At 29.9% G+C, this 144,179-nt stretch overlaps 7 protein-coding genes and 1 long non-coding RNA gene across 13 annotated transcripts; 6 read left to right on the plus strand and 2 right to left on the minus strand.

The window, feature by feature from the left end:
• Window positions 1–11,909: 11,909 nt before the first annotated feature.
• Window positions 11,910–15,177, minus strand: LOC121115883 (growth arrest-specific protein 1). Its single transcript, XM_040710053.2, has 3 exons — window positions 15,032–15,177; window positions 14,513–14,957; window positions 11,910–12,580 (listed from the first exon to the last, which is right to left on the minus strand). The coding sequence occupies exons 1-3, from the start codon at window positions 15,052–15,054 to the stop codon at window positions 12,077–12,079; spliced, it is 972 nt and encodes a 323-aa protein (XP_040565987.1). The 5' UTR covers window positions 15,055–15,177; the 3' UTR covers window positions 11,910–12,076.
• A 12,032-nt stretch (window positions 15,178–27,209) lies between these two features.
• Window positions 27,210–39,247, plus strand: LOC139905255 (uncharacterized). Its single transcript, XM_071888053.1, has 15 exons — window positions 27,210–27,303; window positions 30,335–30,524; window positions 31,037–31,194; window positions 31,257–31,440; window positions 31,506–31,572; window positions 31,635–31,801; window positions 31,869–32,059; window positions 32,116–32,625; window positions 32,826–33,072; window positions 37,652–37,858; window positions 37,925–38,169; window positions 38,221–38,371; window positions 38,421–38,533; window positions 38,640–38,959; window positions 39,013–39,247. Exons 1-15 carry the CDS (start codon window positions 27,253–27,255, stop codon window positions 39,245–39,247), a joined length of 3,036 nt encoding a protein of 1,011 aa, XP_071744154.1. The 5' UTR covers window positions 27,210–27,252.
• Window positions 39,248–39,344: 97 nt separating this feature from the next.
• Window positions 39,345–42,882, plus strand: LOC139905212 (uncharacterized). The gene is made up of 3 exons (XM_071887883.1): window positions 39,345–40,372; window positions 42,302–42,461; window positions 42,527–42,882. The coding sequence occupies exons 1-2, from the start codon at window positions 39,361–39,363 to the stop codon at window positions 42,421–42,423; spliced, it is 1,134 nt and encodes a 377-aa protein (XP_071743984.1). The 5' UTR covers window positions 39,345–39,360; the 3' UTR covers window positions 42,424–42,461; window positions 42,527–42,882.
• LOC139905256 (uncharacterized) lies at window positions 42,547–45,933 on the plus strand. Its single transcript, XM_071888054.1, has 4 exons — window positions 42,547–42,882; window positions 43,024–43,287; window positions 43,349–43,475; window positions 45,734–45,933. Exons 1-4 carry the CDS (start codon window positions 42,547–42,549, stop codon window positions 45,931–45,933), a joined length of 927 nt encoding a protein of 308 aa, XP_071744155.1.
• Window positions 45,934–45,991: 58 nt separating this feature from the next.
• LOC121116603 (location of vulva defective 1-like) lies at window positions 45,992–54,169 on the plus strand. Its single transcript, XM_071888055.1, is given in 16 exon segments — window positions 45,992–46,133; window positions 46,194–46,605; window positions 47,011–47,240; window positions 47,303–47,538; window positions 47,724–47,933; window positions 47,996–48,146; window positions 48,148–48,501; window positions 48,503–48,569; window positions 48,675–48,910; window positions 48,979–49,184; window positions 49,244–49,611; window positions 50,020–50,318; window positions 50,372–50,610; window positions 50,671–50,886; window positions 50,966–51,275; window positions 53,794–54,169. Coding segments are annotated over 16 exon segments (3,936 nt in total). The 5' UTR covers window positions 45,992–46,070; the 3' UTR covers window positions 54,133–54,169.
• A 22,275-nt stretch (window positions 54,170–76,444) lies between these two features.
• On the minus strand, window positions 76,445–81,327 carry LOC121115884 (tropomyosin-1, isoforms 9A/A/B). Of its 6 annotated transcripts, none has more exons than XR_005863706.2 (9): window positions 80,746–81,258; window positions 80,538–80,671; window positions 80,160–80,277; window positions 78,592–78,655; window positions 78,453–78,535; window positions 78,195–78,257; window positions 78,067–78,136; window positions 77,520–77,675; window positions 76,445–76,696 (listed from the first exon to the last, which is right to left on the minus strand). XR_005863706.2 is itself a non-coding variant. In XM_040710054.2 (9 exons), exons 1-9 carry the CDS (start codon window positions 80,896–80,898, stop codon window positions 76,693–76,695), a joined length of 768 nt encoding a protein of 255 aa, XP_040565988.1. In that variant the 5' UTR covers window positions 80,899–81,327; the 3' UTR covers window positions 76,445–76,692. The 6 variants fall into 6 exon arrangements, 4 of the variants coding, with proteins under 4 accessions (XP_040565988.1, XP_040565989.1, XP_071743987.1 ...); XR_011779809.1 differs by lacking the exon at window positions 80,160–80,277 and adding an exon at window positions 79,651–79,768 and having other exon boundaries at window positions 80,746–81,131; XM_040710054.2 differs by having other exon boundaries at window positions 77,597–77,675; window positions 80,746–81,327.
• Window positions 81,328–82,691: 1,364 nt separating this feature from the next.
• On the plus strand, window positions 82,692–84,372 carry LOC121115885 (uncharacterized). The gene is made up of 3 exons (XR_005863707.2): window positions 82,692–82,817; window positions 82,917–82,954; window positions 84,234–84,372. It is a non-coding gene; the product is annotated as an uncharacterized lncRNA (long non-coding RNA).
• A 57,371-nt stretch (window positions 84,373–141,743) lies between these two features.
• Window positions 141,744–142,567, plus strand: LOC121116428 (Basic helix-loop-helix neural transcription factor tap). Its single transcript, XM_040710680.2, has one exon. It carries the CDS (start codon window positions 141,769–141,771, stop codon window positions 142,489–142,491), a length of 723 nt encoding a protein of 240 aa, XP_040566614.1. The 5' UTR covers window positions 141,744–141,768; the 3' UTR covers window positions 142,492–142,567.
• The last annotated feature ends 1,612 nt before the right edge of the window (window positions 142,568–144,179 follow it).

Here is a 144,179-nt window from a genome sequence, read left to right on the forward strand (position 1 = left end):
CTTTTTTTTAATTCTCTTTAATGGCATGTTCTTGCGATATCAAAGAGACCAAGATGTCAAGGAGAATGTTTGAGGATGTGTGCCGAAAGTTTGGAAATGAAGTTTCAAGTTGACTTTTAAAAAGGTGACTAATTCTGTTTTAGTTATTTTATTTTCAAACCTGATGCTCCTTCAATATCGGTAAGTTCATCCAGAAGGTTTTTCAATGAGGTTTGAATTTCACTTTGTGATCCTGTTGTAAAAATTGTGAGATCATCTATACATAAAAGAGTCTTAAATTACCAAAATGTATTTATATATGAGATGTGTTTGAGGCAATGCCCTATACATATTGTCCCATTTAACCTCAAACTTGGATCAAATTTTCTACAAGATGTAATTTATTGTGGAGCTCTGAAATTCTCCGAAAAGATATTTAATTATGGATACTACATTTTTATATTTTTTTAATGCTCATTTAAATGGTCAGATAGAGCTGCACTGATAAAGTATTTGTAAATATTATTGTTTTACATTTACTCTATCTGACCTAGGAATCTTCTTTCAAGTCCATATACATAATGTATACTTCCTTTTCTAGGAACGAACAGGGTGCAGACCTACGCACACTGAGTTCAAGATAATAGTTTCTCTCGAGAGCATTGTCCATTGAACTAGTTAGGATAATTTGTTTTATTTTGTAGATATTTTGATTTGAATTAGGAAGGAAAAGCAGTCACATTTTTTAAACACATTTTTTATAATATTACTAGTAGTCGTATCCAGCATAGCCCGGAGTAATTAGGCATCAACTATATAACAAATTTTGCTTTAATAATCTGAAATTATAACTCCCCAAGAAATTAGGAGTTTTACTCTGCGATTTTTATGAGCACAAGAGCACGTAACTACTTCATAGTTATATCAATTCATATGACGTGTTCTGCTCTGAAGAATGAAAGAAAAATAATAAGAGTTTGAGAAAAAAATATTTATAGGATGTGATGACTTTATTCTCTACAACTATGAGTAACAAAAACAAACAAACCTTTAATATCAAACTCCTGCAATAATCAATTCCTTTTTACATACAAGCGTTTACATTTTATTCAAACATTAACATATGTTAAAAATGCATATGAAATTATGGTATACATTAGAGAGCAATAACAACAACACATAGGAGCAATGCAGTTCGATACACAAGCCTCCGATAATTCATTAATACAACTACACTATAATTTCTTAGATCAAAAATATTTAGGTATATTATATATATCAGGGATCAAATACTTTACACACCTTTGATGCTTCATGCACTCGCCTGCTATAGTTCATTAGTACATTTACATTGTTATTTCTTATATCAAAATGTGTTTATGATATACATCATTGGGTTCAATATACAGTGTACCCAGTGACTATTTTTCATATATATAGGCAAAAGACAAACTTTGCTTTATTCCTATAGATTTAAATAATATCAGTTTAGAATATACTATTAATGCAAACTTGAGCTGTGACAAAGAAATTAAAAGGAACTTTATCTATTTATCATTAAGTCAGCATCAACCGGAAAGGGCTAAATTGTATCATTTAATGATAATTAAGTAACAAATTGTATATGGCGTCATTTACAAATAAACATTGACGTATTAATGATGAGTAAACAAAGGCTATTGATTGATTGTTTTGTACGAAAGTGCTATTTTATTTCATCACAATTGACCAGTGATAATTAATTACTTAACAAAGAGATGGCATCGTTACTTTGATTATTAGTTACAATTATTAGCCATATTCAATGCCGAGTATCGGATAAATTTAATAATTTTCTTTAGTATTTTTTCTCTCTGTTTATTTTAAATATAACTCAATATTTGACCCGTAACTGACTTGTGTGTTTAAAAAGTTATTTGTACAAAAGGGGAGCATTTAACAATTGAGGAACATTGGGCTAAGATGGGGCAATTGATACACTTAGTTACATAAAAATTGTATTCGATTTTTCTACGACTCACAATTAAATAGGATATATCAAAATACTCGGTGGTCCAGGATTAAAGTCCCATTAACTTTGACGTCATTAAATTAGGAGCATTGTGTCTAGAGATTTAGTCGTCAAGTCCGATGTGAGCAGGTAAGACCCCATAGCAGACTGCAATGGAAGTGTTAGGATGGTACAAAGACAACTTTGAGCCCTTTTGGCTCTCCTCTTTCCCTGATCATAATTTGTTTTACTTTGCTATGTTGCGTATGTCAAGAAGAGATCAATGCAGTTTGCACACACAACAAGATTTGTCTGAAAGCAGCTGCAAAGACTAAGTGGGCAAAAATTCCAAAAACGTTGTGTATACTAGATATAGTGACGAGAACTTCACGCTAAAAGCCATTTTGAATGAGACTTTGATCAATTTTAGGACAATATTAAATCTGTAAAAGGGTTCATACATATTCCAATACAAATCATAATCTGTGGATATGGGACACTAATTCTGGACCACCCTGTAAATTTAAAATAATCGATTTAAATTTTATTTTAAAAAATAATAATGAAAAATTAAAATTATGAAAAATATAATTACTTTTATGGAGGTCCAAATTCTTCTTATTTGGCCCTCGCCATCATTTCCGTTCCTCCCTCTCTGTCTTTTGAGATAAATGTCATGTCTGTGAATATATAATATGTAAAGGGAAAATGAAAATTTAAATCCGATTATTATTATAAGGTTTTTTTGTTGTTGTTTTTTTTTCCTTCTTTTTCATTCAAAAAATTCTCTGTATGTAGCATTGTTTCCTGTCTTTTGTATCTTCATTTATTTATGAATTTAAAATAAGAATCATGAATAAAGAATTTGAGATACCTATTTACATACATACCATCATATAAATAAATTTATATTTATCTCTGTCTATATGATGCAAGTTTCCTCATTTTAAAATAAGTTTGTTTGTTTTTTGTTGAGGGGGGCGGGGGAATGTTAAAAGAAGTGAACATGAGATGAAAAACTGAATACAAATTTTCAAACTTAAGTCAGTTTTGAATAAAATAAGGCTCACGCTTCACTCTCTTAGAATATGATAATGATATTTGCTATATGTAAATAAGCATTTCATGATTAGTTACAGATTTCTAAGTAAGATTCATTTAGCAAACAAGGATGATATTCACAGATAAATGTTGTACTGAATGGTTGTTACCAAGAGCAAAATTGCTAATTTGAGTGATTGCGATGTTTACAAACATTGGAAAATAATTGTTTGGTCCTTTCAAAGTCTCGGAAGGTGTTAAAATGACTTGGTTTTTATATGGATATTATTTTCCTTGGTTTATCAGTAAAATCCGTTCGTTGTATTGAGTTTGAAGGATGTACAGTTAATGGTATGACCCTCTTCTTCCCTCCATTTTAAACCTATTGATAACATTTGAAACGTTCTCAATATAAAAAAATTATGATAGTAAGAGTCAATTTACTTCTAAAAAAAACAACTCTGGGAGGCCATATTCCAGTCATGTCACAAAATTGAAGTTAGAACCATTCAGAAACTTACACAGTCAATGAATGAGAGACCAACTATAGTCCTAATAAAAATAGAGGTTACGTAATATTGTAATTTAATATTAATAGCTAAAAATTAGTAATTAAATAAATATTATGATTTTATATCCTTTAATGTGATCCTATAAATACCAAATATCATGTCCTCATTTACTTAATGTTTGACCTATGAATCTAAGGTTTGAATAATATTCGTCTTGTTTTCAAAAGAATACAAAAAAATGATATTTGAATAATAATCAAGAAAAGTGATTAAACTAAAGTACTAAAACTAAAAAAGCTGCATTAGAGTGATTATTTATGTTCTGAGCAAGTGAACATCCAAATTTGGTTCATTCATTTTGCAAGAATAAATCGAAATGAACTTTTTAGTAATGTATTACTAAATTTCATAATAATTCTAAACATACTTTTGCTGTACCTTTTTAATTTCAACTGTTAGTAAAATTTTCTTTTCAATGGGATAATCAGTTTTTAAGGAATGCTATTCTTTTTTTAAACCAGGAAAATGTAATATATATGTAATCAATTTTTTAGATTAAATACATACTGAACACGACACAGTTCATCTAATACAACTTTTAACTAGAAGATATTGGGAGGGTTTTAGGTTTTCTGGGTCAGTAGTTCAAACGGATTACATTGACTACAGGATTTTTGGATTTACATGTCGCTGCATGGATATTGGTATTCCTACACTGTATTTCTACTTGTTTGGAGACAAATACCTAGGGAAAATACATTAGTGTATACTAAGCTTTATGCGAATAAAAATAAGTTCAATAAACTAGCATGTTTACACAGCGTTATAACAGCTTTATACCAAGGGTAGTTTGACCATCAATTGAGTCTTATAATATTTTCTATATGTTCGATATTCAATGGTTAGCATATAATGCATTTGAACGCTAACATACATATCGTTAATAATTGTTGTTGTTTTTTTCTGGTTTTGAACACTAGTAAGAAGATATAGATGAAATACCTTAAAAATTTGCATTCTTTAGCTAGTTATACACTAGCGTTAAACATTAGAATGTTTGTAGGGTAGGAAAGATGAATCAATATAGTATCAAATCTGGGGCGCCTCATCTACCAAAAAATTGTCATCTACTTCCCTAACAATCAAAAATCCACCGAAAAAAAAAAGTTCTAAATAACCTAATGTTGAAGAATACTTACATAGATACTTTCTCTTATATGAAATCATTAAATTATTTATTATTTTTTCTTGAGAATAAGTTAATAACTTTCAAAGAGTCCAAAATAATTATTGTTCATTACAGGTCCATAAAGGCATTTCAGTAAGGACCTCCAAGGAAGAAGAGGGAAGATGCCCCAAAGAGGTTATTTCATAATTAGGTGTCTATTCAAAAACGTCTTTGTTCATTATTAAAAAGGGTGGGAAGGGATTTTTCTAGAGTGCAAAGTTTCATAGTGCTTTTAAACGTACATATATTTTTCAAGATTTCGAAGAATTTTTTAACAACAGCTACTACCAAGCCATGTAGGTATATACAGATGTATCATTTACCTATATATCATGTACTTTTAAAGCCAATCTTTACCACCACCACCTTTGGCACGTGTCTCTCTCTTAGAAGCAATCAATGCTTATCTTTTGTTTTTTATGTCGTTGAATCCACGAAGGTTTAAGAAAGATGTTATACACCAATGGTTGAGCTGAGTGTTTTATGAGAGCTTTATTTTTCTTTCTCTTTAAGAAAAAAACTAAAAAAACTTTCAGCTCTCTCTCTACTCATAAAATTAGTTTGTCCTATATTTTTTTATGATTGTGTATGTATATATATATACACTAGAATAATACAAAAGTTATGAAATTCCCAATGAGTAAAAAAATTGGATGCATAAATAATTATGTTTTATAATTTCATGTTCCATCAGTTTTCTTTGTTCTTTTGTAAAGATCGAGTTGTTAAAAGCCCAAATAGTATTTTGTATAGTGTATAACGTTCCTTTTTTCTTCTTCACAACGTTAAATTAAGACATCATCTAAGAATATGACTACATATTACAAACATAGATGGAGGGAGAGAGAGAGCCCATCATCTTCTTTTTTTCTTGAAAAGAAGCATCATACCTGTTTTTTGTTGTCTTCCTTTTCAAAAAATATATATAGATATAATAACTCTTTCATTTTCCGTTTTTAGTCAACTCAAAACGTTTTTAACGTCTCAATTAATATTTATCATTTTATTGTATGTATATATTTTCTAACGAATTTATTTCTTAGAACATACATACATTCATGCATGTTACTATTTTTTGAATCGGGTGCTCATTTCTGTATCTTGAGACTCGCCCACATTTTTAATCGAACATTTTTTGAGAATATATTTATGAGAATTTGTGGATAAAAAGTCGAAAATAAGTTCAGTTAATTTGATTCGGATAGGGATTTATCGAATCCAAAATTTTGATGTCGCGTTTGGTCCTAAATAGCTAAAAGACGTATTCAAATTGAACACGAAGTCCATCCCATATAACAGTGATTCCAAACTGAGTCTACGCGAAACACAAGAGTGAGATTATCAAGGTCATAAAAAATATTTTTTTGAAGAAATAGGACATTAAAATATGTTTTGAAAAAAAAAATCCCGTTCCCTAATTTTCTGGCCAATTATAGATATTAGCCAGTAACGTCATCATACATACAAATTCTTTTTTAAGAAAAATATAAATTATGATCCCATTTAAAACAATGAAAAGTATTATCGTTCATGAAAGATACATAAAGTTTTACAAAATTAATTCAATTGGCAAAAATAAGTACTTTAGTATAATATTAGTGAAAATAATGCCTTTTATGTAGAAGGTGCTCTAAAATTTGAGACTTTTCAAGGACGAATAAGAGGGAGGGTACAGGGTAGGATGAGAATTGAAATCGGTTAATTTTCAGTCCTATATAGACAGATACAACTCTATATATAGAGGCAAAAAGTTTGTATTGCCTGTTTAAGCATAATTGGCGAGCAGTATAACTAAAATAGAATGCCTAAGCCATTCATTCAGCTGCAAAAAGGATAATAGATTTAACTTTTTTGACCCAATCACTCTAGATTTAGCGATTGTCCAATTTTATACTTCAAGGCTCTTTAATACAATTTGATAAATAGATTCGAATGAGTAGCAATAATAGTCTGAAATAGTTCGACTTATAAAATAAACCAATTACTGATTCAAACTGAATTAATAAAATATGTTTTAAGCATAAATGTGATGTTATCTATTGATCGTCCCATGAACATCATACCCCTTTTGTCAGGTGGAGTGACTGGCTCAATTTATGGCATAGTCTGTCCCCTATATGTTTCTCTTTCTCTAAGGTTACACCGCCATTTATTTGTATTCATTTATCATTGTTATAACGTCGATGATGGGAGTGAATATATTTGATGATGAAAACCTTAATATCAAGTTGCAGATTCACAATTCACCAATGTCCATCAAAACACTTGGAGTTACTTATTGAAAATTTTCTTGGTTTATATGTATATAACCTTCACTCTATTAGTATTTTAAATTTGTGTTTAATATTTGTTGGTAAAATAAATGGCTAGTATTGCATATCTTCCTATTTTATTTATAAAGAAAGGCTTACCTGTAACAAAGAGACGCCTTAAAACAACTCACCTTTCCAACATTATTTCCCATGATCCATAAAATTACTACTATATGTACCTATATTTAATGGAGTTTGCCTCGTTGAACAAAATTATTATTTTTTTTTTTTTTTTTAGAAAGAACTGTTTGTATACATATAATAAAGAAAAATATATTGATTTGATATTTTATTGTTATAATTTCTATTGTGCGTGAGATGTGATTGTAAAGTCTTTTTTTTATCTCACTGTTATTTATTTTTTCAAGGAAATGATGAATGGTGAGAAAATTATAGTTGAAATGCAACGTCTTTACAATAATAAATACATATTCCTATACTATATATATATATATCTGTAAATTAGTGTTGCAATTCGTTCAGGAAATTCTGGACTAGTTCTGTGAATAAATTTGGTCAATAGAGCACAGTAGTTTACACTGCATTTTGTCGTCAGCTGTCGATTTGTTTACTTCTTTTTCCCTTGACAGCGTTCTTAATCTTGATTGGTTGAATTCGAATGATCCCTTGTTAAAAAATTTCAACAATTAATTTAGAATAGTTTAACGGTTGGGAAAAACTGTCTAATACTATCAACGGATTTTACGGCGTTTTTTTGCGTTATTTCGGAGGAAAGGGAGCAATCTATATCAATACAGCAAAATTTAACAGTATATATTAATGAATTTATGCATGTCTATGGGTGCACAGGAGGTATATATTGATCCCTGATGTATATCATAAACAAATACAGTTTAAAGGAAAAAAAAGTATAATATACAAGAAGCACTGTACAAAATTATTTAAATCTAGAAGGTCTTCAGTTCAACTCATATAAAAAAAAAACGGAAGTACTTTATATAAAATTTAAAAAAATGATTGTGAGTTTAGATGAGGATTATCAAAAAGCTCATTATTATTTTTTTATTTTTTTTTTATCAAGCTGTTATTATTATTTTTTTATTGTTGAATTTGTTGATTTGTTGGAGTTATCTTCCATATTATTAAAGCAAATTGTGTATATTCACCTAATAACTTCGGAGAATACCGGGTACTTCTGCTAGTATGCAATAAAGGTCTAAAACTTTAGAGTATTTGCTTATTTTTTTAATGAGCGCAATTGATGTCGTCGAATGTGTTTTGAAATGAGGTAACATAGTTACAATGGCGTGATACGAAGACATTTTTTATATATTTATTTAGAAGGTAAACCCTCCTAATGCAACTTCCTTAATAAATTTTACGTTTGTACCAGTGATAAAGTAAGCAAACAGCGTACTCTACCAAAATGACGGCAGCATGACCTAACCCCAACTTGTCGTTATCCATTATGTTTAGTGAGAAATTGAGTATGCTGCGTGATAGTGACAAGAAACTATGTGATCTAAGTTATTGAAGAGAGTGAATAATGAGAAAACGTGAATAAAATTCTATAAAAGTTAATAATTATTAAGGGTTTAATTATTGAATCCTTACATTTTTGTTACAAAAGAATTCAACTCTATTTTGTATCAAAATAACATTTTTTTAGTTCATATTTATTATGTTCTTCCCATAATATCAGTGTTGCTTCCAACTTTATTTTATGAAAATTTTGAGTCTTTTTAAATTGATTTGTTTTTGATTTGTACTAATGACCATGAGCATAAAATAGTTTTTGGTCATTTGGAAAAAAATATTAAGATATAATGTATTTCAACTTGAAAACCATCCCCTAGATATGTTCAGATGTGAAGGCATATTAACACCAATTTGTAATACTATGACTATTATTAAAATCGCTTAAATCGGATTAAAATCGAAAAACCGATAAATCGGATAAAATATCCAATTAAAGTATTGGTATCGATAATTGCTCTGATATTTTGTTGGATGCAGTAAAAAAAAAAGATAGGGACTGGAAAAAATGATTGTTCATTTTTTGTAGAATGTACTGCATCTATTATGACTTTTTGAGTTATGTACTTCTTTTAAAAAAGTGCGACACAAAATTGGCCTCACAGGTATAATAGGTAAAAAAATCCGAGATAATATTTATTCATTACCAAGGCTTGCCAAATTCGTCGTCCAAAAAAATTACTTTTTTAACAGTCATCTAGCTAAGATGGGAACTAAATGGGAATCAAATTGGTAAATTTTACTTTATAACTCAAATAGCTAAAAACTATGTCTTAAGCATAAAAAATGCTGTTCAAATGGTTCACAACAGATCAATGTATAGAAACATATATCTCCTTTATATATATTTAGTTTTGATTATTTTTAAATATGATATCCTAAGGATATTAATCTGTTGGTTAACGAAACAAACCAATTATGACAAAAAAAAAAAGTGCTTAAATGGATACGAGTGCATCTAATCATTTGTAAAACATCGGATCGGAAATAATTTTGATATCAAACCATGTCTAATAAGAACATACGTACATATGAGTATCTCTGTGTGGGAAATATTTCAATGCATTTTGAAAATCAATGTTGTTAATTTGAAATATTCCTTTTTTTTTTTTTTTTTTTTTTTTTTTTTTTTTTTTGGCAAATAACAAGTCAATATTTAATGTAAATAAATACTTCATGAAGTATTATGCTATTTGAAAAGGCTGTTATCTGGAATTTAACATAAATAGTATCTACATTGATTAATATGAGTTTTACGTATTTAGATTTTAACCTATTAAGAATATATTATATTATAATAGACCAAATTAGATTTTAGCATCGCTTTTTTATAAGCAGACTTGAATGGTCAAGAACAATAAGTACAATATTGTACATTTGTAACACAAAATAATATTTAAAGAAATATCCGAGACCTGAAGATACGTTTAAGCTTTTGATATCCAATTACTACATTCTTCTTTTTTTAGTTCAGCTTGAATCACTCTTTGTGCTACTAAGGTTAAATTGACAATAAATCAATTTACTTTTTTCTAAAAAATTTAGTATTTGAAATTTTTTTCGAAAAATTTAATTTTTCTATGAAGAACTGTGGATTTATTAAATTTATTATAATTTTATAAAGCTTTGGATTTTGGAATTTTTTTTTTTTTTTGGAAATTTTATATTAAAATTTTTTTCTAAAAAAATAATTTTTGGGAAGAACTGTGGATTTTTGAATTTGTTTTTTCCATAAATTCAATTTTCTTACAATAGCTATGTATTAAAAAAAATCATATTTGAAATTTTATAAAGAAAAATTAATTTTTTAAATATTTTTACCAAAAAAATTTTATTTTTCATATATTTTGACAAAAATTTCAAAATACTAAGCCTCCCTCAATATATATTCTTGCAGACTCCCCTGTTTATAGATATCAAGGCTCCTCAGCTCTGAAAAATTGAATTATTTATCTATTAACTTGGGTTTTTAATAAGATTGAAATATCCGTAATAAAATTTAGTAGGAATCATATTTTTACTCCGCCTTTATTGTAAATTCTTAATATATCAAACTTATTTTATTCCACTTTTTTGAGGATTGTACTACATTAGTTTAGTTTTTGAGTTACTCACAAGTTCTGGAATTAATTATCTAGCTTTTAAATAATTTTTTTATTATTTATATATTAAAAAGAGGAATATGAAAAATGGAGATGAAAGGAGAATTGGAAATATCATATTATTTTAAATAAAAAATATCTTGTTCGTTAATAATTCAGAAATTATATATCCTCAACAGTCTACAAAATTTAATATTCCATTTTTTAAATACTATTTTAAATTATCCTTTCAAAGGTATCAAATATGATTATATAAAAGTATTCCATTTACTCACTGATGCTTATAATATCCCATGCAACAATTACAAAGGAAAAATAAAGTTTAATATTGGTAAAATACCCATCTATGTAAATGTAATGTTGGAGCGGAAGTACTTGAGTTATGATTTAAAGGGAAGGGACAGAGGGTTAAATCTATTTGTAAAATTATATTAACAGATAAGCAGTTTATGTCTATACTAATACAACAAAAAAATTTATTTCTGTCATTCTGAATATATGAAAACGAGTCACCATGTGCAATGTATATAACTGCTCCCCGATGTATATTGTAAACATATTTTGATTGTTAAGAAATAATAATGTAGTCGTATTAATTAAATATTACAAGAATGTGCATGTATAACAAGGGCACTGTTATTCTTTGTTTTTTGGTTATTGGTCTCTTATGTAAAATATATCATGTTCATTTCCAGAATATGTTAAGATTTGAATTAAATACTAAAGTACTCCTTAGTTATACCAATATTATTTTTTTTCTCAACGTCTCATTATAATTATTTCATACTTGAGGACAGAACACGTAATATGAATCGATATAGATATTGAGTAGTTACGTGTGAGTTTATTCATGAAAAACGGAGAGTAACACTGAGGATTTCTTGGGGAATTATCTTTTAAATTATTAACGCAAAATTTGTTTTTTTAGCTAAGACCAAATTACTCCGGACAATGACGGTACTACAGCAGGTTAACAATAGTTGATCATTGGCAGAGTGGCAACGAATAATGTTAATAATTAATGTTGGAGTAATTAAACACCCGCCTATACTCGCAATCTATGGACTTTTGGAAATGATAATTTTTTTACCTTAGCGGGTTTTTTGAGCTGTCATAAAACTTAAACATCAATAAATGACTCCCAGCATATCCAGAAGATACTATTAAATATAAAAAATGATGTGCTTAGCAAATGAACAATCAATACATAACTAATATTCGGCGAGAGTTCGTCAAAGAAATAACACATTTTCGTAATAAAGATATATGTATATTATTTTTAATTTCTACAATGCATGTAGAATTGATTTGAGCGTGAATTGAGTAAAAACATGATAAAAATATCTGAATGAATCCTAGTTTGTTTCTTTTTCTTGTGTTACTGTTTCAAAATAACCTGATCTTCATACCATTCCTCATCTCATGGACAAAAACAAAAACGTGAAAATGAGGAGTATCCTCCAACTACTCCGCAATGCAGGGGACTCGGAAGATCCATGAATCTCATTTTCCGTAACATCAATACTACTCTCAGATGAAGTCGAGGTGGAACCCTTCTCCAACTCCACCACAATCTTCTCTGTGCACAGTTCATCCATATTATTTTTGATTGTAGGGCAGTCGTAGTCCTCAGAGCCGTCACAAAAGCAGGACTCTAGTTTTGCAGCGGCTTGTTGTCGTTTAAGGATGGAAATGGAGTTCTTGCATCGAGGTGAGCATTTCTTTCCTTTGAACATGGAGGTACAAAAGATGTGATAGTAGTCAAGTGCGGCAGCACAGGAAGGATCTGCAGAGCAAATCCATGTTGCAGCTGAGCATGAAACGATTGTGTCCATCCGAGTAGCATATTTGACCTCATCCTCGCAAATGGAGAGAGACTCCTTTGTTTTGAGGCAGGATTTATCTCCAGAGCAATTACACTGTAAAAAAAAATGTGTAAAATGAGTTTTGACACGCAAAGGATATTTTATTTTTGTTTTATTTAAGAGTAATTAAGGGGAAAAGGGGTGGACAGCTATCAAATGTTGGTTGATAAGAAAATCTTTTTTTTTTAGAGAAAACCCCCAGATTAAAATATAATGGCCGTAGATTGATGGAGTTTTCTTCTTCAAGTTACTATCTTGCATGGTTTACACAGATCATGACAATAAAGACATAATAACCCATCAGGTTAATACTTAAATGTATCTTATCTCTTATCAAAAATACGTTGAAATAAAAATATCACAATCTTTTAATAGAAATTAAGTATTAGAGTATTGGTACTTGTTGAACAGAAATTCATGATATAATACGTATATCAGTATAAATACGGACCTCAAGTTCAAATAACCATTGAATACCCAATGTGATATGATAACATCTATTTTCAATTTACATTTATACGTTCACACGAAGTAGGGATCTTATATGTAAGTACATACAGACGTATGTACTTACAAAGGCAAAGGTAAAAAAAGCAAAGATCCCATTCAAAGATTAGAGAACCAAGTCTTTGAAAACTTTAAAAAAGACGGAATAGAAACCGAGACGGGGGAAAATTAGTTTCTTTTCTATAAAATCACGATTATGGCTTTAACAATGGGGACTCTAATCAAATTAATTCTCCACATAGCCTATGATGATGGTTTATAACCATGACTAAAGATGAGCGCGTTTCATACATCGTATAAACTATATATATATAGTTCATCCATCAAACTCGAGATGGCGCATCATGTCAACTCGGTGGTCTTTTGTTTATTATGCTCAAAGAAAGAAAGAGAACAATTCAAAGAGCATTCACTAAAAAAATAAACTTTAAGCCCCATGTCCAAGAAACGAGGTCATTTAAAATATGAGCGAACCATAAAAACTGTAACTCCGAATCCTTTTTAATTGTTTAAATGCTTGGGACATATTATGCAAATTTGGTAGGGATGTACGAGTATTATTGAAGCTTAGGTTAGTATCACAATGTGTGGTCCTACCAATGGTGGTATTACATACGAAAAAGTAAGAAAACTACACAGAGCATATATTTAAGTCCTATGTTTCAAAAAGCAGGATGATTTCATTGTCGCTTAACGAACGAAATGAAACGAATACGGAATAAAACTATTTATATACAAGCATTTCAAAAACTCTGGTTTTTTAAAAATTAAAGTTTTATTTATTGGAATTTTTGCCTTCGATAAATTTGACTTTGTCATAAATCTAGTTAACAATTAAGGTATTAATTATTATAATTATACTTTCTTTACTAGATTTTCTATAGTATGTTCTGATGACTATCTTCTTTTTTTTCCACTATCATAAATTGTATTACTGGTTCTAAAAAATTTAACGATTGAGTTGTATAAATAAATTTCAGACTCAATTCGGTCATAAACTGTCTATATATACTGTAAAGACGTTTATCTATCGAGGAAAATAAATGATATTTTTTTAACTTTTTATTTTTCATGGATAAACTAAAATTGAATACCTGTCTTTAAGAAGTAGGTACAATTTAATGTCTTTATTATATAAAGTTGTATTTTTTTATGGATTTGTATATATTTGATCTAAAAAAATATAAAATGAAATAAAATAGATTTAATCCCGTGCCAGATATTCGTATTTGATCATATAAAGAGAATATGATAGGAGGGAAGGAGGGGTAGAATTAACCACAAAAGAAATTAAGAGAACAAAAAGATTTCTTGAACAAAACAACAGCTCAAAAGAAGAAAAATACATTGGTTTTCCACCAAAAAAACATGATAAATGATGGTTCATAATCACGTTAATGTCTCAATTACAAAAATAAAAAAAACACAAATAACTACATTTACTATAGGTATGTTTAAATACAAAAAAACCGAACTCACCTTCATTAATCGACTCCCCTCGGGAGTTGATGCCAAACTAATCAGTGCGTGTCGGCAATGTCGATTACAAGTTCGAGCTCTTGCATTCCCTTTCACTAAATCCGAACATCCCAAAAAGTAACTTTGAAGTGCTAGTCCACATCCAGCTCTATAGGCACACTGGACCTGAGCTGAAGCACAAGTTACACTCTCTGCGGGAGGCTGTGGAATACCAGAGTAATTGGCATATAACTGTGGAACAAGCCTTGGTTTTGGAGCATGGATCTGTTCGTCCTCTTGAAGAATTTTTATCTCTTGGATGGTTTGCGTATTGGAGTCCTTTGGGTCGAATAGGATCTCTTGGAACTTGATGTGATAACGAGATTCGTCATAGTGTCTTTGTTGGCGTACATGAGCTGTATCTTGAGATACAATGCAAAGAACACTGTTCAGAAGGATCAGAAATCTGTAAGATAAAAAGGATTAGTACTGACTTATTTTTGAAGGAGATCCTCATAAGTATGACACAAGTTCACTTACATTTCCAAAAACATGGATGACATTTTTTAGATCACTTAAAAGAACAAAAAGATATATCAATATGTTGAGAAAGAGAGAGAGGAAAAAAATATGTGCGATCCCCTCCTTTCAGAACTCAAAGTCAAACTGTATTAACAGCGGGAATGAATTATCGTTCAGGATGAATTTTTGAGCGCCGTGTGCGCTCAATGTACGCATACGTTTGTCTCCCCTCGTATTTCCAAATGAACCTTATAAAGGATGAGATGTAGTTGTAGATATTGTATTGATGGTGAAGAAAACAACAATAATTGTAATTAAAATTAACACGCGAACCCCCATTGTTTTGCATGTTAATTCCAATTTTGGACAACTTACTAATTATTGATCAGATAATAGAAAAAAAAGGAATATGTAATATATATTCCCCCATCGAAGAAGGTATAATTGATTTGTTACACCAATATTAGATCTTGTTGCAAAACTGAACGTTGTTCAGAGTGTTATTATTCATTTTGTAACCCTACATATATTCAAAAACAGGCCCTGGTCCCTCCTACAAAAATTATGTGCAGGTTGACCAACTTGAAATTACATTTTTATTTATTATTTCTGAAATTTAATAATGCCTTTTTTTTATGTAACCCTAAAATTTGAAATTTAATAATGACTTATTTTTTTATGAAAGTTTAAAATTTGAAAATCATTGTATTTTTTTTTCTTTTTACAAAGAAAGAAACAATGTATTTAATTTTGTTGACACTATCCTATCCCTCAAGAGTTGACTCCGGTCTGGAAGCACATTTAAAAATAAACGAATGTTAAGCACAATAATTTAAAATGTAGTTCGAATTCTGCAGGTAGAATAAAGTTTAAATAATTTTTATATTACATAAATTACTGTTAGAGCCATAAGCATTGTTTGGATTGACACGGCCTTCTTATGCTCCATTGTTATGGCACTGTGTAGATACAGAATCGACAAACATATTTTTGTGAGCAAAGATACATTTCGAAAAGTTTTATCGTTAGTTATAATTTGTCAAAATCCACGACTCGATTGGCAGTTCAAAATCAATAATTTGGTCAAATTTCTAATACCTTTGCTGTATAAAAGATATATCTGGCTAATCAAAGCATATGTTTATTTGATTATTCCATCAAAATGAAATTGAATATGAACAATCAATCATTAAATACAAAACAAGAAAATGAAATTGTGACAGAATAAAGACTGCACATTAAAAAATAAATACGGTTTATCACTTTATTGCTATAGCCTATTGTCATCAAAATCTAGGTCAGGATAAACTAATACCTCCATTTTTTTATACGAGCAGCTTTATGTAATAAATATACAAGAAGCTAAATTCATTTTAGGGATAGATTTGGAGTATTTTTATTTATTTATGGAAGTAGATAGACACGAGTATTTTAAAACTCACGAATATTTTTTTCTTAATATATATGCCCTAAATTGTAACTACGCCATTGATAAGGGATGAACTCAGTGCCACAATAGGGAGTGGCATTAACCCTTTACTTTTTGAAAGACAATAAGAATAAAAAGTTATGTGATTATGTTCCCATCAATATAAGGCGCCATTTCTATAAAACTTCCCGCCCACTTTTAAATTGGCACTGGAGACAAACAATTTATTAAATGTGACGTAATCTTAAGTATGCTTTACGTAGTATTCCAGACAGATGATGACTACATACTTCCTTTCCTTAGCTATCACCTGTAAGTTATACATAAGTATTCATATAAAAGGGGAAAAATTCGAAATTATCCATCAATCTACTTGTAGATATATAACAAATACCCGGTAAAAAACCTTTGTATTTTTTTAAATTTTACTTGTCAACGAGCAATTACTGGCAGGGTTTGAATTTTTGATGTAATATGCATGTATTTTTTTAGATTGATGTTACGGTTAGAGTCCATGGGTACAAATATTATCCGGAGTCATCTTTAATTTATTTGAATGAGTGCTTAGATTTTTTTGATATAATTAAAAGTCATTTAAGGTATATTTTAGATCCTTTTCAACTCATATAATTATGTTCAATACGTTTCCATCTAATTACAAAAAAGATGTTATAAAAACATCACCTCAAATGTATTATTAAAATTAAAATAAATGTTTATGGTATGAAATACAACATTTCTGAAACATTTCAATCCTTGGCTCAATGTAAATATATTATAAAATCTGATATAGTCCTTATTTTCACTACTAAATGGACTTTATTATATAGGGATTTAACTAAACGCTTAATTGATCCACAATGGTTTTATAACAAACTAAACGATAATTCAAAGTTCCATCCATCTTATTATAATAATCATTATTGATAAACATCTCTAAAGATAATACAAAACTCTTTTTTATGATAACATCAAATAACAAAATATTCAAAAGATTTTCGTTTTTATCTCGTTACAACCCTCTTGTATCTACATATTATTACTCATAAGAGACAAAAGAAAACTTTATAAGCGTTATTTATGAGAGCCCATCATTTATTATGTTGGAAAAAAAATTATGAGTTCATCTAGAATGTATCGTTAACTTCTCTATAGATGAATAAATGTACTGCTATGATCGTCATACATATAATACGATTTTACCTCATTAACACTAAAGTTTACACCGTATTTTCCTCTCAGCTGTCGATTTAACTTCTTCTTTTTCCTTATCAGTGTTTTGAATGTTGATTGGTTGAATTCAAATTAGCTCTTGTTAATCCGGGAACAATTCCCAACAATTATGTCATAATAATTCCATAATATGCAAAAAATTTGGGATCTTTTCCCCGCTTCTTTTAGGAAGAAAAGTTGCGGGATACAATAAAGGTAACGACGTGATAAACCAAATACTTACAGTTGAGCCCAAAGGTATTCGTACCCTTTCAATATTTACCATATTTCTACCAGAAATCTTTAACAATTGTTTTTCATTTTCTTTTTAGTAATTTTTTGATAATATTTAATAGTTGAGACTAAAAATATCAACTTGGAATAGAAAATATTTTTTTATGGCTCGAGAACAATTTTTGCTTGTTTCAAAAGTATTCATACACCTCCAAAAAGGTATAAATAAGAAATACATTTTCTGGGTTTTTTTTTTTTTCATGGTAAAATCTGGAAAAATCAAATATATCTACAAAGTGCTCGAGAAATCAAGAATTTCCTCGAACTATCTTCTTATAAAAGTATGATTAGCCAATTTAGTGATTCAGTCTTATTCAACATAATCGAGACCAAGGAATACAGTGAGGACATCCGCTAGTGTGTGGTCAATTTCCATAATCAAGGTGACAGCTACAAAGACATTTCGAGAATCTTGATATGAATCTGCATCAATCATAAAAAATGTTTAAGCTAGGAACACAATAGTGTTTCGAGCAAAACAATGACCCAAAGCACTCATCCAAAAAAGTTTAAGAATGGCTCAATAAACATAAGATTAGGGTCATAGACAAGTCATCCCAAATCCTAACCTTAACCCTATTGAGAATCGATGGACTACACTGAAATAGCAATGTGGAAAAGACATCCAACAAATGTCGATGACCTTTAGAGATTATGTCAAGAAGAGTTGGCCAAAAAAATCGATCTCAGTGTTTGCCTCAATTTGTTAGGGACTTATCCTAAGCGTAATCAATATTTGAAGAAACCAGAGGCCAAGTCACAAAGTATTGAGTCATTTTGCTCTTTGGGTATGAATACTTATGAAAAAGTCAAAAATTATATTTTGTTTATTTACTCCGAAAAAGGATATTTTAATTAAGAGTAGTTTTTGATTAACTAGGGATATTCTGAATGAGTTTGTTGATCCAACATGAATATATAATTATGTTTTCTTTGAATTTTTGTGGTGGTACGAATAGTTTTGGGCTCAACTCTATATAATACAAATATAATGAATAATCATATATAACGTTAAGAATAGTCACGTCAGAGCTGCAAATAGAATTCCTAAAACTGGGAAGGGGGACATTTATTTTTGTTTATAATATCAGATCAGCTTTTTTCGAAAATAAATTATTGATATTTTATAAAATGATATTAAAATAATTTCAGTTTTTTTACGTACTTTAAAAATTTTCTTATGAATAAATTTTTTTTCTCCATCTATCTATTTTTTTATAAGGATCCCTTTTCTTTATATCTTATACTAGTGGGAATAATGGGTATTTCTCGGAGTTATTAGGGGTCGACAACAGACAGACAGACCAACTTTGCTTTATTAAGATAGATATACCAAGTTTTAAAAAAATTATAAGTATTTTAAAAAAGTATAATAATATAAAATTATTAAAAATTGCAAACACAGACAGTAAACTTCTACACTCTCTAATTATTGTTACATACTATCAACTCTTTAGAATTCATTGTATAACTACACTCAAAACTGATACTGAAGTGAAGTGGCTGAAGCCCCTAGAAAAAATTAAATAATTTGTTTATTTTTCCAAAAAATGTAATTTTTTGCAGACAACTGTGGATTTTGGAAATCTTTTCGCAATTTTTTTTTTTTTTTCAATAACTGTGAATTTTTGAAATTGTTTCCGAAAAAATTTAGTGGTTAAAAAATTAATTTTTCAATTTTCTTTTTTTCACAAAAAGTTAATTTAAAAAATAATTCAAAAATAATCCCCCCCAAAAAAAAAATGTAATCCTTCGGAAGACCCTGAACTTTGAATTATTAATATACGTAGATTAAAAACATTAAAATCTGGTAAAAACAGATCCATCTGGCCTCCCCCCTCATACATACTAAGTCTAGGAACATAAAACTCTTGAAATCTGGTTTCTGAAAAACATTCCCACCCTTCCTTCAACGGTACCCATAAGTTACTTGATATATTTGTTTATTATGGATATGATTGTTTCTCTACTTCTGCTGGCCTGAGCACAGGTACTCCACATCATTACCTTTATTTTATCTCGCAATCCATCTACTAAAACGAAACTGTCCCAAAATCAGTAAGTAGTTTACAAAATCTTACCAACTATGGAATTACTATTTGATAATTATTGGAAATTGTTCACAACTATGGTAAGCAAAAACTCATTTGATCTTTAATCAATCATTGTCCACTGAAATGGAGAAATTCAGTAGAAAAATCGAGAATTGGTCACAAAAAATCAATTATTATGGGAGTAAAATAATACTCCATTTAAACCTTACAACCTAATTCACAAGTTTATTGTTGTATCTGAGAAAATCACTATGGGCGCCTAATATAATTTTATTTAAAAAATAAGACAATTGGCCCAACCATTACCCGTTTTAGGGGGGGGCAAATTTTGAATTCATTGAATTTTAATCCTTTTCAAATAATATTTTTGATTTTGATATTTTTATTTACAAATATACTTTTGTTTTTTAATATTTTTGAATTATATATATTTAAATTTGATTTGCAACATTCGCTATTCGTCCCGTCCCACATCAAGCTGGATGTTTCATAAATTTAAAAATGAGTTCTTGGACACCCCAAGCAGAATATAAAAAGATGACATATCCATACTGAATACAATTATTTGAGTTTTACTTGTTCAAAAATCTCAAACATATGAAAAAGCACCACCCAGACCCCTTAAAAATAGTATTACAAGTATAAATAAAGCTGAAAAAATATAACATAGGTTTGATGTTTTTTGTATTTGGCAATCTGAACTGAGTTTTTTATATCTTTTACAAAGTTGTTATTATTATTATTTTATTCGTGAACAAAAAGAATTTATGTATAAAGTAACCACTTGTGAGTTGTGCGTGTGCTAATGAGTTATGGACTTACAATTATAACTTTGCAACAATTCCTTAGGGATACTCTCCGACTTTTTTGAGTAGGTATATACGAATGTTTGATCAAATTTTGAAAATAATTGAATGTAGTAGAAAAGGAAGTTCCTACTCAGGAGTTAAATAATAATGACAACAGCTGGGGAAAAGAAAAACCCTTCTTTAGATTACCATTTCTAAAAAAAACGGTCGAGCTAAAAAATACATTAGATTTTATCACTACTTATAACTGTTTGCAGCTCATCTAATGAAACGTTATGAAAGCGAAGCTACTCTCCTCTACAACATTCTTCAAATTGACGGAATTATCATGTAGTTTTCGGTTTCTTTCTTTTTTGCATACAGGCAGATCTTACTCTCTACAATTCTAAGTATTCATACTCCCATAACAATCCAAATGTTGGCAATGCCTTCATTTCAAATTTTGAACATTATTATTTATATAAAAAATATCATTTATAATTTATTATCCGTGTATTTTAAATAACTTTGTGATCGATTAATAAAAATATGTTTTTGTGTTATTGCAATCATAACTAGACAAAAAATATGACAGGACTTTTCTACATGTACAGAAATAGTATGTGGTTGTCACATGTCTTAAAATGCTATTCACTTTATATGGAATTGTAACCCACTGTTTCTGCAGAGTTAAACAAAAAATAACCATATAGCCATTTTATTATAATGTGTGGCAATAAGTCCCATTCTATTACTTTTTTTCCAATACCATATGACAGATATTAGCATACCCCCAACTTCCGGAGGATTTAGAACAAACATGTTCATACACCTATATTTAAATTTAAGAACATCCGTGAATAGATACATCTGCCATTAGTGAAGTACTTACATTGTAAGTGGCAATTTGTAATTGATTTGTTAAAAATAGTTTGAGCTCGACACCTGAAAATATTTTCTATTTATAGACTTATGAAACTCAAATTGTATTTTCTCCAAATAAATTAAATACTTTCAAATCATCATACTGCATATTATTAGAAGTAAACAAAAAATGAGATGTCAGCATTTAAATCTTTAACAGATATATTTTCTTTTTATTAAAAAAGAGAGATAACATATATTAAAAATAGTTTTTTGAGGTTTACTCATACGACAAGAAAAACAAGGAGGAGGCATCGAGGATTCCATTGGCATTCTGCATGCATGGCCACAGGGCATTGTCTATGATTTTTCTTTTGGAAGAGGGGGGAGAGTGTACTTTTTTAAATTTCTTGCTATGGAGTTTCTTTCTTATATCTTTTTTATTTATAATTTTTTTTTAATTTTTATAGTGATGCTAATCAGAAACAAAAAAGAAACCAAAAATTAACATAGTAACCCTGTATATTAGAAGAATGTATTGGAAGAGAGCAGCTTAGTTGGCATGGCGTTTCATTAGATCAGTTAAAAGCAGCGGCGAGGGGAGATGGAAATAATCATGGACATACGCAAGAATGACTCAGGTTTCGATACTCAATTCCATTCTGAATCCATTAAGTACTTACAATAATAACTTCACAAGACATCCTCGGTGGCACTCTACGTTTTTTATGAGCACATGAAAGTCTTAAATCTGGTTTCGTATACATCAATGATAGCTTGTATCTAGTAGAGAAGGATTTTACTCCTCAGAAGTTAAATAATAATGACGACAGCTTAGGAAAAGAAAAATTTCTTCTTCAGTTTGTCAACTAAAAAAAAAACGGACGAGCTAAGAAATGCTGCAGATTTTCATCAATAATCATATTCCCCCCCAATTTCTACGTTGGAACGGCCGTTATTGGACAACAGTATATTTAAAATATAATGCCTAGTCCATAAATTCACCTGGAGAAAAATTAATTAGTATAAGTTTAATTCACCATTTAGTCTGGATTCGATCAGTCCAGATTTCACTATTAACTATCCTAATCAACCTATTGCTATATTCGAATTCAAATAATAAATAAAAATAGAAGCAAAAGAGAAGTCATCCATTGAGCATCCTTTGAACATAACCATTTGCGTACGCATGGTTTTCTCTATGAGTCAAATATAATTAAATATAATGTTGTTTAATATTTATAGAAATATGATAATTTACTACTGAAATTACTCTTAGAAACATGAATAATTTTATGGTTCAAAGTCATTTACATTTAACAGCGTTAGTAACCAATGACAATATACATTTTTCATTTAATTTCAATCAATTTTCTTGTTTATTTAGTTGTAAATAACTTATTACATTTTTTTTTTATTATCGCCAATTATTGTAAATAAGGAACTTCGCAATTTTTTTAAACCTCTATCAAAAAATATTTTATTTGTTAACAGCTACTAAAATAGGAGATAGGCCTTCTTTATCACTTGAGCAGAATTATTACACCATGTTTTTATTTATGGAATGTAACTATATATACCTCCCTTGGAGAAAAATGTGATAGAAATGTCGTACAGACACCTTTTCAAAAAATAATAATAATAACTGCGGAAACATTGATGAATAAATTTTCAAAGAAATAAGGGAGGTTTTTTGTGTTTGTTTTTTTAAAAGGTCCACGACAACTTTTTTGTCCAAGTTATTTTTTCTGTTTTTAGGCTTCCTAGTGAAGAAGTCTTCTAAATTCTTTCATGACCAAGAAAACAACCAATCTTTCTTAATTCACATAAGAAAAAGGTACAAACCCCAGCAGTAATACTTATTAAAATAATGTCCAGTTTATAATTATATTGTCAAAGTACATAAGCCATGTGTTTGAGGCTCCTTGAAAGAAGTGTAGTACGCGGGAGGGCAATTACCCCCAAGATAAGGAGAAACTGTCAATGTCAATAATTGGTAAATTAATATAGAATATTCGAGCTATTGCTTATATCCCCCCCAAAAAAAAAAAAAAAAACACATTTCGGCCAAGTATCATGGTACACTCGGGCCTTTCTATAAAGAATGGAATTTTCTAAAAAAAATCAAACAAATTATATTTCAAAAAATTAAGGCAAAATTTTGTTACACATCCACTCTCAAAAAATATCCTTTCTGACACTTATGCTCCCTAAAACTATCTTAAAAGTAATAATGTCATATTTACTGGCAATAAAATAAACTCATAATTGAAGGAATTTTAATATCATAGTTTATAAAATAAATTATACAAGATTGTAAAATATTTATTTGCTAACAATAAACGCAAACTCTGAGTGCGTTCATCATCAGCTTCAATAAACTCATTCCTATGTTTCGAGTTTTATTATCTACAAAATTAAAAGCATTATGAAGCTTAGATCCGTTCTCACAATATGTTCTTCCTCATAAAACAATTATTTTAGTTTCCAAATTACGTAAATAAATATGTAGGTTATTCCCATTTTCCGGCTCTAATAAATACGTCCAACTAGACGACACTGCTCTAAAATTATAAAGATATATGTTAGTTCGCTATAGATATTCCTATGATCTATTTCAAAATAACTAACTATTTTTAGAAAAACGTATTACAAATTATTTCTGTCCTCTTAAGAATAATTCTATTGGGAATTTATTATAATTATTTTTTTAAGGAAAATAATATAGTTAATAGATAATAAGATTGAAAAATATTTGAATTAGATTAATGATTTTTGTAAATCTCTCATTGGAATTAGTGTGACACTCCTATATTTCAATTTAGAGATGCAAAAATAGGTTGTATCGTCGTTAAATCTTTATGACAATGGAATCTCTAAAACATCATCAACTCCAAGGAAATTTTTGGTCAATTGGTTATAATCTTTAACTGAAATAATGTAAATTCGTCAAACTTTAGTCTACTAAAGTAATAACTGGTAATAATTATTTGCCAGTTAAAAAAAGCATTATCCGATAGGGTTGTAAATCGGATTATATCGAAACCTAGACTGATCGAGTAAAGACTAACAAGGGTGTTATACCTTCTTTCCTTGAAATCTTCAAAATTATTCTCTAATTCTATAAATTTTTGATGTTATCTTATAAGATGCAGAAACAGAAAAAGTAAAAAAAAAATAATTTAAATGAGCGAAAAACCGAGTGATTTTATTACTCTTCTAAAATAATTAGTGCCCGCTCGCTCACTAATGCTTTGCATACCTAAAATAAGTTTTAAAAATGACTGCACCACCAAGTTAAGGTTAAGTCAAGTTAACTACTAATTAGTTTAAAAAGAATATAATTTAATTTATCTAGTTAATTTGTCAAAAATGAATCTTGCTTTTTAGTGAAATAAAATATCGGTAATACTCATCAATTTCAGCCCATTACTGATTGATGGAAAACTACATAAAAACTGTCAAGTTAGTTCTCTTGCCGATATGTTCATTCTGTTCAGTAAATGAAGTAAAAATTTAGGCTTTGAATAATTAAATTAATGGTTACTATTGAAATTATAAATATATTTTCATAAAACCTTAATTTAATTTTTTTTTCTTTTAATGTCCCTTTAATTGGTTAGATGAAGTTGCACTGATTAAGTATAAGTAAACATTATAGTATTACAATTACTCCATCTAACCTAGGAATCTTTTGGTGAAATTCATACACATAAAGTATATACTTCTTTCTCTAGGAATCACTGGGGCGCACATCTAAAACGTATTCCAAAAAAGTATCCATTTTGTAAAATGAAATGTAAATTTAATTATTTCAAGTATTAAACTATTTATGGATCAATAACAGTAATGGGGACTTGTAACCTGACTTAGAATTAAGTCTATATTTTGAAGACTTACAACTCGACTTGATGCCAGATTTAAAGACTGGAGACTTGATTTGGACTGGAATGCATCTATATATGTATATTGGTGCCCAATACTCGAAAAGGACTGGATACAAATATTCGAGTACCTGGACATGTGTGCAAAGACTTGAGACTCGACTTGTACTGGGAGTACAACGATTGTGGGAATATTTTCTATTTAATCATATACAACATCATTCCTATATCACGAATATTTAATGTACATCTTTGTGTACGCTGTCAATTTTTATACACTAATATGAGAAAAAGTTTAACTTCTGGTTGTTTCACTCAAAATATTAAATGAGGATAGAACTATCGATAAGATCTACACCAAACTTCCATCTGATATATATGCCCCAGAAGTTAAGGGAGTAACAAATAACTGTAACTCTAAGAACACTTGCGATGCTGCAAGATATTTATGTTACTTAGACTTACTAATTTTGTTTATTGTAATTTTTTGTGAATAGCAGTGAAATATTAAATTTTTTTTTCAAAAAATTTAATATTTGAAATTTTTCTCCAAAAAATTTAATTTTATGTGAATAGCTATGGATTTTTGAAATTTTTTTACACAAAATTTAATATTTGAAATTACTATCCAGAAAAATTAATATTTGAAATTTCCATCCTAAATAAGTTAATATTTGAAATTTTTCTAAAAAAGTTTAATTTTTTGCAAAGAGCTGTGATTTTTTTATTTTGAAAATATATACTGCAGACGCCCCTATACCGACAGGCTCCGTTTTTTATCAATTTAAAAATAACTTCAATTTTGAGTTCATATGGTTCTGAGTCATTCTTAAGTCAGAATCTTCATGGTAACGAGTCCTTGAAAAAATGACTCAAGTACCAGTACAGCTTTGTAAAATATAAAAAATAAATTACAATATTAATAAAATTTGACTAATAGTAGATATTGGGAAAGGCCTAAGATCCAGATTAATTTGAAGTTGTCAATTAGTAACTTTACCACATATGTATTAATCATAGATTCCTTACTCATTCCATTCCTTGAAAAAATTATTCAAAAGATTTGTATATGAATTATATCAATTACCTATGTTTTCGTTACTCTTGACAACATCACCTGTTATGAAATGTCCTTTGAGTTTATTATCAAACAACGGTATCATGGTTATAGCTCAACTTTAAATTAGTGATAATTATTATGTGTCAGGTTTGATTTAGATTTATATTGCTATTATTCATACATATATTTATTCTTAATTCACTAGATGTCCCTGTATTTAGATCATATCAAGGTTAATAAAAATACAAGGTTATACCATAACCCGTGTACGACTTATGTGTAGATTTTTTTTTTAAAAAAATTAATATTTGAATTTTTTTTTTTTTAATTTAATTTTGAATTTTTTCTCCAAAAAATTTGTTTTTTTAAGGACATCTGAAGAACTTTGAAAAAAAATTCAAAACATTCATTAATTGAAATTTTTTTCAAAAATATTTAGTTTTTGGATTTTTTTCAAAAAATATCCAAAAACTAAGCCCTGCTCAAAATATAATCCTGCAGAAGCCCCTGAGGATGGAAACAAAAGCGTTGTTACGACAACTTAAATACATACATATTGTATGTATAGGTTTGTCCATGGTGATGAATAAAATAAATTCTTATTAGACATTATTCAAGCAAAGTTTGTTGGTCAAAAACGTTTATTATGTCAACATGAAGTTCAACTCTATCATTATTTTTTGTGAATTAATATTTTTTGTTAAAGTGAGTATTTTTAGAAATTAGTATTATAATTAATGCGTTAATTGTAAATGATTTCTAAATTTATTGTCCTCAGCCAAGATCAATTTTTTTATAGTTTTGTCTTAAGTGTGTTTTTTGGACTGATATTTCTTCCCAAATCAAAATTTAGACAGTGGGTTGAAATTTTATATTAATAAAAAAGTAATAATTATATATTTTTTTATTCTCTGCCCTAAAATATATATTGTTTTTTTTCTAACAAATTATTTTTTCTTCCAAATTATTTTTTTTTTTTTTTTTTTGAAACCAAATTTTAATACGAAGACAGTCCAGACGGCAACAGTTTAAATTAGAACAGCCTTAGACCGTTTTGGAATTACAGATTGAATTCAGTTTTTTTTGTGTGTGTGTTACCCTCTCCCCCCCCACACACAAATTTGTTAATTTTGTATTAAAAATTCTTAAATAAATTAACATTTAGAGATTACTGCATGCTTTTAAAATTAAGAAAGTTTAAGATAATTTTGATAAGTTCGTTCTTCTTCTTCTTTAATTATCGTCCAAGTCCACAGAGATACAATTTTTTTATTTCATAGCTTTCTTTATATAAATATATTATCTAAAAAACATAATTCAATAAGTTTTCTATTACTTTGCTATAGCATTTAGGAAAAAATATATACATATGTACCGTGTATACACGTGCAAACATTCCTTTCTATTTCTTTCTTTTAACCAAATAACTTCAACATTTGCTCCTAACAAGATTATGCAATATCATTATTGATATTTTAATTTTTTATTTAAGACTTTTTTTCCAACTTTATTGTCCGAAATTTATACTGATGTACAATTAACATACTCGTATTAGGGATGTGAAAATTGTTCTTATTTTGAAAATTAAAACATATTAGGAGCATTCTTTGGTAAAAATAATGTGATATGCCTACATGTAAAAACTGATAAATGGAAAATTAATGTGTCCCCCTGACAATTTGAATAATGTTTGAAAGAAGAGCAGCATAACTGCCATGGCGTTTCATTTAGTTAGCTTTGAGTAGCTATGGGATGAAATAATTAAACACAAACCTCACTCTATATTTAGAAATGAAATAGGGAAAAGTTATTCCGATGTCGATTTTCAATTTTACTCCGAGTCCAACAAGGACTTACACTTATAACTATGCGATAAATCCTCACTGTTATTTTCCATCTTTCATGCGATAGTTATCATTTTATACGTTTATGTTCTCTCTTCAAGAATAAAGGGATAATGATCACAGCTTAGGAAAATATTTATTTATGTAGCAACTACAAAAAACCACTCCTTCTTCCATTATCATATTATTTTTATCTATGGTGATCTCTGTGAGCGGATATGTGGTGTTTAAAAGTGCCTACATTTACTGTTCTTTTTTATTTAAATTCACGAGGATTCAACAATTTTCACATCCCTTATACGTATGTAGATTGTTAACTGTAGGACTACATATTACATTTTACAATTTGAGTAGCTCAATCAAAGTATAATAATTTAATGGTATACTAAGCATGCTTCTGAACGAAATGCAAACAAAAAATATATTTTTTGAACGTTGAAATCTAAAAATGGGATTTTAGCAAGCCTTTCTTGTAATTATTGTGCCATTTACTCTTAAAATTGAATTCAGTTGCAGGATTAGTGTCTCCAATATTTAAAAAAAAATGTATTTAAATGGTAATTTGATAACTTCTTTCAAAATTTTCCCTGAAATTAACAATTTCCAAGAATCCTAATCCTATGGTTCAACCCTTTTTGAACATTTTTTATGTGCAGTGCAATGAAGAAAAACATATTATAATAGATTTGTGTTGACATTTGGCAAAAATCATATTTTCCTAATCCAAAAAATTTGTCAATATCAAAAAACTATATCTTTGATAGCGAATTGTTTTGTATTTTAACTTAACATTTACTAGAGCAGATAGGACAGGTTGTCAAAAATACTAACAACCTCTGCATCACTAATATATATGTTTCAACGAATTGCTCCAAAGATACCTGATTATCCAATATAATTTAATTTAACCGGTACGGAGTTGATATAGAATAATTTAAAATGTTCAAAAGTAGCTAAATAATTTTAAATTATTTGAATCAGGTTATTACATTTTTTTTTTTAAATATAATTAATTATGAGACTTTGGAATATTCCCACACTTCACATCTATGAAAACAGAAAATGTTAATTGATGGAGTTTGGCTAAGACCAAAGGTAAAGTTATCTGCCTGCAAATGCATCTAAATATGTCTATTCTCTATTCTATTTTCTAAGTCTTCTCAGATATTTGAATAACTTAGGGACAGTGGCACAAAACTCAAAATATTTGATGATTTTTAGTTATAAAAATCAAGGCGACTCTTTGAAATATGAATTTGACTCGTTTTTTTTTTGTTTTTTTTTTTAAATCTAAAAATCTCATCATTTGAGTTGAGTTAATAATTGTTCCAGTCGGCACAACACTAATACTTATACAAAAGTAATTTCTTATATTTATCAAATAAAGTATTGGCTACTATTAAATGATATTAATGGTGTCCGCAGGTCCCCCAACCCAAAAAAACATATGCATGTATTTTTTTTCTAATGCATTTTATGCGTTACTCTTACCCTTGCAGGCGCCCCTGAATACAATACATTATGCCATTGGATAAAAAAATATATCTATTGAAGAAGAAATTAAATGGCACATGATTTAAAAAGAACCTGTCCAAAAAAAATAATTAAAATTTTGATGTATCCGACCTATAAGATTGCGTAGTTATAACTGGTACCACTCCAAATAACGTATTTATAATTATAGAACTTATTTTTATTTGATTTTTAGCGTTGTTATTTATTTTATATGTAGTAAACGTGATCGCTTCTTGATTTGAGTCCTTTATTAGGCAGAAGGGTGCAACCATCTTCAAGGTTTTGTGATTTATTACTTTCAAAACTTCCGAATCAGTTTATTCCTAATTGAGAAACATGATGAAGAGTTAAACTTTTAAAATTATTTTCTTTTTCAGAAAAACTTAGCAATATCAGATCAATTGTGTGTGCAGGAACTGATTGAAGATGGTTTTGCTACTTTAGACCACTTAGAAATCAGTCAAAACATTTCAAACCCAGAAGCTTGTTTGGATTTATGCAATGTTAATTATTTTAAAGGGTGTGCTATAACTCAAGGGAGTATTTGCGTGTGTCATAATGTTGAAGGTAACAAGTTTATATTTATATGTTGTATAAAAAATGCAATGTCTGTGCAAGTTGAACTTATATAAGTATATTCACCAAGTTGTAATTTCTTCGTCTAAAAATATCTTATTTAATTACAAAATGTCATTCTAATTACCAACTTTTAATTTATACTATCATTTCATTCTTATTTATTAAATTTTCATGACTATTATGTTTTTATGTATAACTGTGGGCATTTGAACTTTATAATGTGCCACATAATACTAATATTTTAGTCATTTGAATAAAAATAGTCAAAAAATTAAAGCATTAATTCATCGCTCATCCATGGTATATTCAATTATTGCATGATTCTCATTTCAAGTACTCTAAATCCTCCATTTAGAATTATTCATCTTATTTTTGGGTTGCAACCTGTACAATTTTCTTATACAAGTTACAGCTCGTACAAAATTACAACTTGAACACAACATTTATAAACACAATTGTTTTACATAGGTAGTATAAAATGTCATTTTATTAATTTATAGAAACTGTGTTTATGGAAGTTAATATAACTCTTTGTAATTTAAATTGTACGGAGAGTCAATTGATTTGTGGAAGTAATGATGGATTATACGCCTATTATACATCAAATAATACTCTGATTTCTACATATGAGAACATACATATAGAAGCAGAATTAATCGTAGGATAAGTTCATTTTGAATTTTCATTTTTTAAACTATGACTTCGATTTTTGCTTTTTAGCCTAATGACAATTCATTTGATCTGAACATAACAATAGAAAATGCAGATATACTTCCACCTGGATACTTCTTGACCCTTCAATCCGGAATCGATGGACATAGATTCAAAATAATGAGTAATAATATTTCAATTGAAGATTGGAGTGTCTATCGTTTTTCCTTTGGAGTTGATAAATTTTTATCTGGTAGGTATTTTGAACATTATTGTTTTAGAATTATTTCGTATAATTTAATATGAACTTTTTTTAAGTTGCTGTTCATGATTCAGATGACTTAGTTCAATACCATTCGGAAGTTGAAATATTATATTCCGGAGAGTAAGTGTTTCACCCTAGTTTTAAATATCATGTTAATACATGTTTTCTACTTGAAATTTCAGAGTCATTACTACTGAGTTAGTTTGTCCGATCCTTATAGAAATTACTGGAACAGAAATGTTTTGTCGGTTATTATATATTAATGATATATATTCTAATTATGAATTGGAAATCGAGGGCACTAATGATGATGGCTCTGAAACAACAACGCAGTCATTTTATTTGTCAAGTAATTAATGACATATTATATAATTGATAATGTTATCTTTATAAAATTGTTTAAATATACTCCTTAGATCCTTCATGCTCCAACCTCGGGAAAACACCTCCACTTAACTTACTTTTCAGTGCATCAACAAACTATTACTTCATCAGCGCTACCAATCCAATTATATTAAGACATTTAGGCCCAACTACAAGTAGGAAAAGATTTATTAGTATTATTGGCCTTTTTGGACCGAATTCTCCAAATAAATTGAATTTAAACGTAAACTGCATATAGGTGTTTAAGAGGAATATCCAATTTATTGATTTATATTTTAGGTGTACAATACAGAATGTGTATTGTTGAGTCAAAGTGGAAAATGTCTCAGTGATGGACTATATAAACCTCCTACTATTCAAACTTTAGAATATTCAGTCAATATATCAACTTGTGATACTAATATATATAATATAATTACTCATCAATGTCGTGAAACATGTAATAGCCTTTCATGTAGTAGTTTAGAGGGACTTGATTATCCAGAGGAATTTCATTTGAAAGACACATATGAACTTGTATTAAATGACAACGATACAATCAAACCTACAGCTCAAACATTAATGTATATTTCTGAAATAGAAATCATTCTAGAGGAAGGTGACTATTTAGGGATTGAAGGAATCATTCAGATTGCTTTTTTGGAAACCCAGGAGCCTGTAAGCTACTCATTACAAAATAATAAAGATTTGGAGAAAGAGTTGTTGTTACAAGCTTCAGTATGCGACTTGCATTTTATTGATATTCCAATTAACTGTGAAGATACAACATGGTTCGATATTACTGTGAAGGTATTCAACTATAAAACAAATGAGTACATCATTATAATTACCCCTTTGCCCATAAGTTAACATTTTAAACATTTCATTAAGTAAATATATAGACAGCTATATTTACAGATTTATTAGTTTGATCAGACATTGATTATAGAGATTTTCACGTTGTATCACCCATAGTATTTAAAATATTTGATTTATTATTTTTTATATAGAGTTTAAATACATCATCTGTACTCGAAAATGCAAGAATTTTTTGCCAAGATGCAATTAAAGATGTCAATATAACCATAGTTGGAGATTCTACTATACAAGAAGAAGACTGGGTTGAAAATAATGATTACCATTTTAGAATTGATGAGGAAATAGAAATAACGATAGACCGTTTGAACGGAACTAATATTAATTATACTGTTATTTGGGATGACGGTTCTTCGAATGACACGGATACAGGAGATGACGGTAAGTTCTTATATAATAATATTTAAATACGATCAAAATTTTTGGTATTACATCGACTTTAATATAGATTACCCTAAGCAAAAAAAAATTTATATCCGAGATTCAATGTTTGGTTTATATTTGCTTTTATGGCGGATGACACAAAAAGGAAGATTATGTTTTTCAAAAAAATATTTTGGTGTCTACAGATTGATTTTGTATATACCAATTAAATATTCAGATTCATTTTTCAAAAAAATATTTTGGTGTCTACAGATTGATTTTGTATATACCAATTAAATATTCAGTTATAATATAAAAGTTATTCCACTTATAAAAAATCCTTTATCTTGATCTCAATTTGAAAAAATCCCTTACAAGTATGTGAAATTACGGAAGGAGTAGCCTTTCACTTTGGGCCCATTCAATTCTTGGAGGAATTTATTATTATCTGGTTTAATAAAGAAAAAAAAAACCTACTTCTTCAAAAATACTATATTTTTAAAGTTATTTAAGATTAACTTTTAGATTAAAAACTGTTAAAGTTTAGTAAGATACGAAACACAATAGTCTAAGATGAAAACATATTTTGATAATGAAAAAAATAAGGGAATATAGATTATTTAATGGAAATAATTTCCTAAACGAAACAAATACAATGAATAATTACAAGACATAAATTAAAAAACATATCATATATATCTGAAATCCTCTTATCCTCGGACTATTTAAACATTTTTAGTCTACAAAACCTCGTCCTTTAAAGTATTAGGTTATTATTATTTTTTTCAAACATTGGTGGATCTTTAAAAACTGTTTTAACAATTTTTTATAAAAATTACCTTTTTGGTGTTGAAAAACGAGTCAAATATATGTAATTCATACAAAAATGAATCTGTAGACCACAAAAAAATAAAATAATCAATCTACAGCTCAAAAAAGCAAAATATAAAGTAATTTTAATTGCCTATTTTCCTGTTTTGTAAATTAAATCAAATATAAATTAACCCCATTAAATCATGGAAACAAAAAACAATTTGTTCCCAAATTTTATAACGATTTCAGGTAGTTTTTTTTTTGTTTTTTACTCGTATTTATTCTAATTTGAGGTAAAAACTTTAGATGATGATGAAAAAATAAAAACTTTAGTTTATCGTTATGCAATAAAATTTGAGCTTCCTGCCTAATAAAAATTACCTTTTAGCTTCTTTTATCATAAACAAGAAGAAAACTTGATATTTTAATTACAAATTTTGCTTCTGAAGTCTATTAACAGATTTATTTTTTTAATGATTAAGGCTCATTTTTTTTAACACAAAGATAATTAGTTACTTAATGACAAAAATAATTCTTTTAGTTATTGTGCATCTAGTTTTGAACTTCAGAAAATGGATAAAAATAAAATTGACCTTTATTTTTAGGATTATAAATTCATTAGCACTTTAGGCGAGAATGATTAATATTTAATTTTGTACTTTAAAAAAAACCACACGAACTTTGAATTTTAAATGCACCTTAAAAAAGACCTGGTCTTTAAATATATAGTTATAAAAAAATCCTATATTATAGAGAATGTCGAGAGTAGGCAGATCCAAAATTATAATGTGAGAATATAAGTGTTAGAGGATTCACCCTTGGACCATTGGTAATCACGGTCCAACGGCTGACCTCTATCGGTAAACTGGCGACTCCACAGGATTATATTGGTATGGGGCAGGCAAAGTATTCAAAAAATTTGATTTCTAGTATTAGAAACCGATAATTCTTCATTGATTGGGGGGAGGGAGGGGGCTTCAACCCACCCAGTCTTCTAGCCAGTGGAGTTTCTCCTGTCAAATGCCTTGACCTTCCCACAACGTTCATTTTGTAAAAGCCATCTTTGGTAAAGATTATTTATAATATTAATTTTGTGGTGGGTAAATTTTTGAAAAAAAAAAAAAATTTTTTTTTTTTGAATAATATAGCTTGTATAAATATGCCAACATGACATCTCCCCCCAAAAAAAAACAACCTTTTTTATCATTAATATTGAGTTTCAAAATACTCAATGCATATCATTCATATCTCTTATTTCATATATTATGTGCATTAGAAGAGACAGAGAATGTTAAAAAATCAATTTTGTACTCCCTATGATTATATTTTTGAAGGGTTAATCAACAAATGTACTATTCATAATAGAGAATAAAATGCTGGGGGTTTGATAGTTCAAGGAATAAATGACATGGGGAGTGGAATACTAGGGGACAAAAGGACGAGAGGTAGTTTTCCAAGGGTTAGGAGCCCTAGAACCATAAATATAGTTATAATCTATCACTTAACAGTACATGAGAAACTAAAAAATATATATTATCAGCAAGGTGGTGTGTGTGATAGTCTGTAGCTTGTTGTTAAAAATAATTGTTTATAAAAAAAATGGCACATCCTGAAAATAATTTTTACAGGACCCTTTACGTGAGTAACATTTCTCTATATTAAATAATATTATCATTCATGGAGGTGTGTTATTTGGCCACTCTCTTTAGCTTTGTTTACAAAGGCCCTAGGTACTTTTGACTTAAACTATTTCGCTCAGGACATTTTGTCTTAAGCCGTTTCGCCTTAGGGTATTTTAACTCAAGGATATTTTGTCTTAATACATTAGTAAATGAAATTTATACTTCGTTAGTGTTTATTTTTTGTTAAAATTGAGGTCCCCTTTGAATTTTTTAATCAAAATATTTAATATGTAATACTATTAAACACATTAAATGGGGGTTTTCTATCGGAAGAATGATATAATTATGTCCCGAAAATTCAATTCATACACTAACAAAATCTTACTATATAATGAATTCGAACTATAAACAAAATAGCTTCGAATAAAAGAAGTGCTTATTACTTCTCCGATATTAATTATCATCAGACATGATGGATTATTCGTATCGGAAACGAATCATGGATTGACGAAAGATCATTATTCCAAACAGGAAACAAACATTTAATGCGTTTAAGAGTAATAAAAAAAACAATACATATTTTAATTTAAAATTCAAAAGGAAGTTAACCCTGGATGCACGTATATGCACACGCCTGCAATATTTCATTAATACGACTACATGGCTTCCCGCTTATCGCAGTTTTTGCGAACAAGAAAAATCTGTCCTATATGAAATCCACGTTGTACAGGACTTTGTATAATACAAAAACTCGTAAAATATGACAAATTATTTCTTAAAAGTCCACTTTTTACTATTTCTTAGTTCATTTTTTTAAATATAGTACATAAGTACAATAAAAACATTTGATTTATTATAAAATAATGTATGCTGGACAAAATACTTGTAAAATTTAATATTGATCAGGCATTTACTTGATTTTTAATCCGTTCATTTCAATACTTAAAATTTAAATAATCGGAGATAAACCAGCAACCTTTTTAATTACAAGTTTGTATAATAAGTAATGCCCAAAAGTATTGAGACAAGGTATCCAATCAAATTCTCACAGTTCCTATAACTAATTATCATAATATAAAAAAAAAAACGTTACAGTAGGGGATTATATAGTCAGATAAGAATAATTCCAAATACCACGCTATACAAGATACGTAGTGTTTGAAACCGCAGTATGAAGGGACCTCATGTACACTGTTATTTCTGAGATCAAAATATGTTGATGATATACATTATGAAGCACAAGATATTTTGCATCCAGTGCCTTGTCAGGGACGTCCGAAAAATTGAATATGTATATATATATAATGATCTATGAATTTTCTTTGAGAATTGAGATTGATTTTTTTTAATTTATAAATCCATAGCTATTCTCAGAAAAACTAAATTTTTTCCAAAAAAATTTCAAATATTAAATTTTTTGCGAAGAAATTTAAAAAGTTAAATTTCCACTATAATATTTTTTATTCAAAAATTACATTTTTCGGAGAAAAATTTAAAAGACCATAGCTATTCACCGAAAATGTAATTTTTTGGAACAAAAAATTTAATGTATTAAATTTTCTAGTTAAAAACAAAATTTAATATAATTTAACTTATCAATTAGTCCCAGGGGTTGTGAGTGGAGGTCCAAAATGCATATCACGAAGAACAAGACAAATTGTAGATTACCTTTATACTTATGATCCAGATAATCCAAATGATAAAGTAAAAGGAATAGGATTTAAGAAGTTTTTCTGTCACATGACGACCTTGACGGATAGAGAAAAGTACCCATTAGAAAAAATAGATGGAAATGGGAATAAGCGAATCGAATCCACAAAAAATTCCGAAGGATAAAATATATATTAAATTTTCCGGTAAAAAACAAAAATGCGAACGCCCTACTCGTTTTCAAATATTCATACAGACAGACAAATTTTGCTCTATTGATATAGATTAATATTAACAAATATGACAATTAATGCCGTCTTCCTTTACTTACCATTTTATTGATGACCTCTAGGTTTTTGTTTTTTTATATTTAGTTTATGTTGCTGTAGTTTAAACATTTATAGTATTAGGAAGTTAAAAGGTATTCACATATTAATTGAAATTTAATTTAATATATCCATTTTTTATTTCTGAGTTAAGTCGGTTGTATAAATGAACTTTCTATTTTTCAGATGTTTTGTTCAAAAAATTTACAAAGATCTACTCCAACAACGGCACCTATAAAGTGCAAATATTTATGGAAAATATGCACAGTAACGACAGCATCTCTGATGCTATAAATCAATATATTCATAATTATACGTACATATTTAATATCTACTATCCAGTCGAGAAATGGAGTCTTCAGGAAGTTTTTAATTGGTTTAATTTAGATGGAGGTTTGTTGCCAAAATATTTTACACACCAGATGATTTCTAAAATTGTCGAAATTTTGCTTTTATTAGATTATTGTTTCGAATGGAAAAGTGATCCCAACACTCACCTTCCTTCAAAAGCAACTATTAAATGCTTTTGGGGAGATGAAGCTATCACATCGACTGAAGAAGCAAATTTTGAAGATTCTATTTATTTTGGAAAAATGGGATCCATTTCTTATTGTGCTAATCATACTTTTGAGTCGGGGGGAACATATGATTTGAATTGTACTATGGAAAATAAAGTTTCAGAGCAAAATTTAACTATAGAAAATGTAAATCATTTAAACACAAATAGTTATTTGTATTCAATTATTGTATTTTAGGTCACAATCTATGTTCCAATTGAAGGATTTGAGTCTTTTTTATTCTTTGTTCCAAAATTTGGTGACGGGAAGCTAATACCTGGCTATGGGGAAATGAAAAGTGTTATACCACATGGTAGAAACATAACATTTAAGTTTTCGATCGAAAAAGGTAGTTTTTAAGTCTAATAAACAAAATAACCATACTTTCATGATATCAGGAGTAATTGAAACGCTACAATTTGTGAATATATCAAGCAATGAAACAATCGGCTCTTGGGAGGTTACAGACAACGATATAATGACATTTACAAAAGAAATTAGTTTCCGGGATGTATGTAATAAATGCTAACTTAATAATTCCTAATTCACTATTATTCATGAATATAAATATTTTGATGGTTGATTCATTATTATTCAAATCCTTATTCAAATATTAGGTAGGTGTTTTCAGTATTCAGATAATAGGCTCTAATGTTCTCACTGAGGCTCAATTCAACTTGACCTTTGAAATAGTCAAAGAAATTCGTCTCATGTCAATTAAAGATGATGGATCTTCAACGGGGCCTACAGAAACAAAGGCTTTCGAAATAGGATTTGATACATTTGGGAGTGGTGTGTGTATTGAAATTAGTTTTGGTGACAATATTATTGAAGCTTATGGAGATGCAGATTTTTGTAAGGGTTTTGTATCAAAGAAGTCAGTTCCAATTAATAATAAAGACATAACAAATCCCTTTAAAATTGAACATGTTTACTAGTAAGTAGTGCGATAATGTGTTATTAATAGGATTTTTGATTTTGATTTTTAAGTTCCATGGGATCGTATGATGTCACAGCAAGAGCCTCAAATCCTGCAACAATTGAGGATCTCAACGTTGAAATGAAAAATGTACTCATTTTGAATTTTGATTGTAAAGTTCCAAAGGTATCTTTAAATCTTGAAACTTTAGAACCTACAAATCCATTTGAGTTTTTTAAAAAAGAACAAGTCAAACTATCCGCGAAAATATTGGTCAATTGTTATGAAGTAGTCAAAACACAGTAAGTACAAAGAAATATCTGGTTTGATTCATTGTTGATGATTTTGCTAGATTGATCTTCTTGATAAAGAAATAATCTTGTTCATTATTTTTCAGCAAAAACTGGGTCGTTACACTCATGAAGTTGGACTCAGGAAATGCAAAGGAGGTTGAAATCATTGATAATTCTGAACTTTCTACTCAGAAATTAGAAATTGCGGATTTATCTATATTACCGTTTAAATTTCCTTCCTATGGTCTTTATAAAGTGACAATTATTTCTCGATTATGGGATGATAGAGATATTGGAGACCCTTATCTAACACATTTACTACCATATGTTGGTCAATCAAGTACATTCATTAAGATTTTGCCTTCTCAATTAGTCCCAGGGCTTGTGAGTGGAGGTTCAAAATACATATCACGAGGAACAGGACAAATTGTAGATTTAAAGCCTTATATTTATACTTATGATCCAGATAACCCAAATGATAAAGTAAAAGGAATAGGATTTAAGTGGTTTTGCCGTCACATGACGACCTTGACGGATGGAGAAAAGTACCCATTAGAAAAAATAGATGAAAATGGGAATACAATTATAAGCGAATCGAATCCACAAAAAATTCCGAAGGATAAAATGAAGATGGAAGATTCTAAAGGGGGATGTTTTGGATACGGGCCCGGGATTTTGGATGAATACGAATCGGTTTTGTTAATCCCTGGAAGTTCATTCATCAAAATTGAAGAAAAATATGAAATCATGCTTATTGCTGAAAAGGATACCCGCTCTGCCAGTACTTCTGTAATTGTTGAAATTTTTGATGGGAATCCTCCTATTATGTCCATAGCATGTACTACAAAAGATAATGCTTGTCATATTGATGAAAAGGGAAATATCTACATCAACCCAGATTTCAGACTAGCTCTTTCTTCGTCTTGTTCAACTGATGATACGTCAGATTGTAGCGAGCCAATGCGCTATGAATGGTCTTCAACCGATAATGAAAATCTATCGCAAGTTGATGATAAATATTTTACAATTGGATCGGATTTGAGTGATTTTGTCATATCCTTAGATTATTTCCAAGCATTTCCTAATCTTCAAAGTTTCGACGTTAAATTAATAGCATACAATGCAAAAGATGATAAAGGTAATCTGAATACTTTATGTGATCTACCTATTTGTTTCCAAATATGAGATGTTGAACTATATTATGCATGCCCTTATTAAAAGGAGAGCCTGGGGAGGCAAGGCCTCTAAAAAAGTGAACGGATATCTTCAGAGAAAAAAATCCAACTTTCATTAGTACTAAATTGCTTGAGGGATGAATTGTATATATTTTATATATATCCTTCAAAATGGACTCTCTATATTTTACACCTTGTATGTAACATAGAAATACAAGATTATACTAATGTTAATAGAAGTACAAGGTTAGGCCATCATGTCATCGGGCTTGATAGAATTTTCAATTTGATGTATAGTACCGACTGCAGGGCAAGACAGGCAGATTTTTTCAAAACACACATCCACTCATAGTCTATGACGTCACTATTGCTAGAATTTTCAATTTAATGTATCACACCGACTGCTGGGCAAAAAAAAAAGATTTAGACGAATGTGGAAGTCAAACATCAGTCGTACATGTGTTATGGTATAACCTAGTATTTATATTACCCTTGGGTTATACCATAACGTGTGTACGTCTGATGTTTGACTTCCATCACACTTTTTAATATTGAAATCATAGTGTATGAGTGGTTGCGTGTTTTGTCTAAATTTGTCTTTCTTACCCAGCAGTCGGTACGATACATTAAATTGAAAATTCTAGAAATAATAGTTTAAATGATGGTCTAACCTTGTATTCTTATTAACCTTCGTATGTAGTAAAAATAATGAATTCCCCCTTCCTGTTTAAAAGTTCTACTTACCATCTACGCAAATTATTCCGTTTTAATCTGGAACTACCAAATTTGTTTTAGAGTAGTTGAAAATTTAGAAAGTGACTAAATATACAGAGTGTAGGACAAACATGGGGGCACTTGGTCTACTCATTGAGAAATTCAATCGAAGATTCTCGTCAGACAGCCCTAGTCTTTAATAAGAAATGAAAGCATTTTCATCCGATTTTTTTAAAATCTAAATATAATCTCGTTAAAGTCTTGCAAATGTTTGATAGTATGATAACTATTAAAAGGTATGAATAATAAAAAACTAATGTCCATTTTTAAAGTACAGAAAAGAATGATCTAAGAAATTAATTTGTATTAGACCATGCAGTTGTCAGTACTCGAAGTGTAAGGGGAAACTTCCCTCTAAAACAAGCATTCCTTCACCCACTCTCTTGTGTAATTTAAACAACTATTATAGGTACTGCTTCTATATTAACCCTTTGTCTAACTTTCACCAGGAGCTACCCCCTGGTGAAGGTTTGAGGAATACAGTATCTGATGAGAGCCAGATTAGGGCCTATTTGCCATGCCAGCCAGATAAATGACTTCATAACTCCAGTCTCTTGGTTAAAGTACATGACCAGAGACAATCTGAACTGAAAAACATCCACACCATTCATACTTAACAATAAAATGACAGTATAATCCCTATTTTTTTTCTTTATAGGCAATAAACCACAGTTTATCAGCCATTTATTCATTATTTATAATACCATGGTAGAATTGAATTTCCAATGAAAGGTAACAGTTGAAAGAAATCTTTCATTTTTAATATATACATATATTCATTTAGAGGGTATATATCAATATATTGCATTAAAATTGCACTTTAATTAACTGTATTTCAAAAAATTCTCGAGAGAGAAATCCCCGAACCCCAATAATCAGAATCCATCAGTGACCCCTTAGTTTGATTTTAAAATTCTATCACCGATATTTGTCATTGCTTCGATATAAATAACTAATTCATAACACTTTACGCTCGTTTACTTTGCATTCATTAGTGCAACTCCTAAGATTTTAGTCTGGATACGGGCTTGATATAATATAATATATTTAAACTGAGATATATTCAATTTTTTGTTAGCGATGATTTAAGATCATTAACTTCATATAATAACTTTTAGGAATATCTTCAATGACTTTAAGAATAAATCAACCTCCAATGGGGGGGATCATGTTCAATAAGTCCAATGAAAGGGACCGCCCTGGTCGATGTATTTTCATTCCATTGCTTTGGTTGGATTGATCCTGAAAATAAAAAAGTTTCTTCCTACACACTAAAAAGTAATAACTATACTAAATAATGTTTGCAATACGAGCATTAATTATATTTAAAAATAAATAATTAGCAAGGGATACAAGTGGATCTATGACTACTCTCAAACAATTTCTAATATTTGGTCCAGAAAAGGAGAAGATAAGACTTCCTCCAGGAGAGTTTGAAATTGTTGTTTTAGTGGAAGATATTTGGGGAGGAATTACAATGTATGAAATTCCGGATCCAGTACTAATAATCCCCCCTACTAAGGACGATTTAGTAGAGTTTCAATCATCTTTTGGTAGTGATGATACAGGAGCATCCGCACTAGTACTTCAAGTTATGTCCAGTCTAATGAAATCAAATCCTAATTTATTCGAGGAAGAAGACGATGAAAATTTACCAGAGGATTTGATAGAATTCAATCGTGCTGTAAAAGCCGGAATGGTAGGTCATAAAGCTGTAAGAAGTTAGGAGAATACATAAGGAAGTTATTCACATTCATTGAATATTAATTTATGAAATGGATTTGGACTCATAATTATTGATACAATATATTTATTTATTAATTTGACATTAATTTTACAGGATAAAATTGAATTATTAGCCAAATTGGAGGCATTAACGAAGGATAAATTTACAGATGCGGCTACAATGGAGTCATTGACTCAAACGGTAGTAAATGCATTAGGAGAACCTGGAAGTAACACTGTCGGGCTTGCAGCAACGGAATCAGGATTAAATAGCCTTGAAAACCTAATTAAAAATTTAGCCAACATTAATATACCCTCTCCAGATAGACTTTTGACTTCGGCTTCACTGATTGCGAATGGACTTGGAGTTATTATAGATGTAAAAAAATTGAGTTTCCTTATCAAATACTTATTCATTTCATTTAATTTTAAATTTATAGGCAATAACTAAGCCAGGGAAAAAATCAAATGATGCCGACGAAGACTGTGATAATGTTACTCCTGTAGATAAGGCTACGGCTGAAACAAACCCTATATTTCAATATGACACTGATATTGGAGATGATTGTAAGTTTAAGTATTTCTTTAAAAGTTTTATGACAATAAAATCGAGTTTGATTTGATAACTTGTATTTTAAACTAAGCCTTGAAAGACCATATTTGAAATATGTAGTATTACCTTTGTGATTTTTTACAGTTATAAGAAAGAGTTATAAACCAAGTTATGAATTGTTTGATATCCGTCTTTCTGGAATATATTTAATCAAATATTCTAAAAAACTAATTTTTTTTTGTCTATTTGAGCTGTTTATATGTGTCCATGACTTTTTTCCTTTTTTTTATATACTATCAATTAAATTGACTTGGGAAATTGTCAAACATCTAGTAACCTTATATATATTTATAAGTATGTCTTTGGTTTTATCACATATGGGATCTAAAACAGTCAAACTGATCACTCTGAAATTTAGCTAGTAGACATATAAAGTATCCAAGCATGTTCTTATCATATTTTTTGTGCCTCCGAGGTCATTAAGTGGCTATTTTTGACCGAAATGAAATACCATTTTTCTTTTCCTCTTTCTATATATTTCTCGTTCTATCTAGGTGTATCTTCTCTCTTCTCTTCTACATCTGTATCAAGTATATCTGTTCTTCTACCTTCATTCTTTTTTTCTATTCCGTATTCCCCTCTTTTCAGCCCTCTGTTAGCAATTTAGGAAGTTTACTTCTGTATTATATATTTATATAAAATTAATAACTACAACTTGAGAATCTCAATGCCCATTTCCTTATTGTTTATTTTATTTGTTTATAACATAATTGTATTTCCTTATTTATGTACCCAACATTGCTTGGAGTTATTTGTTAAACTATAACACAAAGTTTCCACCCCCTTTGGTACACACATTCATTGCATCTTTAATTGGAAAAATTTCCTTTTATACATATAGGAATGATTATGGCCAAGTTTTAATCGAAGCACTTATTTAAAAATTTTAATATAAAATTTTAAAAAATTACTATAAATTGTAAACTAAAGGACTTTCTTTCTTTTTTTTTCAATATTTTTTTTTTCATAATTTTGACACACTGAGCTTTAGAACAACACACTTGTTGCTACATTATTATTTCTTAGATCAAGTAGACCTCCAGCTCTAAGATAAGCCTATTTTTCAATTATGAGTATTTTACAAAATTAAATGTGACTCAAGGTGAGATTTAAGTCACCGTGGTCGCGGCAGGCCTTGCATTTATATTAAGCCCGGTCATTGATTGAAAAAAAAGAGATGAGACATTTATAAACGATACAAAACCTTACCAAAACATATAAAATATATAGAGGACGAAGTTTGTTTTATTTTTAGTATTGGTTATTAGCTAATTCTTCCAAACTGATGGAATTACTATTCCATACTTGCTTTGAATTGTTCACAGCATTACAAAATATCATAGTACTTCAACCAATCAACATTAAAACACTTATTAGGGGGAAAGAAGCAGAGGTATCGACAGGTGTCAACAAAATATAGCGTTTGATTTTTGTCTTAGAGAGGTAACGCCGGAGTATATCATAAAGTTCCTCTTGCAACACCTAATATGAAATTATACGATAATAGCGTCTTCAATTAATCTATATTTATCTATAGACGAAATAAAGACGATAGGAAATGACATAAAATAGTAAAAATGGTGTGGAAGATAACCAACCCCTGTCATCCATCAATCTAATGAGACATTTGATAGCTTTATCCGGAGTAGTTTTTAAATTTATATTTTTTTTTCATAATAAATATAATTTACATGGATAAAAGCACATTTATCCGAGTAATTAGTTCTATAGAGCACAATGACTATTGAATGGACCTCTAGTCATTCAATAAAATGCTAAAGTTGTAGGTTTATTAAAAAATTTAATATATTTGAATTCGAACTCAAAAATTCGAGTTTAATCAGACAGACAATTTTGCTACAATTATCCAAACTTGACTGAAATATGTTTTTTTGGAAAATTCAACTTTACTTGAACTTGCGTAATTAAAATCGAATCGTTCGAGTAATGCATTTTATAATATAACTCGAAAAAATGTTGATGTATTAAAAAGAAAAAATTGCATTTCATGTGTAAAAATTCTAAAAAACTCGGATTTGACAGAGCTTAAAATTTTCGACTGGAATCCAGAACCGTTTTTAATGGGTGTCGAGCCATTTTACTGGTACTTTTTGTGTCTTCACTCTTCTTATCTAGATACTACAAATTAAAATAAATATTATACTATTAATTTGAAATTAATTCTTTAAATATGTACCTATTTATTTATTAGTGGAAATGGAAATACCTCAAGATAAAGACAAACTAATGTGTGGAGGTATCAAAGACTCATTTAAAGTCGCTGCAAAAAAAATGGGTGGACGAGTCAGGGATATTATTGAGGATTTGGGAGATGCAACCATAAATATGCTGGTGATCAATGAAAATATTACAATTAAAACAAGTAAAATTTTACTACACGTTAGAAAGTAAGAATTGATTATTTAGAGTGAGCCTAAAATAACAATAATATAATGTTGTATAGAACCTTTATAGACAACTTAAACGATGAAATTCACCTAACCAATGAAACAAGTTTTCAAGTTGAAAACTTTTGTCATGTACAAAGAATGAATGGATCATGCAAAGAGCCCGTGGGTGTCATTGCCTCTATAATGAGTGATAACATATATGTAAGTGAACGACTAATAACAGAACAATGTATTTGATGAATAATTGTAATTTTTTGAAAGGGTTATTACGATAATTCACACTTGGTCTCAGAGGATGCTGCCATATTGGATTTAACTTTAAAAGATACGAAAACCATGGAGAAAATTATTGTAAGCAATGTTATAACTGCAGATTTGAATGAGACATACGGTGGGATAAATCTAAAACTTTCTCGAGCAACAAATGAGTTTACAGATGATTTAAAGATAGTGGATGCAATTGAGAGATCAAAGGGACATCGAATACCCTATATGCATCATGAGTTTACGTTTACCAAGACTAACGCTTCTATGACAATTGAATTTATACTGCTGAACGTTTCAGCAATCCACGATCTTCCTAACATGGTGATGCTCTTGAGTTATGAACGAATACCCACTTTTAGTAATTTTGAATATGCAACCATGGTAGAGAATTTAGAGGAAATTGAAGGTAATGTCTAAGCTTTTTTTTGGTTTTTTTGGGGATACAAATATTTTCGTATCGGTTCCCGTACCAAAATAGGTATCGATATTTTTTCAGCTAAAAATCCAAAACAAATGTGTCTTAAAGGGCAAATCCCATGAACTAACGAGAACGTTAGCATCATTTTTGTTAAGGGTCAAAGGCTAGGCTCCGAATTTGAGTGAATAATTTTGTTTGAGGGGTTACACCATATGCAGGACAATTTCTTAAAGCACCGGTTCCAATACCCATTCAGTATAGTACCATTTAAATGTGTCAATACATCACTAAAGTACTAGTACATCGAACAACACTAGTCCACATATATACATTTTGACATGAATATATATATATATATTAATTAATACAACTTTGTCTTATTTTGTTGCACAGAATACCACTTTTTCTGGTATTTGAGGAATGAAAAGATACGTAATCTTGACGGCCGATGGTTTTTAACAATTGCACAATTATCTAAACCTTTATCAACAACACAGTTAAGTAGTGGCTCTATCGATAAGGAATTGTTCATTCCCATATCATCTAATTACAAAATACGACCTTACACATCTGGATGTTATTTTTTCGACGAAAAGCGAAGTGATTGGTTTAATGACATGAATGTAAGATATACTTTATAATATAGTTAATGAGATAATGTGTTCATCTATTTTATTAATCAAAGGTCAGTAGGACGGATCATAAATCACTTAATTGTCGATCAACGCATTTAACTGCATTTGCAGGTGGATTTTTCATAACTCCCAATACAATTGACTTTGAATACGTGATAGCTCACTCAAGTTTCAATGATAATTTAACAGCTTACTTTACTCTACTCCTCGCTATTATCATTTATATCATAATGATGATATGGGCATATTTTACTGATAGGAAAGAGAAGAAATTAAATTTTTCAAGGTTGGTTTAAAAAAGCCGTTCATAAATTTGGCAAAGGCCATCTCAAATTTACTTTTTAATTTTGAAATCGTCAATACTTTACCGCAAATAATCTGAGAGGCCTGAAGCTGTGATATATGTGTTCATGCATTTAAAAAATCCTTCAAAATGGACACTCAATGTACACTCATATTTATATGTTCTAGAGTATGTCCGGACAATAGAGTAGAAGACAAATATATGTATGAAATTCTAACTCAAACGGGCAGGAGATATCAGTCATCATGCAGCTCTGTAGTAAATATATTCATATCTGGAGATAACGGAGATACAGGACTTCGAGTACTAAGGAGTACAGATGTAGACTCAACACTTAACAAAGGAGACATAAATAGTTTTATCCTAACGACATCAGGGTGCGTATAAAGTCTTTTCTTTACATCTAAAATCGTTAATATGATAATTTTGAATAATTTAGACCTCTTGGAAATATAAATCTCGTAAGAATATGGTTAAACTATGATGGTGAAAGTCATTATGCTTCCTGGTATCTAAGCTCTTTACTTATAAGAGACATTCAAACCAATAAAGAGTTTGAGTTCGTTGTGAATGATTGGTTTGCAGTTGAAAAAAAGCGATGGCAAGATTGATAGACGACTGATTCCGGCAACACTAGAGCAAAAAACAAGCTTTCTGCATTTATTTACTCATTTATTCGAGCAAAACATCAAAAATAATCATTTCTGGTTTTCTGTCTTCATGAAACAACCCTTAACTTCAAGATACACAACCTGTCAGAGAGTGACCACCGTTTTTACATTCTTTTTTCTTTGTATCCTTCTAAATGGCGTATGGTTCAGAAAGTTTGTTATGACAGAACCATCAAAATTTGAAATTAGAATGAGTTTTTTTAAATTGACACCAATAGATTTCGGAATGGGGCTTCTGTCCTGTTTGATTGCTAATCCCTTTGCGTATGCTATAAGTTTTTTTATTCAGGAAATCAAAAGTAAATCGTATTAATGCGACAAGATTCAAACCGGCCATAACCAGTAAATATTATTAAATTTACTTTTTATGTATTAGTAGAAATAATCAATTTATATCGAAAGTTGAGATGTATTTATAAACTTATACCTTCTAATTTTACTTTGTAGAGGGGGAAAGTGATGGATATGTGTTTGAAGATGTGGCAAAGCCTTTTAAGAAAAAATTATGCCTTCCACACTGGTGCTCTATCATTGCTTGGATAATTTCTTTATTAATTATGACTGTTTCTTTCATTATTATTTGGGGATATGCCATTTCATTTGGAAAAGATAAGGTACATCAATGGATGACATCTGTAGTCGTTTCATTGTTGGTGGATCTTCTCTTATTTGAGTCTTTGAAGGTAATATTGAATTGAATTGATTAAAATTAATAATTCATTTTATTTATAATATTGAATTGTACATATAGGTCATAATAATTGCTGTGTTCCGATCCTGTCTTAAAAAGCCAATTGACTTAGATTCAACCGATATTTGTGATAGGGAAATCCTTCCACAAATTTCTACATCTGATGCCTGGAGAAAGCCTGAAGAGAATAACTCATATTTTGAACCTTATAATAAACTAACCCTTGAAAAATTGAAATCTCATCGTGTCAGTGATGTCAACATCATGTGAATACGACCAGAAGTTTATACATGCTTTTTGATTACGGAGATATTTTTATTTTTAGGGCTGTTATCCGCGATATGATTTACTATTTTGTTTTCTTGGCTGTTATAGTAATTATTTCTTATGGTAATATGGATACAAATTCATATTTGTTAAAATGGAATATAGAACAAAGGTTTATTTATGATAACCAATTTGATCAAGTAACAAATACTGTAGAATGGTGGAAATGGGCTCATAGTACAATACTTCCCAAGTTACGAGCCTCCAATTTTTATAATGGCAAGCCTCCTTTTGGTCTGCGTGGGTTTCTTGATGATCAAGTGAATCGAATTATGGGATATGCCACGCTTCGACAAATAAGAGTTAAACCAAACTCATGTCGTGTTAGCCCTATCGTTTCAAACCTTACTCGAAACTGCGCTCCGGGTAAGTTCATGTACAGGGATCCCTTGGTTAATTCGGTTTTGATTAGAGCTATAATTTTTTTTAAGCCTATCTTTTGAAATATACTGCATTTTTTTTAATAGTGATCTCTTTCATAATTTTTACTTTTCTGAAGTAAATTGCATACGGATCGAAGCAATGATTACTAATTAGTTGTCTCGGTACATCATCCCAAGTGTCATTTAGCCATTTTTGATTTATTTGCTGAGTACATGTTGTTTTGAAGAATTGCTTAATCGTATTAATCAAGAAATTCATCTATAGCCATTATCAGTTTTTCATATGTGACGCATTTATTTTTTTTCTTAAGAAAGGTTGCATTATATAAAATGGAAAGTTATCCTATTAAAATGTTTACCTTTTGTGAGTTGTATTTATTTGAATTTTTAGCCGCAAACATATTTTTTGAAGATTCAAGACATTATTGTGATAACTGGGCTGAACGAACGGATCTGACTTTTGATCTCCCATCTTGTCAAAGACCAGAGTTCAGATACGAAAATGCGTCGTCACTTCAGTCACTGTCTTACAATGCCATAATGGATACTTACTCTGGTGGAGGATACGTTGTGCATTTGAAAGGGTCCTCGGCAAAAATAAGTCATACTTTACTTCTACTCCAGGATTTGAATTGGATCAATAATCATACTCGAGCTGTTTTTTTGGAATTTTCTGTTTATAACGCCAATGTACGTAATTACAACTAGTAATATTCTCAAATGTAATCACTTTTTCTCTTAAGTCGAATTTGTTTGGTATTGTGACTATCATCGCAGAATTCTTTCCGGGTGGAGGAATTCGACCCTTCTGGCGAATAGATCCAGTTAAACTCTTTAAACACTATGATTTCGTTGGAATTTTTGAATTGATATGTGAAGGTATATTTGTACTAGTTATTCTGTACTTTACAGCAAAAGAGATGTTCAACATAAAAAAGTTGAAAGGAAACTATTTTAAAGGATATTGGTTTATCGGTGAATGGTAGGGTTTGGTTCCAATTATATGTATGATATTTCTAATAATTTATTATTATGGTCTTAGGGTAGTTATTTTTTCTGCATATGTCGCTATTGGCTTATATATTTACCGATTAATGCTATCTCATGATATTTTGAAAATATTTGGGAGAACATATGGCAATGGATATGTTAAATTTCAACTTCTTGGTTTAGCAGATGAATATTTCATATATTTTATGGGGATTATTGTGTTTGTATGTACTCTGAAGGTCATGAAACTCCTTCAATTTAATCGAAAGTGAGTATTAAAAGCTTTTAAATCCTACCTACTAAATATATTTAATGATTTTGAATTAACTGAATTTATTTTTTAATAGATTTAGCGTCATTACTATGACTTTAAATCGATGTTGGGAGGATTTGAAAGGATTTTTCGTCGTCTTTTTCTTTGCATTCTTTGCTTTTGTTCATTTCTTTTACATTATACTCCATTCTGAAATTTTCGATTTCCACACACTTATCAATGCCTTTGAGACTTGCTTTACCATGCTACTTAATAAATTCAAATTTGGAACACTTAATCAGACATCGATGACAGCTGCCGTCATGTTCTTTGTATTTTCCTTTACGTGCACTTGGGTTCTTATAAATGTGCTTATAACGATCATCATTGAGGGATTTGAGCAGGTAAGATAAGGTCTAGCCCAAAGCTATAAACCAGTTGGCGAAACGAAGACCAGACGATCAATATTCGTTTGAATAAAGTTTTTGTCCTCTAGGGGTGTTAAGTATACTTGAATATTTTTATTCTGTAACTTCCTAGCCAACCTCCATGAATTCACCCTTTTAATTGAACTAACCAGTTGAATTCTGCAAAGAGAAGAAAACCTTGGATAACTTATGACTTATGAATAAAGTGGGGAATTGTGGGAAAAAAAACAACTAAGTATAGTTATTAGAAAAGTGAAAACGGTTGATGTCTGTACTCTTTCTCCTTTTTTCTGCATTATTTAATAAGTTGGGGGCGTGCTATCATCATTTCCCTCTGAAAGACAAAATCTTGCCTTTCTTTGGTTTAAATTGACTTAAAAATGCATAATAGAATAAATATATATGAATTTAAATACAATTATAATATTTTCCCTGCACTAATGTTATTTTAAATGTAAAAGGTTCTCCTCTTTATTGCAGTAATTCATTTTCTCTCTCCAAAATCATATAACAGGCAGATGATATTAACATAGGATTAATTCAAGTGTGCCATATGTCTTGTCCCGTCTTCTCCTTGCCCTCTTACAAACAAATCATGTCTACTTATGAGTAGAGTAAAGTAGTTGGTAATGAAAAAAGAGCGTGAAGAGAAGGCGAGAGCAATACATATGATGTACCTTCATTAAGACCCTTGTTAATATCAGCTCCATTTTATATGTGACATTAAATTATACAGTTTTAGAAGGTACAAAAATGAGTAAAAAGAAATTAATTATTTCTAAAGCTGTATAAAATATATCCTAGAAAGCGGGAGCAGGTTTTTTTAGTAAGCATCGGAACATAATTTAATATTTTCCGAAGCTGTTGGGATTATTATTTAATTCTTGAAGACTCATCATAAAGTAATCACCAGTGGCCGTGCTTAAGAAAGATGAAGAGTAACAATGTTATAAGTCTAAGTCTTTGTTGGGCTGAGCTCCTCTCCTCTGAAACAATCTTCAAATTGTCAGGATTGCCACTCTAATTTTCTGTTTCTTTTATTTTAATATATCGGGGGGACATATATTTAGCATCACTGTATATGTATGTACTACAATAAATATAGTGTGAATCTAAAATTGTTTCAATTACTTTGCTCTTTTAAATCTCCTTCCTTGCCTCACTAAATACACACATTGCTTTTTTCCCCAATATAAAATAAAACACGGGAAATTATTCATGTTATAAAACATAATTAACTTTATTATCAGAATGTAGGTATCTGTTTTTAGATGAAAATAGGCTATAAATGTTTAGTTACGCTCAAAAAAGTCTGCTACACCCGTTTGATCGGTCAAATTGGGATACCTGACTTTTTCTTTGAATGAAATTTTTAAGAGTATTTTTCAATTACAAATTAATACTACCTAGGTGAAATGAATAGCTGAGACATCGAAATACGAAACAATACCAAAGTTCGCCCAATTTCTTGGGAATATCCTCCAAATACAAAAAATATACTTATTAGACCCCACTCTACCTATTGTGTAATTAAGTGTGTGGTTGCTCAAGGAAAACGGAGAGTAACACTAACGATTCGGAAGGTAGTTATTTTCTATATTGATTAGCAAGATATGTATGTTCGTATACGTCTAATAACTACGGGCAATGGTGGGCTGCTAGTAAAAAATATGGTAAATTTGAGAGACAGCATATCTGCAGACATGGATCACTATAAACTATTAGGGCTACAATAAATTGATTTCAGTGTTCCTTGGACCAGGAATAATGATAAATGGGGTATATCTTTTAGCTCCTTCGTTTTTTTGTTTTTTGCAGCTGGCAAACTGAGGATAAAATTGTATTTTCCTTGTTATTGCCATTATTATTTAATTCCTAAGAAATGAACTTCCGTTTCGACTACATGCAATATATTATTGATGTATACAAAACCGGATTGCACATATGACTCAATGTGCACATGAGCTCAAAAGATGGAGAGCAACAGCTGAGGATTTGTTGAAAAGTTATAATTAGAAATTATATTTGTACTCAGAGTAGAATTGAGGGTCGACATCGGAGTAATTATACACAATGTCACCCTCCTCCCTCATCACAGCTACTTCTAGCTGATCTAATTAAACGTCATGACAGCTAAGCTGATCTCCTCCAAAACATTCTTTAAATTGTCGGTATTGCAATGTTGATTTCCGGGTTGTTTTTTTTAACATTCCCCAAAATCCTTCTGTTAAGCATCACTGACCATGAATCTAATAAGACAAACAGATGTGTTTCGCCACTTGTTGTTTTATAGCTTTATTCTAACAAATGTACATATACAGGGAAATAATCACCAGGGGGAACTGTTCCCCCAATAATTTTTTCAATCGTAGTATTTATTACTCTATTATGTTAATGGTGAGCCATCCCTAGATTTTCAGATTTTATTAGTGTAAAATTATAATTTTTCTTGTCCATAAGGATAACCTAATTTTTAATGTCTATCATATATTAGGTCAAGTCTGATATTGTGGTAATGAAGAATGATTTGGAAATATTGGAATTCCTAAATTATCGTACGGCTGTCTTATCTGGAAAAAAGGATAGAATTGTACATGAAATAATGAGGCCTAAAGATAGTATTAAAACAGAGCCAGAGGTGGATTATACTAAGGACGAAGATGGAAATGAAGAGGATCCCTTATATTTATTATCAGACAAAGTGGATGAATTTGTGAGGTTTGTAGACAACGTTTATTTTGAAGGTTCCTTAAATGTTCCGTCTCATGAAATTCACCTTGTTGATACAGAGCCTTATTTGGAAAAATCTCGATCTAAAATATATATAAGTTAAAAGTTTGTCAACAAATTTGGTATCTGGAATAAATGTATCTAGCAAATATTTTTTTTGTTTTGTTTTACTCATTTTTTATACAAAATGTGAAAGATGTAGGGTCAACAAATAAGGTGTCATTCCAAAAAGAAAAAAGTTTTTGGAGGTTATGAAAATTACGTTTTTACAATTACATCAAGTGATAACGGGTTACATGTTAAAGCAATGATGATAAAACAAAATTTATACCTAAATCTCACCAAATTTTAGGGGGGAATTTTTTCCCCTCAGCCTCAAAGTTTTACTTCGCCAGATATAGATTTTTGTTTTTTATTCTTGCGTATAACTTTCGAAAATGGGAGAGACGTGGCTCAATAGTCAATGCACTTGGATAAATTATTCTCATAAACTCAACATGGGTAGGTTCGATTCACTGTCGCTCCTAGAAAAGGAAATATACATTATGTACTCATATATGGACTTAAAAAGACCATTCCTAGGTCAAGTGTAGTAATATTAAATCTATCATCTCTACTTATACTCAATCAGTGTAACTCCATCTGATCAATTATAGGAACAGGGATTTTCAACCTCATTCATGAAGAAACCCGTAACCAAATCCATTAGAATTTTGTGCTTCCACTATAAAATATTCAGTACCGGTGTTAATGAGAACTTACCCAAGGCCTCACAGCTTTAACATAACCCGACTCCTGACTTAAATTTTGTTTTCAAATTTTTAATATTTTGTGTAAAAGATAAATTTGTCAAAAAGTGAAAGGAAGTTCTCAAATTGTTTAATATTTAACAACGGATGAAACAAAACAAAAATTGTGAAAAAGTGAAATGAGGGTTATCTATTTTGTTTTTGACAAAAAAAATATACTATTTAGGAAAAAAAGTCATCCAAGCAAAATATTATGTAAAAGTTTACACTTTTTGTTTGATAGTTCCGCAGAAAAATACTATCAACGACCCTGAAATGTATACAGATTTTGTCCTTATCTTAAGCCATGCGTATTAGTAAAACAAGCATTGACGCATAAACAAAGCGACCTGATGAATCTTCGTGCAAGTTAAATATTTGTAGTATTAAAAAATATCTGTCTTCAATGAATTAGAAACATATTCAAAATCCATGGCTCATTTAAAGTAAAAATTTTTTAAACAAAAATAATCGGACATGAGGAAACAAACACAACAACCATCGCCACGAGATGGAAGAAAGAACCTGAGTCCAGTAAACAACACTCATATTGGTCTTATTTTTTTCAAATTATTTTAACAAAATAATGTTTTGAAGTTTTTCATTTAATATATCAATTAATTATTGATATATTGTGAAGAAATAGTTAGGAAAAAACCTGTCTTAGGATTATATGGAGGAAAAACATGGATCATTAATCTATGTACATACATAGGTACGATAGGAAAAGTGAAATTTTTGTCTGCATACATAGATGAAATAGTTATAATGCATACTTTAATTTATGAATGTATGCATATTGCATACACTATATTCAGCATACTTGTTTTTTTGCAGTGAATCAAATTTCTAATTTGGTAAAGGTATTAAAGGATTTAAATTATTCTTATTGAAAAAATACTAACAAATTGTAGGTTTTGATTGTTTCCTCGAAAAGAGATCATGGCCAAACAAGTTATGGCCCTCATACAGGCCCGACTTTAATCCCTTGAACTTCACTTTTTGGCTGCACATCGAGTATAAGGCCGGGATACTTCGTTACCCAAACATCACATCCTTGAATGCTTATGTTGAGGAAACTTTGGAAGGCAATGTAGTCTTCAGGTGGAGTCTAAAACCTGCAAACTCGTAGAAGATAGTCTCTTTGCTCGAGATGAAAGACTTGTTGCACCAATTCGACTTCGAAACGTATGTATTTAGACTGTGTAATAAGCAGATTGTGAGGTCGTGTTAGAATTTTTTAATGTTTTGGCTTGGAAAGAGTGCAATAATTCAGGGCCCACAACAATATATTTTTTATTTTGTCGTCAACGAAATTATATGTTCAATATAGATCAGCGTGATGCAGTTGCACCTGAAATTATAAATCCTGTTTAAAATCAGCAGACCCTAATTTTGGTACTACAACTATGTAGGTAAGTAGAACACAATCACAAAATTTTAGCAACCGTTTACCTCTTGCACAATTGCAATTTGAAACACATATGAAGCAAAACTTTTTTGTTTTGTGTTATTTTAAACAAAATTTATTTAAAAAAAATGAAGTTCCCACAGATTCCAAAAGATACTGTAGATGACTTCGATTTATCATGGTTTGTTGGCAAAGATCCCTGGTCTTTTTTGGATATCATAAGGCTAAATAAAAGCTTCTTGCAGAAACCAGTTGAAAAATAGGAATCAAATCCTGGTTTTTGTATGAGCAAAGAGAAAATCGAAGGCTTGTCTGTTGTTAACAATGGATCAGAAAGAGGGGTAAAGATAGTGCAAGACTTTTTGGGTAAAGCTAGAAAAGAGGAAAACTTACAGAACATCCATCAGGTTCTTGTTAACAATTGATATTCGTTTCCAAATCAAAGAAACAGAAGCAAGAAAAAAGTAGTTGATATTTAAAAATGGACGAATGATCTATTTATATGTGTAAAGTAGTTCATAATTTAATTATAAATTTATATTACTATATGAAAAGGATAATTAGTAAAAAAGAATATCCTTTTTTGTGTATTTTTACATACAGCCTGTTTATCAGGGGGTATCAAATGAATAAAAAAGGGATATACGTCATTCCTCTTTTTTCGAAAGTTACATATTGATAAAAGGAATTCTTGAAAATAAATGAGAAATTTTCTAAGACCCTTCCCCCCCAACACACAGAGAGGGCTTTGCTTGAATGCTTGCGTATGAAGCAAAACTTTTTTTGTATAAAGAAAATTAAAAATAAGTATTTATAAGGATTATTATTCATATCAAAATATTAAAAATATATTACATATTTTTTTTAGTTAATTAATTACCCTGGTTTCTAGAGAAAAATATTGGTTTCTCCCTTTTCTTTCAACCAATTGTTTTACATTGATTACGCGTGCAAAAATAGATTTTTAACGGAAATAATAGTTTCTTTTTTTTATATTCTTGTTGATAATTTACTCATAGACTAATAATTTTCAAGAATATATAAACTTTTTAAGAACACAATTATTTATCACAATAAATTCATAGAACAGTATTTATACTACATATTGATTTTTCATTTTATTCAAATGCATATTTTCTAACTTTGGAATCGCTATCAGCCAAACCAGTTATTAATATATTTTCATGATGTGCAAAAAAAACTAATACTTCTAAGAACTTTTTGGACAATTGGAACGAGATACTTGTATATATCTTTCAATAAGGTTATTGCATATTGAAAATACCTTCACTACATGTTGGATTGAATTTTATTTTAAAACACATCGGAGCATATAAGTTTAAAATCAATTTTACAATTATCAAAAATTTTTCTTACTCTCTGTCTTTCTCGTCCTATTTTTTGTCCATCAAGGGTGTTCTTCAGAGTAAACAAATTTATGTCTTCCAGCAAAGAATTTTAAATTGCTGCCACTGAATCGGTCTGCCATTGTAGCAACATTTGTTTGTTCTGATGTTCTAAAAATGTTTGTTTTTTCTTCATAATTCCTATCATTGCTCTCATCCTCAGCATTAAAGGAGAATGTTGTGTCACTATTATCTGTTTGGTTGCAGTCCTGTGAATAAGTTCTATTTTTCTTATTAATGTAGGCTTGCCACTCATTCAAGGGAATCTTTTTAGGGGCAGCAACACTTTCCCCTATGAATGTTTTTCTCATAGCATTGGCAAAAATATATATTAAACAGCTTATCACATTCTTCTAGGCACTTTCTCTGGTAGAACCATCCTTTGAAAATCGACTGACAGTAGAATCAAGACATCTTATTTTTCTAGTCACAATACATTTTTTTATTGTCGGGAGACGGAAGCTTTCCGAAACAGAAATGACCAGCTCAACTGTTTGACTGTATGCATCAGATCTCATCCATTTTCTTGGACTACTCTCATTAAGGTTCTGATTCACTTTTAACAAACCCTTAAACACATGTTAGGAGGAGGGAATATGCAGACCTGTGGGTTGGCCAATGATAAAATGATCTGTGGATTTTTTTGTATGCATGATTTGAATTAAAAATAATGGAGCACTTAAATCAACATAACTTTGCCTTATCCTAAAAATGTAATAAATGTGCATCCAACATAATAATTACCAGAAGTAGTGAAAAGTTAAAGGCTCAATCAATATTGCCTACTTCAGATATTTTCAAGTAAATCTCTTTTTTATGCGTAATTTATTTATAACAGGGAAGTGATGGTGGGAGAGGAACAATATTGCTAGTAAATTTTTTGGAAAAAAAAAATTTCAAAAATCCACAGCTATTCAGATAAAATTAAACTTTTTGAAAAAAAAAAAAATCAAAAATTCATAACTTTTTACAATAAATTTCAGAGATTCAATTTATTAGAAAAAAAAAATTCCAAAATCAATCAGTGTTCTTAAAAAATTTCAAAAATCCACAGTTTCTCACAAATCATTAAATTTCAAATATAATTTTTTTTTAAATATTTAAAATAAAAAATTTTAAATGTTAAATATTCTAGTAAAAAGCAAAAATCTCTTATTTTTTTTATTGGGGGAGGGCTTCATCCCTCCAGCCCACCCCCTGCAGACGTCCCTCTATATACATTGTACATATGACTCCTTTGAAATATTCCTTTTTACATATGCAAACCATCGTTGGATTTGAAATCCCTCATTTGTGGGAAAATGGTAAAGGGTTAGCCGGTGTTGCTCGGGCTAAGGAGGGAGAGGGAAATCACATTGAAAATTGTCAAATTAATTGAGAAAATTAGAACAAAATATTCAAAAAATACTTCTATATACTACATATACTAAAAGATATAATATGAATGTTTCGTTGTTGTCAAAAAAGATCCTGATAATTATTTTATTCTTCACACTATATCAATCTTATTATTGTCTCGTGTAACCTTAGTAGTATTATTATGAATGTTAAAAAAATAATGTGTTATAAACTTCAAATAACATACCAACATATATGCATCTAAAAAATTGTCCAAATGAGAATTCTATTTTTATTTACTTCAAAAAAATCGAAATTAGCGAAGAAAATTGCAAAAACATTTTATCACTAATTTTGCAACAAAAAAAAGTCAATAGTATTTTTTGGAATTGTAGAAGAACACACACCTAACAATATTTTTTTCGTACTTGCAAAAACAAAAAACTTTATGAAGAATATTGTTGTCAAAAAAATAATACTCGATAACTGGTTCATTTTTCCAAATTATGCAATAAAATTTTGCGTTGGAATTTTTTTGTGCAAAAAGCATCGTGTTGTGGTATGTCTTCTTAAAAAACAGAAAATTGACGTTTGATGAAAAAATTTAAAAAAATGAAAAAGTTGAAAAATTATTCAGAAAATGACAGATATTTCAGTTAAACATCCATTTTTATTTTCCCACTTTATATGCAAACGAATCTCCATACAAATTTCTACAAACTTTAGTTATTTACTAAACCCATCTTCTATTGAAAGTTCATTTTTATGCACCTGAATTAAACGAAATTGCAATTTTTGCCGATTTATTTTTTATGCCACGCCTTTTTTGATTTGGAATAAATTTAGAAAATGTAGTTATTCCTATAGTTGTTTTTCGAAACGCCAATTACTTATTGATAAATAGCTCAACCCCCTATTTAGTCTCCTTGAGGTGTAAAAAACGGTTTTTGGGTTTTGTGTATAGTATAGCCCCTCTTATATGACTTCCCCAAAAATCGGCACACCCGTCTTAGCCTGTTGCAGCTCAAAAGAGGGACCTATGCATCATTTCTACCTCCTATGTTCAACGGTATGGAAACGTATAAAGGACATGTACATAAACACACAATCTCTATTATGTATATATACAGATTAATCATATTCTACGTCTAATCTACATAGGTTATTTTGATAGATATTATTAGTTCACTATCAGAACGAGTGACTGTAAATAAAATCATAGTCTACATATTTACATATGTCAAAACTTCATGATGTAACCCAGGTCTGAATATAGATATTACGCAAGACAAAACAAAAAATCATTTAGACATAAAATTGTTATTCTACCTACCTACCTACCTACATAATACATCAAAAGATGTGCTCTACTTATTTATGAATGTTAAAATCAGAAATAAAATATGTTCATTATATCACAACAACGACTATGACTGTCATTCGACCAGAAATGAAGTGTTCGTTTTCATGCTAGACTTAGGAGCAGCACAATAATTATTTCATCTCCCACATTTTCATTGTATTTCACACACCTCCTTATCTTTATTGTATCCCGCAACCTTTCCTACAAAAAATAAAAAGGAAGAAAGGCAAATTCTTTCCAACCAGGGAAATAGTTAAAACGCTGTTACCTTTATTTCTATATCACAACCAGTGGTTTCAGAGCCATAGCCATAAGGGGTCATTCTCCCCCTCCCACTTTTGTAGAATTGTTATAGTTATGCTAGGAATGCCGCTCAGGTAAATCCGGACCATCTTTAACTACATTCTGAACAATAAGGAAAACATTTAACTCGGTCATTTCAATTTAAAGTGGTAGGTTGTGCGTAAGCTTTTAGTCAGTTGCGCAACTTTTAATTCAAAACAAGTATTTACGATGGGAGAGACCTGGAGGAATACCATCAACAAATTGGCTTACGCGGGACATATCCAAACTTACAAAGAGTACAGTCTACGACTTCTACAACCGCTGGAAGGAAGAGGGGCACAAGTCTTGGAGTGATTAAAAACACACTCCCAGATTCCTCGTAGGCCTGAAACAGTACGTGAAGGCATCTTATGGGACTCTAAATACCGTTCTTGCCAAAAATTGTAAAGTAATCTGTGCAACAGTCTTCAAGACCATAAATACTGACCTGAGCTAATTTCCCCCACGTCCTTAAAACTAAGTTTCCGCCTAGCATCATAAACCATGGTATCATTGGTAGCAACGGCAGTGTCAACCCCCAATCTTCTTTGAGTAAAAAGGGAGGGTCGGTGCAGACAGGTCCTGTTAACTCGTGTTTGGCCTAAAGAGCCAAAACTTGTAAAAAGAAGAGAAGGTACCATTTTGGGACCCCCAGATCTGACCTTTTAATTCCCCGTTATTTATCCTTTGGCTATCTTATTTTTAAAAGACGAATGTATCTGCCAATTCAAACAACAGCATCGACTCCTTGAAGACCTCTGTCATCGAGTAATGGGACAAAGTCTCTCCGTTGACGTGTCCAAGGCCTGTAAATCCTTTAAGCTTCATATCAAGCGAATGATTGGCGAAGGCAGAGATATTGAATGATTTTTTTTTCTTTTTTACGACTAGAACTTGTAAATTACATTTCAAACCTCTACTTGTTTTCCTTATTGATCAGGATGCAGTTTAACGGAGATAGTATTTATCTAACGACTGTATAATAAACAAATTAATATAAATAACTTTATTATGGGTTTAATATTTTTTGGTGCTAAGCAAACCCCCGACCAACCCCCTACACAATGAAAGCTTATCAACATCCTTAGTTATTGAATTGAAAAAAATTATTTTTAAGTGTTACCATTATATACCCCCTCCATTGTAAATAAATGCCGGTGCTAGCAACCATTTTACCTTTAATTAATTAGTGAGATATCACGGTGTAAATAATCATTAGAAATATTTCAAAATTGTTAACAAGTGTTGATTCGAATTCAACCAATCAAAATCCAGAGCACTGATAAGGGGAAAAGAATTCAAAAGTTGACAGGATCAAAGAAAATCCAATGTAAATGTAGTAAGTAGTAACCCCGTGCTCAATCTTCATTCAAGAATAGACAAAAAAAAAAAAGCTTTTAAGTTACCTAGTAGTTTGCCATTTAGTTATGTCATTATTTTCCTATTGTTGGACTTAAACATAAATAAAAACTTAAATAAGCAAACAAGTCACATTCGCATCTTAGTAACGTATAATTCCAGTTATGACGCCATCATATTTAAGACATTAACATGAGGCAATCTAGTAGAATGAGATAAAAATACAAGCTCCTCGCAAAAATAACAAGTTTTACAAAGGTCATTTTATATATTTGTCCTTCTCCTTCAATAACTTTTTTTTCTACGTTTGAAATTCAGATATTCCTGGCTACCAACTGTTACATAGGTGGCCGTATTCACGGGAGTATGTGACATCCTCCTCCATAGATTATTTATTCAATGATTTGAGAAAACAAAAACCAACAAAAGTCATTTGAAAAAATTAATTTTTATTTCGAAATATTACTTTTAAAAACAAGTGTCATTAAATAAAATATTTAAAACATTTTTAATAATGTTATAAATTGTAAATTATAAATATTCCTTTAAAAAAGGCATTTTACTATAAAATAAAAGGTGCTTATTTTAAATTTAAAAACAGTAATTGCATATTAGAGTCGGAAAAAATTGGGTATCAGTCAGAAAATTAGGGGATAATATTCAACACCTCAAGAAAAATACAAGCACCGGCCCTGTCTAAATATCACTGGTTAAAAGACAAATTCTACAAAAATAATTTTATTTTAAACCCTAAATATCAAAATAACTACAATAATTGATTAGATGAACGTTGTAGATCTAAATAGTAAAAAAATTAATAAATGACTAAATAGAATGGGCACTCGGTAGAGGGCAAAACCTCCACTTAAAATCAAATTGAGTATTTCTTTCAAAGTTATGGACGATTATGTTTTTTTTTAGGTCATGTGTTACCTTGACCTTTGACCTTGCCCTCTCAAAAATTAATGGTTTCTTACTGTAACCATCTACGTACCAAGTTTGATCATAATCGATCTATAACTTTTACTGTAATAAAGGTGACTTAACAAACAATGAAAGGCAAAAACTTTTGCTATATTCTAAGGATTTTGATAGATAACACAGTTAGAAATAAAAAAATCACATAACTTATTTATATAATTGAAGTGTTAAAAACAAGTCAAAATAAATGATCTACCAAAATAACTGCAAGAATTACAAAACATTGTATATATTTCAATTATTCAAATATCAATTAACTTAATGAATCTATCTTATTTTACAGTTTATTAAAAAAAGAACTGATGGTTAAATTTTTATAAATCATCATTTCTTTTTTAGGTAAACTCCAGTTCTTTATTTTTTTGTACACTTGACTTAAATATCTGTCAAAACTTGGTGCGTATCTTTGCTTGCTTATATTTATGTTTTGTTGCTCTTTTTTTCTATCCGATCTCTAGAGTTTTATAAAATAAGACCTAAAACGTGTGTGATATTTTTTGTAGTTGCAACCTGAACAGGTTTTTTTTTCCAAAGCTGTTATCACAATTGTTTAATTCTTGAGGAGAAAACATCAATGTAATAAAAAATAATCTTCACTGTGTGTGCTCATGAATGAGTAACACTTTGGTATTTATAACCAGTATAAGTTCTCGTTGGATTCAAAGTAGAATTGAGGATCGACATCAGTCATTCCTGCTTATACAGGGGCGACCACAGGATTATGTTTGGGGCTTAGTTCTTGGAACTTTTTTGAGAATAAATCCAAAAATTAAATTTTTTTGGAAAAATATTTGCAAAATTATTTCAAAATAATAAAGTTTTTGGAAAAAAATTTCATAAATCCTTAGCTACTCCAAAAAAACTAATTTTTTTGGAAAAAAAAAATTAAACATCGACAGCTCTTGACAAAAAAATTAACTTTTTAATGAAAAAAGTTCAAAAATTCTTTGATATTATCAAAAATTAAAATTTGTGGAAAAAAAAATCAAAAGTCCACAGTTCTTCAAAATAACAATTTGCTTTGGAAAAATATTTCAAAAATCCTTACTTACTCACAAAAAAACTTGTAAAAAACAATTCCAAAATCCATCGCTAATATCAAAATATTAAATTTTTTAGAAAATTAATTCAAAAATCAGTTGCTATTCTCAAAAAATTTCAAAAATACCAATTTTTTGGAAAAAAGTTAAAAAATTTAATTTCAAATATTAAATTTTCTAGTAAAAAACAAAAGTTCCTTAATTTGAGGGTGGGGCTACAGCGAGTCCAGCCCACCCCTTGTGGACTATATCCTTGTTAGATACAGAGTCAGATTTGTTTTTATATCCTTCCTCTTATGCCTACTTGCAGCTGATTAAATAAAACATCATGACAGCTAAACTGCTCCCTTTCTATTCATTCTTCAATTATTCAAGATTACTCTGTTCATTTTCGGTTTCTTTCATTTTTACATAGCCAGAGGTTATATTTTATACTACTCTACCGACCTCCGTTATCAATATTCATGTCTTGAGTTTGCGGTATCTACTAGATAACAGTAAAGTAGGTGTGTAGTTAGTATTTTCTTCTAAAGGATCTAGAATTGTCATTATTAAAATTAAAAATCCCAAAAATAATCTAATCTTGCAGGGGAATGTTATAAAGAATGATAGATCTCTTCAGTTTGTATAATGATTAATTTCATTATTACAACTTAAGACATTTTGAATTGCGAGTATGTCGGTAATTTATAGGATTTTTCTTGAAAAAAAAAGACTGGGGGATTTATTTAACGAATAAAATAACTCCATTAAATAATCATAATTCTTCAATTATTAACGTTTATCTTCGAAGAGTCTACAGTTAATACCTATATACGTACTTCAATCATTTTGATTCATACTTGATGAATTTGGACTTTTGATCTTAAATTGTTGACATGGAAATAATATGTCAGGAAATAAAGGAACAAGGATTTATTTGATCAATCTATTTAGAAAAGGAGCTTCATGATTGAAACTGTTCGTCAAGATAATTGATCTGTAATACTCAAATTTAGACCTAATCAGTTGCTCAATTGCGCTTAATTTATTCTGAACGTTTACACAAGTTATTTTTTAGAATCAGGCGGATAATCAATTTCCATCTATAACAAATAGAAATGAGGTGAAATATGTAATTCTACGATGCACCAAAAAATAGCCAACTCTATTAAGATATTTTGTCACTCTTTAGGTATAATTAATAATGACTCAATTATTTTTAGCTCTTGTAGAATATAAAAAAAAACAGGCTGAAGTTAGAGCCCTTGCCCCTTGCTGAAAAATGATTTATGTTTAACACTGAACCTTAAAGGGATATACATATGTTTATACTAGGAGTTATTTTTCGGGATTTATTGGGATTCACAGCCGTTTTTAATCTTATAAAATAAGAGGATTCGAAACAAAAAAGAAACGGGGCATGATTATTTATCATTGTTCCAGTCTCGCTTACTCTAAAACCTATCTTGCTCAACAGGGTGGTATTTTTTTATAAGGTGGCGACAAATCAAAAAAAAATCTCAAATTTATTTTCTTAAAAAAATATACAAGATCTGAAATTTCCCTCACAATGTTTAAATTTTTATTTTTGAAAAGTCTATTTCACGTAGAGACACCAAAATTTACTTGAACCCTCCCATGAAAAAATCATGCCTCATGCCACTAGATGCAGTTTGCAAATTTGAACAATATTTATGTTATTAGTTAGTAGCAGTAGTACAAGGCATTGCTAGGAGTAATTAGGTGTTGTCTAAAACAAAATTGCTTTAATCCAAGAAATCCTACGTGTTACTCTCTGTTTTTCATGGGCACGCTCACACGTAACTACTCAATACTTATATCAATTCGTATGTGTTCTGTCAAAAATACTACTGCTTGTTTGATGAAAGAATATAATTTGAGTAGAAAAAATATATAATAGGATGATTGATGAGTACTTTAGTCTTTAAAGCGTTCACTAATAAAAACAAACAAAATTCATTTTAACATACCAGCGTTTATATTTAATTCAAATCTTAACCTATACTAAGTAAGGCATTAAACCAAGTAGAGCATCGAGCACCGTTAGCCTGAGGCAATAGTAAGGTCAATATTTGTGATAATATTTTCGCAATATGTCGCTTTTCTATGACGTCACTCATTTATTTATTGTCCGTACTACGTAATATTAATAAGTTTGAATAAGTAATAGTACGTTTATAATTTATTCTAGTCTTAAATACTTTATATTTACATATTATTATAAAGGAAATTTGAAACAAATTACTCCAAAGTAATAGGGTAATTATAGTGTCAGAGGATGCAAAAATAGAACTGAGTCAAATTTCTAAAAGCTTCAAGGAAACGTTCACTTTTTTAAATTTCCCATTCCCAAAAATCCAAAAGAAGTCGCAAGAAGAAAAAAATGGATATCAAATCTGAAATATCTTCCTAATTGGAAACCTGCTGACCATTCTGTATGTGAAAATCATTTTGAATCATAATTTCTTCTCCATAACGGTTTAATCAAAAAATATATGAATAATGAAATAATAAAGTAAATAGAAGTAGAAACAGTACAGTACTTGACCCATTCACGAGAGAACAGGAAATGATTCTCCAAAATACTTGATATAATAATACCTCTACCGGACAAAAAAAAAAAAGTAACTTTTTTCGCTTATAATGATGTGAGCCTTCGATGCTCTACTTAATTTAATGCTTTAATACTAGGTATGTTAAAAAAGTCAAAACAGCATATTTTTTATATATTATCAATTATGTAATTTTAGCTGTATAATGCAATGATACCAAAATTACCTTAATTGGTTAGATATATCCCGAGTTATTCCAATTTTTCGTGGCGAAAAATAAAAACCTTTTCTAATAATCATCTCCCTTTGTTTATGAGCAACTTGTGTATGTTTCATCTATATGAACTCTACTTGGCGCAGCAAATTTGAAAATGACGTCACAAATTATAATAAACATGACGCATAATTATTATTATTAATAATAAATAAACTAACAAACTGAATGAAAGCACCCAAAAAAATTAGAAATCTATATTAATATATTATTTATGTAGTTTAATCATTATTAATTCAGTAATAATCTCTAATTTATTACACAACTATTAAATATTTATATGCATTCTTCAAATTATAATAATAAAAATATTGTAAGATTAAGTTAACTAAAAAAATTAAATCTCCAACTAAAACATCAGCTCCTAAAGCAAACGCTGACAATTCACTTTCTTCTGCGGTGTAATAATTTTTGGTTTGAGACCAATATGAAGTACTATAACACATTTTATCTGAGTTAAAATCTCCCACTTTGGCATTAAAGGTTTCAAGTTTGAATCTAAAAGACATAAATGTATTTTTTCCCAAAACTTTTCATTTTAAAATATCTAAAACCTCATTTTTAGTCCATTCTTTGATATTTTTAACATAATTAAATGCTGTTTTTAAATCATCTTTTTTTTAATTTTTGTTCTATTTTTTCCCTTAAACTATCTTCCTTCGATGTTTCCTTCAAAATCTTTCTCTTCAATAGTCCCTTACCAACATCTTCATAGTATGTTTTTTTTTCTAAAATGTTTTACAAATTTTACACTTTTTGTTATGATGTTTTCTCTAAGTGGAGTATCCATCTTTTCTAAATAATGTATAGTGCCATTCTTTGAAGCTCGTAATCGACATGATATATAGTCCATATTAGCAATTAAAGATTTATTTTTATTGTTCAAAACATACCAATAAGTTCTTCAGCGTCCATGTTGTGGCACCATGCCGACGTAATATCTTCCCTCAATCTTTTAGATAAGTTATCAATGTCTAATCCAAAACACTTTTTATATTGCGTCTCTAAAACAACTATTGTGGAAGAAATGCAAGTTTTCGTCATATCATTGGAGTAAGAATTAATTTTAATTTTTTAAAGTATACGAAAGGTGCATTCAATAACTAATGGTTCTCCAAAGAAATCATCATTTGATTTAGAAATCAATGTAGGATCTAATAAACTTTTTTTTAATGGTTCGACAACTTCATTAACTATTTGAATCGCATCAAGATAATTCAATTGATTATCATGTGAGTTGTAAAATTTCTTCATCCATTTGCCCGTCAGAAGTTTGCCCAGCACAGCTAGAACAGGAAGTTGGGTTATATATAGTTGATGTTATATATTAAATTGGTAGCCATACAATCTTTACCAATTACTTCTATTTTAGACTCCTAGACTCTTTAGGGAGAGAGAGAGAAAATTAATTACTGGAGTAAAGAGAGGAGAACCTTCTAAATTTAAAATAGCTTTAATACAGAGAAAATATTGTAATCAAATTTAAAATCATATATATTTATTTTATTATGGATTTTTATACAATTTACAACAAAGAGAGGTTAGAATACTTACTACAGAGGGAGAAGTTAAACCACGACGACCTAATAAATAATGAACAAAAAAGAAGTAGGAGCACACGCAACAACTGTTTTTCCTTTTCTAATTTCTAAAGGTAGTTTTTTTCATTACAATCATGTCAACTAAAACTATTACGACGACCTATGCATAACGGATTAAATGGTGGCAAAATTTTAATCTGAGTAGGGATAGCCAAGAATTTAACTCGGGATCTTTTTTTTTTTTAGAAAATACAATGTATGGACTTTTTTTAGAGAAAATATTTCAAATGAATACCCTGCACAGGGCCCAATGACCTTGCAAATTCCACTTTGACTTACGATATTTTCAACTCATATCTATGTATTTTGCCATATGCTTCTTCAAGTGATACGAACATTCGATATTTCATAAATATATACATTTATTTTTAGAGTTGATCTTATTATTCCGCGATGGGGTTAAAGATATAAGGAGTATTTACTTCTGAGCAATTTTGAATACTAAAATAGTCAAGACATTGAGCATAGACATCAGGGACGGGAGGGGAGAAAAGGGGGCAATAGCAAATTTATAGAAAACAAAGCAATACTCATGCAATAATATTTGACCTTTGGCTCAAAATTTGGTGGGAAAAGAGCTTACTTTCTACGTCTATGATATTGAGCAATCGTGTTGCCATGGTTTGGAACAAACATATATGAATAAGATCTTCAGTATTCTAAAATTGATAATAGGAATATTTTCATTAAATGTGAATATATTACCTATTTACATTTATAACCAAGAGGAGTGTCATTATAATTATGTCATAAAAAATGTTCCAAAACGGAAATGTGCCTTAATTTATCTTCCTCATTCTCTGAGCACTTTTAAGCCACCTTAGTAATAAGGAGTGGTATACCTATAGATTTCATTTACATATTATTTAGATACTATAGTATGAGTATACGTTTTAACTTACATATTACCGGGTAATGAATCCCCATTAACTCTATTTCTGAGAGGTATAGAGAGTTTCAATTATAAAATGGCACATATTAATGAAAAACTGATATTGTTATCTTTCAAACGAGTTATTAAACAAGTATATCTCACTCCTGGAAAAAGATGGAAACAATAAGATTGGAGATTGCAACTTTGATCAGCGCTGGCCTTGACTCCTTGAACATAGTCAAGCAGCACGGGGGCAACTAACATACCTCTACACCCTAACCACCCTAACACTCACCACTGTAGATTTTCCAACAATTTTTCATTTTGAAAAATCTTATCAGCCGTACCCTGTCACTAAATTACTTATTTACATATTCAAGTTTATTTCATTTTTTTTTTTTTTTTTCAGAAAAACCTCTCTCCCCCCCCCCCTCAAAAAAAAATTAATTAATTAATTAAGGCGTCAGAAAAAACAGCAACGTGGGTAATTTTTTAAGAATTTTAATTTTTCTAACATTTCAATTAAGAGGCATTTAATTTTTTAAATATTTTTTTATATGGTCTCATAAAGTTTTACTATTACACTCTCATTGAGTTAATCTTGCCATTAAATAAATTCTTTTTTAATTCTTAAACTTATATAATGCTTTAAAAATAATCTTCTTCTATGTATCTGTGATGATGTTGGGTATCGTGGCATCGATGGGAGACAAAATGCCACCCATTTTGTTCGATATTGAGTACATACTTACTGTGGCTGACTACTTGGCAATTTTGAAGTCTAAATCAATCCCATAGATCAACAAGATTACGTGGAAGTCAAACGAATCATTTACGTGTCCCGGCAGGATGGAGTGCTATTTCACAAAATCAATTTTGTGCGGACTTCGATAGCAGAAAATATGAACTTCTGAACATCTCAGAGCCCAGATCTTAATCTGCTGGGCTACAGCATCTGGAGACAAGCTGAGCCAAAGCCTGCAAAAGATACATAGGCAATCTCAAGGAGTGAAAAAAGATGAGCCTCAGCTACAATCATGAATATAAGTTACCTAACTGCACCGCTTGGAGGTTTCATTGCTGCCAAGTTAACAAATAATGAACCTTTATATATATTGAACAAATATCTTTTTTTAAATTAATAATAATACATTTCCTATATTATACAGGCACTATTTTATAATGCCAGTAAGAATATCATAAAGTTATCCCGCACCGAAGGGATCTAAACAAGGTTGTGTCCGGTTCAAATTCAGCGGTTCTATCAGACCCGGTCTCAGTTCTTTCAATTCAACAGTTTCGTTCTCGGATCAGCTTTATCGGTCTCGTTCCGGTCTTCGGTCTAGTTTATTTTTTATACAAGATCATTTTGGATACAGGCACTTAAAACAAGGGGTGTCGCTAGAAAAATTGGGGTCCAAGAAAGCATCTTCGATTCAAACAGGCCCGCAGATACCTTATACGTAGAGTGCGTAGTATCCCAAGTTCCTGCAGTAGCTCCGAAAACTCGTATATAAGTTACCTCTGTTTAAAATGTATTAGTGAAGGGGGGATCATGGCATAGTGAAATTTGGAAAACCCTGTCTTAAGAAATGTAATAGGACCCCGAAAAGCTTAGTAGTGGGTTTTTCTCCATAATCTACTCCACCCCTTCCCTCTTGTATTTATAATGTATATTGCCATTGTCAATGAGATTTCCCGCTCCCTCCTTGTCCCAAGCAATACCAAAAGACCCTTTGCTAGTATAATATAAATTTCCTTAGTCTGAAAAAAATATTATCATTTTTTCGAATTCGAGTTATACTGGAATCCAACACTAATGTTATATATATATTGTCCAATTCTAATTGTTAGTAAATGGCATTTGTATTTTTTTTGCTTCATCTTTGTTAAAGGAATAATACACCTTCTTATACATTTAAGATATTTTAATTGTTCTATTATTTTTTCTTTGTTCAATTAAAGTAACATTAGTTAATATTGGTATATTTTGATACTGATATTTTAACCATTGAAATATAGCTGTTTTTTGTAATCAATGTAACTTATCACTACGTCGAAGTGTGTTCAAAAAATATTATTTTGACAGAGGGTGCCACTTATTTAAATGCCAAAGATGTGGGCTGTCAAGACAATAACAACCTCGTATGATTTTTTCAATTTTAGTGTAGACTAGATTTGTACTTTTTGACGAATTGTATTATTATATCAATGATTTATTCTTAATAACCCATTGGAGGCGCAGCAAGTTGAGCTTAAAGTAGCCAAAAATTGATCAACACAATAAAATTATAAGAAATGGAGCAACGTAGCATAGGAGACACTTGGTCGCTTTTAGTCGTCCTTGAGAACAAAATATACATTAAGCATTATGGACTTGAAAGATAATTCCTACGTCAGATGGAGTAATCTTAAAATTATAATGTTTACTTATACTTGATCAGTGCAACTCCATCTGATCAATTAAAGGAACATTTAAAAAAAGGTTGATAATTGATTGATTTTATTTGAAAGGCCATTGAGTCTAATTAATTAAATAAAGTATAGCTAATATTCTTAGGTATCTTAATTTATCCCACAATTTTGAATACATACCCTATGACTGACTAAAAAAATGTCTTTATATATAAAGTGAAAAAAGAAACTGGGATTTTCTCATTTTCTTGATTTTTGTTCAAGTTGGTTTTATGTTGACGCACCACATAAGTATGTCCCACTGTTTTAGTTATGTATGTGGAAGGTGGTCACCGGTTGGCTGACCACATATTGATTGCTAGCCTTCATAGTTTCTTCTTTTATTTCGAATCGAGATAACTCCCATTTTTGACAACTAGACAGAATATAAATTAATTTTTTACTTTTGCTAAGGTAAGAGACAAGACCACATTGTTCACAGCTTAAGAACCCATCAATGTTAAGAGGACTATTAAAAAGAAAAGTACGGTAAAAAATTACAAATGACATAACTACATATAAGTTATAACTTATAAGCAGCGTGTCGTTACCTTTATTGTATCTTACAACCTTTTCTCTAAAAAGAAACGGAAAAGAGGCCCAAAATCAGTTTTGTAATTGGACAATTTTTTCAACTATGGAATTATTATTCAATCATCGTTTGGAGTTGTTCTCAGCTTTAAAAAGCTAATTTTTGTTTAACCAATTCACGTGAGGAACACTGATCAGGCGAGAGGAAGCAGAAACTTCGACAGCTGACAATAAATAATAGTGTATATTTTTCAATCTTATAAAGTTGTGTACTTGAACTCGATACTTGCAGCTCAATTTGGGCTTGAATTCATATTTTGAAGGCTTATAACTCGACTTGATTTCACAGTCAAGACTCATGACTTGACTTGGACTCGATAGCTAAGACTCGCAAGCTCTATGCACCGTTTTCGAAAGCGGAGAGTTAAGTAATTGTAATCTAAAAAAATTAATGCAGCTATATTATAGTTGTAAATACTCAAAAAGTGGGATGATTATTACCCCCCCCCCCTATTGCGTGGCCCCTGATTCGATAGCTAGTTTATTATGAACTTCAGAAAAAATTAACACTATGGACCCTATATTCTAATTATGGACTGGAAATAAGCTCAAAAAGAGTGCTGAGGACTCAATAAAAATATGTGAACAAAGACTTGAGATTTGACTTGGAATTTGCCACCTCTGCTATTAGTCATAGATTAGATATGAAATGAAAGAGAGAATTGAATTAAAAAAATCGTGGAATTAAAAAAGAATTATATCTATTTATTATATATTATCAGCATTATCATTAATAAATAGAGTTCTTATAATTCCTGAAGAAATTCATTGCACGATTGTTGCATTTTAATTATTTCTTGCATTACATAAATATTATACTAGATACATATGAAGTAATATGGAAAAAAATAGTCTTAAGTTAGCAGTAACTCAAAAAAAAGGGAAGAAAAAAAGATTACTCATTCCATGTTTAGAGTATTCCTTGCAAAATGATACAAAATAGATTTCCATATTCGTCACTTCTTTACCTTTTTTTTATCTCACAACCTTTCCTGCAAAAATAAATAGGGAAAAAAGCCCAAAATCAGTTGGTAAAAAAAGAAAATTTGATATTGTCAATAAATGTTTTAATAAATTTGATATAATACAAGTATTAAAATCACTTAAACAAATTCCTAGTTGTGATGAATATCGGGTCTTCATTTTTGGTTCTTTTTTAATAACTATTCGGGTAATTTGCATATTTTTTAGGTTCTCAGTGCCAAAACTGAACATAATAGATTATTTGGTTCTCGGTGAAAAATAACACTTTTATTTTTATTATCGGTTTTATTCTTATATCTTTAGTTTCAAATTGACTCGTGTCAAAGATCAACAAATGGACAAGGACAAGACTTGGGGTTGTTTTTTATGACTCGAATTTCACCTTGGAAACTTCACACTGACAATATCGTTTTTGTTTTTTTTAAATACGGTTTTGACCAGTCCTTGATGATGATATACAATACTTCTTCATCATCTTTACTTTTCAAACATTTTATAAATCATAGAGCAGAGGACATGCAGCAAATATGAATAGTAGAAGCAGATTTCCACCCTTATAATATAAGTTTCGAATCAAACCTAGGGGCTTTTATGTAGAACATAATAGAAACATGCATAGTATAACCGTAGTCAATAACATTAAGGAAAGTTATCCTAGTAGTTCACAAATATGCATTATACTAATAAAGATGTGTCACGAGGAACACTTCTGAATCAGTAAGAGAGCTTCATTAAGTAAGGAAAAAATACCTAACGGAAACAAAAAATTTACAGCGCACTTTTAAAGCTAATTATTAGCACAACACATCCCACTTTTCCATATAGATAACCTTTTCATCACAGCAGAGCCCTTTAAAATGTACCACGGAGTAAAAGAACTCCAAAGAGCACCTGTTATAAACTCCTGCTATAGAGTATAGAATAATGAAACTTTTATATATATATTTTTTAATAATCCATTTTTTTTAATAGTTAAAAGACCATTCTGATTATGACCCTACTCCACAAATACAAATTATGCAAACGTCCCAGTAGGTACATTATAATTACCGAATTTCCCTCAGCGACATATATATATTTTCAGTTGAAAATTTTCGGAAGACCGATACTAATTTTGGAGCAGAAACCAATATAAAAAATATAGCTACCGTGGCAACGCTATATTCGAAAGAGATTTGGAAAATTATTTATACTTATTTTCAGTACGTCATGTGATGGAACAAATTTTCAGACTTGTAGATTGAGAACACAATACCCACATATTAAATATTGTATGATACTTCATTGATGTTAGAACAGATTGATCATAATTAGCTTTAATGCATACCTATAGTATACATACATTAGACATGTAACGACAAATCAACTATGTACATGTAGATTGCTAAGGTTAGTAAAAAAGTCCAGATGAGGATATCCAAAGCTATTTACAAAGAGGAAGAAGGGCCATCTTCTAACTATTTAATACAATTGACATAATTTAAGGATAACTTCATAGTACTACATATAAAACTGCGAAGCCATAAACTATCTAGCTCAGTATGAAAATCCCAAACATAAACATCAGCTGATATTTAACAAGTAATCCACTATTAAAATTGCTCTTATGTACATATTTATAACTAGAAGTCACGAAGCCTTTTATGGTAAAATATATAAGGCTGTTACAAGGTCATTCTAAACGTTACTTAAAGAAGTTTATTCGTAGTGAAGCAATGAGTACTAAATTTTGACGGCCACTCACTTATATTGTCCATTCAATAAGGTTACACTTCCCATTTATTTTTATCATATTAAATATTGATATTTCTATCAAAATAATATGATGCTACCATACCTATAAAAAATATTCACAGGTAAAATATATCCAGCATAATTAACTAATTGCATACTGCCAACTGAATTATACATAATTGACCTACAAATTATTTTATACATAGTATCGATCAATGAACGTAATGCAAACTTCATTTTTAAGTTATTTTACAATTTTGCAATCGTTTGAGCTAGTATATCTGATTACTTTTTTCACACCCATGACGTGCAAATACCTAAAGTTTGATGAGTTGATCTATAAACATTTTTGATGACTCAATGCATATCTTATTCATAGGCAGAGTAATTGAGCGTACCTGACGTTAACCACAGTAAAGAAATGTTTAAAGCAATAACTGAACATAAATTACATACTACATAATTTTCTTAGGATGCACAAGAATAAGGAATACAATATAATACTGAAGGATTTTAATTCTAACATTATATCCTACTTCCCTTTTCCCAAGACATCACACTCATAAAATATTTTTATGAAATAAGTATGTGTACTAATGATTGATCTTCCTCAAACACTTAGCCTTAAGGGTCATTACTAAAATAATTAAATGTTAATATTTTTTTTAAGATTGTATTTCATGTGTTTTTATAATTTTTTTAAATTTCTTATACACTATACAGCTCATAATCTGTGCATATGAAAGAAAAAGAGATAGAAGGGAGAACCATCATTAATATGTCTAAATATAAAGTGATCCTTTATCTTGCATTTAAGGATCTTGCTTTTACTAGACAATTGTATAAGATTAAAATGGGGGAAGTGTCCTTCTGTAAAGTACATAAAGAACAAAAACTGTTGGTTAATTTATAACGTATATATATATATAATTTAAACTTAGCGGCAACGGAGGACAGAGCAAATGATGGTTATAGTTTTTCTAATTTTTTTGTTTTTTGATCAAACGTCAAAGGGCCTTGTTGAGGAATGGGTGGGTAAGAATGTGGAGGGCTCATCATTTTTAAATAAAAAGTTGTAAGAGTAGTAGTATGGGATAATAGTAATAAATGCTGTAAAGTTTTTTAAGAGACAACACTCCTTATTTAAAACAATGAGGTCACACACACTACATGGCAAAAAATTGGACTTCATTAGAAAAATGTAAATGAAATTCTTGATTATTTTTTTTAATAAATAACTTTTTTAGAGGAGTACACGCACATTTTTTTTTTTTTTTTTTTTTTGATCAGCAATATAAAAAAAAATTAACAATCGTAGAAGCAAAAAAAAAGTAGTACTTGGTTTGCTTATGTTCTTGTTTCAAAGCGTGCAGGAAAAAAAAATAATTCACTATAAATATAATTCTATGCTTGACAAAATCTAAATAAATAGACAATTGGAACATAAAAAATAGATAATATAAAATATGATGTTACAAAGTTTTTTTGTTTCATAGGGAGCTTTATAAATAGAGACAGAGCTTCTGATCCATTATGGCTTCGAGATATCTTTTTATGTTATATTTAATTTAATTTGTCGGACCAGTTCATCTATAAAAAAATAACAATTTTTAGCCAAAAAATCAACTATGTTTTCTATACAAAACGGATGTTAAGAAAGATAGAGTCGTCCTTAAAAATTAATAATCAAGATTCTTAATAATAATCATTAATTTAAATCAAACTATATGTGGGTACATATAGAAAAAGAAAAAAGTAATTACCTAATAGAGGTTAAAATTATTAAAATTGTTTATTTTATAGAATATTTTGAATGTTAGGTTCGAAGGACTCTCGAAATCTCAAACTAAGTATCTAATAGCGAATAAAAAAAATAAAAAAACTAGAAAAAAAGATAATGTAGCGTGGTAAGAGTAAAAAAAAAAGAAAGAAAAAAATTAGGATTATTATTATAGCAATACAGCTTCACTCAAGTTTTTTTTTGTTAGTAGTAAAAAAAAATTGAGAGGTGGAAGCCATAATCTATTCTACGGAATTAGTAGGCAGTACACCAAAACAAAATGTATAATAAAAAATGATACGATTACAACTAAACTAAAGCAGGATTTGAGTGAGACTTTGATATGTTAATTAAAGGTTCAGGAGATGTTAATTAAATTTCTTTCTAATTTTTGTAAAAAAAAAATAAATTACTTTATGTGTGAAAAAAAAAATGTTTTTATTATTAAAATTATGAAACAAATATAAAAAAAAATATTTCAGGAAAAATACACTATCTAAGAGTATATAGGCATACTTGACACTTCTCACTTGTAAGCTTTAAAAAAATTAAAGATTTGTAATTGACTATATATTAGAAAAACAATTGTCAAGTACACGAGTAGGAAGTACCAATATATTTTGATAAGCACACCTCTGTTATTGTTCACGGATTGCTCAGTCGAATTTAAAATATTATAACATTAATATAAAGAGTATATCAATTATTACATGTTTTGTATATCTTGGAGGGTAGCTTCCATGTCTTCTTGTAGCATTTTGTTCTTATCTTGCTCAGATCTCAAATCGTCTACAAAAATAAAATTAAAAAAATCGCATGCAAATAACGAAAAATAAATAAATAAATGAAATATCCAGTCAACAATTTAGGTCAAGTTCAGCAAGCTCTGTTGTTATTTCATGCTTCATTCACAAAACAAACAAAAAATATTTAAATCAAGGAGTAGTTGAATGCATTTTCTCCCTCTTTCATGTCATTTCAATTAATAAAACTAATACTTAGTGTCAAATGAATTTACCTCAGAATGATGTCTGCACATAAGAGAAATAAAAATAAAAAGTTCAAATTATTTGTTTAACTTATCTTTAAATGAAATAATTATACTCAAAGAATTGATTCTAGAAGTGACCAGATAACAACTAACTACATTATTTATATATATTAAAAAAAAAAAAAATACCTTCCAATCTGTCGACTTCTTTTTGTAATTTTTGGACGGATCTTTCAGCAAATTCCGCACGTGCTTCAGCCTACCATATAAAAAATGTTAAAAAATATAAACTTTAGTGAAATTTTACAGAATTGTACCTCCTTGTGCTTGGAACCCATCTTTTTAAGTTGTTCGGAGTATGACTCTTCTTTTTGCGATGCCTGCAAAAAAAAAAAAAAAAAAAAAAAAAAAAAAAATACAATATAGAGAAAACGTGATTAAATGGAATAGGTTAGGAATAAGAGAAAGTGAAACTAAGAACAAATGAATTAAAAAAATCATTTGTACTTAATTTGTATTCATTTACAAAAATTAAGATTTATTGAATTGGTTTAATCCTAAATAATAAACTTTACTTTTTCCTCAGAGACTTCCAAGGATTTAAGATTGTTTCCAACAACTCTTAACTCTTCTTCCAAATTAACGCTCTTAGCTTCACCTAAAAAAAAAAAAAAATATTAATATGGGTTTACAAATAAGAGATCAGAATAATACTATTTTCGGCACGTTCTTCAGCTCTCTCTAAATCAGCCTCAACCATGGCGAGTTTTCTAGCAACCTATAGTAAAATATTATATTGTTAATAATGCAAATTTAAAATTAATTAAAATATGTACTTCAAAAATATTAATAAACTTTGTGAAAGTGAGATTAATAGAAAAAAATGGATTGCCAGAATAATACATGCAGTCAAAATATATTTATAAAAAAAATTCTTTTTCTAAGATATATTTGTCAAAATGAGTAACTAAGAATACGGAAAATCGAAGATATTGAGAAAAAAAACAACTAAGGATTAATAATGCAACTACCTGATTCGAGATGTCAATGTAGTTTTTATTAATTAATTATGAATAACGGAATTATTGGTCCTGAGGTCATCTATAGCTAGCACACTAGTGCAAACTAGAGTACAAATATTATGTACGAGTGTAATTTAACTCTCGTAGTATAAAAAAGAAATTAAGACAAAAGCTTGTATGCAATGAACATATTTGATACTGTAAGTATCAAATATAGGAATTATTGTATGCTTTTATTTGTACTAAAACCTTCATTCCATAAGAACGATAATTTTAAAGTCGTAATTACTTTTTAGCTTACTATCAATTATAAATCGTTTTCCTTTGTTTTTATTTCACGATTTAGACTAACAAAGAGTTAAAATATGAAGGACACGTTATTAAAACAGTTGTAAATCGTCTTACAAATTAAGAAGGGAAAAACTCAGTAGATTTAAAATTTACATCTCCCACGTAAAGTTCATAGTTACATGTGCGGGAGGCATATTAATGACAGTTATTCGTCAAGTTTGAGTCAGAGTCCAGTTTGGAGCAGTCAAATGATTAAACTATCAGCATATACATGACTGAGGTAAAAAAAAAAATTACATGCAAAATAAAAAAAAAATATGAGGCTAAGTAATTTCTAGAGGAATGATGATAATATATTCGAGGGATAAATAAGTATCTACAGTTAAGCAAAACAAGAAAAAGAATATTGAACTAAAAAAAAGTTTTTTCTTTAAAATAAAAGAAAAAATGAACATTTCACCTCATCGTATTTCCTATCGGCTTCTTCAGCCAAGTATTTGGCCTCTTTGAGTTGTTTTTCGAGAGCTTCCATTCGCTCCTCATCTGATAAACTCCGGTTCTCCAATACCTTTCGCATACTATTACAAAATTAAATAAAAAATAGCCTCATAGCTCCTGATTTAATTTTTAAATAAATAGATCAACCTCATTTATCAGGGCGGTATATATAGTGATAATGTTATTAATAATAAAAATGTTTGCAACAATATCTAACTAGGGCTTTGTTCTGTTGAGTAAGGGGGAAGATGACTGGAAAATCGCGGAGGACACCTATATATTTATCTCAAAACCTTGTACTTTTTTTTTTTGGGGGGGACTCAAGGTTAGAGGATTCAAAAGTGGGGAAGGGGGTCGTCCTTGAAAAAGTCAAGTCAAAGTGAATAACAATGTGAGTATATGAATGCATGTGAGAGAAGAAAAGGAGGAGAGCAACTTTTTACTTTGTTGTTTTTTGGCTTTTTTTTTTACCTCTTCGTATTTTTTATCAGAGTCTTCCGCGATTTGTTTAGCGGTAACTAAATGATTTTCCAAAGCAGTAACTCTGTCATCTTCCATGTTGAATTTGTTTTCCAGGGTTTTACGAATCCTACGGAGGGTGGGACATAAAATTAAAAAAAAAAAAGAAAAGAGACATGAAAGAAATGAGTCTGCAACAACTTTGAGTCGTTCTTTGATAAAGGTGTGGTTCGCAGCATGAGTTCCCAAACAGGGATTAATAAGAACTACAACTCCACAAAGGGTGGGAATGAAATAAATCAAGCAAGACTTGGTCTAGTTGAAAGGGGGTTTCCGGCCGGCCCCGCCGCCACGGGGATCAAAAGACAGCAAACTCTCTATGCGTTTTACCGTTCAGACTCATCAGCTGCTTGAGATGCTTCCGCCAATTTCTGCGTGGCAATGGAGAGTCTCTCCTCGGAGCGCTCCAAATCCTCTTCCAACAACTGAATGCGGCGATTCAAAGCAGCGACTTCTCCCTCAGACTAAAAAACAAAGGAGAAAGAAAGAAAATGAGTCAAACAGGACTGGGATGGATGAATGCTGCATGCAATGTTACTTCTTCGCGACGACTCATCTCGGATTGGTACTTGCGTTGCATGTCTTCACAGTCCTCTTTGTACTTCTCCATCTCCTCCTTCGTCTGTCTCATTTTCTTCTTGAGAACATCCAGGATGTTACTTCCTTGAACTTGATTCACTGTGCTACTCATGATGACGATAATGCTCAATTCGGGGCAAAAGATGAAGGAATCAACACAAAACTAGACAACTCAAATACACTAAGTCACAACTCACTCAATCACTTCTCAAAGACTAGAGAGAACTGAACTAACTTTATTTGAGTAACTCTGGATCAACGCTTTGACGAAAAAAAAAAATTGGATAAAATGGGAGTGAAACGTTATGTGAGTCGCTGCTGCTGCTGCTGCTTCTTTTCAACTTCTTCCTCTAGAGCAAAAGAGAGAGAGAGTAGAAAAGGCTGGCGTCGGCTGCCAGCACACAGGGACTCTTCTTCCTCCATCCATTCTTTTATTATACAATATTTCCTTCTTTTTTCTCTTCTCGCTTCTAGCTCTCCTTCTTTTCATTCCTCTTCCTCTTATTAGAGCTGCCTTAAAGAGCAACTCCTCAGGATTGCTGACTAATTCAACCGCTCTTTATTATTATATGCATATATTGAATTTTTTTATTACTACTTGGTATCTTAGGAACCCACGCCCCTTTGTCACTTATTAAAGCCTGTCAACTCAGGATGGAGGATCCCGGCTTTTCAATAAATGAGAATTTATCCTGGATTCTTTACATTCCTCCCAAAATGCATTGAGAATCCCCTTTTTCAAAATCCAACTAGCAAGATACACAATATGTGGGATTAGTAGAAGTAAGTCATTTAATTGACGGGTAAGGAAGAAAAACATTTTTGGAATAATGGACAATGAATACATCCTTAAGTCAATATACTGTTATTAAAAAGAAGGTTATTTACATAATAATAAATATATTTTGGAATGTAGAGAGAAAAGAGAGATTAATAGAGAGAACCAAACTGGAATTCAATCTTATGGTTATTTCTACCTGAATTTCATGCCTTATGATTGGATCTAACTCTCACAATCTTTTTAGTACTATCACTCAGATCCGCCAATTTTATCCATTCGTCCCGTTCTTTGACAATTAATTTTATAAATGAATTAAATCTAGCTGAGGCACGATGCCTCTAATGATCAAATCATCCAGAGGCATGCATTCATCATCCACACTCTGTGCATGCAGGGTAGTAATAATGAATGAAAATTAATCATTGGTAGGTATGAATGTACATGCCTGACCTATTTTTGATTCATTGTTATTATTATTATTTTTTGCTATTTACTTTCCTTGTTTTGAATATTTTTGTTTGTTTGTATAATAATAATAATAAAATTCTAAGTAAATCCCTTGTTGAGCATTCAATGAAACCTTATGAAACAACGTAACCTCATAATATCTCATTAATAGGCTACCTATGAGAACCTCTTTATCCTTTTGTTGGTTTTCTTATAAAATACTTAGTATGTACTGTTAGATTTAGTCTTACCACCACGACCCAATCTGGTTTGTACGTATTTAGATATAATATGGAATAGAAAGTATTTATATATTCATTTTAGATCATGATGACGAATGTTATAGTCATGGTCTGATTATATGTAATATGGATACAGTCATACCTTGACATACGAGTTTAATTCGTTCCTGGACGGAGATTGTTAGTCAAAGCAATTCATTCTATATGAAATAACTTTAAAAAATCACGGCCCATTGTCAATTATCTACCAACTTGTATGGCAATGCATATTTCGACTCGCAATCTGCCTCGTATCTTATAATTTTTTTATTAAAAAAACCTTCTTATGTCGGGCTACTCGTATCTAAAAGGTAATATTACTGTATTCAGTATTGCCAAACGCATAATATATATGTATGTATGTATATGATTATGAGTGTTTTAGAAAACCAGGTCTTTCTTTCAGGATTTGAGAAAACATGAAACCCAAATTTCGCCTCATGTTTTGTCGTTATTCTTTTCTTCACACACGCTCATAAGATGAAAATACACATTTTGGTCTTCTTCTTATTACCTTTTAAGGTAGATATACTTTTTTTTGTTATTGTAGTTGTTTGTGGTGGAAGAATATGAACTTCTGATGATATAATAACATTTTTTTCTTTTTTGATAAATGCAAAGTTATGACTAGTACCTACATAGAACGAACACACGTATCGGTAAGTATTACCTTGAGAATAGAAAAATATATTATACAATTTATACATATATATAAATTTATGTGTAATGATGAGAGAGCCACAGCAACAATTCGTTCTTCCTACTTCAGGTTGCTTGCTTGTTGTTTTTGGCCGCCTTATGTGGCCGAGTGATTCCCTTTATTTTTACAACCTTAAATGAAAATAATAGACGTACAACAGGTATGCAACGGGCTGTTTTTTTCCCTTTATTTTTTGAGTATGACTCATTTTTTGTGATTCGAACTAATATTATCCAACAACGCTTCCTCTAAAAAAATTAATAGTAAAGACAGAAAGAAAGAACTATCTCATCATAATCATCATGGATCTAAATTGTTTATTTCCCAAAAGAGTCCTGCCCTAAGTCATTATAATATGTCTTTTGACATCAACCATCCTTTTGCATCACCAAAATATATAAAAACCGGTTTCATCCTTCCTATCTTGCTCTTTCCAATATAAGTGTTCTAAATAATAAAATCTCAAAATGGTGGATTGCTGTGCCTATATTTATGTTGGTTAACGGTAGTTCTCCTCAAGATATATAATGAGTCGTATTGAACTTTAAACTTCTTACAATCCCATTCTAATATTTATCGTAACACATACAAGTGTACGATCCGAACCGTTACTTCCTTTATTCCTTTTAAACATACATATTACACACATCAAAAATCCATTCCATTTAGCCTTTCAAAATGTGTCCCTTAAGGCTTTTTTGGCAAGGGTCTTCGTACAGCTATTAGTATTCAATTGTTATTTCATTAATTGATGAATCGACAATGTCCTTCAAATGTTTTATAGTATACCTACATATATAAATTGTAAAAACAAAGATGAGTAATCTAACGATAAGTATGGGAAAAGAAGGAATTTTACATACCTACATCCACATATTGCTATTATAACTTATAAGAGCAATAAGGAAGAAGAACTACGTACAAAATCGTATGTCTTTCTTTGAGGAGCAATGCCTCAATGATTCACAACCAATAATTATCAAGTATTACTACTCTTTAGTTATAATTGACGAATCACGGAATACATATGTACCTTTGAATGAATCTTTATTGTTTTTGTAAGGGAGTTACTTTCTTTATCTCACCCTGAGCTGTTTAACCCTTTAGCGGGTGGTCATCGAAATATAAAGAATTTAAAAAAAAATATTATAAATATTTTTAATTTATTGCCCTTTTTATTCTAAGAAATAATTATTTATACAGTTTTTCTACTTTTTTATTTTTACTCCGAATATCAGAAGGAATGTAAGTATCCTGAATGGGCCCTTTTGCCTGTTTCACTGTAAAACATGTAAGTCCCGGACGGGACTCTTTCCTCATTATGGACAAAAATATTCAAGGAATTGAAGAATCTGTGATTACTTATTATTTTACTATTTAAGTTTTTGTCACTTATATTAATGAGTCTCCATCTCAAATATAATGTAATTTCTTTATATATAATATTTTTTATAATCAAAACAAAGAAAAATATAAAAATTGTTTTTTTACAATGCTGATGAATTGTGGAATTTTTTTGAAGGAAACCGATGAATTTCGTTTTTCGAAGAGCAATTTTTTCAAATTTGGCTATTTTGAACAAATACTGGGATATGTAATTTTGTTGAAACAGTCTTCCTGGCTTGTTAACTTTGCTCTTCCCCCTCTTTTTGGAATTTCTAAAGGGGAAGTCATACTATTACTTAGTAGATCTAGTCAGGCTAGATGCAGAATTATTTTTTGTAAGAGGTTCACTAAATTTAAGGGGGAACGATTTTAGGCTCATGTATTCTTCAACGAAAGTATTAAAGTGGTTTATATAGAATCTACTAGGTACGCAAATATATGGATCTAATGCTTATCCAAAAAGTATCATGTACCATCTCCTGGCGCTTAAAGGGCATTTGTATATATGTGTTAATATATCGGACTTATCGATATCGACAATTATACCGTAATAAAGTTTCACAACAATTGGACAAGGAATATCAATTTTTCTTTTGTAATTTTGTCGTATCTTTTAATATTTTGCAAGGGATAGCATCCTAAGTCTGACGATATCATAGTGGCAGTCTTATTGTCCTTCCATCTCACAACAAGGATTCCCTTTGTTGAAGTATAATCATAATGACCTCTTAGAATGGTTTCCTTACTCATCTACTTGGAATCCATCAGTGATGGCTTTTCAATTCTATTGTCCCTAACAGTACTAACATATCTGCATTCATAGGTATCATTTAAATATTCTATCAAACTTACACTAGAAAATAAATGATCTGCCTAGATGGTAGTTTGAGAAAGTCTTAACAAGAACGATGTCAACTTTTGAAATAAGTAGAAAACTATTTTCTATTGAGCGGAAATTTTGGTGATGATTCGAGAAGGTTCTTATAACACCTTGATGCATGAGGATATCGTGCACAAATCCGTCAATACTTCCCTGACAAAGGGCTAGTAACCCTATTTGTCTTATCTCGTTTTGACTGAATGTATTTTTTTAGATTAGGGGGTTGAAATATAAATCAAAAAGTGACTAGTGTCTCAAAAATAAACTATGCGAATAACGACATTTTCTAAATTTATTCAAAATCAAGAAAGGTTTTTGGCAAAAAAAAAAAAATATATCTGTGGAAATTGTACTTTAAGTTATTTTTTTAGACTTAAAATTTGACATACAAGAATTGATGTTTAACTGAAATATCTGTCATTTTCTAAACAATTTTTTAGTTTTATTATGTTTTCTCTTTTTTCATCAAACGTCAATTTTTAAGAAGAAATGCCATAAAATGATAAATTTTGGGCATAACATTGTAAACCTAAATATTGCAATTAAGGTATTTTTAATTTCTGGAACCTTTTATTATATAATTGCTGGAGTATTTGCAAAAATGAACCCGTTATTGAAGGTTACTTTTTCGCAGACATTATTCTCCATAACCTTTTTGATTTTGCAAATACGAAAAAACTTGTTAGTTTTCTTTACAATGCCAATAAATGATGTTTAATTTTTTTCGCAAAGTTAGTGCAACACATTAAAAAAAAATCGTGAATTTCGATTTAGCATTTTATGACAAAAATAAAAGATGGACTTCTCATTTAGACAATTTTTTTCATGCATGTTGGTGTGCTAATTCAAGTTTATAGCACTTTTTTAAAATTCATAATAATCCATTTTATATAATATACAGGCGCTATGTTATAATGCTCGCCCGCACCGAGGGGGTATAAACATTAAAAAGAAATAATATTGACCATTTCAGTGTGATTTCCCGCTCCCTCCTTAGCCTGAGTAAGGTCGGGTAACCCTCTGCTAATCATATATATTACATTAAAGAAAACCTATGTCAATTTATCAAGGGAATTCCTTCAATAAAATCCCAAATATCTTTGATTAAAACCATCCAAAATTAAGGATATTGCCCCACTCATGATTGAAATTTAATAAAATAAAAATTTCACCAGTCTTTTCATTAAAAAAGGTAGACATCTATTGTGCCTCTTTTCTCCAATGTCTAAGAGTAGTGGTGAATTCGAGTATTACTCAAACTCGAAAAAACTTTAAAAAAGGTAATATTTTTTCTGACAATATCTATAACTTACCCTAAATATTTATTGTAAAATTCGAGTATACTTGAACTCGAATAACGAAAACTGTGAACATTTGAATAATGATTAGTCAATTTTCTAGTACAACTAAAAAACCCGTACAAAATTAGCTACAAGCACTTCCCGTTTATTTATAGAAGAATTGAAGTATTAAAAAGGAGAACCATATCAAAAACTCAAATTGAGCAAATTTAAAATTTTTACTCGAATCCTACATTATCTGAGAGTTTCCAAAACCCTTATTCAATGATATAGTACCCCAATTTTATTAATAGAGGAAGACAATATAGAGGGGACAAAGTATGCAAAAAAAAACTGTTCCATTGCCTTAAGCTGTTTACTTTGGGATTCTTGTTATGCCAAAACAGCAATCAATTTAATGGGCTGAGTTTTCCCCTCTGAATTTTAACATAATAGATATATTTTTGGTGGAGCAATAGAAAAAGTAGAACTATGACTCATTGCCAAATGGGCCCTTCCTAATTTTCGGTATCATTTGTCATTAGGTTGATTTTTGGCAAAGTCTTGGGCTAAGAGTCAAAGTAGAACCATGAAATCTTACTCCAAAAAGTACAGGAAAAACGATACAGACAATAGTGAAGGGTCCATAGGGCATAGTTATACATTGACGTTGCTTTACCAAAAATGGACCTATTATGTACTAGCAGAACAAACACAACAGCTGCATTAAATTTCTTACAATAAAAATATAATTTTTTCCTCAGTTTGCCTAATTAAGTCAAGTAAAAATCCTTGTCACTCTATATCCTCTTTCTCTAAGATCAAGGCTTAACTAAAATATTTATAATTCCTCTAAGCATTGGATTTTAATATGTTTTAAAGACATGAGAGCAGGATGAGCGTTGAGGGGTCAAAAGTGTATATACCGAATCAATTTCACTTTAACTTCATTAAGGGATTTGCTTTAATTGTAATAGCAAAGATGGCCAAGGAAATTCAACAAAGATTGTTCCATAGGGCATCTATGTTGTCCAATTTGGACGGGTCCTTCAGATCTCAAAATTTAAGGACTGACACATCTCTAATAATTTCCCCTCCCGTATGAGATATTATAATAGATATATGTAAGATAAGGAACATGTATGATCAGAGGAATTTTTTGTCTTGTACAAGTTTGCAATTGAAAAAAGAGAAAAAGAAAAAATGGAACATGAGCTCAAACTCAATAATACATAATATCTATATGTACATTGTACAGGGTGCGTAAGATATATGTACATTGTACAGGGTGCGTAAGATATATGTACATTGTACAAGATGCGTAAACTATATGTACATTGTACAGAGTGCGTAAGCTATCTGTACCTCGAAAAGGATTTATTTTCAAAGGCAATTTTCTCTCCACCCAGTTATCAAGTTATCAGACTAAATAAGTCAGAGTATGAAAGTTTGATGGATTCTTATTGATTATATTTCAAATAAAATAACCTCCAGTCTCAATTAAGGTCTCTAAACGAGGCCTAAAGCTCAAGCAGGCCTTCACCACTTGGTTCCTGGAAAATTCTGGAGTTCATTCACGATCCGAATAATAAGTAAGTTTTTGGGGTTGCAGGCAGTTCTGTTGGTTTGTCATCCGATCGTGTCCCACACACAAAAATCCATCGGATTCGGATCTGGCGCGTTTGGAAGCCAAAAATCGGATGAAATGAAGTCATCAAAATTGTAACTTCAACCTTTGACCTGAGCCTGCATTGTTGTTGCCTCAAAATCACTTTTAGGGCCTAACCTTACAAACGAACGTCTCAATGAGTCCCAGAGTTTGAGCAATTGTTAATTTGTCGTTCCCGGCGAAGATTCCAAGGAGAAATCCGTGCCTTTTCCAAATATTTTTGGACAATGAATTCATCAAATTTTTTTTTTCTCAACTGGTGCAGGTTTGAAGAAGCTATCTAACAAACAAAACCAGCTGCTTAAATGCCCGTGTTTCCCCATAGAACACGCCAAAGTGACGGCATAGATAGCTTGCACACCATCTATATAATAATAAATGTTATTGCATGCAGTCAAAACTAGTCATAGATCCCATTTCGAAGGGTCTTTTGAAAATACGACCCTACTTGACGAAACGACTACTAGTCATAAGATAACCTTGTATTTACCAAACAAACAAACAAAAAACCCTTTTTTTCATTCATAAGAAAAAGTTAAAAATTTTTAGACAATTGTTTTGATACAATTTCTCCTAAAAACAAAAGTCGTCTTGTTAAAATCTGCCCTCTTTTATCTACTTATTCGGAAAGGTCATTCATTATTCTTTCTCTTGAATAGAGTACACAGATATACTTTTTTACTCGTACATAAAAAAGAGCACATACCTTGCAAACGGTACATTATTATTATCAAACAATTGATACGCTAATGTAAACATAATTGCTTCATAATCTTGTTCAATCCTTGTTCATATATTATGAACATTGAAGATAAAATAAGAACTATATCTTGGAGATAGCAGTTTTAGCTGTTTATTCATGATAAAATGTAAGAAGGGATATGAATCTATAAATTTATTTTTCGATCCTTGATGTTCATGATGTATGTATATTGTAACGTTTGTCCTTCCTCAAGGACATTCTATTACAAATAATATTAACGATTATTATGCAAGTATCTCTTAAAGAAAATTTGGAAAAAATACAATTAATTACATACTTACTAGCCTCTTAGTAATTTTTTATACTAGGGATCCGCAGGGCCTTCAAAACTTTTCATTTGGCTACAACCTTATTCCCATCACATTTAGTACACTTCATCTTGTCGTAACTGACGAAATTAACACTGCTTAATTGGCTCATCAAAAGCTTAAAAATCTTAAATTTATTCCTTATCTTTCAAAAATCTTCCAAAATAATTTAGGTCTTTTGACGAAGATATTTTGAACTTAAACAAAAATATTTTAATTATATTTAATTAACATCCTGGAGACACTGCATTGCTAATCGGTCCCTGTCACTCTGGAAGGTGGCCGACCACTATTTTACGCTAAGCTTTATTCATTAATTTGTATAAATCTTGGGGTTTGTTTTGATTTTCAATTTCTAATATCAGTTTCATACATCCCATCGGCTAGTATTTAAGTTCCGTAAGGCATCTTCTTCTTTTTTTTATGCCAAGAAAATCAAGGCATTAAATGTGTATTTATTTATTTTTTAAGATGAATTAAACTATAAAAAAATAATATTTTTTCTTACAAAATAACATTATAATTGAAACAAATCTCAACCATAACTTTAAATTTCATTGAATGAAATTAACAATATCACAGTAAATTTGTTTACTTCTCTTGAGATAAATTTAAGGGAGTAGTGTTTTTATTTGGTTTTATGAAGTCCTTAACATTTTTTAAAACCTACTCAGATTTTTAATTTAGTAAATTTGTACATCTTTCATTTCTTTCTTCATCGATGGATTCTTATCGCTAGTGGTAGAGTTGTAAAACCAAACCAGGGGGATTGTCAGCGATGGAAATTGGATGTTCGGGAGTTTCTCAACCAAGATTTTTTTTGAAAATAAACTTTATTAGAGTGCAACTTTTAATAATATCTGAATATATATAGTCAATAAATGAATCGTTAATGAAATAATTTTTTAAATAAAATATGTTAATGAAAGTTAGAAGAAGTGTTAATATAGAAGCAGTTGTTTAAACTTCCCTAATTCATATATTAGTCATTATTTTAATTACTCAAAAGGGTGGATGAAGGATGCCTGTTTTAGAGGGGGTGGTTTTAGACCATTTTCATAATAGGGAGGATAGCACCCTTCCTCTCATCCCCCTACAACTCAATAGGGACGTCTGTAGGGGATGGGCTGGAGAGGCTGTAGCCCATCCCCAAATTAAATAATTTTTGTTTTTTACTAAAAAATTTAATATTTAATTTTTTTTTCTATTATTTTTCGTCAACAACTGTGAATTTTTGAAATTTTTCTCCAAAAAATACTACTTATGACTAATTAGGGACTTCTTGCATTGTGCAACAAACCTATTGTGACTACAAGGACCCTATATTTAGTATTGACCTCTAATCTCGGTTGCATTATCCTGTCTGATTTATTTATATGTCTACCCGCTAAGAAATATCTAGTACTTTAAAACTTGCAATGTTTATGTATTATGAGCTGTGTTGGCCTAGCTCCATTGTAATAGGGGGGGGGGGATAGCATGTGCAAATTCTTAGACTGTATATTTACAAAATTTGCCACCCTACACTATTTAAAAAACAAACTGGTATTTTTGTGAAAATATTCAACGTAGTGGGGCCACGCCCCTCCTTATTATGAATAGTTAAATGAAAAAACATGTACATATTTCCATGAAGTTGTGTAATTTTTTTGATTAGAATATGAAATGACATAAATATACAATACATTCGTTTTTTTATTAAATTAAATATTTATCCACGATAAAATCAAAGTCAAATATGGAATCTGGGAGCGAATTGAAGGATACCTGAGGGATAAAGCAATGTACTTGTATTTTGCTGTTGTTATTTCAATATGCAGCTATTTACAAGATGATAATAACCAAATAATAACAAATATTCAAGAACCTTGTAAACAGACAGCAAGAAATTCAAAAGAATGTTGTTTAGATGAAAAAGAAATACCATCAACATTTTAGAGGGTCATTAAAAAGTTAATCAAAGATGCAATATTTTATTTAGTAGTAAGGTACTTTTGATTGAATATAAACATATGTATATAAATAAATATATTAGAGTATATATTTTCACCAGGGGTTCTCAAATTACTCAATGAGAGAAGCCCAGGGGCGTTGTATGACATATATGTATTTACTTAAATATTTATCAGGTCAAATTTGTAAGTATCATTTATGATATAAAAGTTCAATATTTCCACAAAATTGAAGGGTCCATTAAAATAAACGTCATAATACTTCAATATAACAACGTTCGGTGTTGTTCCAACAGTAATATACAAATCTACTTTGTGTTTTGTTGTCAACTGACGATTTTTTATTTACTTTCTAATGTTGTGAACGAATATTAATTCGTCAAATTTTAATTTGATCCAGGTCATTGATAACATTTCCCTGATATTTGTTAAATAATGACAGATAGTGGCTTACCTTCACTTAATTTCAAGCATTTTGGATGAAAGATTGTGAAATGCAATAAAAATAACTTCGTGAGTAACGCAGGGCCTGGTTTTTGAAAAAAATCCAAAAATTAAAATTATTTAGAGAAAAAATTCAAACTATACAGTTAATCACCAAAAATTGGTTTATTTATTTATTCTTTTGAAAAAAAAAATTTTAAATAATTAACTTCTCTTGAAAAAATCATTGGACAACTAAATTTTATGGAAACAAAATTCAAAACCCAGAGCGGTTCACAAAAAATTAAAAAATTTGAAAAAAGTTTCAAATATAACATTTTTCGAAAAAAAAATTCAAATATCATATTTTTAGATCAAAAATTTCACAAAATTCATAGTAATTCACAGAAAATTACTGTAGAGTTTAATTTTCTACTGCATCTCACGCCCACACCTTGTGGACGTCCCTGGGATACTACCTATGAATTTTAGTAATTTTCATAATAATAATAACCATCATTATTATCAAACACATGGAGTGAGCACCCTAGAACAATTAAATTTCAATGAATGTCACCTTTGTTTCCATACATTTACTCGCTATAATTAAATCCATGATTTATTTAAAAATATATGTAATAAAATTCGAAATGAATGTCCCTTTCACTTTCTGCTTCGGGATTCTCAGCCATCATTAATGAATCAGTCAATGGAAACAATGTATTGAACTATGTATTCGTGACATAAAAGAACAAGAATCATTATCATTCATGAACAATCAATCCTCCTAAGTGTTCAAATTTACTTTTCATTAGGGTGTGTTACTTAGTTATGTGTATAAAAATATACTCACTAATAAATTTTTTGTTAGTGAACCAACCAAATAAAAAATAATAACAGGAATATCTACCTTCAGTTGTACATTTATCATAATTGCTTAAATTATGATATATGTATTTTTTTTTTGTATACAATGTGTGTAAATTGTCAAACAAGTCATTTGAAATGATATATTACATAAAACATAGCATAGTTTTAGATGAGTTGGAGTGCTTTTTTGTTAAAGGGTGTAAAAATGTATTTTCATATTTTATGTATAAAAAGTCGTCCGCTTTATTGAAACTTCATGGTAGCACAAGAGATTTCATTGTGATTAGCTGAATAAGTACAGCTTACTGTTACACCAATGCCTAAAATAGAAGCAGGAAATAAATATTTAAGTACAATAAAAATAACATACCCATATACAGGCTCTAAATATAATTTTGACAAACTTTATATTACTGAAACATTTTTCACTTATCCCTGACTAGAAACTTGATATTTTGACATATTGTACAAAGAACATACAACTCAGATTTAATGCAATATGAAGCCCTTTGGCTTGAATTACGCGCTTCAACCCCCCTTGATATCACAAGCAGATTTTATTAATATAACCTGTCTCAAGTTTTGTCCACAGTTATTTGTTTCTTAGGGCACTCAAAATTGGGACACGTTTAATACAAACAATGTTATTTTATTGTGCAAATCCCTTTCTGGTCTACTCTCTCCCTAGAACTCAACCCCCTTGATTGCAATATATATTGAGATCATGCAAGGTTCATCCTAAAAATAAATTAGTAAATGTGCTGAAAAAGTTTATAAATGTGGTAAAAACACAACAAAACCTGGAATTGAAAATAAATTCGACATTTTCTCTTGCATATATGTATGTAAAATTCTTCTAACATCATTTTTCTTCTTCAATGGATCTTCAACTTCTTTTTCTTTTGTTTCCTTTTTGGGGTTCAACAAGTGGACAACATGGATTGACTAATGGAGTAGTAAATAAACTGTCAAAGAAAATAATCCAAAGTACTTAGAAACATTGATGAAGAGAAAAAAGGGCTAGGAAGTTTATCTAACAAACAAGAATGACTGAGAAAAAATGGGTTCAGAATAGTGTTTATGAGTGATTGAATTCCTGCATATAATGGGGATGTTAAAAAAAAAAAGAAATTGAAAATCAACTTGGTAATCCTGACAATTTAAGGAATGTTTTGGAGGATATCAGCTACAGTTTGCCGTGACAAGCGAGGAAGATGGAGAAGGAAAGAAACAAGGATATTGCCAAGAATTACTCCAATATCGATCCCCAATTCTACTCTGAATCCAACAAGGAAGTAGGATTATAACTCCACAACAAATCCTCAGGGTTACGCTCCGTCTTTTATGAGCACACACGAATGTTCAATCAGGGGTTGAGTATAATTGAATCTATTAAAGACAAGATATTCACTACTCAGGAACTAAATTATAATGACACTGCAAAGGAAAAGAAAATTCATTCTTCAGATTACAAATTTATAGGCTTTATATAACTAGTGTTTATCATCAAAAGCGCTTCGGCCTATGAATATATTTTCATCATAAATTTTTTGGGTTATATAGGGAATATAACTTACAATGACATCAATACCTAAAATGGAAGGAGGAAGTATTACATACAGCTCAATGAAAATAATATATTCATAAATTTGGCCCGTTAACACAAAAGAATGATTCTTTTCAAAATTAAGTCTGGATTAAATTATATATTCTTCGACGACTTATTATCACTTTCAATCAACAAATTATTCTAATTTATCTTTTGGAGGTCCAAGAAATTACAATATAAAGAAGCAAAAAAGAATTATCACAATGAAATTATTGACGCGGTCGAAAATAAATATATAATTAGAAATTGATATATTATTTTTGAAAGGCTTTTTTTTGGGAGGGGGGTTTTGTGCTTGGTTTTTGGAAATTCAAAGAAAAAAATCAAATAATTTAACTTTTTCGTAAATAAATTTGAAAAATTAAACTAAAAAACACGTTTAAACATGAAATTTTTTCTAAACAATTTGAAAAATCCACAGTTATTTCTCAAAAATTCAATTTTTGGAAAAAAAATTCAAAAATTAAACATCAAATGATATAATACTGTAGAGAAAAATTTCAAAAATCCATAGCTATTTTCAAAAAAGGATTTTTTTTTATATAATTTCAAAAATCTATAACTATTCTAAAGAAATGATTTTTTTTGGGAGATAATTTCAAAAATCCACAGTTGTTTTTATAAAATTGAGTTTTTTGGGATTAAATTTTAAAAAGAAAATACAAAAATGAAGAGCTATTAAAAAAAAATAATTTTCAAACATTAGAGTTTTTAGAAGAAAAATTTCAAAAAGCCATAGCTATTCACAGAATCTTTTTTTTTTAAATATATTAAATTTTTTGAAAAAAAATTATAAATATTAATTTTTCTTGTTAAAAGCAAAAATTCCTAAAATGGGGGGGGGTACAGCCCCTTCAGCCAACCTCCTGCAGACGCCCCTTTACATATATGATAAAGGAATAAATTTGGACATTCTCCTTTTCAATATTTTTATTCAAAAATTGATTTATGTTTGCTCATCACATAATATATCAATTAAGTTTAATGTTCATTCATTCTGTTGAGTAATGATCTTGAAGTGTTTTGTTTAAAAAACAAAACAAAGCATAAATAAAGCTAAAAGTGCAACTTTGGAGTTAAATCCCTAAATTGATTCAATAAAAAAAAATGAGTAGAGCAAAATAAATAAATAAAAGATTTTGGAAGTTAGTATTCAGGCCCGTAATCAAAGGAAAAGTTCTGGGTCTTCAATATTTTTTTACAGTAACAGTATTTATAGGACCTATCAAGGTAAATAGAAATAAAAGGATAGACTTTCATGTAATCGGGATTGGTAGAATTTTCAATTTGATGTATCGTACCAACTGCTGGGCAAGGAATGCACATTTTTAACAAAATACGCAACCACTCATACACTATAACGTCAATGTTCAAAAGCGTGGTGGAAATCAAACATCCGTCGTACAGGGGTTATGGTATAACTTTGTATTTCTATTAACCTTGGGTCTTATTAATGTTGAATCATCCATAGTCACTCCAAAACCCCCTCTCCAAATAATAAAGTCGTAATCACGGCACTGATATCTCAATTTAAACATTCAAGATCTGTCCTATTCAAATAGGGGCATGCGAATAAGGAATGGGCTACACACCATCTGACTAAATCTAGTAGTCAAATTTGTCGAAAAAATAAAATACTTTTTCAATTTTTTTCTGTCAAAATTTCAAATTAACAATATCGTCAAAAAAAATGATTTTAATTTTTTTTTAAAGTTATTGGGAAAACTGCACTTTTCTAAAAAAATAAATCGTTTGTCGAATTTTTATTTTTTTTTAAATTTTGCTTTTCTAAAAAAGGTAATTTCACAATTTTTTTAAGTCATTGAAATAAAAATTATCTCTAAGCTTTCAATGATTTGTCAAAAATCCCACATACCCCAAAAAATCCTAGTAACTACCTTGAAAATTTTTTATAAGAGAAAAAAAATCAAAAATATATTAGGCCTCATTGTTTCATGAGTATATAGAAACAATCGATTAATTTTTCTTTTTTTTAATATCCTTATCTGTTGAATACTATGTACTTTTTAATATCTTTATCTGTTGAATACTATGTACTTTTTAATATCTTTATCTGTTGAATATTATATGCAATGAATTTCTTTTAAAAAAAGAAACAAAACAAACAAGATAAGTCCTATTGTTATATAATTATGCGATTTTGAATTTCACTAATTTTATCACTTTGCTACAAAATTTGATTAACTTGATTTGACTTGACTTGAACTACAGTCATTATAAGTCCAAATATTTGCTTCAAAATCCAATGTCCTCATCCTAATCATTTATTATACCTAGAGTGTTGGATGGTTTTTTTGTTTTGGAGTCCCAAACTAGCTCAGAAATTCAATTACTAAGCCTAACCACCTACATAAAAATAAAATGTTATATTTTTATCTTTCGTTTGAATTGTCAATATTTAATTGATAAGCATGGCTGTTAATCTTTTCATTTTTAATTTACCTTTTCGAGTGAATCTATAACAACTTGACGCAATCTTGAAAATATTAAATTAGATGGGAAATGTATATGGAATTGATAAAGCAAAGTTTAACTGTGTGTATGTATAAAAAACAGTCACAGTATATAGTGACCCCTGATGTATATTATATGACAATACAGTATATAGAAAAAAGCAAGGTTAATAGAAATACAAGGTTAGACCATCATATAATCGGGCTTGCTAGAATTTTCAATCTGATGTATTGTACTGCTGGGCAAGAAAGACAGATTTGGACAAAACACGCAACTACTCATAGTATATGAAGTCATTATAGCTTTCTTTGACGAACAGAGAATTTTGTCGGTACAAAACCAAGTGCAACTTACTAAAGTCAAAGTAGTTCAAATAAAATTTATAAGGACCACCCCAGAAAAGAGCCACCCCAAAATCCAAGTAAGAAGAATTTAGATCCCTTAAATAATTTCAATCAAGGGTAATCAAAAGAGGATGTCATCATTGACCTCATCTTACCAAGCATTAGTTCTCGAGCCTTTGAATATTTACATTCTAGGAAACTTCTTCCATTGCCCAGTCGCCAAACGCAAAAAATCTATCTACAAGATTTTAAGTGGGAATATGATAAAGGGAGTATTTCTGAAGAATATCGTGAGTGTATAAAGGTCCTTTGTTTCGATGAGATGGAGGTTACAAGGACGTTTGAAATGTCCTCTAAACTTAAGCAAATATTTGGACCTTGTATAAAAATCAGGTTGTAATGGTGAGAGCTCTTTTTCATGCGTTGAAGCAACCAATACATGTGAAATTTGACACACATTTGAAAAATAAATTCTTGTTCTCCTTCACAGAGAGGCTTGAACGAGCTGGAATTTTAATCAAATCCATTACTTTTGATTTAGGTAACAAATCATTAATCTCCGAGTTACATCTCTCTCTGGACAACTTTTCAACTCAAATTATTTCAAAATCATAATACGTACATGGACACATTTTCAGTAATTTGGATTGTAATTCTTCAAGTTTGACTAAAAAGGACTTCCAAGACCTTCTTGAACAAGATTGTGGTGAGTTGAAGATAACGTTTAAGGTGACTAAAGAATCCAATCTTAAATGCAATGGAAATGCAAAACAACGAGTTAGAACTGGGGCGCTTCTTTTATCTATCACAATGTTCAAAGCATTTTTATTCATCTATGGGTACAAGAAAGAATCTCATGACTTTATGAATGTTAATATATCATACCGCAAAGAAAAAAAAAACTTTCTTGTGTGTTTGCATACATTTGGAAGAACAGATGCATGCTTTGAACGAAATTGAGCAGTTAGTTTTGTCCATGAAAGGGATGGGGGAAAAAATATTTTCAGATTCCATTTCAAAAGGGATTTTAATCTCCATTCGTTCAACAAAATCATTATTTCAAAGTATCAAGGATGATGGAATGAAATTCATTTTAACCACTCATTTAAATCAAGATTGTCTGGAGAATGTATTATCATGGGTTCGTGTCATCACAGAAAACAATACTAATCAATCCCCAGTGGAATCCCTCAGAAGACTAAACGTAATTATGGAAAAAGTCATGAACTTGTCCTAAGGAATCCAGATGTTGAAGAGGAGCTAAATGATGAGCATGATGGCGAAATAGTTACGAAATTAATAAGGAATCACTCCTTTTCGTTAAATATACAAGAAAATGAGCATAATGAGGATGCAATTGAATCATAGGAAACGTTGGAAGATTCTAGACTTCTTGAAACTCTTGAAGCTGAAAAAGTAATTACAGCAGATACAGAAGAATCATCTCAAGTCAACAATAATTGTTCGTACCAGAGTCTAGCTAAAATTGCAGGATTTTTGGCAAAAAAGTTTAGAAACCTTTATCTAAATCTCGTAAAAAAGACATGTGACTTCAGTTTGTAGGTAGAAACGGCTAGTCCTTGGATTGAATTGGTCTCTATGGGATAATCCCCTTGTGTGAGTTTTTGAATTTTGTCATTTTCTGGAAACCCATTTCAAAGCTATACATTGTAACCATGAAGACGTAATTAACAAAAACCCAAACGTATTTGAAGGGTTGCATAATCATCTAATTGAATTATATCTTAACTGGCCAAAAGAAGTCATCATATCCTTTGTGAAAACAAGAACAAGAATTAGAGTAAATAAACTTAATAAAAAGCTCAAACTGAAGAACTGCAAGTGCTAATCTGAGGAAACTTAGGCAGATTAGTCAATTTACAAATTAATATTAAATATTCATGTATGTATGTAAAAAAATATGTATCCTATGATTTTACTTATTTCTTTTCTTTTATTCACCACTCTTATATTATGTAATAAAATGGCAAATTAAATAATATAGTGTATACGATATGGTTTGAAATTCGACGCCGGTTTCACTGCCAAAAAATTGGGAAAAAATAAATATCGAGTTCTTATAAGTAATATATATATTTTCTAGACCAAAATTTTATGTAGACTTCAAATTTAAAGTCAGAAGTACAAAATAAACAATGTTTTTTTAGATATACTTATTTTTGTACAGGTATGTCTAATCTGACGGAAATAAAAAATTTATCTTCAGCATTTTCAAGTTCTATAATTGAATCAATTAGTCAAATACCTGTAGTTTTGAGAACCTGTAGTTGCTCTGTGACAAATTGGACCTTGATTTAGTTAATTTCAAGTAGCTGCTGGTAATATGATTGCGCAATATCACGCGTTCCGAAATATGGGTATTTTATTCAAAATTGAGTTTTCTGTTGTTTCTTTATTCTTTTTTTCAGAAGCATGAAGTAGTTTGACTCAAATTAGGTATCATTTTGATAGAGAAGTATATCCTGGGCATAATCGATTAACTTTTTAAGAGTATAGCTCATTCCCTAGTATTGTTACAGCCTCTCGTAATGCAAATTTCGCATAAATTTTTAAATACGTAAATTGTAAGAAAGAAAAAATGAAATACTATTTTAGGTACAAAACGATAAAATTTTGAAGTATATAACTCCAAATGTTTTTATGTACCATCCATTTTAATGACGGACAGTATTTTTTGCACACGTCAATAAAATTAGGGAGTAGGCGTAATATTTGTATTTTTTTTAATGTTCCAGTAGAAGAAATAGTATAAACTAGATATCAATTTAAAGCTTATTAAATTTCAAATAAAATGATATATAAATCAACCTTGTAGACCTATTTTATCAGTAGATATGGCTACCTAAAGCCATAAATTTATCAAAAAGTGTGAATTTTCGATTCCGTTTGTCACTTGATACATATTTTTTAAACGGCCATTTTACTAAATTTATGGAAGAAACAACTAAAAAAAAAACAGTTTTATCTGAAAGTCCTGGCCATTATCAATAATTTGAACATAAGTAATGGTTATTTTAATGTACAATGTGAAATTAATTCAGTCTCGATTTTGAAATTATTACTTTACAATGATATAGGACAGAGTGCTATGCGTAATTAAATTTTCCTTCTTCTCTAGAAAACGAAAAAAAAACCACACACACAAGCGTAGAATTTCCTTCCTGCCTCACTTTTATATATAGTCACTTTGGTGCTCCTGAAAAATGGAAAGTAACACTAAGGATATGTTGATGAGTTATCTTCTATATTATTTAAGGAAAATTTGTCTGTTCGTCGACCCAAATAAATCCGGGCAATGCTGGTTATTAAGATCAAATTAACAGGCGATCCTAAGAATAGGACACCCTAGCACTCACGCCAAATTAATAATCTGGAAGAAGTTGACCTGTTTTGTGATCTTAAAACTGTACTTTATAAATTTAAAATGTTATATAACTACTGTTTTAAGCATAAAAAGGTTTTAATGATCACAGCATTTGCAAAGTTTCTTCTTATTACATTGAAAATAGATCAAAAAAATTAATTTATGTATGAAAAGTAATCTGTGGAGGTAGGGAAGTGTTTTGGCCAGAATTTTTTTCTTTTCTAGAGTGCTTACAAGATGTTTTTGCCTCCGAAAAGTTGGACTAAAATTTAATTTTCTCATTTTTTATAAATTAACACTACTAGTATATAGTATGTATACTTTATACATACTAAATGTCAGAGATTTTTTCACGAGTTATTTCTTACGAGTCAGAGTAAAATTTTGAGCCTTTATGCTCCAGTACGAGTCGGGGGGGATCTCGAGATGAGTCTCAAGCATTATACCTTTAACACAAGTCATAATCTCGAGCCATATCAAATGTGATGGTTTTTTTATAAGAGGATCAACCTCTATGAATATCAAATTATGTCCCCAATACTCTAAAATTATTAATTCCAACATACAGCATGATTGATTTTTTAACAAATGTAAAAATGCATCTGTTTTAAAAAAATACCTTTTTCTATAAATTATTAATTTTTAGGACTAAGTATAGTTTTAAGAAAATGTAAATATTACCGAACTCTGAGAGTTAGGAAGACTTATGTTTGTGACTAAAGTCACCATCAGTTGTACAAAATATTAACTCCCTGTTTGTAAAAATAAAACAACCCCAAAAAATGACATTTTAACACGAACAATTGGAAGAATGTTTTGGAGAAAAGGAGAAAACTTTGCTTTTATGATGTTTTATGATGACGTATTAGCGGATATCAGCTATGAAAGGAAGGAAGTAAACACAAATCCCACTACGTATGGATATATCAAGGCAGTCATGATTCCAATGTTGATTCTTAATCATACTCTGAGTATTTCACGCACATAAACATTAGTGATTAGTTATTACTTAGATGTTCTCTCTTTAGGGATGAAAGCATAATGATAACAGCTTTGGACAATAAGAAACACTATTCAGCTAGTCAACTAGAAAAAAATATCGCACGCGTTAAACAAAGTTTGTATTATGAAAAGGAGCATTGTATATAAGGATTGAACTATATACAATCGATGTTATATGCACACACCTAAAATACTTCATTAATATGACTACATTGGTATTTCCTAGATCAAAATATGTTTATGATATACATCAGAGAGCACTATATACCCCGTGACAGTTTTTATACAGGCATTCAAACAGACAGTGAGATTAACTTTACTTAATTAATAATATAGTAGATATTATGCATTCGAGTCCAAGTCCTCAACTCTGGTAGTCTACATAAAATGGGGATGAAGCTAACTTATTAGATTACTCAAGGTGATTTGTACAAATTTACATATATGTATATAACAAATTACTTATCGTAATATACACCCCTGGTAAGCTATTCCGGTCATAGTATAGAATAACATATACATACACACAAACCTAATCAGGAAACAGTTGAGGTCCATAATACATCAAGATGAAGAATCCCCTGAATAGAACAAAAAACAACAAAACCTGTATCATTTTGATTATTATTGAATCTCTAGACAATACGTTTGTCCTTTAAGAAAATAAATTAACGTATTCATCTTGCATGTATGACGTATCTGACAATAGTACAAAACATAACAAGGTAACAATGTGACTTGTTCTTTCAGAATATTTAATTACTATTTTTTTTGTTCAAGCGAATATCAAATATCTTCTTACTCGTACTTTGATGATGATGATTCCAAAGCTTATGTCAACATATTATTATTTTGTTTTGTTTTTAAAACAAGGTTTTCAAGAAAAATGAAAGACTCTCTGTTCTTGACCCTATTTTTAGACGCGTACTTTAATTAAATCTATTTACGTTTGTGCGTACTCATGTATTATGTTAATATTATGTAGATATTAATTAAAACTTTACCTTTGTATAAAAAAACTAAGAGCTCAGAACACTTCTTTTTTGAGGATTTATTTAATTATGTAATCCCTGTGTTTCCCGGAGTAATTGGGCATTGGCAAAAATACACTTTTTTTGATAATATAGAAGATAACTCCCCCAACAAATCCTTGGTGTTACTCTCCATTTTTCATGAGTAAACTCACACGTAATTACTCAATACTTATATCAATTCGTATCTGTTTTGTCCTCTAGAATGAAATAATTTTTATATGGCTTGAAAAAAAAAATAATAATAAGTCGGTATGAGTGATGTGTACTTTACTCTTTAGAGCGCTCACTAATAAAAACAAAACCAAAAAAATATTTTAACAAATAATTTATTAATGATATACATAGGAGACCAATAACAGAATCAAACAGATACTGTACTCTTGTGATACACAAATGCCTTCAATATTTCATTAATACGACTATATTATTAATTGTTCGATAAAAAAATGTATAATATATACATATTGAAGGACTATATAGAGTCTACCCGCTCACTCCTTTTCATTCTGTCAAAAAAGTACCGGGAATTGTTAAGTTAAATTGCCTGCACTGAAGGGATTTAAAATTCTTAGTTATAATCTTTGAGTGTTTTAAACGTATCGCCAAATATTAAAAAATGCTCAAATTTTAAGGTAAAACATATCAAATAAATATTCATTTCTCTATAAACATCAGCGATAACAATCATTTAGTTACTTTAATTCAAAATAAATTCTTATTTTCTAACCTAAAACTCAAAAATCTTTCAAATTTGACATATAACTTTTTTTTAGAAGTGAAAAAACCTTTTTTTTTTTTTTAATTTTTGAGTTAAATTTTTAAAGACAGACAACAAATTTTAGAGAATAATCTTTTTATAGAGAAGGAAACAAACTTTTATAAAATTTTTAATATTTTTCCTTACAATACAATTTTTTTGTCTTAAGTATAAATATTCCGTAGAAAAGGCAGGCCAATTACCACTTGGCCGCTATGGTTATGGTACCACTCCATAGTAATATATAGGTACAAACCTAGTCGTCGTTTGGGTCTTCATTCATATTACATTTTGAAAGGCTTATTTAAAAAAAAAAACATTGAAGGTTATTTGTTTTTGAAGGATAGGTACATTTGTTTTGAAATAAAGCATGTATTTTGTGAGATAGTATGTTAGCATAATAATTATGTTTTGTTACTAGTAGAAGGTCTAATAACAATGCTTAGGGTTAATAGCTGATTGTGAAGAGCAAAGGAAATGAACATTGAAACACATTGGTAATTTTCAACAATCAATTTAACTCTTTCTTTGAAAAAAAAAAAAGGATGTACCTTTAACTTAAGTAATTAAATACTTATTATGTTTTAGTCGTGTAATTTAATTATATATTTTCAAAGGTTTTTCCGTATCTTATATATCATTAAAAAAAACTTGTTTTGTTGTAGTAGTGTAGGTATTAAGAGATGAGTAATAACTTCCCATAGTCCTCATATTACGAACCTATCCTAATGTTTATGTTGTGTACAGGTTGTAACTCGTATATGGAGATTGTACTAGTTGCAAGCAAAAAAAAAAGATGAAAGATTTTATATAAAGATATTTAGGTATTTGTGTCAAAGATAATAATACAATGATTGGATTTTCAATACAATTTAAAAAAAAATAAAAATAATAATTGGGCAAGTATCCTGTGTCACATTATATATTTCAAATGCTTACAGTTATATTACTCGAAAATACATAATAAATTTGTAATTTTAACTAATAAAAAAGAAAGGATAGTAAATATATTATGACTTTTAAGACGAAAATTTTTCAAATGACAAATGTTTTGTAGAATCTAAAAATTGAGCAAAATATATTCAGGGGACGTCTGCAGGGAGTAACCCACCTCCAAATCAAGAAATTTTGTTTATTACTATAATTTTTTTCGTCATTCCGGGAAATTATGCAACAGAGAAAAAAAATTTATAGACTTTTTTTTAACTAAAAATTTTAATATTTGAAATTTTTTCCTAAAAAAAAAAAAATTCTAATGTGTAGTTATGGACTTTTGAGACTTTTTATTAATAGTTGTGGATTTTATATTTTTTTTTTGGATTTTTGGATTTTTTTGTCAAGAACTGCGGACATCCCGTTGAAACACTTTAAACTTTATAGTAATGATGTTAAGAATTAAGAAGCACACATGATGACCGAATTTTAAATGAGGAATATCAAGATGGATTTTTCTGGTGGTACGGATCTAGACGGAATTTTTTATAACAATTCATAAAGTACATATTATAAACTATTTAAAAAATATGATTTTAAAAGGAACGTGAATTAACATTACATACAAAAATGAAATTGTATATCATTATAAATATACTCGTATCTATGAATATAATAATATGTGTTAGAAAAACATCTTTTAAGTGCTTCTACGAGACTGTGTTGTTGTATACATATATATTTTGTAGTGTAGTACAACAACTTACAAATATTGTTACAAGTTGGATAGTTGTTGACCTTGGGATTTGAATGAACTGTTTCTTGTTATTCACTATACGCAGGATTAGTACACACTACACACATACTTCTACTCTTTAATGAATAGAAGGGAGAATAAAAACATGTTAAGGAGTGCAGCTAACGGACCTCATGATTCATGCTTTCATCTCCTGGTTCTGCCTTCATCTTTTTCTTCCATCATGAGTAATAAGAATACCTAATAGAAAAGTCGGCATTAAGCCTAGCATGACCATCAAGATTCAAAAGGGATGTTCACCCACATCGATGGGAATTATTCATGTATTAATTATTATCAATGTCTCCCTTACCGAATTAAACTGGCCCCACTGTGTGTACTTTGTTCATTCTAAATATATTTAATGAAAAATCTCGAAAAAAAAAAAAAATGTTAAATTTATCTTCTTGTATAATTAGCGTTGTAGAAAAAATGAACTTATGCAGGGGCGTACACTGGATTAGAAATATATATAATATACATCTATTTTCTTTCGTTCTTGAATTTGTTTTGTAAAAAATTTGAGAAATGAAATTTGTTGGAAAAAAAATCGAAAATCCACAGACGTTTACAAAAAAATTTAATTTTTTGAAATTACAAAATAAAAAAAACTTTTAAATTAAAAAAAAAAAAATTCAAAAATCCACAGCAATTTAAAAAAAAAAAAATTCTTGGAAAAAACATTAAAAAATCAATAGCTATTCTCAAAAAATTAAATTTAAAATATAAATTTTTGAAAAAAAAAACAATCAAATATATTTTTTTTTCTAAATAATTTCAAAAATCCCAAGCAATTGTCAAAAAATTAAATTTTCCGAAAAAAAATTTGAAAAATTGAATTAAATTTTAAATTTTCTTGCAAAAAGCAAAGATTCTTTAATTTTAGGAGGGCGTGTGTTGGAGGGGCATTTTGTTTGGGGGGGGTAATTAAGGAATTATGGATTTTTATTAGAAATATAATGTTTGAAATTTGATTTTATTTTTCAATTTTTTTTCCAATTAGATTTTATTTTTTATTAATATCTAAGGATTCTATAGATTTTTCCCAAAAAATGTAATATTTGAAATTTTTTTTCCAAAAATTTCATATTTGAAATTGGTATTTGAATTTTTTTTCCTAAATATTTAATTTTCTGTGATTATTTAAGGATTTTAGAGATTTTTCTCCAAAAAATTTAACATTTGAAATCTTTTTTCTAAAAATTTCATATTTGAAATTTTTATCCAAAACATTTGACTTTCTGGGAATTGTTATGGATTTTTGAATTTTTTTTCCAATTTTTTGCAATAATTTGCAACCTCATTTTTCCAAAAAAATAATTTTCTGTGAATAAGTATAGATTTTTGAAAAAATTTCTTACAAAATTTCAATTTTTTAATTTAGTTTCGAAAAAATTTATTTTTTTGGGAATGGGGTTGGACTTTTTAATTTTTTTAATTTTAAATTTAACATTTGAAATTAAATTTTTTATCCAAAAATGTTTGATTTTTGTTTGTTTTTTCTTTAAAAAATCCAAAAACTTAGCTCCCTTAGTATTATAATTATTAATTTGTGCAGAATAAATTTTTGGCTAATTTAAGTGCAATGTGAGTCATTTCTAAGATATTAATTGTAATAACTTTTTGATAGAAATTGACACTGAATTTGTCTGAAATATAAATATAATCCAAACTCAATTTTGAGAAAAATTGTTTTAATTTGCTTTTTATATAGACGAGCCACATGTTATGTGTCTTTAAAGGCCTGTCCTAAAGTAATGTGGATTTTATTCTTCAAATAACTTGTTTCCCTTTAAAACTAAGGAAAAGGTGTTTTTTTTAATAGACTAGACGAAGTATGTGACTACTCACTTTATAGTTAGTTACATTTGTCAAAAAAAAAGATATTTAAGATATGACTCATTCTGACGCATCAACTATTAATAGAGGCGGGAGACATGGACCATAGGTAAATACTTATATAAATATATTTTAAATATTATGGTATTGACTTAAATAATTATTTTTACTTTGGGCCTTTGTTTTTCCCATGAAGTCTACGAGATCCTGGAAAACCAATTTTTAAATTTTGGAATCCCGGAAAATTGCGGGACGAGATAATAAATAATAGAGGTTGGAAAAAGTCTTATTATACTACAAGTCTAATTTCTTGAATGTTTCCATCTAGTCCAGTTCTAGTCCTGAAATATTTTTATTGATGCCTGTTCAAGTCCTCCGTAAATAAAATATACAAACGGGTACATTGTATCCAATGAAAAAATTGAATTAAACCTCAAGTCCGAGTCGAGTTTTGAGTCTTATCTCTAGTAAATAGTGATTACTTTAAAATTAAAGTAATTTTTTATTTCTTTAAGAGGAAGTAATTCATTTTAAGCTAGTCTTGCCTATACATACATCCGTAAAAGATCAAAAATTAATGCAATAGTAGTATACAAAAGATATGTTAATCAAACAAAGAACATCCAAATATTCAATCCACGTACCAGGAATTTAATTTGTCGAATAATCTCATTAAAAAATTTAGTTGCAAAAAATCATTTTTTAATAAATAAATAAAAAGTAATTTGTAGGATAAAATATGTATTTTCTATATAAAAAAGGATGTTATGCTTCCCAAAAAAAGGAAATTTCATAAATTATATAATTTAAGATGTTTAGTTAAAAGCTAAAGTAGTAAGTAGTTAAATAATTATTTGTCGGGCATCATTTTTTGTCGATACAGACCATTTGATGGATAAAAATATCCATTTAAAATATCTCTAAAAAAAATTATAATTAAAATGGGTGGTTGAACTCATTTTTTTTTTTTTTAATCTTCGAGAAAGCAAAAAGTTTATAAATTTATATTTAAGCAGACAATGTCTGTGGGTGTTTGACACCTTGTTTTCATATCATATGTTTTACACATATGAAGTAAAGTTTTGTGAAATTGTTAATTAACAAAGGATGTTAAAAAGGCCTGTCTAAATTATACCTATCATATTTTAATTTCCAAAATAGAGGACAAGGGGAAAATCAATGAGGGTTTAGGGGTTATACAGGGTGGTCCATTTGAGTTTGAATATTTACTCATTCAAAAATTAATGAAGGTTGGAGTGAAACAAAAATTCATGAACAATTCGAGAAAATGTCACTTCAATGTGATCGACGAATTTCCATTTGTGCACTCCAAGCAGTTCGGCGTCTCCAGGAACACCGTCTACCCCGTTTCCAAGTCCAAAACATTGGAGAGGAAGAAAGGCTCTGTCAAAAGAGGACTACATCCGGAGCGGGTGCCAGACCTTCCACCACCGCCTGGGGCCTATCATTACCACTAAGGGCGGCTACATTAATGATACAGAGACCTCAGACTCCCATCAATTTATTTTACTAATTTAAAAAAAAGTTATATTGTTAATTAATAAATTATACATTTTTGAAGTTTAATATTCAAAGTCTTCAGATCTCAATGGTACGCATAGGGTTAAAAATTGTCTAAGAAATCATGCATATGAATTAAATGTACTTTTAAAAGCAATCTAAAATTAGATTTGTAGTTTTTCAGAATGCATGGTTTTATCCCTTTTTCATGATAAAGCAATACGTTTGCAACAATGAACTAGGTCATAGGTAAGAATTTTTGCATTTTTCATGCATAAAGATCGATTTATAATGTATTAAGAATGGTAAATTTTACGATCAAAAAATTGTCAAACTGCTTAAATAGAGGATTCCAAAACCACACATGTATTAAATATGATGCGTATGGCGTTATAGTGCTAAATGTATAGGTATTTGTTTATTTATTTTAGTGGTTCTAGAAACGTTGGAAAGAGATACACAAAAAAATGTTTTCTTAGATAAATATAAAGTTTAAGTCATATTGATCAATGTTTAAAGGATATTTGTTCACCTTTAATAAAACATTTTTTTTAAACTCACTACCTCCAACAAATCATCAAAAACAAGACTACTCAACTAATGGCCCATGGTCCTAATCTGAACCTCCTGAGTTGTGTAATTGAACCCCAGGCCCAAAAAGGATGAAGGAAGTATAGTTAAATAAAATGAAAGTCTTAATGGTTGATATTTGGACCTATGGAACTGGTCATAATTATTGAGTAGTTCGAAAAACTACATACATAAAGGAATAATTTGATTTGTGTACTAATCAAACTGATTATCATGGGCTTCATTTCACAGATAAACAGTTGAAATTTATATCAAAAATATGATTTAAATGAGTAATATTTTTTTTTAGTGTATGTCTTTATTTTAATTTTACATTTCCAATATACGTTGGAAACTCTTAAATATTTCACCAAATTAAAGCCATATCAACTTCCAAAAACAGACTTACAGACATAACAAAGATATCATACCATATAAGCGTCTTACTATAACATAGATGAATTTACATATGTGTATTGTATATGTGTAAACTATTCAAAAACAACAATAAAATAAACAGGTTGTCATAGGTTGTACTATTTAGTTGACATATTCCTTGTTCCTGCCTCATTTTTAAGGAAGAGACGCATATCTTGATAATCTTATTAAATATACTACCAATAAAGAAGAAATGTCATATTAATTTTAATACGGGCCTATTCAACTGGCACCTTATGTTCTGGACCTTCTGAATGTTGTAGTAGGACCCCATTATATATTAATTAGATGGTATTTTTGTTGCATAATGTTTATTGATGTTGTTTGATATCCATTAAGGTTTCGAATAGCATTAAGTTTGTAAAATTTAATGACTTTAATCCTAAACATAAGTCTTTTTAACCATTGGATATCTAATCTTGCATAATAAAGGTACATAGATTTTTGTAATGCTTAATTTAGTCTTAAAAAAACGTATTATTTTTTTTTTAAATCAATATTAAGTATTAAATTTTTTTGGCTTTACTTTATATATACGAGGGTGGTCTGAAAAGTTTCCAACTTCATCGTGAAGATGACAGCACTCGTGAAACAAAGTTAATTTGATCTATTTAGCATCTATTGACAGTTACCCACCAAAGTTTTAGGCATTTTGGACGTGCAGTTGTTATGTAAAGGTCGTTTGAGTGAGTTGATGGGAGTATTTTTCTGAAGAAAAAAAAATCGGAATTTTGATTTTATTTTTCAATGTATTCTCCTTGTAATTATACACACTTTTTCCTATGAAGTTGAAGACGGGACAGGTTACAGACATGGAAAAATCGCTGGGAGAAGTGTTTTGAGTTACAAAAACACTCGAGAACAATTCTCGAACAATAAAATGAGATATAAAAAAAAGTTCCAAACCCTAGTTCATTAAAATTTCTAAATAATTTATTGTTATGTTTAAATAGATGTACGAATTTTCTTTTCCTTGCTTCGATGTCATATAAACAATACTTTAGGTTTAAGAACACTGCTTGCTGGCTTAGTTTACTTTTTGATGTGAGGACAAAGAGATCCTCCCTTTTTAATGACCCTCCAAAAGGTATTCCTAATTCTGCTTGCAGTGTATGTTATAATGGTGGTAGTATTTACATTCATATAACATGTTTGATGTTGTTTCTTTTTATTCATTAAAAAAGTTGCAATGCGTATCATTACTTTAAAAAGCTGACACTTCCAGGGTACTAGTAATCACACGGTAGGAAAACCACTTTTATCTATAAAAGAGTTGATAATGGATTATGAAAACTCTAACATACTTACCCTTCAGTTGATTGCACATTTGTTTCTCCTCTTTAAAACATATATGATCATGATTAGTGATGATTCACACCATATTTTTCTTAGCCCACACTCCGATAAAAAAACGTAAGTATGTCTATATTGTACCCTTTTGCATTTTAGATTTTTTTTTATGTGTCATCAAAGCTATAAGATTATTTCTGTACTGAAGAAGATTATCCAAGAATAAAACTGGAGAGAAGTGGGAATTTCTAATAGGCAACTTTTAATAGAGTATATCATCTCATGTTCAATAGTGTAAAAAGTATCTCACACTACTGTTTTTGAGTAGGGAGGTCTTAGTCGCCACCATGAGCACACAGTATGAGAAGAGAATCCTCCACACGGAATTGTCACATAAGGCCATAAGGAAGGAGACTGGGCCTCGAGGAAGACGATTTACAATGTATCCATGCATCCACGGAGCCAATGGCTGTATGGTTCAGGCACCTCTGTTTCATGCCCTTTGCCGAAACTGTTTTTCACTGCAACATACCAAAGATTTTAATCTACTACAGCATTACTATGCCGAACTGCCATCCGAAATCCCTTTGTCTTCTCTACAGCCTAACTGATTCCTCACTTCAAGAGAAGTTCATTCCATTCCAGTAATAAAAGCTTTCATATTTTTTATCTTTTAATGAGGAATATTAATTTTGGAAAGATTTTAATCAAGTAAACAGTAAAAAAATAAAAATAATCTTGTTTTATTGCTAAAAAAAGTATTCAACTTATGCTTCTTTATAGCTGAAATCTTACTTAAGAAAAATAAATGTGGGAAACACTTGAACAGTACATCAAATTATAATTACTTCACGTCACTATTTTCCTTTCTCAACCAATTAAACTATACGTACAATTATCGTCAAAATATTGATCTTTAAGTCCATTAAGAATGCATGCCCAAAATATTGATAGTATATACCCTGAGGCCTGAGGCGTTTTGTTTACCTATTAAAATGTACTTTTTGTAAATAATTACATATTAAACAAACCAGTATTTCTAAGGAAGGGAAAATTAATTCACTTATATGGTATGTACATACATTGTACAATGTAAAAAAAATCTTCTTTATCTACTATGTTGAGCCACATTTTATCTCCTCTCTCTTCGTATCTATCTCTGCATACGTCATTTGGGAATGTTGAATGATTGTACCTACATATGTAACTTCACTCCAATTATTGATATATAGTTAGTACAATATGCATCTATGAATTATTTAATCAAATATTTACAGGTTTATATATATATATATTTATTTTTTTGGCTTAGTTTTGGATTTTTTTTTTTGAAAAAAAATCCGAAGAATATTTTTTTTTGAAAAAATTTCAAATAAATATTTACATGAAATTATTTTTTTTAGAAAAAAAATTTCCAATATTAAATTTTTCGGAAAAAATTTCAAAAATCTACATTTATTTAGTAAGAATTTAGCTTTTCGAAAAAAATTCAAAAATTCACAGTTATTCACAAAAAGTTTAACTTTTTGGAACAAAATTTCAAAAATTAATTTTCAAATATTAAATTTCTTGGAAAAAAATATCAAAAAACTATAGTTATTCACAAAAATTACCCCAATGACGAAAAAAAAATATTGTTATGAACAAAAAACCCCCTCATTTAAAAAAAACTGCCCCTGCGGACGCCTCTTAGAAACCCACATCGTAATTAGCAAGATCATAGGCAGGAATTACGTTGATCCTCAATTAGACTTCCAGTCCAACAGGGACTTACACTTATAACTCCCAAACAAATCATCAATACTAATCTCTGTCGTGATTCATGGGCACATACACTTAAGATTACACGTTATACTTATGTAGATGTGCTCTCCTCAAGAATGGAAAAATAATGACAAAAAACACACTTATGGCTGTCAACAACAACAAAACTCAAACATTAAAAAAGGCTTTGGATTTACAGCCCTAGTATCATATAACAGGAGATAAAGTAATACATAACACGGCTTTAGCTCACTAGCACAAAGATGTACATTGAAGGGAAGGGAAGAAATACTTATAGTATCATTGATTAAATAATATACATCTTCTTATATCAAGAACGATATCAATCCCGCCTTTATTATTCAATATTAATATAATATTAGATAATCGATAGAGAACTGAATAAAATCCCTAAAATGACGTCTCCTTCTGTCTCGATTTCTGGAAATGGAGGCCCAGGAATTTGGAAAATATTTACCGGATGAGAAACAGATGGCTTGTCGGATTTGTCGATATAAATGTGACTTTAGTCCCCTGTCTAGAATTACACGCCACTCATTATCCTCATATCATATAATGATTATGGATATTCATCTATAAAATCAAGTTAACGATTAATACATCAAGTCAGACTTTAACTCTAATCTCACAAAGATGCTTATTGCATGTAATATACCCTTATCCAATGCTAATCATCCTACATTCAAAAAATTTATGGAGAAATAAACGGGTAAATTCTTCCCTTCCCGAGGAACCATCATTAAATTAATGGAGGATGTTGTTAATGATATCATTTATAGAAATACTCCCATTGTAAATTGTGAAGTTAAGATAATTTTCTGCATGTTTAGAGTCATCCACACCAAATTACGAAATGAAACTCTGAATTTTGTACCATCTAACAGTAAGTATTCATTTTTTTAAATCTAATCATAAAATATGATTCTATTATAGCTAAAATTATCAAGAATTATGATACAAAACTCATTAATTGGCAAAAAGAAGTACTTAAATGGTCACAACAACGGGGGTAGCATCTTTGGATGTTTTGCAACTAGTTTGTCTGACATTAGTTTTTTCACTTAAAGCCTTTGGTATGATCATTAGGTTTTCCAATATTACATAGTCAATAAATATTACTTTTTTATCACTTAAGGATTAGCTATGGTTGATGAGCTCCAAGAAATGGTGTTCAGAAAAACTCATAAAAGGCAAAAACAACTGCTTAAATGGTCACAAGAGCGGCGGTAGTTACATTGGGCGTAACATTATAATTAGCAATTGTGCGTATCCTTCATGATAATAGTATGCTGTTCTACAAGCATAAATAACGGGGGGTATTTTTTGATGTCCGTAATAAGGAGTGATATCGCCGGACATTACTACATAATGTGCTTATGCACTAAATCTTAATGATGGATTTAATTCTAACATTTTTTTATTTGTATATTTATTGTCTAATTTTATGATTTTGACATTTACTTTCTTATTAGTAATTATTTAGATCTCATCCGCAGAGATATATCTATCCTGTGCACAATTGTATATAGCAACTTCAACATGAAGAAAAAGAGGTGATTATCTTTTTAATTAAACTCCACGTCTGGCTTGTGTTTAGCAGCTTAAAGTTATGACATATTTAACTAAATTCATGTCGGAACTTTCTCCCCCTCCCCTTCACGTTTTTCTCTACCGAATTATCAATTTTACTAATAAAAGAGAATGACTAAAGATATATTCATTAAAGCTTAATTATTATATTCGGAAATGTTTCATTACAAGTTTTTTTATATTTCATTTGGTTTTTAATCATCATCTTTTTATTTTTATTGTTTTACCATTATAACTGTGCAACTATTTTTTGCCACTTATTTCATGTATAAGTATCATGTATTTTTATATGTTTTTGTCTCTGATTGTCCCTCACTATCAAATTCAGTAGCTGGTCTTTGAGGAGATATAAAAAGGTTTGAATGTCGACAAAGTGATTTAAAAAATCCCAAGAGATGGTGCAGAGCTTTTTTTTGTTTATACGTCTTTATCTTTGAGATGCATGGTGATTATTGCATGGTCAAATTTAGACTTGGACATCAAATTTCGAGGTTAATTTTTTTAAGAACCGTATTTCACAATCTTGATTCCTCAGAATTCATGGGCACCTTCATAGATGTTCTGGATTTCAATAAAAATATTTCTTGAGCAATTTATATTTTATAAAAGTATAAAATCATTAGAATCTTTAGAGTATTACTGAAAGACTTATTTTGCTTAATTCATAAAGATAAAAAACAATTATTTTTTCTCTGGTTATTATTTTGAATTTTTCACGACAACGGGTGATTTTTTCACAAAACGTAATAAATTCTACTTACATTTGTCGAATTTTTCCACTCATATTTCATTATTTCCGACTGGAATATCCACTCCTCCCCCTCCCCGTAGCAATGGGCCTACTTATCCTTCAAAGATCTTCATATATACATAAATATTTCTACTTGTTACATAAAGGCGTAAAAATTTCAACTAGTGTAGAGATGTTTATGTTAGATTAGGGGCCAGATGGTTAACCCTTCATTATGGGCTTACTTCATAAAATATGTGTTACCTATATTAATAAAAAACGGTTATTCTGCCTGCTTTAAATTTTTGATCTTGGGTGAGATATATGATAATGCTTTTTATTTCCGTATTAACTAAAGAAAATGGAATAAATATATTATGTACATTGATTGATACAATATGTACACAAGTGTTGTTCGGTATACCGGTACTAAGTTGATACCGGAGTACTCTACGTTATAAATGATACTATACTAAACTCATATTGGAATCGGTACTTACAGCTCCTCTACGTCATACAAATTGGCCCACTGATGATGTAAATCCTTAAATTGCTGACCCCCAAACAAAACTGTCTTTAATAAATATACGTCATCAAATGTCTGAGTTAGGCTTCACACAAATAAAAATTATGTGAACTACCTTTTTGCCTTTAACAACCTATTTGTAGTATATTTTTAGTCTATAATTTTAGTATATTCTTTTTGTGCAATTTCATTACAATTTATATTACATTCTGACGATAAAAATATTGAATGATAAAGAAACATGCCAAGGTAGAACCCTTGTAATATTTTATAATACCCCTGGCCCACGGGTTGTGTTGGAGAACTGCTGGGCCCGGAGTCAAGTTAAATATATCCGCTGCCGCTTCTCTCAGCATCAAGAAACCCTTCTAATATTCCCAAATACACTCTGGCCCTCATGTTATACTGGTGAAATGCTGGGCCACAAGATAGTTTAAACTCCACCGCCGCTGCGTTTTTAAGCGTCAAAAAACCATTCTAATATGCTATATACACCCTGACCCACACATCGTTCTCTTTATTGTACCTCGCAACCTTTGCTCTCCATGTAAGGGGGGATAGTTCTAAATCCGTTGGTACCTATGTAGTAAGCCAACTCTTTCAAATATATAACTATTATTCCTTTTCGTGAATTGTTCACCGCTTAACAAGAGTTAATTCATATTCAACAAATCATGCTCAGAACATTGATAAGATGGAAAGAAACCTAAAAAACGACAGTTAACCTATGAAGTACATTATAATTTGTTATGATAGTGAGATAAAGCCGTGTATTAGATACTTATGTTTTTGTATCGTATTGTTTAAGCACCATCTACTAAAGAATAAACAAACTATTTCGAGGTTACAAATATGTGTATAAATATAGTGATTGTATATGTAGGTATGTTCTGTCTATGCCTATCTTTATACAGCCGTCAACCACGTAGCAAGTGTAATATTAACAATATGAGTCATTGAAATGATGAAATTGTCCTTTGTTGTATGAATGAGGAAGAGTTTTTCTCAACTTGGTAACAAAATAACCGTTATAATTACATCTAGTCTAAGGTCAATATTACGCGTTATATAATATATGATGTATATTTGCTGAAAGTTATAATTGACTAATTTTATAAAATAAATCTTCATATGAAGGAATTATCGCTTAATAAAGTCCTGAGAGGAAGTAGGGCTGTAACTACGCGAGAGGCCTGACCTCCAGGGATATGTTAGTCGAAAAAAAGAAGGAATATCAAGGGGAAAATTTGAAGTATCTACCAAAAAAATCAAATTTAAGTTGTAACACGAGGTCGTTCGAAAAATCCGTGCCTTTGTTTGAATATAGGAATCGGCTGGAAAGATTATGGTGACTGTTTTTTGGATTCACTAGGAATAATCCTCATCGACTATCTATTATTCCTCAATATTGAATTGTTTAAAAACAGAGCTACAAAAAAAACAAAAAAAAACGCCATCGATTGACACACAAAATGGTCCTTTTCCATTGAGACAATGCATCAGCTAACACCTTTCATAAAGTAATGTTTAATCAACACACGAAATTCTTTTGCGTCAATTTTTTGAAAATCACTCAACTACCTTGATTCAAACGAATACCAAACAGAAAGAAATAGAACGATATATACGTGCTAGTATTTCCATCTCTCGGACTTTGCACGTACTTTTCAAACGATCCTCGTACTGTGAGGAATTGTGAGCGGTTTTCTTAATTTTTTTAATAATATTATATAATAAACAAAAAAGGATGAGAAGCATTTTATTCAAAAAAAAAAAAAAAAAAAAAGTAGGTCTTCCCAAAGAAACAAAAAACAAAAAAAAATACATATTTTGTAACCATCTCCATGAAAAATCCTAGCGACGGCTCTGGATGGAAGGCAAATATATATATATATAATTATAAGAATTAAGCATAGGAGGATATCTTGAAGGAACATACCCCTCCCCCCTCCTTTAATAATTTGAGACACAATTTGCATCACGGATGGACACCATTTTTTATTAACTTTTTCTACACCTCTCAAATGTTGGATTCAAGAAGAGACACTGAAAAGTGCTCGGGAATATCCACCTAAATTTTATTAAATACCCTTCCATAAAATAAAACAAAAATTAAAGTTTATCCTCCAAAAACTAGTCTCCCCCAAGGTTAATAGAAATAAAAAGTTATATCATAATTCATAACTAAAGTTGATAATTCTGTAGAGAAAAACGCGTGCAAGGAGAAGGGGGGGGGGGAAGAAAGACTTATGGTATCATTGTTTAAAATACTGATGTGATTATCAGCTGCCTGCTTTATTATGATTTTTGAGGGTATAACGAAAGTATTTATTAGCAAAATGTTTAATGAAGATATACTACGTATAATTGACTTAGACGTTTTTTATCCGTATAACATATTTTGCTGTTCCATCATTACTCGTGCATTTAAAGTGAATATGCATAGCTTTAAGTAAAGAAATTTATCAAAGAAACCCTGTAACACATATAAATGCATTACATAGCTCAAAATTGACTTACCGATACTTATTCATCAGTCCTCATGAGCCGTTCCTCAACATATAAAAGAGTTTCTAATAATACTACTTCCTTCCGATAATATTTTTAAACAGATAATTTAATGGCAAATACAATTATTATTAAAAAAACCAAATCCTCTTGAAACCTACATAAGCATTTAACAATACTTGCGGCTTATTTTGAGGCCTTTTCGACGTTGTTGGGATGTTTCCATGAGAAAGCTTGTGATTCTAAATAAGCTATTTATGTCTATTCCCTTGATGGATGAAAGCCTACAAATGTGTGGGAAATGCAATGTGTAGTATGAGAGCGTGAGATTTAGTCAAATGCGTCAGACTGCATTGAATGTTTGTGTTCATAATACAACCACAATTATATTTACGTCACTAACGTTCATTCCATATTAAAAATAAAATGTTAGATGGATCATTATTTATTCTTATAGAAATTCTTCCAGTGTGTGCATTGATGATGTATCAATATAATTAAGTGTAAGTAGAGTAGATTTTAGGACGTAAGTACTATGTATACTATCAACTTTTGAAAACTTTTTGTTAGGAAATTTTTAATCTTACTGCGTGATGTTATCCGTATTGCGATATTATTTAACCGTGTTCTCAATTTTTTTATAAGTTCGGATGAAATACAAATAATGCATGCAAATATTTAATTACTTCAGATTAACATTAAACGGAACAGCTTGTGACATCTTTTCAGGGCATTATGACAGGGGTGGTCGGTCTGTATTTGAAACATTGTTGTTATAAATCAGATATATTGAACTGTTTGTATTACTATGGTTGGCGTGAACGTGTAAGATTCATTGTAAATCAATCCCCTTCTGGTTACATTTAGAAACTTTATATATTTTTTAAAAAATAGACCAAGATGCCTAACATTTAGGAAAAAGACAATATTATAAAGAGTGGTTGCTAATTGTTACAACTTCTCTGTTTTCAAATGTCATATATACAGGACTCGACAGATACGCTAGCCCGTGACTAGTAAAACTAGTCAGGCTAGTGCAGTACGGATGATTTTTTAAAAGATAAATTTTCCAATATTTTACGTCCTGAGTAGTTTAGAATTTTTTTTTTAACAGAACGCAATTTCAATTCCAGAACCAAGCGATTCATCTAAAATACTCTATAAAGAGCTTTGTGCCCTAGTTTCTGATTGGACAAAACGATATTGTATAGGTGTTTCCCTTCGAATCTAATCCAATGTAATATCTCTGTATATATATACCAAGATCATAGGTAGTTTATACTTTGTGGTATTCTAGACTAATAAATGTTTCACATGGCTAAAAAAGAAGGCCCTGTTGGCTAGTGGCCAATTTTAATGAACGTCGGGCCTTGTATGTATATTGTATACCCTTTTTGATAACTTTAATAGACTCCATCTGAGTCGCATTTATGATTCATCCGTTTATTTTTTAGCAGTAAAATGAACAATATATACATGGGCATGTGGTACATACAAATATTTTAACTATCTTGTGTAGGTAGCAATAGATACGTAAGCCGCTATTGATAGCATTAGTATGATTCTATATACCATGTAGTTTCGGCCAATATTCAATTAAGTTTCTAGTATTTTCTTAATATACATATACGTTAAACTAGTCCTAGTAGATAAATGAATTTAATTCCTCTACCTGCAATTCCATATATTGTTAATGGTGTCATTAACACTACATACTTAACGGTCAAGAAGTATGTAGAAATTATTCCAACTATAGAATAAAATAAGTCTTCCACTCTCTTTTTTTTCCTTCTTAATAACAATAATGAGATAACAAAGTGTGACATTTTCACGTCGTAAATAATAATATAATATTTGTATTTCACCGAAATTACCTAGGAGAAAAGTTTCTCACATTATAAAAAGGAAAATATATTATTGAATTAAAAACGTTATGAACGGAACAAAATATGTTTATTACAAAGGTCTCTCAACCTCTTTTTAGAGTCAATGATGAATTTATCTAGATAATAGCCAGGGGATAAGCATTGTTGTCTTATATTATTTTGAAAATAAGGGGACAGAGAGTGGTGCCGTATTGTGACCAAATGATAAAACTCCCTTAATGAAAATTATCATTATGACATCAGCGCCCTCTAGCAATCTCTACTTATATTAGCCCAAGCTACAGAATGTCACATCGCCTTTCTAAGAATAAATATTTTTTAGTTTTTTCGTCCCCTTTAGCCGTCGTATTGTTATTATAAATATCAAAACACCGTAAGGAGGGGTCTAAGTGGCTGTAGCGCCCCACCCCTAAAATACTATAATTATGTGTTGATTATATTTTGTAAAAAAAAAATGTTCATTCAAGAATCCTTCAGACTCTTTTTTATATCAGAAATAAAATAGTTTACTGATATATAGGGCATAAATATATTATAGATTAATTATTTGACTCTAAATACATTTACGAGCAGAATAATAATACTTAATCAGTATAAAAAATCATATCTATACGACAGATGTTTAATTACTCTTAGTATTATGTTATGGAAGAAGGCCATAGCATAAGTAAATATTTCTAAGGATGTGATATTAATACTTCCTACTTTTTGTTTCGGACTATTAATTAAGATTATTCTTTTATTCATTTATATTTCCTTAAGGTATTTTCCAGTTTTTGGGATATAATTAGGAAATGATATTTTCTATAAGTTATAGAGATTTCATAAATTTATCTTCTTAAAAAAAAACAAAAAACATTACAGTATTTAGTGTACGTATTTAATTTTATATATACATATTTTATTCATTCATAACCATAACTGTTAACACTATTTAAGTCTATTTGTTGACTTTATTTAAACGATATGATAATCACGTGTTCCTTTTTCTTTCCAAATTCAGTTGCCTACAAAAAAAAAAATATTCCTCCTTTTTTATGTAATTTTTTCTTCTCTTTTCAGAATTCACCTTGTGAAATCAATTATTACAGTGAACTTATAGAGGTTACGTAATTAATTATAGAGTAATGTATGATATCCCTAGCAGAGAAAAATGTATAGTCGTAGCGAAATAAATTTGGTCGAAAATGTAGTATGTGGTTGGCGTTTTACTATTTGGTTTTAGCTTTGATCCGAAATAACAGATATATTCGGAGAAGAATAAAAACAGGAGCAAATAAATCAAGGTCATTCTAAGATTTTCCCCCTTTAATCCAGTGGCTCTTAACCTTATTGCAGCTACTGAGCCCTGCGAGCTTCATCAGTACATTCACCGAACCCCGTCGTGATTTGCATAATAAAATATGATTTCTTCGGAAAATAGTTATATATTTTATTAGTGCCAAAATAAGCCATGCATTAGTTGCAACCAAAAAATACTGTGTTCAAAGAGAACAAAACCCCACAAACATGAATTTGACACAAAACCATGTGGGAATTTGCTGGATATCAATATTTCTTTTGCTGTTGCATTTCAGGTACAAGTTCCGAACATGTAAATCTTTTTTGTACGTATTCGTCCGACAAGGGCGTCCACAGGCTTATATTTGGGAGGGGGAGGCTTGGGTATTTTTCCACAGCATAATTTGGCCTTTTTTTTAAGAAAAGAAATACTAAAAAATTAGTAACTTGGCCTGATCACCTACAGCCAATGGTGGACAACCGGAGCTTAACGTCACAAATAACACGAATGGGCTGTATTTATTTTGTGTAGTACACCTTTACTAGTGTTGAGACTCGGTTCAGCACATAATTTCTTTTTCAGTTCGGTATAAAGTAATTTTTTCTAGACCTATTTGGACGGATTTTTTGGTCCAGACTACGGTCTCAGACCGTGGACCGATTTTTTTTGGTCTCACTGCGTAGACCGATTTTGATTCTGTCCCACTTTATGACCCAATTTTTTTTCGGTCTCAATTTATTGACTTCGTATAACGTCAATGTACTTGAAAAAAACATATGATGTCATGTTATAAACGATTTATTTGTAAAAGCGATAGTTTTCGGACCAAACTAGACCCAAATTTTCCTTTCCACATATCTAAACCGAACTTTTCCTTGGGACCAATCTAGACTGAATTTTTATATAAAACCAGTGCCGACCGAGTTTTTTTTTCTTTTCTGGATCGAACTAATTCGGTCCAACAAAAAATATAACGGTCTTAGATCGGTCTAGGATTTCCAGACCGAAACCATCACTAATTTTTTCTAACCCATTAAAAATTTGTAATTGAACACAGAGAAGAAACTTATTTTAATCTCACAGCGGTATCACCCCCGTTGTTTTTTCATGTTGGTATCCCCCCACTCTGAGCTATGCAACGCTGTTGTGGTAGACTTGCACCGAAAACAGGTTGCCTGGTCTACAGTCACGTCAGTGGATGTGGGAGGGGGGCTAGCCAAACCCTTCTGGTTCGATTGAACCCAGTTTAAGAGGCACTGATTTAAGCATGCACTTTTTTCCCGCTTAGGCACTCAAAAATTAAGGGAAAGCATTCAGGGATCTCATTTTCCGCTCAATCTTCAAGCCTATCAAATCATTATTTATGTTAAAAGGGATTAATAACCCACTTAATTTTGTAAGAAACAAAGTAAAAAATATCATAATTACTCGTGTATTTAAAGTGAATATGCATAGCTTTAAGTAAAGCGATTTATCAAAGAAACTCTGGAACACATATATGTAAATGCATTACATAGCTCAAAATTGACTTACAGATACTTATTCATCAGTCCTCATGAGCCGTTCCTCAACATATAAAAGAGTTTCTAATAATACTACTTCCTTCCGATAATATTTTTAAACAGATAATTTAATGGCAAATACAATTATTATTAAAAACCAAATCCTCTTGAAACCTACATAAACATTGATATTTTACTCCATATTTGTATAAGGAAGCTAAATTACTTACTCTCGCCCTTGATAGAAGGATTTAACTTTTTCAACGGATTGACGTGTATTATAAACTCTGGATTTTTTTATTTAAATAATGAACAATTAAGTTGTGGGGAATAATTGGGCTTTAACAAACTTCAGCGGGTTTTTAAAAGTAGGGATGAAACAATTCCTCTATTTTTACATCTCGTCCGGACTCCGGCACCGTACCAAATCTTGTTAAGCTGTCAACGATTCCCAGCGATTATTGATATATATCTATATATATATATATTACGGGAATGTGCAAAATGCACGGGCAATCTATAAAATTTCCAATCGATTAGGCATTTTACGTTTGTTAAACAATTTATTGCAAGCAATTTGAAATTTAAGGATTTGATTATGATACAATTTCATTGCAAGCAATTTGATAATCGGGTGCATTTTCATTCAAATTTATTTTGTATTCAGACAATCAAACTAAAAAACTGTCATTTATAGGTATACTCTATGGTAAATCAAACTCTTTGGAGAAATGTAAGCCCTTATGTCTGACCTTTATGGGATAGTCATACATTGCTTCATATAGATTTTCCCCAATGCCGGAGTGAAAGTCGATATTATTGGCATACTGAACAAACTACTGTACTTTAACCAACTTACTTGTTTTGTGAGTGACGGGGCTTTCCCTGCAAAAGTTAACTTATACAGCCCGTGCGCCTCGGTGTATTATAGAGAATTGGAATAAGCCCTTAATGCTCAAGAAAGTGGTGGTGGTGGTTAATGTTATAGTGGTTCACTTGTACAACCTAAGACAGGATTGTATTATAGGCTATTAAAATGTGCAATTGATGCTTAGCGAAGCAGTTTTGTGAGTAATTACCCATATTTTAACCAGCGGTTCACTTGCACAACTCTTCGGTGGGATTTATTATAGTATATTAGAAGGGATCCTTAATGATCAAGGAAGATGCAGCGATGGGCTTTGATCCAGCTTTCTAACCAGTGGTTCAGTTGCACAACCCGGGTGCCTGGGTTGTATTGTGGGTGATAAGAATGAGTCAATGATACTCAAAATAATGGTAACGATAGGTTTTGATCCCCGTTAGGGACCAGTTGTTTACCTGCACAACCTGTTGGCCGACGTATATTTTGAGAAATAAAATGGGATCTCTCTTAACAATTACTTATTATACAACAGTTTGATTGTTTGGATAGAATAGAAATTTCAATGAAAGTGCACACAATTATAAAATTGCTTTCAATAAAATTGTACCATAATTAAATCCTTAACTATCAGATTGTTTAAAATGATTTATTTAACAATACAATTACTCACAATAATTTTATCCGACAATATAAATGAACGTTAAATGAAAATTTTATAGATTTCTCGGGGATTTTTCAAAATGCCCGATTTTCCACATTGCCTGTAACATATGTATATATAGCTGGGAAGAATTGGCTCACCAACAATTGATCTTTGGCCTTTTTTCTGTTTATTTTTTGAGGAACAAATGTAATTAACAAAACGTTGGTTATACAGTGTTATTAAAAATCATCTTCAATATCAAAATTAATTTACTAGTTAATTTGAGCGAAAACCTCAATATCTTTCTGAAATATGTAAATATATAGAAGGTAACAGAATTAAGTAAATTTCACTGATATTCTGGCTAAATTGTCGTCCTTGAAGTATTAGACCAAACAAATATTATAAACTATTCTTGGTCTTAAAGGTTTCTTACTGCATTTTGGTGAACCGTAGTCATACTGCAGAATACCATACATTTGCAGAAGATTTACTGACCTATTTTAATGACGAGGGATGTGCTTTTTATGGGCAATAATTTTTTGTTTAAAATGTCAATAGCATGATTAATTTCGAGGAAGAAGCACATTAATTTGGGGAATCCTCTGCTGCATTCCTACTTGAACATTACCTTCTATATAGGAACAATTTAGTGAGATTTAGGAAGACCCTATTATCAAAATTGTTAATAAACTTCGAGAGACTGAACAATTCCAAAGTACATCTGTACGTATATAATCAGTAATTATTTGCAACAAAAGCCTAATAATGGCCATAATTTACCTGAATCGTCTATTAGAAGAAGAAACAGATAAGATAATTTACGATAACGATGAATTATTCCTTTGTAGGGTATATATGTAAACATAGCGAAAATATTTTAAATGTATTCTTGTGATTCTAAAATTATTGATATGCACAATGTTTCCAAACACAATACCAGCATGTAAAAAATTGCATATCATTATCTGAAGAGGGAAAGCATTGAAATTTGAGGATGATAATATAAATTTATCTTTATGGCATTGTTTATAAAACTAATAATATGTACTAGATAAAACAAAGCCAGCATGCGGTTTTAATTATTCAATTTTATTTAACATATAGAGCATAATTGATATCATTGAGAGTTACGGGTAAAAATAATAAACATAAAAGGCAAAGAAAATTGATAAAATATTTATTGATAACTTTATTTCTTAATCATTTTCGAGTGCTTGATTAATGGCATAATATATTTTTTCTTGAATATAGGAGCAGTTTACGTATAGTACATAGACCAATAAAAAGGCCAAGAAATACAAAATTCTAGATAAACTTTCTTAGGGCCTTCACAAAATATAGATTATGAAAGTAATAGGTAAACTATTACCGTTTTTTATTATCCGACTGTTAATAGAAGAGGAATATGACTTGATGGTTTTCTACGAGACAATTTAAAATTCAAAATTTCACTTCCATAATTTGCACTTGTGAATTATCTATATTCATATGATATAGGCAGTTATGAGAAAGCTCGAAACATAGCCAGGAAGGCTGAAGAAACGTCTAGCATAGAATCGGAAGACAATAATTTTAGAGCGGACTAAACGTCCAACCTTAAATTCAATCCTTCTGGAAGTGAGACTGATAAGTTTCAATCAAATAATTTTTTCATTTCTTCATTTTGTCCAGGATTTAGTTTCAGTTACTAGTTTAAAGTTAAAATCTCAAAGCAAATGATTAAATCGATAATGTTTTTTGAATTTTTAGAAAAATTTTATTTATGGTAATTATTTTCCATTCGGATTTTGATTAATAAAATAAAATTCGACATATTTTATGTGTTATTTTATCAAATTTAAAATGTCTTTATTTGACAACTTTATAGTAAGTCAATTGACCCATTCATTCATCTTTCATTAAAATCCAAATGAATAAAACCATTAATATATCAATCAATTAACAATTCAACATTATGGACTCTCAATAATACTTTTCGCCCACAGTTGGAGTAACTTCCTTCTTGATAAACCAATTTTTTAACATTCCTTGGGACCAAATGGACAACGAACTTTCACCACACCATAAAAAAAGATAAAATTATACAAGGCCGAAGAACTACTCATGTCGAAGCCTTCGCCTAAAACATTAACAAGTCTTCCAACATTGTCTTCCCATACTTATCCTATTTTAAACAAAGTGCATCTCTAACCATAATCTATGCTTAAGGAAGTAAGCATTTCTCAAAAATAAGTTAATCAATAATTTAAAGGATTATTTATACCTACCATTCCTTTCTTTATATCCTTATTAAAATATTATGGGAAAGAATATTTATAGTTCATTAAAAAAAATATATGCTCCATTTGAAATGGACTATGCAACTCTAGTGATACATATCAATATATCTCGACTTTGCAGCTCAATCAGTTCAAGTTGGTATTCGGCTGAAATGAAAATGGACCATTGAATAATTTTAATCAAATTTTGATCTTTTTGAAGTCAAAAATCTCATTGTAAAAGCGTCAAGCAAATCTTTACATCATTTACGATACTTTTCATAGTTTAAAGAACAGTTTTGCTCTCTTTCATATAGACTACGAAAATGTACAATTTCATTTAGCATTTTCCTTGTAAATAAAAAATTCCTTGTCCACTAAGAAAGAAACATCATTCAACCATTCTTCATTTTCGATAAAGTCAACATTTCGTTTATTTTTCTCAATGAACTATTTCGGGCAACGATAAATGAAATATTTTGAGGTAGCTGCTCTACTGAGCCATCTGACTTTGGAGAAATATACAACGTCTTCATATTCATTGCCAATTTTTTCCTAGTATGCTTTGAACTCGCAATATTCAAACCCTGCGATCTGATGACATTAAATACTCAAACAATATCATTCATGAATGTTTCATAATTAATTTTTGAGCAAATAGTTGTTGCTGATGAATTAAGCAATATTAGTTGAGTATCTCAAGGTCAAGAGATTGTTGGAATAAAGCAATAAATCTATTCGTTTCAACAGTTAGAGCACGAGCACTGTCAGTTGTAGTTGAATATTTTTTTTTTTTGTCAACATTAAACTTGTATAATGCCAACTTAACATACTCATATAACATAAGTCCAACATTTCTTCTGTAACATTCAAGTATTTATCAATTCCTCTAATAAAAATAACTAATTGTGCAGTATCAACTTGATCATTACTCCCATATAAAGATAAACTGTAACGAGCACACGTAGCTAAGTAGTCTTTTAGTTTGCCTTCAATATCCTCACAAAAATCATTAATTCTTCAACCAATAATTGTCTGATGTGATAAACTTCCCCTAAATTCACCTTCTGACAAAAAAAAAATCATAACAAGCAAAATAGTGTATTATTTTATTAGTTCTTCATCAACAAGCTAATGTTAATATTAGCTGCCTATTATAGGATTTTGGGGGGAGAAAATGAATTACTGAATTTATAAAGAAACCTGCTAAAGAAAAGAGAACTTGCTATATTTAACATAGCATTGTGCAGGGAAAATATCCTAATTACATTTAAAAAATATATATTTATTTTATTATACATATGATAAACAAGTTACACCAAAGATAGGGGATAATTCTTCTTTTAGATGGAGATGCTAACACACCCATGACTGATTAAATAATAAGCAAAAAAGAAAAAAAAGCACACGGTCAAACGCTTTTAAAACGTCAAATAAAATGATATCATTGAAGGTTGTAAGATTTAATGAAGATAACGACATGCTTAAGGACACACAAGCGATCCCATACAACAAACGACATTGTAAATATTAACCTGTAATGCCAGTAATCCCATCATCAATTAATCTTCATCAATTTTTATAAGAATATTAAATACATTAATTAGGTCTAAATTAAAAATAATGACAAACTATTTCCGTGCATGAAAGATACTTCAAGTTTTATAAATAAACTGAGGCATTTTACAATAATATTAGTATTTCAAGGAGAAATAACACGAACGGGACCGATTTTATGTCCCAAATGATGGACTAATGAAATTATATTTTTCACAATAGCATCGTGATCATAAAGTAAATTATGATTGTATTTCAGCAAATTATATTGAGTTACATAGCATTATATTGATTTTCCTACCGTTAAATGCATTTTAAAATGACCATGTGAACTTACTAATTTGTGAATTTATTATCAAAGAAATATCATAAATTTGTGTTGACAGGCTACTCATGCAAAGAAGCATAAAAAAAACTCTTAATGTGTCTAAAATAAGACAATTTAAATGTTTTTATGAATAATAAAAATATATATGAGTCATACTTAGAACCATGGAAGGCTAATAGAAATACAAGGTTATACAATATTGTAATCGGGCTTACTATAATTTTCAAATTAATGTAGCTGCAGTTTCTACGGTTCTATTGGTCTCAGTTCTTTTTTTATATAGCCTCGGTTTGGTAACAGGCAATTAAAACAAGAGGCGTAACTAGAAAATTGGGGCTACGGAAATGATATTAGATACAAACAGGGATGCAGCTACCTCATACGCAGAGTACGTTGTGTCACAAGTTCAAGCAGGGGCTCCAAAAGCTAGGGTTGCTTAAATAGCTTTCAAAGTGGGAGTCGTGAGGGGAGGCTTGGGGGTAGGCTTAGGAAGATGGAGAATTAAGGATTGCTTTCAGTTTACACATACATAATACACATGTTTTGTATAAAGGGGGCCTCAGTTTAAAATGTATTAATATAGAGGGGTCTTGCCATAGTGAAGTTGGGGAAACCTTGGCTTCAGAAATATTATTTTTCATATTATAGGGTCCAGTCAAGCTTAGTAGCGGACATGGATCCATAATCAATCCACTCCACCCCTTCCCACTTTTATTTACATCGTCTGCTGCCTTATACCACTTTTACAGATCCATAAGAAACCCTTAGCTATTTGGAAGTCAGATACAACTGACGTAAAAAATCATTGGAAAACGTTACAATTGCACAAAAAAAAACTCAGAAAATTGACTTAAGCTAATTTATTTTTTATAGTATTCCTATATAGTATTTTCTTCATTTATTCGATATAGGAACAAAAGCACAAGAACGAGACCAAACTTGAAAGCTACTGTTGGTAACAGTTATACTCTTTGACGTCACTATTAAAAAACGTGGTGGAAGTCAAACATTTGTAAGAAAAGCGTTATGGTATAACCTTGTATTTCCATTAACCTTGGTAACATAGTTTTTGGTACTATCTGACTAGTCAATTCAATAATAATTGTTTATCCATATAGGGATTTGCGGAAAAAATAAGTGTGAATTGTATTTATGCAAATGTGGAGTTAGCAACGGTAATTATGTACGATTCTACCTATATAGGTAACATGTAGTATATGCATACATTATACTCATGCATATATTTAAATATTATGCCTACTCAAATTATCAAATTAAAGTCAATAGTTTCAAATACTTATTGCGGTATTATTTTTTGACATTTGAGTATTATGACGATAACTTGTTTGAATAGAAATACATATTCACTATTCATAATCTGGAAGAAATATTTTTGTGTTAATATTAATCGGAAATATTGTATTTCATTAGTAATGGAATCATTCAAATATACAATGATAAGTAATTATCCAAACAAACATGCGAAAAAGACGTTTTGTGATTTTTGGAGCTCTCATGAGAGCGTAATTTAAAGAGCATTCCATAATATTTTGATAAAAAAACTAAAGATTTTATACTAAAATTATTTTTTAATGGGAAAATATTCATAATAGAAAGAAAGTTTGAAAAAAACAAACGTATTGATTAATGTTGAGACTTGGTCCAGCCCCAATCTTTTTTTTTTTTTTTGATTGGTCTTTGGTGATTTTTTCTAGAGCAATTTTTCAGTTCACGCTGTAGTTTCAGACTGTGGCCCATATTTTTCGGTAAAACTTTATTTACTGTTTTTTTCGGTCACATATATTATGAGAGATTGAATTTCTTTTTTTTTCATATATTAACCGTCATTGATGTTTTCATTAAATAAAACAAATATCTTACACAATATGCTTTTCAAAAAATATTGTACATATAAATATAACGTTTAGAATATTTCAGAAACCATCCATCTATATATAAAAATATGTAATTATTTCATAAAAATAAAATATATTAACATTTTGAAATTTATATATACTTTTAATTTGACAATTATTAAGGCTTAAGATAATTCATTAATACAAGATTAAGTGGACTTCTGTATTCTCCAAGAGTTAGAATCAAAGGAAGATAAAAGGAATAGACTTTGAATTTGATAGTCCATCTCAAGATATGTGCGATTTCGGATTTGATATGATGTGATAAACAATTTATATGTAAAATTGGTGCAGACCGAATTTTAAATATTTTTTTTTAGGACCGAACTAGACCGTCTAGTTCTTTAAACTGATCTAGAACATTTTTTTTCTATTTGACTGGTCTACTGGGTGTAGAAAAAGTATTGAGACCTTCTAACAATACAGCTTTGAATAGGCGTTGTTCATTAAATCCTAAAGTTCCGATTATTTTTGAATAGCTTAGATTCTAAGCCTTTGATTTATGTACATGTTGTAAACCAAAATTAGGTCGCGATGGAGGCAAGAAGAACCTTCATAGGCAATTTAATTCGCGCTAGGAGGACCACATCGGACATCATAAAGGCCTTAAACGTTAGCAAGGTCATATTCTGTCGGGTCAAAAATCGTTTGGCTGATGGGGACAACTTAAAGGACAAACCCAAGAGTGAAAGACCCTCCAAAGTGAAGCCTGAATACATCATGGAGGCCTTAAGGTTAACCCAACGATGAAGATATCAGAGAACGCTAAGAAGAAGAAGGTACATCGGTTACTTTGGGTGTCCGAAAGGCTGGAAGAAGGTCACTTAAAAGAATTGAGAGGCCACTCCTACCCCTATAGATCACCAACCCCATGAAGAATTCCAACAAGGCACGTATGTATTTCAGCAGGACGGGACTCCACCCTACTCTGTCAATACTGTACAAGAGTGGATGAGTATCAACATGAACTTTTGGTCCAAGAACCTTTTCCCCTTCCGAGCCCTGATCTGAATCCACTGGATTACTCCATTTGATAGCAAATTGAGAAGAAGGTCTGCAATGTGAGTTTATAAGGCGGTTTTAATACCGAGAAATTCCCCTGAATAAAAGATAACTTTTAATTGTATTGACTTTTGTCAATCTGTAGTGTTGGAGATGTAAAATTTAAACATGGCCGCTCTTGGGAAATTCGCTGAGCTCCCCTACTACTCCGATGTAGCTATCTATGATTTAGTATTTAAAAAGATGATAATAATTGACAGTTCAAATTTATGATAGATTAAATAACCGTCATTCATGAAACTCAATTTATGTGTTCTTAGATATTCGTACATAGATAATATAAATCATTAAATTAAGTACATTTTTCTATTTTAATTATAGATACACATCTATAGGTTCCCAATGTTCTTTATTTATACTTAAAATATAAACATTTACGTGTTTACATCTATTTAAAATGAAGATATGAGTAATTTACGAAACATGGCTATAGTTCATGATATATAATAAATATATCAAATAATATTATAGGATTACATCTATAGAAATAAAATTGGTTTATGAAATTGGATAGCAAACTAGTATGATAGAAGAAATATCTATTCTATATAAATACGGATTATAAGAAATGTCATATAACTGATATATTTTACAAGTGACGAATCATCATGTATATACAAATGAAATTGCATGTCTTTATCCATTGCATCCTCGAAAATACTCATGAGGAATCTATATGATGATCAGATGTGGGGATTTGGACTCAAGACTCGACTTGATCTCACAATAAAAGCTTGAAACTTAATTTGGACTCGCGACTCGACTTGGACTCGAAAGTATATAGTATAAACTCAACCAAAGCCTAACACAATGGGCTCTATATTATAATTATGGACTTGAAATGAAGTCAAAATAACTTGATAAAAATATTCAAGGCCTCGAAGTGGATTTGTGTACAAAGAATTGAGACTCGGCTAGAACTTTCAGTATACGGACTTATACCCCACCTATACTCATTTAACTTGATCAAAAAAGTTATCGAATAGTTGACGTTGATTCATTGATGTGATTGATAATGCTAGGATAAACTTCATTTTATCAAAATAGATATATCGAAACATCAAATCTACATTTAATTGTCAAATATATTAGTTCCTCATGTTCGTATTCAATTATAATCACTATACAACAAAATTAAGGTCTTGAGACGCCCACCGTTGTTGCATGGTGCTATAATTCAAAACAACTCCATTGATAAATATTAATAAACATATTTTTTAAATCTTTATACCATAATTATTACTATTCAAGGTGTCTTTGAGATTAAGAGATATAAAGATTAAAGTATTCATAATTTGTGAAAAACAAACAGTTTTTATGATGTTATCCAATTTTTCCTTATACAAGATTACATCTCCTGCATTTTTACAATACAATTATTTGATAATAAAAATGGATACAGATTACTTAATTGCTTAAACTTAACAGTTCTAAATACGAGAAATGACATTTACTTTAATTTTTCAAAGCGTCACTCAATCCTTATTTTTCCTAATTTATTAATTAATAACCACAGTGGCTTTAATATAGGGCGCCTATATTAAAGCCACAGCAGTAAGAAAAATAACATCCCCATATTTTTTGTAACTTTTAAATGACCCCACTCAAATGTTCATAATTTCTGTAGTGACACACTTCACACACGCAGCTATTTTATACGCAGAGTGCATTGTGCCCCAAATTCAAACAGGGGCGACGTAAATTAAGGTTCCTTAAGACAATGGTTTTCAAAGTGGTGGCTGTGAGGGGAGGCTAGGGTGGAGCGGGCGCAAGAATATGGAGAATTGAGGATTAGTTTCAGTCTAGACATACATAGCACAAATGTTTCGTATAAAGGGGCCTCAGCTAAAAAGGTGTTATTGTAGGAGGCCTTGGCATAGTACATTTTGGGGAACCCCAGACTTACGAAATATTATAGTTATCATATTATAGAGATCCGACAAACTTAGTAGTGGATCTGGATCCATAATATGTCACACCCCTTCCCTCTTTTATTTACATCGGCTGTGCCATTATACCACTTTTACAGATCCATAAGAAACCCTTATCTATATGGAACTCAGATACAACTGTATAACACTGGTGAAGTAAATAATCATTGGAAAACGCTGGAATTGCGAGAAAAAAAACTCAGAAAATTGACTTATTGATTTAAGTTAATTTATTTTTTTATAATATACCTACATATATTGTGATATATATACTCTATATAGGAATAAAAGCACAAGAACCGAGACCGATAAGCGATATATTGCGGTATTGGTTCGACTTTTTCAGTTCCAGTTCTAGCTGTTCAAGAACCGGAACCACTTGAGCCGCAAGACCGCAAAGGGCACCACATTGTAGTGATTCTTTAGTGGAGCCATTTTTACTTAGATAAAGTAAAAGGGTATTCCAACAGTGTTTTTATATGGATGTCAGACCTTGGTCTCTCAAAATTTAATTTGAGGAAGTATCTCAATTTGTTCAAAAGTTATAGTTTTTTAAGCTTTTAATGGACTCCTACTGTTAACAAATTTTCGTAGCCCTTAGTATATCTACAAATCTAAGAAATATATCATTACTATATACATTATTTTCATTACAAGTACTCTAAATTATTCATTTAAAAGTGTACATTTCATTTTTTTGTTGCAACTTAAACACAACATATTGATATATGTGCTGGAATAAAATATGATTGATTAAATCAAACAATGAATGAAATAAACCAGGCGTTATGAAAGATTGATTTTTTAATACACACATACAAATTATTTTTATTTTGCAGGAAGCATGAATAAAGGACATCATGAGTCCGCCCGTCAACACAAAAACGAGCTAAAATGATTTCTCTCGAAATTGAGTGTGGATTATATTTGTATTTTTGAACAAATTATCGAAATTTCTATTAACAAATTAATATTATTAATTTTAAAGGCGCTGCAAATTTCACTCCAAGTAACTAAAACTGATCCTTACAATATAGAATGAGAAATTGGTGTATTAAGTTTGAAAGGCCATGTTGGGGTCAATATAAGTCTACCAAATCAAATAAAGTTTTTAAAATATAAATGTAATTATTTGGTATCTTAACACATCCAAAAATTTGAATAAAAAGGGAAATAAAGACAAAATGGTATCCCACATTTATATTTGCCCCAAACTCCACTCATGCTAAAATTGACCCTAACTATAGGCGAATAATTTGTTATAAAAAACTACTCTTAAAAAAGTACAAGCAGTTATTGCGTGTGTTCTTTCTTCTTCTTTGTTCATTATTCAATATGACGTCGTGGTGTTAACTTCTCCGTCTTAAGTATACATTATTGCTTTTCTTAGGTGTAAATTGTTTTAAAAATGCATAGTAAAATAAATATACATATGGATTTAAATATATTAATTTAATTTATATTTTTTGGCACTAATGCTATTTAATAGGTAGAAGAAGGTTCTCCTCTTTATAGCAGTAATTCATATTATCTCCCTAAAAAGCCAGCTGATATTAACTAGGACTTTAATGCAGGTTTACCTTATTTCTCGCTCTCTTCTTCTCCTCGCGCTCTTTTTTTTTTTTTTTTTTTCCATTACAAACTACTAAACTCTACTAATGGGCTATTTAACCTCTCGCTTTTTAGAAAACAATAACAATGAAAAGTTGTGCGATTAACATACCATCTATATACTAATTCCTTTATTTTAAAATGAAATAAGTCTCTTCAATCTATAATTCTAACTTGGCATTGATCTTCTTTCAAGGAGTGTTAATGGATCATTGTTGTCAGCTTTCGATTTTTCTGCTTCTTCTTCCTTATCAGTGATTAGAACGTTGATTGGTTAATTTTAATTAGGGTTTTGTTAAGGTATAAAAATTCCCAATAGGTATTGAATAATATTTCTATAATTGGGAGAAGAATGGGCTAAGATTTTAAATCTTTTATGTTGAATACTCCCCATTTAAAAAATCCTAACTGCACTACTGGAGGGAAGGTTGCGAGGTATAAAAAAGATAATAAAAAACCTTGGTTAGTTTAAAGTATAATTATTTATTGTTGCTCGTGTTATAATTTCATGATTTACGCTTCAGTGAATGGGATTTAAATACTCTATGTATTCAGTACATACCAGTTTTTTAATGAACTCAATGCAATACTATGACAGGTGCAAAAAAAGGAAAGAGAGAGAGAGAAAATCAATGTTCAAAGTGTCCCCTTTTGACAAAATAACAACAATGAAACTACTAAACAAGATGAAGACTGATGAACGATATAAAACTACGTAGAAAGCGGGACTATTCATAAAAAAAAAAAAAAAAAAAAAAAAAAAAAAAAGATTTAGCCAATTTCTTACGAAGCCTCTTTTATTATTATTAGATTCATTTCTCTATACTTTTCCCCAAGAGAGTTACGTATATAACTACACTACTACAATGTATATACTCGTATATTGATTTAGTCCCATGTACAACACATAAATTATTATTGTGTATAATTTAATATTTAATGCTCGTAATACGAATGGAAACGCCATTTGATCAATCTGTGTTATCATTGCAGAAAGAAAGATTGAGGATAATAAATTAGACAGAGAGTATTCAATTACAAATCCAAGCGAAGAAATTAAATTTTAATTAAATAAGTAGTTCATAAAGTCTCAAATAAATAATTTATGTCAGGATGTCAAAATTAATTCATTAAATTGTGAGAGAAAATGTATGATTTGACATTTTTTTCAGACAGAAATATATTTTTATGAAAGTGAATGGATCACAACAAAATAGCACTCAAAGTTGTGTATTGTATTGCATCTACTCTATTTGTTTATAATTGTGAGATTATTGTTTGTTGATGCACAATGTAAGGACGAGGCATTGTACATTTAAATATACTTAAGTTAAGTACAAAGTATGAAGCTTTTTTTTATGTTAGAAGTACTTGCAATGTATTTAGATATAAACAATAGGAAGAATATATATACTAATTCTTTTGTCATTTTATGAGTAATTACTCATAGATTGCATAATCAATTACGTAAGTTCACTTTTATAAGAAGTAAATTACTGGAAATTAGCTTAAGAATTCCTTAAAAAGAAGACTATTTGTTGTCCAAAATGGAGAGAACAGCTCTAATCATCTTATACTGTTAATTCCATCTTGTTATATGTATTGTCAGATTAATATTATAAGAATGTATCAAGCATCTTTAAACTATAACAATCCGACATATATTTGTCGGTATAAAATTTTTGTAATTTTTGACTATTTCGATGACAATCATTAACTTGTCAATTGCCCGAATATATGTTAATTATAAATACATAATGCATGTATAATTTTTAATAGATCAAAATGAAATGAGTAATTGGTACTTAAAATGACTGATAATGTTATCAAATAAAGGGTATTGAGACGTGGAAATTCTAACTTGTAGAATCTGCTTAACAAGTTACAATTTTCTACAGAAATCCCAACATGTAAATAAAATAAAAAATTATTACTCCTATCGACTCCGAAACTGTGGATTGGATCAACAATGTTAATATTCATCTAAAAATAAGTCCTCAGCTATTTAATATTTGATATGGCGGTCAATTTTGGGACAAAAACCTTTCATTCTATAATCTAAAACTGTAAGATTAATCGAAATTGTAAATAATAATAATAAAAAAACATAGGTATCTAAGTACGAGTACAAAATACTTTGAGTTTTATGAAACGTTTGTCTATGTCGCTCTAAAAGGCATATGTACATATATATTTATGCATAAAAAACAGTTTATAAATTATTTTATGACATTATTTTAATTTTGATTAAATTAAAAATAAATTATAGAAAAAAATATATTCCTTAGTAGTTTTTTTTATATGCCACCAAAAGGAAAATAGATAGGTAGAACCAGTTCTCAAGCAAAAATAATAAATACAACACAGTTTTCTGAATCAAATAATAAACAACAAAAAAACAATTTTGTTTTTGATCCATAAATGTGCTACAGTGAGCACAGGATAGCAATAACAATATCCTTTTTTAATTAGGTGACTGAAGAAAAAAAGAAACTTGATTATGCTTATCATAAAATTATCAAACGCTGAACATAATTATCTATTTATTTGACACTAAATATATATGCTCATAGAATTATGTAAAGCTATCTAAAACAGAGTTCGTAACTTCCAGCTTTTGAGAAATCCTTTAGGAGCTACCATAAAAAAACGTAACTGCCTGTTAAAATCCTTGACATATCTTTGTTGTTCTAAAGGAACAACATTGAACATGGTAATCAAATAAAATTTGTATAATGCACTAATTTTGCACGTCATTAGTTTTATCGTATCTTGCCACCTTTCCCATACAAAGAGACAGAAGAAAAGTACCAAAAACAGAGGGAAATTATTTCAAACTATAGATTAATAATCGTCGAAATTTGTTCACAGATAACAAGAGCTAATTAGAGTTCAACCAATCAACGTCCAGAAAAAAAGATGTCAACGAAATACAGTGTTAATGAGGCAACTCTTGTTATATACATCTATTTCTGCAGTTCAATATTTTGCGAAAATAAATATAATTATTGTCTTTTTGATTAGATTGAGATGATATTGTGAAGTAAAAATATAGACAGCTTTAAAAAAAACATAGCGTAAATTTTTATGTAAGTAAGATAACACCGTACTTAGTTGTTCTAGTATAAGTGTACCTATAATTATTCTAAGTTTATCTATTGATTTATTTTACTTACTATTATTTAACGAAAAAATATTGAACTTCAATCTTTTTTATTCACTATAAAATCCATTATGCAAATGTTACATACCAAATATATATAGCTAAATCTAAAAATAACCCTAAAATGAAATTTAAAACCTTTTCAAATGTGATAAAACTCCCTTTAAAGTTTACTATTTTAATATTCTTCTTTTTTTCAAATATGCATAATAATTATAGATCATATATTAGAATAATAATATATCAGTTTACGAGATTATAAATTGGAAGACCTTTAAAGTGAAGGATAAAAATAACACGAATAAATAGACATAAGTACTTTAAAAGAATATCTATTTTTACTGATTAAAGGGATAAGGTTTCATTTTAATGAAGATATAGGTTAAAATGTTCCGATTTTATTCTCATTCTAATAACAGTTTAAAGAATCAAATTTCAAACAATTTTTTGTTAATTGATGACTCAGTAATTCTACTAATATTTTAAAAATTAATGGTATAAAATGTGAGTTACACACAGTCTTAAACTGTTGGAAGCTGAATAGTTTGTTTGTATTATAATGAGAATTGAGAAGTCATATATTATATATAGTGAGTTAATCTTTTAGGACATATTTTATGATAATTTTTAATCGATTATACTATAGTTTTCTCCATACCAGCAATTGTAGAAGAAACATTTACCATTTAATACTCTTAATAGTAGGTTATTATCAAGAACTAATTCCCCCCCCTTCTCTTACTTACACTTGAGAGATAATAATCCTGAAATAATTCACATTCCATTTCGAAAAGCTTTTGTACAAACAAGGGAGAGTGTTTTTAAGAATGTTTTTTTTTTATATTATGATATTTCAATTCTATTGTAATAAAGATCATTCAAAATAATATTTGAACACGTTTGTTCAACATGTTTCCTTAGCAGATTTGCTCATTTCATATCCTAATCAGCAGTGTAATATATCCTACATATAAATAACATATGAATATTTATATTATGTACTAAGACGGAAATAATGCTCACTAATCCTCCATTCTTGGTCAAACATTATATTATGGGGAATGGGATAGACTCATCAGTGTACAAATATTATGTTGATTCATATAGGTACATGGTAAGAAATCAATATGCAGAATGGAAATGTCATTTAAACATGATATATTTTTGAATTACGACTTATCAAAGGTGGAAACTTAGACTTGAGACGTGCAATCGATTTAGACTCATATCTATTGTTGAAAGACTTTCAATTCGACTTCATCACACAGTCAAAGGTTCGAGACTTGAACTAAAAATCTAGTTTATACTGAACACACACAAAAGTATGGATAGTATATATTCAAGGACTTGGACTTGTGAGTAAATAAATCAGTTCAGACTTGCACTAACAGTATAAGAAACTTTTTTATATAAATTTTTAATAAAGGATTGAACTTTTTATGCACCAAGTCCCAGGACATCTTTGGATCGTTTGTAGATTTAGTTATTATACAACTCAATGAAATAACTTTACTATAAAAATATGTGTTGTTCAAAAATGTTTACCTTATGGACGCATTGACGTTTGGGTGCTGTGTTAAACTAGACTACACAATTTCTATTCATGAAATAACCCTATATCTTGCTCTGTTTTTCATGAATCCTTGCCCGAAAATTAATGGAAATATTCATTAAGGCCTAATAATTTCATTTAACTAGTTAGGAACCTCAAATTTCAGGCAAGAGTCGAAAATTTGTGCGTAAAATAAGTTTTTACAAAAATGCTAAAATATAACACTGGCGCTTGGAGCAGAAAAAAAGTAGATCATACATAGTTGAATGTCACAAGAGACTTAAATGCCAAAAATTTGTTTAATTTATTCAGCTGTTTTAAAGCATATAAGTAACAGATAGACAGAAGTCTACGAATGTATGAAAGATGCACAATATTATAATCTGATTAATTTTTAAGTCCTGTATATTTTATTGATAGAAATTGACGATAGTTCATCGGAGGATACAAATGTAACCCAGACTCCATTTTGAAAAGAAAAAAATCATTCGAGCTTGTTTTTGTGTTAACAGAATCCATGTATTAACATTTTGTTCAATGAAGAGGCACATAAACTTCCTTAAAATATTTATCATAAATGAAACTTACAAATAATTATTTACATAATTTAAGCTAACCATTGAACTGACTTACTTACACTACAAATTTATTCAAAATCCCTTAAATACCAGATATTGACAAACTCTTTTGTAACCATATGTAATTGCTATATCTAAAACAATCTTTTGTCTGAGGATTGGGTCCTCATAATATAAAAATCATTAAATGTAAAGAGTGTTGGAAGAGGGGAGGGAAAAATCGATATATTATTTCATTTTATATTGAGTTGAGAAGGAGTCGCACAGAAATCCGAGAGAGTATTTGCATATGATTAAATGAATAATTACAAATTCAAACGGATGGATTAAGGATGATTTAAAGGATTAGGTCTTGTAATCTTTGAATTGAGCAACAGCTAACAAGTCCAATGGTTTTATATCAATACAATCATTCTTTCATATGTACATTGTAAATATTATATGCATTAAGCCCATGAAATATGTTCTAATTGTCTACTTATTCTCTTTTTTGAATCACGTCTGTACATTGCACATATGTGACCCGTCAACTCAAAAATAAGCTAGAATAACTTTTATCAAAATCCAGACTAAATTATATTTTTATTGTTGTACTAATAATTAACGTTCATTTCCATCAACAAATTATTATGAGTAATAGTGTTCTGTCGTTCCATATTTAGGACAGAAGACAGTAGTCCCGACAAGTTCAGTCTCGGTCCGATTTATTCCAGTTCAGTCCTTCATATATGTCCTTTAACAAATAAAGCTCGGTCCACACCACTTAACTTTATTTACTTTGGTTAAAATCAGTTTTAGTAAAGACAGTGCGAAGAACCAACGGTGTTTTAAGGACTGATTCCAAGAACTGATATGTCCGTTCCTAAGACTGGACTAGCCTGGACCGAATAAATAAGGACTGGCACAACACTAATAATTAATCCTCTGGGGGCACTTAATCGTCAAATCAAGGAATAAGAAATTCATCGTGATTAGGGTCAAATTTGAATATTGTTGTTTTCATTTAGGTTTGTTATAAAAAAATAAAATGGGCATTTCTTTATTCCTCAATTTTTGTACAAACTTTTTCTAGTGTCAAATCCCTGTTTATATGTCTATAGTCTATACTAAAGGACTCTTGGGTCCTTTAGTCTCTATCAAAAACTCCAATCTTTGCATATTGGAGGTTTAAAAACGTATACTATCAAACCAGGATCTAACATTTTTTAAAGGAAAAATCAATATATAGAAGGGAAGGGGGCAAAAAGATGGGTAGTTAGAGACAGGGGCGTTACTTGGTAGTCTCTCCCTCTTTGCTATTGTAACAATTTTTCTTTATCTATGAAACGCAAAACTTTACTTTGATTTGAATAATTTATATGGAATCCTTTGTACTAATGGTGTATAATAATCGACAAAACATAAACACATGTACAATCTTGCAAATCATGTTTGCCAAAAAAGTGTCACGTGTACACTATTGAAACCAACTGCAAACTATTGGTTTATCAATAAGTAAAGTAATATAATTATAAAATCAAAAGTGTAGAAATTTTGATTCCATTGCTCAATGCCATGATGTCATTTTTTATATTATCCCATCTGTGTATTTTTTTAAATGCAGTTTTGATTAGAATTTTTTTTCTCTAATATAAAATAATTGAATTGTGATTTCTATTGTACCATCATCATATTTCTACTTTTTTAGGTAGCCGTTTCTTTTATTATTCATGGTGTCTTGGTTATAAAAATAAATGGAAATTTATAACAACCAGTCCTTCTATTCTTAACATTGATGATGATAGAGGGGGAGTAACAGCTAAAAGAATAACCCCTACTGAAAAACCATTGAACGCGTCCTTATTCCCCTAACTTTCTTTTTCTTTTTCGTCAAACCATTCCCCCCTCCTTTGCAAACGAAAAAAAATATCTATAATAATACAACAATAACGTACGTATTCAGTTTATCTCTGACATGCGTCTAATACGGAGGAATGGAGAGCAGCTACAGTAGTCGAATCCCTTCCTCCCCACATCGACTCTCACGGCACAAAATCTCTAAACGGTCGGATCCCTCAGAGGTTAAAGAAATGAAAAAGATCCGACGTGCAAAGGCGAATGATAGAGAACGTCATCGAATGCACATGCTCAACACAGCCCTGGAAAAACTCCGACTCGTTTTGCCAGCCTTTCCAGACGAAACAAAACTCACAAAAATTGAAACTCTTCGCTTTGCTAATAATTATATCTGGTCGCTCAAAGAGTCCATATCAGCCCTTGAGAATGGGACACCCCTTCCATTTTCTTCCATGCTCAATGGGAGATGTGTACAAGGAGATGAGAGCAATGAGAAGCCCGGAGAGTCGAATCCTGCCTTAAAAGGCTGTGCTGTTTTGGCTCAGTCCATGTTAAGTCAAAGTTTGGACTGTGTTGATATCTCCTCCATCACAAACTTTTATTCAAAGCAAGACCATCAAGTAGTAGTCCAGGAGCCTCCAAAAATCAAAGTCGAATCTAGTCCCCACTATGCCAGCTCCAATGAAGAGCACTTACAACATCAGGAATATCCCAATCAAAGATACCCTTCATTCGACGACACATATCAGGAACATGAGCAATCAGCCACATATCAGGAGGATTGGAGCAGTCAAAATAGTTATTCTTATTATCCTACAACAACATATGATGACTCCAATTTGAACCCATATAACTTATGAAATTACAAATAGTTTAATCTAACTAAGTCAAAATGAGATACATATATTTATATACATTCATATTTTTTTTGTGCAATCAGCCTTTTTACAAAATACATTTATAAATGAAATAATTAGTGTTTTTCTAATTTGGTCATACTATTATAAAAACGGAAATAGAATGTAATATATTTTATTTAATATACCTAGATGCATATGATATTTTATTGAAAGCTATTTCTACTGAGCAGGTGAAAAAAAACAAAAAAACACGACAAATACATAGAAGTCGTATATTTTGTAAAGGATATATGATCCATGGAATTCCATCGGCGTTCTTCACCCTTTGATTAACTTAACTTTTTATAATCACATTTGTAATTCATTAATCATCATGATTTTATAATTATTTATTTTCCACGTCAAAGAAATATAGATACTTACTTTTCGCTATTTTTAACTATATAATACCATACGTATCTTATATGCTAGATGAGTTTTAGAATCTTTCCTTTGAGCAGTTTGACAATTTTTTGGCTCAAAATCTTTATAGATGCATTAGACAAAATTTAATTAATCGATCATTAAACAGATAAAAATATTTTTTTTTACGTATGACCCTTTTGAGTTGTCTTAAGTGGTAAAATCAAGTGTTTTCTTTTTGAAAATGAGAAATTGCATTTTAGATGTGTTTTAAAGAGAACTTTGAATATATAGCATGTCTCAATTTCTAACCAAAAACTCCAAAATACAAATTTAAAGTATATGAAAAATATTTGATTTCGTCTTATTAAAAACAAAAATAAAATTGGTCATAAAATTAAACAAGGATATTTTTCTCAAAAAATCAGTAGACTCTGACTGCCCCTTAACCTATTGGCATTATAAAATTAAGAGGTCAAAGTGCAGGGGCATACGCAAGGGGGGGGGGCTGGAGGGTCTGAAGCCCTCCCAAAAAAAGCAAAGGATTTTTTTCTTCTTACTGGAAAATTTGAAATTTAATTTTCCAAATTTTTTTCGAAAAAAATTAATTTTCTGAGAATATCTATGGATTTTTTAAAATTCTTGTAAAATATTTAACATTTGAAATTCAATTTTTCAATTTTTTTTCTTCAAAATTTTTATTTTTTTTTCAAAAAATCCAAAAATCCAGCCCCCCCAAATATAATCCATTATATAATACTTGGCTTATGGATTAATAGAGTTGTATAAAATATGACTTATCAGTAAATTTACAAATAAAATAAACTGCAAATTTCTAACCGGACAATTTGAAGACTTTTTTGGGAGAAGAGTAGATTAACTGTCTTGATGTTTTTTATTAAATTAGGGCAAAATCAAGTATGAAAGGCAGGAAATAAACAGAAATCCCAATCCGTATAAGCAAGGACATAGGAAGAAATTACTTTGATGCCCGTTCTCAATTCTATTTTGCGTAAAACAACGACTTATACTTATAATAAAATTATAACAAACATACATCAATGTTTCTCTCCGTCTTTTACAAGCACATGCACTAGTTATTACTTTATACATAGATGTTCTCTCTTCAATGATTAAAGAATAATGATAACACCTTTGGAAAACATTAAAAAAAATTCAGATTGCCAACTTAAAAAAATGTGATCTGCATGTAGGTAATATTTTATATCTATAAAGAAATTATTTGGATTTTTGCATTTCTTTATTTTAATTTATCTTCGATTGTA

The sequence above is a fragment of the Lepeophtheirus salmonis genome, chromosome 4, assembly GCF_016086655.4.
Source record: "Lepeophtheirus salmonis chromosome 4, UVic_Lsal_1.4, whole genome shotgun sequence".
NCBI lineage: Eukaryota > Metazoa > Arthropoda > Copepoda > Siphonostomatoida > Caligidae > Lepeophtheirus > Lepeophtheirus salmonis.

Excerpts from the sequence above, each read along its gene's own strand:
- LOC139905255 (XM_071888053.1), top strand. The coding sequence starts at position 27,253 with ATGAAGTTCAACTCTATCATTATTTTTTGTGAATTAATATTTTTTGTT. Across the intron at positions 33,073-37,651 it reads CACGGATACAGGAGATGACG|ATGTTTTGTTCAAAAAATTT; the intron begins GTAAGTTCTTAT and ends TCTATTTTTCAG. Across the intron at positions 37,859-37,924 it reads TTGGTTTAATTTAGATGGAG|ATTATTGTTTCGAATGGAAA; the intron begins GTTTGTTGCCAA and ends TGCTTTTATTAG.
- LOC121115883 (XM_040710053.2), bottom strand. The coding sequence starts at position 15,054 with ATGTCATCCATGTTTTTGGAAAT. Across the intron at positions 14,958-15,031 it reads TCATCCATGTTTTTGGAAAT|ATTTCTGATCCTTCTGAACA; the intron begins GTAAGTGAACTT and ends TTTATCTTACAG. Across the intron at positions 12,581-14,512 it reads AGGGGAGTCGATTAATGAAG|TGTAATTGCTCTGGAGATAA; the intron begins GTGAGTTCGGTT and ends TTTTTTTTACAG.
- LOC121115884 (XM_040710054.2), bottom strand. The coding sequence starts at position 80,898 with ATGAGTAGCACAGTGAATCAAGTTCAAGGAAGTAACATCCTGGATGTT. Across the intron at positions 78,536-78,591 it reads TGAAGAACGTGCCGAAAATA|GTGAAGCTAAGAGCGTTAAT; the intron begins GTATTATTCTGA and ends TTTTTTTTTTAG. Across the intron at positions 77,676-78,066 it reads AGAAGTCGACAGATTGGAAG|ACGATTTGAGATCTGAGCAA; the intron begins GTATTTTTTTTT and ends TTATTTTTGTAG.
- LOC139905212 (XM_071887883.1), top strand. The coding sequence starts at position 39,361 with ATGAAGTTGGACTCAGGAAATGCAAAGGAGGTTGAAATCATTGATAAT. Across the intron at positions 40,373-42,301 it reads CAATGCAAAAGATGATAAAG|GAATATCTTCAATGACTTTA; the intron begins GTAATCTGAATA and ends AATAACTTTTAG.
- LOC139905256 (XM_071888054.1), top strand. The coding sequence starts at position 42,547 with ATGACTACTCTCAAACAATTTCTAATATTTGGTCCAGAAAAGGAGAAG. Across the intron at positions 42,883-43,023 it reads GTGCTGTAAAAGCCGGAATG|GATAAAATTGAATTATTAGC; the intron begins GTAGGTCATAAA and ends TTAATTTTACAG. Across the intron at positions 43,476-45,733 it reads CACTGATATTGGAGATGATT|TGGAAATGGAAATACCTCAA; the intron begins GTAAGTTTAAGT and ends TTTATTTATTAG.
- LOC121116428 (XM_040710680.2), top strand. The coding sequence starts at position 141,769 with ATGGAGAGCAGCTACAGTAGTCGAATCCCTTCCTCCCCACATCGACTC.